Source organism: Vipera ursinii (genome assembly GCF_947247035.1).
Source record: "Vipera ursinii genome assembly, chromosome: 2".
Classification (NCBI taxonomy): domain Eukaryota; kingdom Metazoa; phylum Chordata; class Lepidosauria; order Squamata; family Viperidae; genus Vipera; species Vipera ursinii.
Window position 1 is genome coordinate 5,320,410 of NC_139513.1, and position 121,086 is coordinate 5,441,495.

At 43.3% G+C, this 121,086-nt stretch overlaps 6 protein-coding genes and 1 long non-coding RNA gene across 13 annotated transcripts; all 7 read left to right on the forward strand.

The window, feature by feature from the left end:
• The first annotated feature begins 3,991 nt into the window (after nucleotides 1-3,991).
• LOC310635887 (uncharacterized protein) lies at nucleotides 3,992-11,227 on the forward strand. Of its 5 annotated transcripts, none has more exons than XR_014491549.1 (5): nucleotides 3,992-4,451; nucleotides 5,797-5,910; nucleotides 6,069-6,123; nucleotides 7,228-7,354; nucleotides 7,695-7,744. XR_014491549.1 is itself a non-coding variant. In XM_083355242.1 (5 exons), exons 1-5 carry the CDS (start codon nucleotides 4,041-4,043, stop codon nucleotides 9,374-9,376), a joined length of 2,037 nt encoding a protein of 678 aa, XP_083211368.1. In that variant the 5' UTR covers nucleotides 3,992-4,040; the 3' UTR covers nucleotides 9,377-11,227. The 5 variants fall into 5 exon arrangements, 4 of the variants coding, with proteins under 4 accessions (XP_083211368.1, XP_083211366.1, XP_083211367.1 ...); XM_083355242.1 differs by lacking the exon at nucleotides 6,069-6,123 and adding an exon at nucleotides 8,027-11,227 and having other exon boundaries at nucleotides 7,695-7,729; XM_083355240.1 differs by lacking the exon at nucleotides 6,069-6,123 and having other exon boundaries at nucleotides 7,695-11,227.
• Nucleotides 11,228-18,205: 6,978 nt separating this feature from the next.
• On the forward strand, nucleotides 18,206-48,467 carry LOC310635934 (neurotrophin receptor-interacting factor homolog). Of its 2 annotated transcripts, XM_083355328.1 has the most exons (6): nucleotides 18,206-18,727; nucleotides 21,783-21,896; nucleotides 23,699-23,807; nucleotides 29,831-29,880; nucleotides 32,760-32,856; nucleotides 47,966-48,467. In XM_083355328.1, exons 1-6 carry the CDS (start codon nucleotides 18,311-18,313, stop codon nucleotides 48,055-48,057), a joined length of 879 nt encoding a protein of 292 aa, XP_083211454.1. In that variant the 5' UTR covers nucleotides 18,206-18,310; the 3' UTR covers nucleotides 48,058-48,467. The 2 variants fall into 2 exon arrangements, 1 of the variants encoding a protein (XP_083211454.1); XR_014491564.1 differs by lacking the exons at nucleotides 29,831-29,880; nucleotides 47,966-48,467 and adding an exon at nucleotides 33,013-33,062 and having other exon boundaries at nucleotides 32,760-32,923.
• On the forward strand, nucleotides 37,751-45,000 carry LOC310633260 (zinc finger protein 213-like; the record flags this gene model as incomplete). Its single annotated transcript, XM_083350958.1, has 5 exons — nucleotides 37,751-38,167; nucleotides 39,799-39,912; nucleotides 40,708-40,816; nucleotides 42,383-43,228; nucleotides 44,969-45,000. 5 exons carry the CDS (start codon nucleotides 37,751-37,753, stop codon nucleotides 44,998-45,000), a joined length of 1,518 nt encoding a protein of 505 aa, XP_083207084.1.
• Nucleotides 48,468-55,731: 7,264 nt separating the features above from the next.
• Nucleotides 55,732-74,723, forward strand: LOC310634719 (uncharacterized protein; the record flags this gene model as incomplete). Its single annotated transcript, XM_083353253.1, has 6 exons — nucleotides 55,732-56,358; nucleotides 60,167-60,280; nucleotides 61,596-61,722; nucleotides 69,236-70,496; nucleotides 73,961-74,174; nucleotides 74,577-74,723. The coding sequence occupies exons 1-6, from the start codon at nucleotides 55,951-55,953 to the stop codon at nucleotides 74,721-74,723; spliced, it is 2,271 nt and encodes a 756-aa protein (XP_083209379.1). The 5' UTR covers nucleotides 55,732-55,950.
• A 13,198-nt stretch (nucleotides 74,724-87,921) lies between these two features.
• On the forward strand, nucleotides 87,922-92,696 carry LOC310635943. Its single transcript, XR_014491568.1, has 3 exons — nucleotides 87,922-88,629; nucleotides 89,454-89,580; nucleotides 90,448-92,696. It is a non-coding gene; the product is annotated as an uncharacterized lncRNA (long non-coding RNA).
• A 4,692-nt stretch (nucleotides 92,697-97,388) lies between these two features.
• LOC310634720 (zinc finger protein 213-like) lies at nucleotides 97,389-107,706 on the forward strand (the record flags this gene model as incomplete). Its single annotated transcript, XM_083353254.1, has 6 exons — nucleotides 97,389-97,396; nucleotides 98,541-99,102; nucleotides 100,782-100,901; nucleotides 101,827-101,953; nucleotides 105,889-106,146; nucleotides 107,615-107,706. The coding sequence occupies 6 exons, from the start codon at nucleotides 97,389-97,391 to the stop codon at nucleotides 107,704-107,706; spliced, it is 1,167 nt and encodes a 388-aa protein (XP_083209380.1).
• Nucleotides 107,707-111,192: 3,486 nt separating this feature from the next.
• Nucleotides 111,193-118,267, forward strand: LOC310635889 (uncharacterized protein). Of its 2 annotated transcripts, none has more exons than XM_083355248.1 (4): nucleotides 111,193-111,845; nucleotides 112,813-112,920; nucleotides 113,998-114,124; nucleotides 116,611-118,267. In XM_083355248.1, the coding sequence occupies exons 1-4, from the start codon at nucleotides 111,417-111,419 to the stop codon at nucleotides 118,230-118,232; spliced, it is 2,286 nt and encodes a 761-aa protein (XP_083211374.1). In that variant the 5' UTR covers nucleotides 111,193-111,416; the 3' UTR covers nucleotides 118,233-118,267. The 2 variants fall into 2 exon arrangements, with proteins under 2 accessions (XP_083211374.1, XP_083211375.1); XM_083355249.1 differs by having other exon boundaries at nucleotides 116,614-118,267.
• The last annotated feature ends 2,819 nt before the right edge of the window (nucleotides 118,268-121,086 follow it).

The following is a 121,086-nucleotide window of genomic DNA, read 5'->3' on the forward strand; positions in this document are numbered from 1 at the left end:
TTTATTATGCAGTCAAGGCGTGGCTTTCCTAACACCTGCTCCTTTACCTTTGGAGCCACCCCATTGCATTCCTTGGTCCTGCTCTCTTCTTGCCAGCGCTGTCACACATCCTGGATATTTCCCAGCTGCGCTTCGTCACTGTCACACACTCAGACTCCCAGCACAGCTGTGTCTCAGCATGAGCAGGAGTAGAGGGGCCAGACTCCTTCTCCGACTATAAGTCTTGGAGCTCCTCAGAGCCTTCCTCTAATGTCACTCCAGGCCCCTCCTCCTCCTCTGAGTCCTCAGACTCAGCTGCTGGATCCACGGGCTGGTGAGGAATCACAACAGTGGTATACCCCAGTAGATGGAAGAAAAACAAGAGGAAGAACCACTGAGCTGTAGAAAGAGGTGAAAAGGTTGTGTGCAATTTGCAAAATTATTTTTTAGCCATTCTTCGGGGAGTAAACGTCCATGTTAATGCTTTTGACATTTACCCTTATTTTATGTGTGCCTTTAACATTTAATATAACCAAGGTAAATGAATTCCAAACTCCATGTCCCTCCTTCAATCTACATTGCCCAAATTATTTTTGTTCCCAATTATGTACAGGTAATTCTTGACTTAACAACCACAATTGAACTCAAAACTTCTGTTGTTAAGTGAAACATTTGTTAAGTGGGTTTTGCCCCATTTTTATGGCCTTTCTTGCCACAGTGGCTGAGTTGCTAAGTTAGTAACCCGGTTGTTAAATGAATCTGATTTCCCCATTGACTTTGCTGGTCAGAAGGTCGCAAAAGGGGGATCACGTGACCTTGGGACCCAGCAACAGTCCTAAGTGTGAGCCAGTTGCCCAGCATTTGAATTTTGATCACAGGATCACGGGGATGCTACAAAGGTCGTAAATGTGGACAACGGCCATAAGTCACTTTTTCCCGGTGCTGTTGTAACTTTGCACGGTCACTAAATGAACGGCTGTAAGTCAAGGACTATCTGTAGATTTCCCAAATTCCATGACTGAATTTGATAGTTTCTTGAATATGACATGAGGTATCCTTTGTCTAGGGCAGGGATGTCAAATTGCCAGCCTGCATCATTGCATCATACAAAGACCACACCCACCCCAGCAATGCAAAAAAAGTCACAATACATCGCGACATGTCATGTGACGCGGCGAGTTTGACGCCTATGGTCTAGGGCAGGGGTAGGCAACCTTGGCTCTTTTATGACTCATGGACTTCAGCTCCCAGAATTCCTGAGCCAGGCATGCTGGCTCAGCAATCCTGGGAGTTGAAGTCCACAAATCATAAAAGCCAAGGTTGCCTACCCGACCATGGGGATGCTTCAATGTTCATAAGTGTGAAAAATGGTCGTAAGTCACTTTTTTCAGCGCCACTGTAACTTTGGTCACTAAACAAGCGGTTATAAACTAAGAATTATGAGTCATAGGGTTATCAGCAAGAGAGCATCTTTAGCCAATTGTTAACTTTATATATATATATATATATATATATATATATATATATATATATATACTGTATATATATATACTGTATATATATATATATATATATACTGTATATATATATATATACTGTATATATATATATATATATATATATATATATATATATATATATATATATATATATATATATATATATATATAAAATGATTCCAAAACCTGCTGAACAAGAAATTGACCAGCTGGGCTGAATTTGCCCTACTAACTGGGCTGAATTGTGGTTGCCTATTTTGGGGGTGTCTGATAATAAGCCTGACCTTGACATTCAGATATTGTTACTTAATGCAGTTGGCTAGTAATTGTCCTAGGTTCCTTTGAAAATAAGATGGCAACATTTCAGATTTTTTTAGCTTAAATCTCCAGTACTGAAATTCATCATGGAAGATTCTGGTTAAACAGACCCACTAACTGGGTTCCTGAAATCTCAGGTAAGACTAAAACCCAATTGGTAATTTCTGGCATTTGGTCAACCTTGTCTACATAAGCAGGATAAGCCCTGGTTAGGGATGGGATAGGAAGTAGTCAGGAATTCCAAGATTAAAGGCCCATAATAATGTCTGAAGAGGACAGAATGAAGCTGTAGGGTTAAGAGTCCATCTTTGACTTTGTCCATATTCTTTTCCTTGGACATACTCCTTCCCTGAATATAACTAATTATTCCGTTATCTGTAACTCCTTGTCTGCCTTATAAGGTGCAGCAAAAAAATATTTGCTTTGTTGAATAAATTATTTCAAATTTTTATTCTGTGTGTTTATTGCCTGAAACTTTCTCTCATACTTGGCTGGGGCAAAGCAATGCTAGACTGGGAAGTTTAAAACAATATGTCTGAATTCGGTTGTGGAAACTACTGCCGTATCATTGCTGAGCAATTGGGACTGTTTGAACTGGGCCATCACATAAATCATTTATTCATTGATTGATTGATTGATTGATGGGCCATCAAAGCAGTGCCAACTCTTACCAATCACCAGGATACCTGGCTCTTTAGGACTCTCAAAGGTGTGTTCATTGCTTCTGTAATAAAAGCCATCTTCCTTTTTCTTATTCATTTTCCTTCCACCATTTCAGTGGAGTTGGGTCTTCGAATAATGTTCCTCAAATATGATGGAATCTAACCATGGATTGATATTTTTTTTCTGTGATCCATATATTGGTTTTCCTGACTGGCTATTTTCAAGAATCCTCTCCAACACCGAAGTTGAAAAGCATCAATATTCTATCCTGCAACGCTGGGGAGTCTCCTACTTGAGTAGGAGGTTGCACTAGAAGACTTACAACGTCCCTTCCAACTCTTATTCTGTACAGGTAGTCCTCAACTTAGGACCTCAATTGAGCCCAAACTTTCTGTTGTTAAGTGAGACATTTGTTAAGTGAGTTTTGCCCCATTTTGCAAACTTTATTGCCACAGTTGTTAAGTGAATCACTGCAGTTACTAAGTTAGTAACCCAGTTAAGTCAGTGTGGCTTCCCCATTGATTTTGCTGGTCAGCAGGTCACAAAAGGGGGATGAGATGACCTTGGGACACTAATGGTCCTAAATATGAGCAAAGTTGCCATGCCTCCAAATTTTGATCATGTGACCATGGGGATGCAAAGGTTGTAACTGTGAAAAACTGATAAGTCACATTGTTCTGTGCCATGGTACCCTTGAACGGTCACTAAAGAACTGTTGTAAGTCAAGGACTACTTGTATTCTATACTTGCTTCTTTATTTAATAATAGATAAATACATTTACTAGCCGGATGGCTGCCCTGGGGCTCTTTCCATTTCTCTTATTTCCAGAGCCTACATCAGATCTCCCCTCCCTCTGCAATTTCTTCCACCTGTCCACATTTCCAAGAGGATTCTGGGAAAAAAAGAAATCCCAGCTGTCCAGAAGCAGCAATCCAACCAGTTTCCAGCCAAGGCCAATTTGCTTGTTTCAACCCCCCCCCCCGCTCATCCCTGGTACCCATCATCCCCAGCTCCTTCGCCTTTCTCCACACGGTCCCATCTTTTCCCACCCTCTGATTTGTTTAAACCAGGGCTCTTCAAACTCGGACCTTTTGTGACTTGCGGACCTCAACTCCCAGAATTCCTCAGCCGGCTGAGGAATTCTGGGAGTTGAGGTCCACAAGTCATTAAAAAAAAAGCCAAGTTTGAAGACCCCCCTGGTTTGAACGTTCGCCAGGAAGGGAGCGTGCGCAGATCTTTGACAGGAGAAGCGGTGGGTTGCAGTGGGAGACGCTCTAGGCAGGAGCAGTCAACGAAGGGAGGGAGGGGAAGGGGGCTAATAAGGGTTTCTCCCTCTCTAGGATGCAGCACTCTCTGACCGAGATTCTGAGGGGATAGGAGGGCGCGGGAACTTGAGGCGGGAGCGATTTGCAGCTGCTCTTCTCCGCCTCAGAAGCTCTGAGGAAGCGGAGCCCCGCCCCTTCTCGCCCCCCCTGAAACCGGGAGAGGGGCGGGGCGAGGGAGAAGAGCGGGCGGGGGAAGGGGGGGTCCGCCTCAGAGGGAGCTTCCCCCGTTCGGTCTTCGCCGAAGCGGGAGGCCGAATGGCGGCCCGAGGATCTCCGGAGGCGGGAGCAGCAGCGGCCCTTCAGGCGGGGAGCGGCGGCGGCGGCGGCGACCCGAGAGGCCTCCCTGAGGGGCCCCGCAGCTCCGAGGCCGAGCGCCGGCGCTTTCGCAGCTGCCGCCCCCGGGAGGACGAGGGGCCCCGGGCGCTCTGCAGCCGCCTGCACCGGCTATGCCGCGAGTGGCTGCGGCCCGAGCGGAGCGGCAAAGCCGAGATGCTGGACCGGGTGGTGCTGGAGCAGCTGCTGGCCCTGCTGCCCCCGGAGCTGGCGGGCTGGCTGCGGGAATGCGGGGCGGAGAGCTGCGCCCAGGCGGTGGCCCTGGCCGAAGGGTTCCTGCTCGGCCCGCCGCCCTCCTCCGCCCCCGGGGAGCCCCCCGGAGAAGGCCGGCAGGTGAGAGGGAATTCCATCCTCTTACATGCCTCTTTACGAAGCAGTGGCAGAGAAAACACAGGTAGAGAACGTGTGCTGAGATGGTCTAAGGCAGGGCTCTTCAAACTTGACCCTTTTGTGACTTGTGGACTTCAACTCCCAGAATCCCTCAGCCAGTGTGCCTGGCGGAGGAATTCTGGGAGTCGAAGTCCACAAGTCATAAAAGGGCCAAGTTTGAAGAGCCCTGGTCTAATGATATGTGGGACTAACTGGAAGATGCAGACAAGCCATAGACTGGGCAGCCACAGAATATTGGAGACTAGAGATTGGATTTTGGCTGTGGTTTCTTCTCCGAGCTTGCTTTAATATAATTCCTGGACGTTTCGTTACCAAACTAGGTAACAGCAGCAGCAGGATTTTCTTGTCCTATTCTCCTTAGCTCATAAAGGTCTTGGGGTCCAGTGTGGTCAGTTGGTGGTGCAGTTGTTTGTTTGGAGCTATATTCCCAGCAGCTGATTTGTTCTCTTGTTGATTGGCACTTTGAATGGTCTGGTGTACATTGCTCCTTTGGTGGAATTTTGTTGTTGTTAGCTGCGAAGTTGTGTCCGACCCATTGCAACCCTATGGACAACGTTCCTCCAGGCCTTCCTGTCCTCTACCATCTTCTGGAGTCCATTTAAGCTCACGCCTACTGCTTCAGTGACTCTATCCAGCCACCTCATTCTCTGTCGTCCCGTTCTTCTCTTGCCCTCAATCTTTCCCAGCATTAGGCTCTTCTCCAGTGAGTCCTTCCTTCTCATTAGGTGGCCAAAGTATTTGAGTTTTAGCTTCAGGATCTGGCCTTCTAAAGAGCAGTCAGGGTTGATCTCCTCTAGGACTGACCGGTTTGATCGCCTTGCAGTCCAAGGGACTCGCAGGAGTCTTCTCCAGCACCATAGTTCAAAGGCCTCAATTCTTTGGCACTCAGCCTTTTTTATGGTCCAACTTTCACTTCCATACATTGCAACTGGGAAGACCATAGCCTTGACTATATGCACTTTTGTTGACAGGGTGATGTCTCTGCTTTTTAGTGTGCTGTTTAGATTTGTCATGGCTTTCCTCCCCAGGAGCAAGCGTCTTTTAATTTCTTGGCTACAGTCCCCATCTGCAGTGATCTTGGAGCCCAGGAAAATAAAATCTGTTACTACTTTCACAAAAATTGCAGGGATTTACTGAGAAATAGCAGGGAGAGAGACAGAGGAGAAACCTTGACTTTTCTTTATCTGGGTTGTAAAAGGATAAGTAGAGAGGCAAAGGGTAAGGCAGGTGAGCTAACGTGATCTTATGATCTTCTGAAAGTGGATCCTAAACGAGGCTGTTCTTTCAGATGCAGGAGCTGTTCACAGGGGAGACCTCAGCAGAGCTCCAAGAAAGAGGAGACCAAAACAGTCCTTCTCAAGAGCTATTTTTCAGGGGGATTCAACTTGGGCCACCTTGCCAGGTAAGTGTAGGTTTCCTCTAAAAGCAATAGAGTTCAAGCTTTCTCTATTTGTGAGCTGCTTTTTCTGCCAAATGCTGAATCTCTGTTCATTTGAACACAGTGTGTTCTTCCCCCACACCCCTGAATGAGCCAATGAATTACTTACATTCAACTTTCAGATTACTTTGAAGATACAAACAAGAGACAACTCACAGACTGAGAGGCTTGTATTAGGTAATGTAATTTATGTGTTGAAAAAGTTACTGAAAGCCAATTAAAAAGATGAAATCCTTGAAGAGACTAGTAATAGCATAAAAACCCATACAGAAATGTACCAGCATATCCACTTAAAAAGGAATAATAGATTTCCCATGTAAAATTCCCTAATCAACCAACCAACCAACCAATCAGAATAGAGCTGGAAGGGACCTTGGAGGTCTTCTAGTCCAGCCCCCTGCTCAAGCAGGAGACCGTATACCACTTCAGACAGGTGGCTGTCCAGTCTTTTCTTAAAAACCTCCAGTGATGAAGGACATGCACAACTTCCACTGGTTAATTGTCCTCCTTTTTATGAAATTTCTCCTTAATTCCAGGTTGCTTCTCTCCTTGATTAGTTTCCATCCATTGTTTCTTGTCCTGCCCTCTGGTGCTTTGGAAAATAAGTTGTCCCCCTGTTCTTTGTGGCAGCCCCTCAAATACTGGAATACTGCTATCTTGTCATCTCTAGTCCTTCTTTTCTCTAGATTCGCCATACCCAATTCCTGCAACTATTCTTCATATGTTTTAGTCTCCAGGCTTTTAATCGTCTTAGTTGCTCTTCTTTGCACTTTCCCCCAAAGCCTCAACATCTTTTTTGTAATGAGGTGACTAAAACTGGATGCAGTGCTATGTGGCTGCAACAGTCAGATTGTTAGTCAAATGACTTGGATTTACAGGCTTATATCCAATGTTTTGAATTAAGCTAGGGAAGAAATTCCAAGTAGGTGTATCCTGTTTTTTAACAAATTTGGAATTTGGTCCCCAGGTTGAGATGAGGTCAGGGGATTTTGCTCCCCAAAACCTCCTTGCTGAGTTATTCTGGGCCACTGGGAGGCTCCCAATGGAGGCTGTGTTGCCATTCTACAGCTTGGATACACCTAAGCCATGATTTGTGAAGTTAAGACAGAGGCAAGGTTTCCAAGCCCCCAAAACTATGTGCGCATACAGACATAAACCTCTCCTATAAGAAAATGTCTGTTTGGTCCCTTACAAAGCTCTGTTTTTGGTTTTGTGAAGTAAGAGGGAAAACTTAACGAGGTCTTTGCTGGGACTTAATGATAAGGAACATTCTTTTTCTAGGGCTCTAATTCCTTTGAAGAGGTGGCTGTGGACTTTACAGAGGAGGAGTGGGCACTGCTGGATCCCACACAGAGGGCCTTATGCAGTGAAGTCCTGCTGGAGTTTTCTAGGAATATGGCTGCTCTGAGTAAGCCTCTTTTCTCTGCATTCCATTCATTGGGGAAGGGTTTTTTCAGAGGGAAGTAAACAGGGAAGATCCCTGCACTCAGTTGCTTAAGACGATCATTGACACCTACCTGGCCATCACCTGAATTAGTGTACTCCTTTCAAACGTTTCCTAATCTTATAAAACCAATCAATGACCAGAGCCCCATTAGATCACAAACAAACATAGGGTGTTTAGGGGAAATTTTGCTCAAAACAGCTGGTGCCAAACTTGGAACATGAATAGGCATGTTTTTGAGATGGGTAGACTCCCCTCCTTAGCCATTCTAAATTCTAATGGGGACTTTTTCTTTTTTCCCAAGAAGGTGATGGGCTGGAGAAGGAGAATGACAAGCAGGTGAGGTTAATGCCACTGCAAACAACAAAGCATGAAGCAGAAGAAATAATGGTTAACTGTGAAGGGGATCCAAAAAGTCAAGAGAGAAGACACTCAGAAGACATGGGCGACAGGTTCCCGACTTCTCTTCCTGTTGAAATCTATGACTTCCTGACCCAGAAAGGGAAGAAAAAGGGAAAATCCAGCAAAAGGGAAGAAAATAGGTTTGATTTGCATGAGTATAGCAGAAGTCAGACCAAAGGCTTTATAACTTATGGAAAATACGTCAATAATTTCTTCTCTCTTGCTTTTCTTAAGAAACTGTATAGGAAATACAAACCACATACATCTCTAAAAGTTGTTAAGGATTTCAGTCTGAGCAGAGACGTGAAAGTGTGCATGAAGTCTGGAAAAAGCTTCAGCATCAACAGTATTTTTAATCATCAGAGGATCCACAAAAGGGAGAGAACATATAAATACATGGAGTATGCGAAAAGCTTTTGTCAGGATAGAACACTTACTCATCATGAAAACATCCACACTGAGGAGAGACTAAATAAATACTTGGGGTGGAGAAAGAGGTTTATTGACAATAGAAATATTACTTCCTGCCAAAAGATCCACACAGGTGAAAGACCATATAAATGCCTGGAGTGTGGAAAGGGATTTACCAGGAAAGGACATCTTACTTGTCATGAAAGGATCCACACAGGGGAAAAACCTTATAAATGTACTGAGTGTGGAAAAGCCTTCAGAACAAATGGTCATCTAATTCGTCATCACAGGACCCACACAGGGGAGAAAACATATAGTTGCAAGGAGTGTGGAAAGAGATTCATTGAGAATAGAGATCTTATTTCCCATCAAAGGATCCACACAGGTGAGAGTATATATAAATGCCCGGAGTGTGGAAAGAGCTTTATTCAGAAAGGACAGCTTAATTCTCATCAATGGGTTCACACAGGGGAGAAACCTTATAAATGCCCAGAGTGTGGAAAGGGCTTCAGTACAAACTGTAATCTGGCTCGACACCAAAAGATCCACACAGGGGAAAGACCATATAAATGCTTGGAGTGTGGAAAGCGCTTTCTTGACAACAAAGATCTTACTCGCCACCAAAGGATCCACACAGGGGATAAACCGTATAAATGCCTGGAGTGTGAAAAGAGCTTTGCCCAGAAAGGACAACTTAATTCTCATAGAAGAATCCACACTGGGGAGAGACCATATAAATGTATGGAGTGTGGAAAACAGTTCAGTCAGAAAGGAAATCTTACTGATCATGAAAGAATCCACACAGGGGAGAAACCATATAAATGTACTGAGTGTGAAAAGAGCTTTGCTAAGAAAGGACAGCTTAATTCTCATAAAAGGATCCACACAGGGGAGAGACCACATAAATGTATGGAGTGTGGAAAGAGCTATTTTGATCAGAGAGACCTTACACGCCACCTAAGGACCCACACAGGGGATAACCCATATAAATGTCTAGAATGGGGGAAGACCTTGATTGTCAACAGAGACCTTGTTTGCCAACAAAGTATCCATACAAGGGAGGAACCATATAAATGCACTGAGTGTGAAAAAGGATTTAATGACTATAGCATCTTTACTTGTCATAAAGGGATCCACACAGGAGAAAATGGAATGTGGAACAAGCTTCATTGAGAATTGTGCGCTTAGTTCTAAAAAGATTTAACACAGGAAAAATATAAATCCATGGAATGAGCTTCATTTGAAACAGTCAACTTACTCATCATGAAAGGAGCCAGACAAGGGAGGAAGCTGCTTATTGTATGCAATGTGCAAAGGTCTTTGGTTTGAAGTGGAAATTTACTTTCCAAACATCCTGTAAGGACCTGGACAAGTTGTCCCTCTCAGGAAAGTACAACTCTTGATGCCATGTATTTAATCAAAAGAACTTTTTCTGAGAAACAGTGGTTGTAGCAAAGTTAAGTGGAATCTAACATTCCCACGCAAAGCACCAAACTATTCTTCCCCCTTCAAAGCCCATCTCCCCTGACCAGTCCAGCAACAGACAAAATGTGCTGCAAGGCTGTTTTAAGAGCATGATGTACAGGACAGATAATGGGTCATCTTCAAGGCATCTTGGAACCAGGCTGAAAGTGGCTGGGAAGGAGTCTGTCCTATCTCCGCACACAATCCCCCTCACTAATTCCCATGTGGTTGCAGCAAAGTGAAAGCATACAAAGAATGCTTCCCCAGAACGTTGTCATCCTCCCCTCCACCAGAATGGCAGGGCACTGTAAAAGGGGACCTGACATGCTGCCCCTCCCAAAGAAAGGATTAACCCTGCAAAAGATGGAAGAGAAAAGACAATTACAACAATCATTTAGGTTTATCAGGATATTGATTATGAAAATGTTTCATTAGCCTAAGGCTGAGAATTAACCCATTCATTCTGGCTGGTAGGAATGTCCTTCCATGCCACTAAATGTTGGAGGTTTCCCCTGTGCTTATGGGAATCCAATATCTCTTTCACCTCAAAATATTGTTCACCCTTTATCATTAAAGGCTTGGAAACAAGGAGAGGGACTGGCCTAAGGGACAAGGAAACCTTGGGTTTCAATAAACTACAATGAAAAACAGATGGAGCCAGTGCAATGACTTTGGCAAGTCTAATTCTATTGTGACGGTTAATCAGGCGTTTGATGGGGAAAGGTCCCACAAACTTAGGTCTGAACTTCTTGGAAGGTTGAAGTGACTCCAAATAGTGAGTAGATAGATAAACATAATCTCCCACTTTAAAAGGTTTTGGCTCAGTTCTTTTTTTGTCAGTGTGTGCTTTATAGGTATCACGAGTATCTGTGAGTGCTTTTTGTATTTGGGAGACCCATACCTTCAGGGACGGTATCCCAGGTTAGTTAACGGGGAGTTCTGGCATGGATATGAAGTCTTGACTGGTAGCCACTTGAAAAGGTGAAGCCAGTACTGCTGTGCACAGAGTTATATGACACTTCCACAAATGGCAAGAGATTAGTTATTTTGTTGATAATAAAGCATCTAAGGTATTCTTCCAATACTGAGTTCATTTGTTCACACACCCCATTTGTTTGTGGGTGGTGACGAGCTAAGGGTCATCCCAATAAGTCCCCAAAGGCCTGCCAAAACTTAGAGGTGAATTATATCCCCCTATCTGAAATAATATGTTGTGGTGCTCCATGTATTCTATAAATATGATGCAGAAACAGTTTAGCAAGACTCGGGCAGTTGGGATTTTTTGAGAAGGAATAAAATCCACTTGCTTGGAGAACAGATTAGTCACCACCCAAATTACTGTATTTCCCACGCTTTGGGGGAGTTGCACAATAAAGTCCATAGAGATCTCTCTCCAAGGTGCTGACGGCTCAGCTATTGTTTGAAGAAGCCCCTGAGTTTTTCCTTGATGTCACTTTGCTGAAGCACACACCGTACAGCTGGCAACGTAGCCCTCAGTGTCTTTCTTAAGGAATGGCCACCAAAATTGCCTCTTAACTAGGTGTAATGTTTTCACAAAACCAAAATGTCCCACCATTTTAGAGTCATGACAACTCCTCATGACTTTCTGGAACATAAAGTTTTGCCCCCACCCAGGCTAGTCTGTTTCGGATTGAGCAAACATTGCTGTGAATTTGAAACCACTTATCCTTCAGGGCAGATTATAGAGGAGAAGTCACATCTTCGGGTATTGGCACTTTTTCGCTCCCCTGGGCTTGGCTGATCACTTGAGCAGTTGATGGGATGGGAGCATTGGCTTAATTATTTCTGCTTTGGAGCAGTTGTATTGCGGCATCCATGACAGTGCATCTGCTAAAACAATCCCCCCCCCCGGAGATAGGGTTGGGTGAAGTCAAAGAGGTTAAAGTACTGTGCCCATCATGCTTGTTTAGGAGAAAGTTTTTGAGGGGTTTTAAGTGCCTCTAAATTCTTGTGATCAGTCCAGACTTCCAGAGATATTTTACTCCCTTCTAAGAAGTGTCTCCAAACCAGGGGCACCCATCTCACAGTGTAAGCTTTTTTGTCCCACACTGCCCATTGTTGCTCAATTTCAGAAAACTTTTTGGAAGTGTAAGTGCAAGGCTGCAGCTGTCTGCTTTCATTTCCCTGCAGAAGCACTGCTCCCACAGCCACATCACTTGCATCACGTTGCATAACAAATGGCTTCATCAGGTCAGGGTGTTTTAACACTGGTTTGGCGCTTGAGCTTTTCAAAAGTGGCTTTGCATTCCATTGACCACTTAAGTGGTTGATTAGGTTTAGGTTTGTCCCCTCCTTTCATTTTGAGTAAGTTCATGACGGAGAGAGCTACCTGGACAAATGAAAGAATGAATTTCCAGTAAATGTTTGCAGATCCTAGGAAGCTTTGTAGCTGCTTCCTAGTGTGGGATGGCACCCAATCCAGCACAGCTCTAACTTTTTCTGGGTCTATTTCAATCCCTTCATGCGAGATACAGTAGCCCAGGTAATCTTATTTTAATCCGGAGGAACTCGCATTTAGAGAGTTTGGCATGCAGCTTGGCAGCTCGTCGTTTTTGGAGGACTGCTTTCATGGAGTTTCACATGTTCTGCTTGATTTCAGTGTAGATTAAGACATTGTCCAAATACATAGGCGGAAACTGGCTGTGAAGGAGACGATCCCCCTCCCTAATTTCCATGTGGTTACAGCAAAGCGAAAGCATACAAAGAATGCTCCCCCAGAGAGTCCTTTCTCCCCCACTCTCAGGGCACCCCAAAAAGGGGACCTGGCACATTCCCACAGGAAAATAAGTGCTTGCATGCAATAAGAGCCTTACTAGTGGCCTTACTAGTCTTAGGATGATCATACTGGGGAGTTATGAAAATGTAGAGGAGAATGGGTGAGTCAGTAAAGTGCACCATTGTCTCATTCATTTTATACTTTGTACGCATACTGTGTTCTTAATTCTGAGACATGGGAGAACATACCATCTCTTTAAAAGCTGTTTATCTCAGTAGGGCTTGAGTGCTTGGTTTGTGGTCAAATGAATCTGGAAATGTGCATAATAATCAGCTGTGGAAGGTGCAATAAAGGGAGAAAAATTATAGGTGGAGGTGAAGAGGAAGTATATTTTCTATTTTATTTTACTAATATTTGTAGTCCTTAAGGAGGGAGATTCATGCAGGACTTCAGGATTTCTAATCTGCCTGGGATTCAAATGTTAAAATAGGAAATTAGTCATATTTCCCATTTTAACATTTCAATCCATTCAACTGCATGTTTTTATAATCCAAGAGACTTTGTTCAAACTATGATATTCCCCACTAATTTTACAGTTTTCCAAATTCTATAAATGAATTTGTTTTTTTATTTCTCAATGGCATCTGTCTTGGGCAGTCAAGAGTCCACAAAAAGATTAAGGAATTTTAAAAAAAACACGATGTCTTCTTTGATTTTCTTCTTAATTTACCTAAAAAGCCCTCTACATGAAACAGAAATTGCCTACATTTATAACGTTTAGAATGCATTTCAATCTGAATAGCTGTGTTAATTTCCATTGAAGATTTCAGATACAAGCAGGAGCTGTAGATTATGTAACTTGTAGAAAGAACTTTATTATAAACAGTACTCCTGCTTTCAAGCAAAGGATGCCCACAAATGAGAAGCTATATGAATATTGTTGAATTCCAAGAGTAATGTTACGTACTGCTGAAAGACACTCTGCACAACCAGAGGTCCTCTCAGGATCATGACTTCTATTCAAAGCGCAGGGGTCAGCTTTGGCTAAGAGGGCCTTTGAACAGCTTCATGTCGTATGCCAATTGTGGCCATTCCTTGATCAGGAAGCTCTGCTTACAATCACTTATGCCCAGATGGAATACTGTAATGCGTTCTACACAAACCTGCCCTTCCGCATCCAGAAGGATCCAGATACAAGATGTAATTATGTGGGCCCCTATAGCAGCATATGTTACACCTCTGCTTTGTAAGGTGCATTAGTTGCCAGTTTGATTCCAAGTCCAATTCAAGGTGATGTTTTGGATCTTTAAAAGTCTTCAGGGCATGAAGCTGGATTTCTTCTTCCTGAGTATGCCTGCCTATCCTATTAGATCTAGCAGAAGATGTGTGTTGCAGGTCCTCTCTGTGATGGAGGTACATGTGGCCGGACCAAGGAGATGGGCCTTCTCTGCCCTGGCACCCATCCCTGATATCGTTCTGGAAGTTCCTCAAAACAACATGGCTATGTCAACACTGGACATTTTTAAGAAGAGACTGGATAGCCATTTGTCTGAAATGGTATAGGGTTTCCTGCCTGAGCAGGGGGTTGGACTAGATGACCTCCAAGGTCCCTTCCAACTTTATTATTTTTATTATTATTATTAACTGTTGAACCAGTGAGGTTGAGGCATTCCTTATCATACTGAATTCTTTTTCCTAGTCTTAATAATTTTGATTTTTAAAAAAATTGTACAATGGTTTTTATTATATGCCAACCAGTGTCATGTTTTGGGAGATGTTCAAGTATAGTATGAGGAATGAATGAATGATTCACAGAGGAGTGAAACCTTATAAATGCACGGAGTGTGGAAAGAGCTTTCTTTGAAGAATTGCAAAATTAAAGCCTCAGGGTGTCTAGTTGTTGATGTAGTTATGCAGGAAAAGAAAATCCAAAGCATTAAAGTCAGAATTATGGTGGGAACTGGAACACTGAATATAGAAAAGCTCAATACAGTAAAAATGAAACAACAAAACATTGGAAACCACTTATGAACTGTTTGCATAAAAAAATGACTTTGTAATTTATGGTGTTGATGATTAGACCGATAGATATGTAGAAAGAAAAATGTTATGCTGTAACTTGGCAAGATAAAGTTTACAATATAATTGTACTTGCAACCTGTGAAGAGTGTTCTTTATTTTTTATTTTTTCCTACTTCTATTTTCTTATCACACTTTGAGCTTTTTCTGTTATTTCTCCCCCTTTTCTGTTCTAAATCAGTTTCTATTATTGCTTTTAAAAATTTTAATAAGTATATTTTAAAAACACTTGATATTTTCGAATTCAGCAAATTGAAATGGACTGGAGTTAGACACCTTAAGACAGAAGAACACAACAGTTTATTGCTCAGTGTGTGATAAAGGAGAAATGACATTGTTTTTTCATAGTCAAAAAGGGAATATCACCTCACACCCCATATTTGCCTTCTCAGCTTAGAACTACCAAGTGCTGCCACCTTCCCAGAGTCACTGGTAATTAATGGGGGTTTGCTTTTAAATTTTTACTATTTATTTGTATCCCTTTATTATTTTTACGAATAATTTAAGGCAGTGAACATATCCAACACACCTTTCTCCTATTTGTCCCCACAACAACCCTGTGAGGTGGGCTGGACTGAGAGTGATTAGCTCTCATGACTAATGTGGGACTTGATGACATGGTCTCCTGCTCTAAGGTTACTCTTCTTTCTCGGAGTGTCCTGAAAGTGACATAGTTTTTAATTAACACCTAGAAAATGGCTGCTTAGACAAGTAACCCTTCCTATTTATTTTCCTTTGCAGAGCACCACTTACTTGAATTTCTAATTCACCTGTTTATTGCTCATACTCTGTGCATTAGTGCATAGACATTTTGACTCCTTTTTGACTGACCCTGTGTTTACTTTCTACATTACCTGTGTGGTGCCTGGGTTTGTTCCCCTATTTCCTTACCACCTGTTTGATTAGTGCACTTGGTGTGGCACTCACTATTAAAAGCTTGATTTTGCTTGACTGCAAGGTTGTCTTTAGTTGTTGTTTTTTTAAGTATAATCCCTTGAAAAAGGATCAACTCTTGAAGAAGAATCAACCAGCCAGGCACAGCCAAGCAGAAAAGGTGAATACAAAGTCAAGATTTGCACAGACCAGAAATAGAAAATGGAAACTAAACAGGAAAAACACAGATTGTACTCTGGAAAAAGAAAGCCATAAAATCACCATAGGAAAACACAGAGTTAAGACAATAAACAGGACAAATAACCACAACCCTAGCCTAATGGACTCCCCGAAGCATTTACTTAACTAGTAATAAATGAATAAATTTACTGGCTGGCCCCTGCTCTGGGACACTTTCCATTTCTCACATTTCCAGTGCCCTTCCTCAAATCTCTTCCCCCTCCCCCTTCTTCCATGTGTCCCAGAACCACATCTGCATTTCCAAAAGGAATTGGGGAGAAAGTGAAATCCCAGGAAGGTCTGGGGGGTGAGGGGGGGATCAACTTACAGATCATGGGGCAGGACAATGCATTAGATTGGTGATAAGCAAGGGGTAATATGGGAGCCCGAGGGCAGGCTATTAACAGTAGAAGATCCCACCCCCACCCCTTCCTCATGTAGTGGTGAGTTCCAGCCTCCTAAGCTCATTCCCAGTTCCTGGGAAGTGGCCCCTGGTTGAATACTGATCTATTTCATGTGGGGTTTAACTGCTGTATCAGGATATCTTCTTTAGGTTGATTTAAAACAGTGCACCTCTTTGCTTTCTTGCAAAGCATCAACAGCAAGCATCCTGTCATAACCTTGGGATCATAGCCAACTACTTATGCCCCCCTTAATAAGGCCACCAGTTTGCAGTAATATGAGATTTTCTTTCTGCTTCCTACTGTCTCCCTGTCTGGTCTTTTTCTTTCTTCTGAAGATTTAGCTAAAGTCATTTTGTTTGATTTTTCTGAGATGGGCAGTTCTAGACTGGAGGGGGGGGGGAAGAGTGAAGGGATATGAGATCTGCCCCATAAAGCTAACCTCTTTGTGAGCAGTGCCATGGCAAATTACACTTCACCACTGAAGCTTTCTGAAGGATGTCAGGGAAGAAACTCTTTGATATTACAAATCTTGGCACTTTATTAATAAACTCTTTTTACATCTGTAATCCTCCTGGCATTCCCTTCTGTGTATTCTTTTCTCCCCTTATCGGAATCCATCATCATGCCTAGCAGTACTGAACCTGCAATTTAAACATAGCTGTGGGGCAAACCCAGCCCAGGTATTGTATGTATATACATGTATGCATATTAGTTTTAGTTAGTTTATTATTATTATTATTTTAGTTTTATTAAATTTATATATATATATTTAGTTTTATTAAATTTTTATATATATATAGCATGTCTATATGTGTCTGTATGTGTGTTATGTATGTGTATATTTTTGAGAGCAGGCAACAGAATTTCATTTTTAATATATGCTAGTATGCCCACAGTAAAAAATGACAATAAAGGTTATCTTAATCTTAATTGTCCAACCCAGATTGTCTGACACTTAAAAGAGGAGGTGGGAGTAAAACCAGCCCAGGGAGTCAGTGTCCTTTTTAAAAAAAAACTTGTACAGCCACTTGAAATCTGATCAACTCTTCAGGAATCAACGAGCCACAAACAACCAAACCGAAAAGGTGAAGATAAAAATATAAGATTTGGATAGAATAAAAATAGAAAACTAAAGTAAATAAAGGACAGACTCTGCTCCACAGAAAAAGGATATTTTCACTGTCACCACAGGAATACAATTAAGACGACAAGGAGGTCCAATAAACCGCCAGAAGGCATCTCCAGAGTATTTACTTGCTTGTTGTTGTTAGCTGCGAAGTCGTGTCCGACCCATCGCGACCCTATGGACAACATTTCTCCAGGCCTTCCTGTCCTCTACCATCTTCTGGAGTCCATTTAAGCTCACGCCTACTGCTTCAGTCACTCCATCCAGCCACCTCATTCTCTGTCGTCCCCTTCTTCTCTTGCCCTCGATCTTTCCCAGCATTAGGCTCTTCTCCAGTGAGTCCTTCCTTCTCATTAGGTGGCCTAAGTATTTGAGTTTTAGCTTCAGGATCTGGCCTTCTAAAGAGCAGTCAGGATTGATCTCCTCTAGGACTGACCGGTTTGATCGCCTTGCAGTCCAAGGGACTCGCAGGAGTCTTCTCCAGCACCATAGTTCAAAAGCCTCAATTCTTTGGCGCTCAGCCTTTCTTATTGTCCAACTTTCACTGCCATACATATTTACTTGCTTACTTATTTAATAATAAAAGAATAAATTTACAGGCTGGATGCTTGCCTTGGAGCTGCTCTATTCATCTCTCTAATTTCCAGAGCTCCACCAAGTCTTCCTCTCCCACTTCTTTCCCATGTCCCAGGAGCACATCCACATTTTTAAGATATTCAGGAAAAGAGCTTTTATCCCAAGATCGCCTTCTTTATTTCCGCTCCGCCGTGCCCAACAACCCCAACCTCTTCTCCCATCTCACTTTTCCTTCGGCCCTTCCCAACGCAGAAGTTCGACTATAATGGACGTCACAATGGAACAGAGCATGCGCAGCAGAAACTACGGCCTGCAATACATACCGTAGGAGAGGCAACGCTTTCGCTTTTACGGGGGGAGGGCAGCGCTCTGGTCAAGCGTTTTGCCCCTCTAGGAAGAAGCGCTCTGTGATCCAGCGCACTGTGAGGGCGGGACGGCGCGGGAAATTTTTGGTGGGAACTATTTGTAGCTTCTCCGCTGAGGCGCAAAAAAACTCTGAGGAAGTGGAGCCCTTCTTCTCTCCCCCTGAAACAGGGAAAGGGCCGGTTGGGAGGGGATCGGTGCCGTGACTGAAAGAGGCCTTGGGCGAGGCTGAACCCGGAGACCGAATGGAGGCCCGAGGGTCTCCGGAGGCGGGAGCAGCAGCAGCCCTCACGGCCGTTCAGGCAGAGAGCGGCGGTGGGGAGTCTGGGGGAAACCGCAGCCTGACAGGTCTCGAGGAACCCCGCAGCTCGGAAGCTGAGCGCCGGTGCTTCCGCAGCTGCCGTCCTCGGGAGGACGAGGGTCCCAGGGCGCTTTGCAGCCGCCTGCACCGGCTGTGCCGCAGATGGCTGCGGCCCGAGCGGAGCAGCAAAGCCGAGATGCTGGATCTGGTGGTGTTGGAGCAGCTGCTGACCCTGCTGCCCTCGGAGCTGGCGGGCTGGCTGCGGGAGTGCGGGGCGGAGAGCTGCGCCCAGGCGGTGGCCCTGGCCGAGGGGATCCTGCTCGGTCCCGCAGCCACCCTGGAGCCGGGAAAGGGGCGGCAGGTGAGAAAAGTTAACCGTGAGGGAATGCATGAGCTGCTGATGTATTTAGTAGGCTCTATATAAAACAAGAGACATTAATAAGACGGATGTCTGCATTTCTTGTAACTTAGACTTAATTTAATTTATTTTAATTTTATATTGGATTGTTTTTAAATTTTGCCTTGTAAACCGCCCTGAGTCCTTTGGGAATAGGGCGGTATATAAACCAAATAAATAAATTTGTTGTTAGTTGCGAAGTCGTGTCCGACCCATCGCGACCCTATGGACAATGTTCCTCCAGGCCTTCCTGTCCTGTACCATCTTCTGGAGTCCATCTAAGCTCACACCTACTGCTTCAGTCACTCCATCCAACCACCTCATTCTCTGTCCCCTTCTTCTATTGCCCTCAATCTTTCCCAGCATTAGGCTCTTCTCCAGGGAGTCCTTCCTTCTCATTAGGTGGCCAAAGTATTTGAGTTTTAGCTTCAGGATCTGGCCTTCTAAAGAGCAGTCAGGGTTGATCTCCTCTAGGACTGACCGGTTTGATCGCCTTGCAGTCCAAGGGACTCGCAGGAGTCTTCTCCAGCACCATAGTTCAAAGGCTTCACTTCTTTGGCGCTCAGCCTTTCTTATGGTCCAACTTTCACTACCATACATTGCAACTGGGAAGACCATAGCCTTGACTATCCGCACTTTTGTTGACAGGGTGATGTCTCTGCTTTTTAGTGTGCTGTCTAGATTTGCCATGGCTTTCCTCCCGAGGAGCAAGCGTCTTTTAATTTCTTGGCTACAGTCCCCATCTGCAGTGATCTTGGAGCCCAGGAAAATAAAATCTGTCACTACCTCCATTTCTTCCCCATCTATTTGCCAGGAATTGAGAGGGCCAGATGCCATGATCTTGGTTTTCTTAATGTTTAGTTTCAACCCAAGTTTTGCACTCTCCTTCTTCACCCGCAACAAGAGGCTCTTTAGTTCTTCTTCACTTTCTGCCATTAGAGTGGTATCATCTGCATATCTTAGGTTGTTGATGTTTCTTCCGGCAATCTTAATTCCAACTTTTGATTCATCTAGCCCTGCCTTTCTCATGATGTGCTCTGCATATAAGTTAAATAGGCAAGGCGACAGTATACAGCCTTGCCAGACTCCTTTCCCAATTTTGAACCAATCAGTGGTTCCGTGTCCAGTTCTCACTGTTGCTTCTTGGCCCACATATAGATTTCTCAAGAGACAAATAAGGTGGTCTGGTATGCCCATCTCTTTAAGGACTTGCCAGAGTTTGTTATGATCCACACAATCAAAGGCTTTAGCATAGTCAATGAAGCAGAAGTAGATGTTTTTCTGGAACTCTCTAGCTTTCTCCATGATCCAGCGTATGTTGGCAATTTGATCTCTGGTTCCTCTGCCTCTTCGAAATCCTGCCTGTACTTCTGGTAGTTCTCGATCCACATACTGCTGGAGTCTAGCTTGTAGGATTTTAAGCATAACTTTACTAGCATGAGAAATGAGTGCAATGGTGCGATAGTTTGAACATTCTTTGGCACTGCCTTTCTTTGGAATTGGAATGTAAACTGATCTTTTCCAATCCTGTGGCCACTGTTGAGTTTTCCAAATTTGCTGGCAAATTGAGTGTAGCACTTTTACTGCATCGTCTTTTAAGATTTTGAATAGCTCAGCTGGGATACTGTCACCTCCACTAGCTTTGTTGTTGCTCAGCTTTTCTAAGGCCCACTTCACTTCACATTCTAGGATGTCTGGCTCGAGGTCAGTGACCACCTCATTGTGATTATCAGGGACGTTAAGCTCATTCTTGTATAGTTCTTCTGTGTAATTTTGCCACCTCTTCTTAATCTCTTCTGCCTCTGTTAGGTCCCTGCCATTTTGGTCCTTTATCATGCCCATTTTTGCATGAAACGTTCCTTTCATCTCTCCAATTTTCTTGAAAAGATCTCTGGTCCTCCCTATTCTATTGTTTTCTTCTATTTCTTTGCATTGTTCATTTAAGAAGGCATTCTTATCTCTTCTAGCTATTCTTTGGAATTCTGCATTTAATTGGGCATATCTTTCTTAAATAAATAAATAAATAAATACATATATACATACATACATACATACCTACATACATACTTTGAGAACTTACTTGTTCTTGAGGCAATTGCTTCGTTTTCCTCTTGAAGATAATTCCATGGGAAGAAAGACAAATTCACCCTCAGGGCTGCAAGAGAGTTTGAGAGAGGAAGCCAGAATCCTTTCTTTGCCCCATCCCTTGTTTCCTTTAATACATGAATGAATGGAGGATTTATTTGTTCTGTTTCAGCTGATCTTCTTCAAATTACTCATTCTCATTAATGACATAGCACATCTTACTTTAAAGTCTTATGGTACCTGCCTGCTTCTCTTTTTTACAGTCACTGGGAACATACATCTAGAGAACTTATGTTGGTTTGTTTATATTTGCTTGGAAACATGCAGAAGAGGCCATCATCCTGTGGTGGATAGACAATGGCTATGATGATGATAATGTTGGTATAGTGTAATAGTCTATGGGGATGACATCAGGGGAATGGTTGAAAAGCCAGGCTGAACAAACATCATGTAAAATGTTTCTCAGTCCTCGCAAAGAGACACTGTGCGTCTCCCTCACAAAACCATCTTGGTGTTCATCCCAAGGTCTGAATGCCAGGTTGGTGGTCTCTCCACTGCAAGAGGCATAAAGAAGTCAAAAGGAAAGGAAGATCAATTCCTTCCACTCAAGAGGCAAGGATTTCTAAATCTAAAGGAAAAGATTCCCGGAGTAAGACATAGTACAGGCATAGTTTTATCCACAAAAATGGAACGGCCACAGCTATCAAAAGAAGGGGAAAAGATGCAAGCAAGTCCTGATCAGAATGAAAAGAGGAAATAAAGATAGGCAATGAAACATTTCACAAACATAACATACATTTATTCAGAAATAGTCACCTTCAAATCAGAATCCCCGAGTTCTCTCACTTGGGTTGGGGGATTCCAAAGGTAAGGCAACTGAAGTAACATGGTTGCAGTCCTTTGAATGTAGATCATAACCAGGCTTCTGTTTTAGATGCAGGAGCCATTCACAGGAGAGATCTCAGCAGAGCTCCAGGAAAGAGGAAATCGATGCAGTCCTTCTCAAGGGCTGCTTTTCAGGAGGATCCAACTTGGGCCACTGCAGCAGGTAACTATAGTTTATTATGAGAGCAGCAGAGTTCAAGCACTCTCTGTTCCTGATCTCTTTATACAGTATAACCAAATGCTGAGTGTGTAATTGACACAGTATCCTCCCCAGTGAGCCTCATTCTTCGAACTTTCAAGATCATTTTGGAGATACCAAAGATAATAGCCTCAAACACTACTATTAAGCACTGTGTTTTGCTTGCTTAATATTTTGTGATACTTCAAAGAGGAATCAGAAAACAATTTGAAGTAATCTCTTTCCCTTTACACAAAGGGAAAAAACAGCCCAACTGTCTAAAATAGCACCTAGAGGCAAACAAAGTCATTATTAAAAGCCAACATGGGTTTGTCAAAAACATTCCAGACAAATCTGATTGCATTCTTTGACCAAGTGACAAAATTAGTGGATCAGAGGAATGCTGTGGATATAATTTACTTGGACTTCAGTAAGGCATTTGATAAAGATCACAGATCACAAACTACTACTTGATAAGATAAAAAAATGTGGGTTAGACAGCATCACCACCAGATGGATTCGTAGCTGGCTGACCAGCCGTACTCAGTATATGGTCCTCAATGGAACCGCATCTACATGGAGGGAAGTGTGTAATGGGGCGCCCCAGGACTCTGTTCTGGGCCCAGTGCTCTTCAACCTCTTCAGTGATTTCGATGACGGGATAGATAGGGAACTCATCAAATTTGCAGACGACACCAAGCTGGCAGGAATAGCCAACACTCAAGAAGATAGGCTTAAGATACAGGAGGATCTGGACAGACTTGAACACTGGGCGCTATCTAACAAAATGAAATTCAATGGTGAAAAAAGTAAGGTTCTCCATTTAGGCAAGAAAAACCAAATGTACAGGTATAGTATAGGGGTACCTTGCTCAATAGTGGTAACTGTGAGAGAGATCTTGGAGTCCTAGTGGACAATCACTTAAATATGAGCCAGCAGTGTGCTACAGCTGCCAAAAAAGCCAACAGTGCTAGGCTGCATTAACAGGGATAGAATCAAGATCACGTGAAGTGTTAGTACCACTTTATAATGCATTGGTAAGGCCACACTTGGAATACTGCATCCAGTTTTGGTCACCACAATGTAAAAAAGATTTTGAGACTCTAGAAAGAGTACAGAGAAGAGCAACAAAGATAATTAGGAGACTGGAGGCTAAAACATATAAGGAACGGTTGCTGGAATTGGGTGTCTAGTTTAATGAAGAGAAGGGGTGATATGATAGCAGTGTTCCAATATCTCGGGCTGCCACATAGAAGAGGGAGTCAAGCTATTCTATAAAGCACCTGAAGGCAGGACAAGAAGCAACAGATCAAAACTAACCAAAGAGAGAAGCAACCTAGAACTAAGGAGAAACTTCTTGACCATTAGAACAATTAATCAGTGGAACAACCTGCCTCCAAAAGCTGTGAATGCTGGAAGTTTTTAAGAAAAGACTGGACAGCCATTTGTCCGAAATGGTATAGGGTTTCCTGCCTGAGCAGGGGATTGGGCTAGATGACCTTCAAGGTCCCTTCCAACTTTGTTATTATTATTATCCACCAGGAGGCTCCCCAAGGAGTGCTATTGCCATTCAAAAACTTGGATGCAGTCATGTTTTGTGCACATAGAGCACCAGCTATTAGGGAGAGGGGCACTGGTGGCTTTACAGGCACAAGAACGTTTTATTCTCCAAGAAAATGTTCATTCTTGCAAAGCTGTTTTGTGCACTAAGGGAGAAAATGCACAGGTCTTTTCTGGAATTGTCTATTAAAGAACATTCTCATTCTAGGGCTTTTAATCCTTTTCAGGAGGTCACAGTGGACTTCACAGAAGAGGAGTGGGCGCTGCTGGATTCTGGACAAAGAGCCTTGTGCAAAGAAGTCTCACTGGAGGTTTTTAGGAATATGGCTGTCCTGGGTAAGGCCCCACTTTGCTCTGGGTTCCATTAATTGGGGAAAGTTATTTCAGTCATAGGGAATGGAAGGGAAGGGAAGATCATGCACTCAAGCTATTTAAGGTGATCATCTCTACTTAAGACCTTTTTATAAATGTTCACCATGGCTTTAGGAAACGAGCCACATTGTGTAATGATCAACAGCAAAGTCTTATTGAGGTTTCCAGCTTAAAAAATTTCTTGAATATCACAATTTGCACCCAACAGCCTCCAAGTTGGATTCATGGCTGATGGAATACCTGTAATGCAGACAGGCACACTTTTGAGAGAAGATGGCCCTCCCTTTAACAGCTGGTGTTTATTTTGAAATAATTTATTAAGGATTATCTTAAACAGATAAAATACATACACAAATGGAATTCAAAATATGTTAAAAAGATAAATTTACAAAATGCAGAAAAAACCCCTTGAATATGAGTATGTATATGAAAATTTCCCCCTCATCTCCAGCATGTATGTACAATGTTAACAAATCACTGCTGTATCTTATAATACAGCCAAAATACTCTTCATTCCATATGTCGCTCAATGTTCTGTAAACTAAATCTTTAGATCTTCTTAAAGGTAAAGGTAAAGGTTTCCCCGCACATGTGTGTTAGTCGTTTCCAACTCTAGGGGCCAGTGCTCATCTCTGTTTCAAAGCCGAAGAGCCAGCGCTTGTCCGAGGACGTCTCTGTGGTCATGTGGCCGGCATGACTAGACGCCAAAGGCGCACGGAACGCTGTTACCTTCCCACCGTAATGGTCGCTATTTTTCTACTTGCATTTTTACGTGCTTTCGAACTGCTAGGTTGACAGAAGCTGGCATGAGTAACAGACGCTCACTCTGTTACGCAACACTTGGGATTCGACCTGCCAAACTGCCGACCTTCTGATCGACAAACTCAGTGTCCTAACCCAGTGAGCCACCGCATCCCTACCTTAGATCTTACTAATTAGCAAAGATATAATTAATAGTAAATCTAATGACATAAGTAGTTACTAACATAGTCCCCATTTCCTTTTTGTCTACCTTGCACATCCCTCTTTTAACAAACTGCAAAAAAGGAATTTAAAACTATTAAACATTAGCAATCCCTTACATAATGTCTTGTTCAGATACTGTATAGTAAAATTAATTCATCACCCCATTAAAGATTTCTACAAGAAACACTATCCATTCCAAACAATCCTTTTCCGTTCTCTTCAAATTCTTACGCTTCAAGTCCATTTGTAATTTCCCTGAAATGACTTGAATAAATCTCATATTTTAATTTAAAATGGTATTATCCAATTGCATTTGTAATTCTAGTGAAGACTTGTCTTCAGAGGGATTTGGTTTTTGTTAGTAACCCCTGATTCCAATAAAAAGATACAAGGATCAAAAACTTCAAATAAGTAAAATTCATACGTAAATATGACAGATTTTTCCCATAAAGATGTTCTTTCTAATTAACTTCATAAACTTTAAATCAGTTTCACAAAGCATTTAAAAGCATTCCACAAACAACTCTAAAATAATCTCTTGCCTGTAGATTGCAATAGATTACAAAAAAGAAAGAATTTAGAAAGCTGCAAAGCTATGATATTCTTTTAAATGAACTGAAGTGAATGCTACCCAGCAATTGATAAGTCTGCATTTATGATTCAGAGCATGATGGAACCCACAACCTGAGCTGAACACAAGTGGCTGCAGAAATGAAAGGGTTTGCTGTCAGCTTACAAAAATCAGATCTATACAGTATATTTGGACAATCTCCAGTTCGTTCTTCTAGAAAACAAAATGTCTATTCAAACCTGAGATCCACTGGCCAGTTTCAGCAAAATCAGAAAAATGGTGGTGTTGGTTCTCCTTGCTACACAGGACGTTATCTCCCATTCTCTTAACAGTTCTAAATTCCAACAGGAATTGCTATTTTCTTCTTTCCAAACAGGTGATGGAATGAAGAAAGAGAATGGGGAACAGGAGAGGTTAATGCTGCTGCAAACAACAAACTATGAAGTAGAAATAATGTTTGACCATCAAGCAAATCCAAAAAGAAAAGAGAGAAGCCAGTCAGAAGGTCAAGGGCAGGAACTCTCTACACCTTGTAATTCCTTTTCTGTTACTTCACTTAAGAAACATTATAGGAAACACAAACCACTTACCATTGTAAAGTTGGGGAAAGATTCCAGATTGAGCAGAGAGACTAAGATATACATAAAATGTGGAAAGAAACATAAAAGGAGCCAAATAGCAGAGAAACCATATAGTTGCAAGGAATGTGGAAAGAGCTTTGCTTTAATAGGAAAACTTAATTTTCATAAAAGAATTCACACAACTGAGAAATTATACAAATGCATACAGTGTGGAAAGAGCTTCTCTTTCTGGAGTACTCTTGATTTACATGAGAGGAGCCACAGAGGGGATAAAAAACATATCTGCATGGAATGTGGAAAGCAATTCTTTAACAAGGGTGCTCTTACCATACATGAAAGGAACCACACAGGGGAGAGACCATATAATTGCCTGGAGTGTGGCAAGAGCTTTATTTCAAAAGGAAATCTTAAGACTCATAAAAGAATCCACACAGGGGAGAGACCATATAAATGCATACAGTGTGGAAAGAGCTTCTGTTTCTGGAGTACTCTTGATTTACATGAGAGGATCCACAGAGGGGAGAAAAAACATAGCTGCACAGAGTGTGGAAAGCAATTCTTTAACAAGGGTGCCCTTAACATCCATCAAAGGAACCACACAGGGGAGAGACCGTATAATTGCCTGGAGTGTGGGAAGAGCTTTATTTCAAAAGGAAATCTTAATATTCATAAAAGAATCCACACAGGGGAGAGACCATATAAATGCATGGAGTGTGGAAAGCAGTTCACTCAGAAAGCATATCTTACAGATCATGAAAGGGTTCACACAGGAGTGAAACCGTATAAATGCACAGAGTGTGGAAAGAGTTTCCGTTTCAGGGGTAATCTTAATCGCCATGAGAAGATCCACACAGGGGAAAAACAACATAGTTGCATGGAGTGTGGAAAAGGATTCTATGAGAGGAAAGACCTGATTGTCCATCAAAGGATCCACACTGGGGAGAGACCATATAAATGCTTGGAGTGTGGAAAGGCCTTTGCTTTAATGGGAACACTTAATTGTCATAAAAGGATTCACACAGGTGAGAGACTACATAATTCCATAGACAGTGAAAGGAGCTTCAATTTAAGAACTACTCTTGATCACCATGAGAGGATCTACAGAAAGGATAAAAAACATAGCTGCAGCGAGTGTGGAAAGAGATTCTTTCGGAAAAGAGAACTTACCATCCATCAAAGGAACCACACAGGGGAGAGACCGTATAAATGCCTGGAGTGTGGAAAAAGCTTTATTTCAAAAGCAAATTTTAATTATCATAAGAGAGTCCACACAGGGGAGAGACCATATAAATGCATGGAGTGTGGAAAGCAGTTCACTCAGAAAGGATATCTTACATATCATGAAAGGGTTCACACAGGGGTGAAACCATATAAATGCACAGAGTGTGGAAAGAGCTTCCGTTTCAGAAGTAGTCTTAGTCGCCATGAGAGGATTCACCGAGGGGAGAAACAGCATAACTGACGTGTATGGAAGAGGATTCTGTGAGAGGAGAGACCAAACTGCACGGGAGAGCTTCGAGAAATGCATTGTGTGGAACAGGGTTTCAAAAGTTCTCTTAGTCTCTATGAGAGGATGTACAGAGGGGAGAAAAACCATTCTTCTGGGGAGCGTGGAAATGGGTTCTGTGAGAGGAAAGACCTTATTATCCATCAAAGGATCCGTAGAGGAGAGATACTGTATAAATACAAAGAGTGTGGAAAGGGCTTCAATACAAACTCAATTGGCTCAACATCAGAAGATCCGCACAAGGAATAAACTGGAGTGTGGAAAGAGCTTTAATTAGGAAGGACAAATTAAATCTCAATCTATACTGTGTATAGAACACATAAAGTTAGTCCTGTACTTACAAGTGTTTGTTTAGTGAGCATTCAAATTGAGCGTGAAAAAAATGAAATAAAATAGTGACTTAGACCAGTTTTCACACTTATAACTGTTGCAGCATCCCCATGATTATGTGATCAAAATTTGGGCAAACCTACTGGCATGTATTTATGATGGTTGCAGTGATCTGATGTCATGATCTGCAGTTGCACGTGTTTCATCACTGGAGGTTTTTAAGAAGAGACTGGACAGTCACTTATCTGAAATGGTATAGCTCCTCCTGTTGAGCAGGGGATTGGACTAGAAGACCTCAAAGGTCCCTTCCAGCTCGATTCTGATTCTGATTAGTTGCCGCTTTGATTCCAGGTCAAATTGAAGGTGCTGTTTTTTATCTTTACAACCGTTCAGAGCAAGAAGCTGTTACACGAGGGACCTTCTGGCAGAAGATGTGTGTTGTGGGTCCTCTCTGTTAAGGAGTTACATGTGGTGGGACCAAAGAGATGAGCCTTCTCTGCCCTGACACCCCATCCTTGATATCTTTCTGGAAGTCCTTCAAAACAACATGGCTATGTCAACAGATTTGAGGAATCTCAAAAGAACTGTTGAACCAGTGAGGTTGTGGCATTCCTTATCATATTGAATCTTTTTTCCTAGTCTTAATATCTTCTTTTAAAAAAATCATAGAATGTTTTTCATTGTATGCCACCCAGTATCATGTTTTGAGATATGGTCAACTATAACAAATATGAAGAATGAATAATTCACATATGAGTGGAACCTTATAAATGCACAGTGTGGAAAGAGCTTTCTTTGAGGAATTGCTAGATCAGGGATCTTCAAACTTGGCCCTTTTGTGACCTGTGGACTTCAACTCCCAGAATTCCTCAGCCAGGCATGGTTTTTTATTTTTATTTATTTGTATTCCGACATTTTTACAAATAATTCAAGGTGGTGAACATATCTAACATACCTTTCTCCTATTTATCCCCACAACAAGCCTGTGAGGTGGGTTGGGCTGAGAGAGTGATTGGCTTTCATGCCTAAGGTGAGATTTGACATCATGGTCTCCTGCTCTAAGGTTACTCTTCTTTGTAAGAGTGTCCTGAGGGTGACATAACATTTTTAATTAACACCTGAAAATGGCTGGTTAGACAAGTAGCTATTTCTATTTATTTTCCTGTGCAGTGCACCATTTGCTGGCTAGGGGGCAGCCACTAACACCCAAGCTCTGGCCCTAACTTTACATTCATTGTGGACAACTTTGACTTCTCCATAGGCTTAAAGCTTGCACTAATACCAGTAAGTGGCTTTCTGTGTGTGCTCTTTACTGTTTATTAGTAGCATTTTTTTCTTTCTTGTTAAGATTTAGCTAGAGAAATCTTGTGATTTCCCTTCTGACCAGGGTGAGTATTCCTTGGGATGTGGGAAAGAGTGAGCGGCTATCATATCAGTTTCTCAAAGGAAAAGTCTTGTTCAGCAGTTGCCATGGCAATTGCTCCTTATCATTTCAGCACGCCTTAGGGAAGAAATTCTTTGACACCAAACATAACCTAATTTACTAACTTTTCACCAGCTGTCTCCGTGTTTTCTTTTTTCAATATGTGACCCAGTTGTTAAGCAATACTGAGTGCGTGTTGAAGGAAAACCCATTTCTGTTCGGGGTTTTTGTTCTTGTTTTTTGTTTTGTATAATCCCTTGGAAAATAACTCTTGAAGAAGAATCAACCAGCCAGGCACATCCATGCAGAAAAGGTAAATAAAAAGTCAAGATTTGCAAAGGATCAGAAATAGAAAATGGAAACTAAACAGGTAAAAGGCAGATTGTACTCTGTAGAAAAAGAAAGCCATAGAATCACCTTAGGGAAACACAGATAAGACAACAAACAGGAAAAAAACCCTAGCCTAATGGACTTCTCAAAGCATTTGCTTATCTAGTAATAAATGAATAAATTTACTGGCTGGACCCTGCCCTGGAACTCTCCATTTCTCATATTTCTAGCGCCCTTCCTCAAATCTCTTCCTCCTCCCCCTTCTTTCATGTGTCCCAGAACCACATCTGCATTTTGAAGAGGATTTGGGGAGAACGAAATCCAGGAAGGTCGGGAGTGGAGGGATGATCAACTTGCAGATCATGGGGCAGCATAGTGCATTAAACTGGTGATAGGCAAGGGATGCTATGGGAGCCAGAGGACTGGCTATTAACTGTAGAAGATGCCACTTCACTCCACCCCCTCCTGGTGTAGTGTCAGTGGTGTGTTCCAGCCTCCTGGACAGCACAGCCTTGGAGTGGCCCCTGGTTGAATATTGATATATTTAAACAGTAATTTCCCCCCCTTCTAAAACAGGTCCATATAAACTTCTATAATAGAATAACAGAATTGGAAGGGATCTTGGAAGTATTCTAGTCCATCCTCCTGCTCAGGCACCTTATACCATTTCAGATAAGTGTTTGTCCTATCTCTTTTTGAAAACCGCCAATGGTGGAGCACCTACAACTTCTGAAGGCAAGCTGTTCCACTGATTTATTGTTCTATAAGGAAAATTTTCTTTGGTTCTAGGTTGGCCACTTGGTGTGGCACTCGCTATTAAAAGTTTGATTTTGCTTGACAGCAAGGTTGTCTTTAGTTGGTTTTTTTTACTATAATCCCTTGAAAAAGGATCAACTCTTGAAGAAGAATCAACCAGCCAGGCACAGCCAAGCAGAAAAGGTGAATACAAAGTCAAGATTTGTACAGACCAGTAATAGAAAATGGAAACTAAACAGGAAAAGCGCAGATTGTACTCTGGAAAAAGAAAGCCATAAAATCACCATAGGAAAACACAGAGTTAAGACAATAAACAGGACAAATAACAACAACCCTAGCCTAATGGACTCCTCAAAGCATTTACTTAACTAGTAATAAATGAATAAATTTACTGGCTGGCCCCTGCTCTGGGACTCTCTCCATTTCTCACATTTCCACTGCCCTTCCTCAAATCTCTTCCCCCTCCCCCTTCTTCCATGTGTCTCAGAACCACATCTGCATTTCCAAAAGGAATTGGAGAGAAAGTGAAATCCCAGGAAGGTCTGGGGGGTGAGGGGGGGATCAACTTACAGTTCATAGGGCAGGACAATGCATTAGATTGGTGATAAGCAAGGGGTAATATGGGAGCCCGAGGGCAGGCTATTAACAGTAGAAGATCCCACCCCCACCCCTTCCACATGTAGTAGGATAATAGAATACCATAATTGGAAGGGATTTTGGGGGTCTTCTAGTCCAACCTGCTGCTCAGGCAGGACACCTGATACCAGTGGTAGGCAAACTTGGCTCTTTTATGACTTGGGGACCTCAACTCCCAGAATTCCTGAGCCAGCTAGCTTAGGAATTCTGGGAGTTGAAGTCCACAAGTCATAAATGAGCCAAGGTTGCCTACCCCTGCCCTATACCATTTCAGATAAGTGTTTGTCCTATCTCTTCTTGAAAACTTCCAGTGGTGGAGCACCTACAACTTTTGAAGGCAAGCTGTTCCACTGATTTATTGTTCTCACTATCATGAAAATTCTCCTTGGTTCTAGGTTGGTTCTCTCCTTGATTAGTTTCCATCTATTGTTTCTTGTCCTGCCTTCAGGTGCTTTGGAGAATAAGTTGGCCTCCTTTCCTTGATGGTTGTCCCTCAACTATTGGAACCCTGCTACCATGGTACCCCTAGTCCTTTTCATTAAGCTAGACATAACCATTTGCTAAATTAGTATAAAACATTAAAAATATACATAACCAATTTGACCTACCATCTATCCACTGTACTAAAAAAAGATAACTACATTAAGCTGGGAAAGATCGAGGGCAATAGAAGAAGGGGACGACAGAGAATGAGGTGGCTGGATGGAGTCACTGAAGCAGTAGGCGTGAGCTTAAATGGATTCCAGAAGATGGTAGAGGACAGGAAGGCCTGGAGGAATGTTGTCCATAGGGTCGCGATGGGTCGGACACGACTTCGCAGCTAACAACAACAACATTAAGCTTACCTTCAAAATCCTGTTAACAATCTATTATTGTATTTAACTCAGAAAGTCCACAAATCGCTTTTAATTCCCACAAACTGATTGCCACTACCCATTACTACTATTGTCAGGGACCTGCCTCAATTAAACCTCCCAAGAAAGCAGAAATCAAAGCATGCATCGTTTCAACAGGAACTTTTATTGGAAGGTGTTGACAGCAGGAATAGAAGGCAGAATCTGAGAAATTCCTGCGCGAAACAATATTTTAAAAGAAGCATTGAAAACCGCACCCCAACTGTCCTTCCGGCTGGTTTAAATAGGCCAATATACAGGTGTAAAATTGTTGTGGGAATGGATAAGACACCGCTCTTAGAGAGATGGGAATATTAATAACCAGAAGAAAGGGTTCTGACATGCCGCCCACTTTAAAAAAATGAGGGGCGTACCTGGAGGAGATAAAAAATAATAACTGGGAGAGAAATAAAATACAAGGGTTACTTTGGTTTATCAGGATACCCAGCATGGAAGTTCTTCAATAGGGGCTCTGACATGTCTTCCCATTCTGGGAAGGTGGGAAATCCTTCTACGCTATTAGATATTGTGTGAACTCGAATATAGGATTTCCTTAATTTCAAAGTGCTGTTCCCCTTCAACCATAATAGGTGGAGGGGGAGGAATTGTGGCTGACCTCAAAGATGAGTTCAACTGTTGTTTTAATAAGCTACAGTGAAATACCAGATGAACTTGCCTCAGAGTCTTAGGGAGTCCAATTCTACTGTTACTGGGTTAATTATCCGTTTAATGGGGAATAGTCATACAAACTTGGGACCTAGCTTTTTTGATGGCTGTAAGGATTTTAGATATTTTGTGGACAGATATACGTTTTCCCCCACCCTAAATGGCTTAGGTTCCATTTGTTTTTTATCTGCCTGCATTTTGTAAGCCTCCTTGGCCTCATCTAACACTTTCCTAACCACTGACCATGTGTTTTGTAGTTGTGCGATCCATTCCTTAAGGGAAGTGATGATGGGTTCATTAGCCGGCAATTCGGCCATTGTGTTGAAACTTTGTCCTGTGGCAATCTGGAACGGGGTGTAACGGTGTAACCGGTACTGGAATGCATGGCGTTGTTGTAAGCTACTTCACCAAATGGAAGCAGGTCAGTCCAATTGTCTTGTTAATTAATAAAACACCTCAGGTATTGTTCTAGTACTGAGTTTGATCATTCTGTTCCCCATTCATTTGCAGATGATGACTAGATGATAAGCCTTGGACGTGTACCACTTTTAGGACATGACAATATTTGAGTACAACCAGTGCTTAGCAAGGTGTCAAAAACTTGATAAAAAAAATGGGGGGAGGGGGATTTGGCTTTTACTGATTAGATTCATTTGTTATAGTAATGGCTAGTTTATAATATTTTGGAAAAGTAAAAAAAACACTGACAAATGTCCTCTCAGCTTCAATACATGACATCAATAACTGAATCCTACTGTGATCTCATTGGCTTATTGCCAAAACAAGATGATGAGCCTCCTGCCCTACCCGCCAGAGACCCACTGGATCTCCCCCAACCTTGCCCCCACAGGCATGCCTCAGGAGCAACATCGAGGTGGCCACGCCCACCCATGCTGCCATGACTATCATAGCCACGCCCACTCAGCGGCCACGCCCACCCAGCAATGCATAAGGGGGGTTCAGGTTGCAGTTTGGGCACTCGGTCTCTCAAAGGTTCAAGAGCAATCCAAGCAAAACGAAATACACTGTAGCATCCTGACAGCTTCCCCTGCCCCCCCCCCCGAGAATGACAGAATAGGAGAGATGGAAACATTAATAACCAGAAGAAAGTAATAACCAGAAGAAAGACAGGGTTCTGACACCCTGGTCCGTTCAGGATTGAATACCTATGATTGATTCTTGACAGTAAAGATAACTCCTTCCAGTTTATTGTCTTTAGTTTTCCTTAAAAGTATAACTGGGATCTTTTCAAACCACTGTACCTCACTCCCCAAAATCACAGATTACTGTTGAAAATATCTCCATAACACTTATTGTTCAATAGATTTTCCCTGCAGGTTGGAATATGCTGTCTCTTGAGAGTTGTGTTCTAGTTGCATATAGTAAGTCTATTCCATGAACTCTATCAGCTTTTTAAAGAAAATCCAGTTCTTCATTCATCCATCTGACATCTCTGTTATAACTGAATCTTTTAAATGAATGGCCCCTTCAGCCACCTTTCACCAGGCTCTCAGTTTCATGTCTGGTTTAACTGCTGTTACCTGTATCAGGATGTCTTCTTTAGGTTGATTTAAAACTGTTACTAATTCATTGAACCTTTTATCTAATTTTTCATTTAAAATTTGAAAGTTAAGAAATATTTTTTTCAAACATTTCCAAGCAGGTTTTAGCATTAAAAGCATCTGACTCCTGCTTTTTATATCATTCTTTGGGGGCATTGTAGAAAATATGTAAAATCTAAAGTCCTTAATTTATTGTTACTTTAATTTTAATATAATCCAAATTCCTCCTTCATGGCAGAGTCCTAGAGAGTTCCTTCTCAAGGGAAAACAGAGTAGGTATTCAATAACAAAGTTAACTGCAAAAGAAGCAGAGATAAATGTTCTCATACTAAAAAAATGTTTTAAAAGGGAAAGTTCCTGTCTTTTCAAGTAAAAAAGGACAGAGATATATACAAAAATAAAATGAAGCAATGGAGTACTTTTAAAAGCTAGTAAAATACAAAGTACTTACAGTAGAAATCCAGTATGTCAGATTAAATCACGTTCACTGCAAAAGGGAAAACCCCATATAACTGCCTGGAAAGAGCTTTATTCAGAAAGAACAACTTACTTCTCATAAAAGAATCCACACAAGGGAGAGAGACCCTATAAATGTATTGAGTGTGGAAAGAGCTTTTGTTTCAGGGGTAATCTTAATCGCCATGAGAGGATCCACACAGGAGGAAAAAAAACCTTGGCTGCAGGGTGTATGAAAAGATAATTCTGTGAGAGCAGAGACCTTACTATCCATCAAAGGATCCACACAGGAGAGAGACTGTATAAATGTAGAGTGGAAAGAGCTTCAGCAAAAACTGTCATCTGGCTCAACAGCCAAAGATTCACACAGAGAATAAACTATAAATGCCTCGAGGATGGAAAGAACTTTACTCAGAAAGGACAACTTAATTCTCATGAAAGAATCCACCCTGGGGAAGAGACTGTACACAGGTAGTCCTTGACTTATAACCTTTCATTGAGTGACAATTCAAACTTACAACAAAATGAAAAGGGAGGAAGCCAGATTTGTTTTAACAAATGCACAATTCATGCAACAACTGCAGTGATTTGCTTAAAAAGGATGGCAAAAAAAGATTGCAAAGTGAGGCACGACTGAATTGTCTTGCTTAGCAACCAAAATGTTGGGCTCAATTGTTCTTGAAAGTTGAGAACTACCTGTACTATTGTCCTATCTTTTGAAAGATCAAAAGACTTGATTCCATTAACCAATTTTGTAGGCGAAGGGTGGTTGTGCTTCATGAGCAAATTACGCTCCTCTCCTGAAATGTAAAGCCTTTATATCTCAGCATTCAGCTGTTAAGAGCAGAGCTTCGACCTACTGGAGGATCGACAGACTCGAACACTGGGCACTATCTAACAAAATGAAATTCAATTGTGAAAAAAGTAAGGTTCTACATTTAGGCAGGAAAAATCAAATGCACAAGTATAGTATAGGTGGTACCTTGCTCAATAGTAGTAACTGTGAGAGAGATCTTGGAGTCCTAGTGGACAATCACTTTAATATGAGCCAGCAGTGTGCTGCAGCTGCCAAAAAAGCCAACACAGTGCTAGGCTGCATTAACAGAGGGATAGAATCAAGATCACGTGAAGTACTAATACCACTTTACAATGCTTTGGTAAGGCCACACCTGGAATACTGCATCCAGTTTTGGTCACCACGATGTAAAAAAGATGTTGAGACTCTAGAAAGAGTACGGAGAAGAGCAACAAAGATGATTGGGGGACTGGAAGCTAAAACATACAGGGAACGGTTGCTGGAATTGGGTGTCTAGTTTAATGAGAAGGGGTGATATGATAGCAGTGTTCCAATATCTCAGGGGCTGCCACAAAGAAGAGGGAGTCAAGCTATTCTCCAAAGCACCTGAAAACAGGACAAGAAGCAATGGATGGAAACTAGTCAAGGAGAGAAGCAACCTAGAACTAAGAAGAAACTTTCTGACAGTTAGAACAATTAACCAGTGGAACAACCTGCCTCCAGAGGTAGTGAATACTCCAAATGTGACTTTGATCAAAGGTGAGAGATGTCATCTTTTTTTCTATGGTCTCTGTATGGTTAAGCTGCTTCCTTGTCTGAGGATTGGTTAGACAAGCAGTCCTTCCTATTTAATTTCTTTTGTGGTCCATCTCTGCTTCCTTGCAAATGATCAACAGCAAACTCTCAAGCACCTTGGCATGACCTTCAGGTCATGCCTCCCTTCCAGGAGGTTAACAAGGCTACCAGATTGCAGTAATAAGAGATTTTCTGCTTCCTTCCCTGTCTGGTCTTTTTCTTTCTTTTCTTCTGAAGATTTAGCTAAAGCCATTTTGTTTGCTTTTTCTGGGGGAGGGGAGCATTTCTAGAGACAGGGGGGGGGGAAGAGTGAAGGGATATGAGATCTGCCCCATAAAGCTAACCACTTTGTGAGCAGTGCCATGGCAAATTACACCTCACCACTGAAGCTTTCTGAAGGATGTCAGGGGAAGAAACTTTGATCTTACAAATCTTGGCACTTTATTAATAAACTCTTTTTTAAATCTGTAATCCTTCTGGCATTACTGAACCTGCAATTTAAACATAGCTGTGGGGCAAACTCAGCCCAGGTACTGTATGCCTATATGTGTCTCTGTGTTATGTATGTGTATATTTTTGAGAGCAGGCAACAGAATTTCATTTTTAATATGTGCCAGTGTGCCCACAGTAAAGAATGACAATAAAAGTTAATCTTAATTGTACAGCCCAGATTGTCTGACAATCTGACACTTAAAACAGGAGGTGGGAGTAAAACCAGCCCAGGGAGTCAGTGTCCTTTTTAAAAAAAAAAAACCTTGTACAGCCACTTGAAATCTGATCAACTCTTCAGGAATCAACGAGCCACAAACAACCAAAGCCAAAAGGTGAAGATAAAAATATAAGATTTGGATAGAATAAAAATAGAAAACTAAATAAAGGACAGACTCCGCTCCACAGAAAAAGGATATTTTCACTGTCACCACAGGAATACAATTAAGACGACAAGGAGGTCCAATAAACCGCCAGAAGGCATCTCCAGAGTATTTACTTGCTTACTTATTTAATAATAAAAGAATAAATTTACAGGCTGGATGCTTGCCTTGGAGCTGCTCTATTCATCTCTCTAATTTCCAGAGCTCCACCAAGTCTTCCTCTCCCACTTCTTTCCCATGTCCCAGGAGCACATCCACATTTTTAAGATATTCAGGAAAAGAGCTTTTATCCCAAGATCGCCTTCTTTATTTCCGCTCCGCCGTGCCCAACAGCCACAACCTCCTCTCCCATCTCACTTCTCCTTCGGCCCTTCCCAACGCAGAAGTTCGACTATAATGGACGTCACAATGGAACAGAGCATGCGCAGCAGAAACTACGGCCAGCGATACATACCGTAGAAGAGGTGACGCTTTCGCTTTTACGGGGAGATGGGCAGTTTTCTGGTCAAGGATAGGAAACGCGTACAGCGTTTTGCCCCTCTAGGAAGGAGCGCTCTATGATCCAGGCTCTGTGAGGCCAGGAGGCCGCTGGAAGTTTTGGCGGGAACTATTTGTAGCTGCTCTGCTGAGGCGCAGAAACTCTTGAGGAAGTGGAGCCCTTCTTCTCTCCCCCTGAAACCGGGAAAGGGCTGGTTGGGAGGGGATCGGTGGCGGAAGTTCTGCCGTGACTGAAAGAGACCTTGGGCGAGGCTGAACCCAGAGACCGAATGGAGGCCCGAGGGTCTCCGGAGGCGGGAGCAGCAGCAGCCCTCACGGCCGTTCAGGCAGAGAGCGGCGGTGGGGAGTCCGGGGGAAACCGCAGCCTGACAGGTCTCGAGGAACCCCGCAGCTCGGAAGCTGAGCGCCGGTGCTTCCGCAGCTGCCGCCCCCGGGAGGACGAGGGTCCCAGGGCGCTTTGCAACCGCCTGCACCGGCTCTGCCGCAGATGGCTGCGGCCCGAGCGGAACAGCAAAGCCGAGATGCTGGACCGGGTGGTGCTGGAGCAGCTGCTGGCCCTGCTGCCCCCGGAGCTGGCGGGCTGGCTGCGGGAGTGCGGGGCGGAGAGCTGCGCCCAGGCGGTGGCCCTGGCTGAGGGCTTCCTGCTCGGTCCCGCAGCCACCCTGGAGCCGGGAAAGGGGCGGCAGGTGAGAAAAGTTAACCGTGAGGGAATGCATGAGCCGCTGATGTATTTAGTAGGCTCTATAAAAAACAAGAGACATTAATAAGACGGATATCTGCATTTCTTGTAACTCTTAATATTTTGAGAACTTACTTGTTCTTGAGGCAATTGCTTCGTTTTCCTCTTGGAGATAATTCCATGGGGGGAAAGACAAATTCACCCTCAGGGCTGCAAGAGAGTCCAAGAGTTTGAGACAGGAAGCCAGAATCCTTCCTTTGCCCTCCCTTTGTTTCCTTTAATACATGAATGAATGGAGGATTTATTTGTTCCGTTTCAGCTGATATTCTTCAAATTACTCATTCTCATTAATGACATAGCACATCATACTTTAAAATCTTATGGTACCTGCCTGCTTCTCTTTTTTACAGTCACTGAGAACATACATCTAGAGAACTTATGTTGGTATGTTATATTTGCTTGGAAACATGCAGAAGAGGCTATCATCCTGTGGTGGATAGACAATGGCTATGATGATGATAATGTTGGTATAGTGTAATAGTCGGGATAACGTCAGGGGAATGGTTGAAAAGCCAGGCTGAACAAACATGTGAAATCTTTCTCAATCCTCGCAAAGAGACTGTGTGTGCGTCTCCCTCACAAAACCATCTTGGTGTTCATCCCAAGGTCTGTCTGAATGCCCGTGGCGCCTGGAGAATGTTCAGGAGTGACTGCCCAATGGGCCCGAGGGGTTGAACGGCCCTCAGCAAAATATTGCCTTGACCTTTTGGTCGTGCCGCGGTCGCCATTTGAAATAGAAAAATATTGGCAAGAGACCAGGCCAAGCTCTTCAATGTAGGAAGTTTATTTGCGCAGGTCCAGACTGCACTTGGCATGAAAGGGTCTGGACCCCGAAAGATCCACATCAACATAAATTTATACAGTTACATTCATCTGGTATTCATATGTCATATTATAGGTGTTACAGAGGGAGGAATAATATATGGTAATATAAGTAATGTCATATAGAGAAGTGAAATAAGCCACGTACACTTAAACAACAAAAGAAAAAGGAGTTGTCAGCGAAAGGGAGTATACATGTGATAAATGTCAGCCTTGGAAGATAAAAACAGGATGCATATGTCTGGGTCAAGATAAAAATACAGCTACTTACTTGCTAGTCTGTGAGCTAAGGGGAAGTAGGGCAAAAGTCAGAGGCCTTAGCTTTGAGAGCTCTGCCACAGCCTAAACCAAAGTTACATATCTCAGTGGTCTCCACTGTAAAAGGCATAAAGAAGTCAAAAGGAAGGGAAGATCAATTCCTTCCACTCAAGAGGCAAAGATTTCTAAATCTAAAGAAAAAGATTCCCGGAGTAAGACATAGTAAAGGCATAGTTGCATCCACAAAGGAGGAAGCGCCACAGCTATCAAAAGAAGGGGAAAAGATGCAAGCAAGTCCTGATCAGAATGAAAAGAGGAAATAAAGATAGGCAATGAAACATTTCACAAACATAGCAGACATTTACCCAGAAATAGCTACATTCAAATCAAAATGTTCAAGTTCTCTCACTTTGACTTGGGTTGGGGGATTCCAAAGCAACCAAAGTAACATGGTTACAGTCCTTTGAATGTGGGTCATAAACCAGGCTTCTGTTTCAGATGCAGGAGCTGTTCACAGGAGAGATCTCAGCAGAGCTCCAGGAAAGAGGAAATCGATGCAGTCCTTCTCAAGAGCAGCTTTTCAGGAGGATCCAACTTGGGCCACTGCAGCAGGTAATTAGTTTATGAGAGCAGCAGAGTTCAAGCTTCCTCTGTTCCTGACCTCTTTCTACAGTATAACCAAATGCTGAGTCTGTAGTTGAACACTGTTTCCTCCACAGTGAGCCTCATTCTTTGAACTTGCAAGTTAATTTTGGACATACCAACATAACAACAGCCCAAAGGCTACAATTAGGCAATGTATTTTGCTTGCTTAATATTTTGTAATACTTCAAAGAGGAATCAGAAATCCATTTAAAGTAATCTCATGAGTTGAGATTTCTCAACTCTCATGAAATTATTGAATAGCATAACTGCTTCACAAATATGTCTTAAGGACAGATTTTCTATGAAAAAGCCCCGAAGTTCGCTAAATGACTGCAACAGTAAGAATGTTCTTCAAGTGCCTTAAGATTTCCAGGCTCATTTCTAACATGTTGAAAGAGAGAAAAAATTCCTAATGGATGTGTGCTGTTTTGTAAAGAATGTAGAATTTGCTCCCCAGGTCAAGTGAGCCAGTGGAATCGGTTCCCCAAATCCTTGCTGAGTTATTCTAAACCACCAGGAGGCTCCCCTAGGAGTGCTATTGACATTCAGAAACTTGGATGCAGTCATGTTTTGTGCACATAGAGCACCAACTAATAGGGAGAGGAGCACTTGAGGGCTTTACAGCCACGAGGAGTTTTTATTCTCCAAGAAAATACTGATTCTTGCAAATCTGTTTTGTGCACTAAGAAAGAAAATGCACAGGTCTTTTCTGGGATTATCGATTAAAGAACATTCTCATTGTAGGTCTTTGATCCCTTTCAGGAGGTCACAGTGGACTTCACAGAAGAGGAGTGGGCACTGCTGGATTCTGGCCAGAGAGCTTTGTGCAAAGAAGTCTCACTGGAGGCTTTTAGAAATATGGCTGTTCTGGGTAAGGGCCCACTTTATTCTGGGTTCCATTAATTGAGGAAAGTTATTTCAGTCATAGGTATACAGGGAAGATCAGGCACTCAAGCTGCTTAAGGTGATCCTCTCTACTTAAGATCTATTTATAAATGTTCACCATGGCTTTAGGAAATGACCCACATTGTCTAATCAACAGCAAAGTTATTGAGGTTCCCAGCTTAAAAAATTCATTGGATATCAGAATTTCCTAGCTAACAACTTGCACTCAATCAACACTTCCAAGTTGGATTCATGGCTGATGGCATACCTGTAATGCAGACAGGCATACTTTGAGAGAAGACCTGTCCCTCCTTAACAGCTGTTTATTTTGACATAACATATTAAGGATTATCTTACAGATAAAATAAATACACAAATGGAATTCAAAATAAATTACAAAGAAAATATTTACAAAATGCAGAAAACCCCCTTGTGTATGAGTATGTATATGAACATTTCCAGCATGTATGTGCAATGTTAACAAATCATTGCTGTCTCTTATAATACAACCAAAATACTCTTCATTCCTTATGTCGCCCAATATTCTATAAACTGTAAATCTTTAGATCTTCTTAACTAATTAGCAAAGATATAATTAAAAATAAAGCTAATGACATAAGTAGTAATATAGTCCCCATTTCCTTTTAGTCTACCTTGCACATATCTCTTTTAACAATTAAACTTTGCAAAAAAGGAATTTAAAACTATTAAATATTACCAATCCCTTACTTAATGTCTTGTTCAGATATAGTAAAATTAATTCATCACCCCATTAAAGATTTCTACAAGAAACACTATCCATTCCAAACAATCCTTTTCACTTCTCTACAGATTCTTACACGTCAAATTCACCTGTAATTTCCCTGAAATGACTCAAATAAATCTCATATATTTTAATTTAAAATGGTATTATCCAATTGCATTTAATTCTAGTGAAGACTTGTCTTCAGAGGGATTTGGTTTTTGTTAGTAACGTCTGATTCCAATAAAAAGATACAAGGATCAAAAACTTTAAATACGTAAAACTCATACATAAATAAGACAGATTTTCCCCATAAAGATGTTTTTTCTAATTAACTTCATAAACTTTAAATCAGTTTCACAAAGCATTTAAAACATTCCACAAACAACTCTAAAATAATCTCTTGCCTGTAGATTGCAATAGATCACAAAAAAGAAAGAATTTAGAAAGCTGCAAAGCTATTATATTCTTTCTCAAATGAACTGAAGTGAATGTTGCCCAGCAATTGTTAACGCTGCACTTATGATTCAGAGCATGATGGAACCCACAACTTTTAGCTGAACACAAGTGACTGCAGAAATGAAAGGTTTTATTGTCAGCTTACAAAAATCAGATCTATAAAGTATATTTGGAGAATCTCCAGTTCGTTCTAGAAAAAAAATGGCTATTCAAACCTGAGATCCAATAGCCAGTTTCACTAAAATCAGAAAAATGGTGGTGTTGGATTTCCTCACCACACAAGACGTTATCTCCCATTCCGTAACAGTTCTAAATTCCAACAGGAATTGCTATTTTCTTCTTCCCAAACAGGTGACGGAATGAAGAAAGAGAGTGAGGAGCAGGAGAGGTTAATGCTGCTGCAAACAACAAACTATGAAGTAGAAATGATGTTTGACCATCAAGCAAATCCAAAAAGAAAAGAGAGAAACCAGTCAGAAGGTCAAAGGCAGGAACCCTCTACACGTAATTCCTTTTCTGTTACTTTACCTAAGAAACGTTATAGGGAGGAATGTGGAAAGAGCTTTGCTTTAATCGGAAAACTTAATTTTCATAAAAGAATTCACACAGGTGAGAAATTATATAAATGCATACAGTGTGGAAAGAGCTTCTGTTTCTGGAATACTCTTGATTTACATGAGAGGATCCACAGACGGGAGAAAAAACATATCTGCATGGAGTGTGGAAAGCAATTCTTTAACAAGGGTGCCCTTACCATCCATCAAAGGAACCACACAGGGGAGAGACCATATAAATGCTTGGAGTGTGGTAAGAGCTTTATTTCAAAAGGAAATCTTAATTCTCATAAAAGAATCCACACAGGGGAAAGACCATATAAATGCATGGAGTGTGGAAAGCAGTTTACTCAGAAAGGATATCTTACAGATCATGAAAGGATTCACACAGGAGTGAAACCATATAAATGCACAGAGTGCGGAAAGAGTTTCCGTTTCAGGGGTAATCTTAATCGCCATGAGAAGATCCACAGAGGGGAAAAACAACATAGTTGCATGGAGTGTGGAAAAGGATTCTATGAGAGGAAAGACCTGACTGTTCATCAAAGGATCCACACTGGGGAGAGACCGTATAAATGCTTGGAGTGTGGAAAGGCCTTTGCTTTAATGGGGACACTTAATTGTCATAAAAGGATTCACACAGGTGAGAGACTACATAATTCCATAGAGAGTGAAAGGAGCTTCAATTTCAGAACTACTCTTGATCACCATGAGAAGTTCTACAGAAAAGATAAAAAACACACCTGCAGCGAGTGTGGAAAGAGATTCTTTCAGAAAAGAGAACTTACCATCCATCAAAGGAACCACACAGGGGAGAGACCGTATAAATGCCTGGAGTGTGGCAAGAGCTTTATTTCAAAAGGAAATCTTAATGCTCATAAAAGAATCCACACAGGGGAGAGACCATATAAATGCATGGAGTGTGGAAAGCAGTTCACTCAAAAAGGATATCTTACAGATCATGAAAGGATTCACACAGGGGTGAAACCATATAAATGCATAGAGTGCGGAAAGAGCTTCCGTTTCAGTCGTAATCTTAATCGCCATGAGATGATCCACAGAGGGGAGAAATGGCATAGTTGCATGGAGTGTGGAAATGAATTATGTGAGAGGAAAGACCATACTATCTTTCAAAGGATCCACATAAGGAAGAAACCATATAGTTGCGAGGAATGTGGAAAGGCCTTTGCTTTAATAGAAACACTTAATTCTCATAAAAGGATACACACAGGCGAGAAACTACATGATTGCATAGAGAGTGAAAGGAGCTTCAATTTCAGGAATACTCTTGATGGCCATGAGAAGATCTACAGAAGGGAGAAAAAACATAGCTGCAGTGAGTGTGGAAAGAGATTTTTTCAGAAAAGAGAACTTGCCATCCATCAAAGGAACCACACAGGGGAGAGACCATATAAATGCATGGAGTGTGGAAAAAGCTTTATTTCGAAAGGAAATCTTAATTACCATAAGAGAGTCCACACAGGGGAGAGACCATATAAATGTATGGAGTGTGGAAAGCAGTTCACTCAGAAAAGGTCTCTTTCTGATCATGGAAGGATTCACACAGGGGTGAAACCATATAAATGCACAGTGTGTGGAAAGAGCTTCCGTTTCAGAAGTAATCTTAATCGCCATGAGAGGATTCACCGAGGGGAAAAACAGCATAACTGAATAGTGTATGGAAAAGGATTCTATGAGAGGAGAGACCAAACTGCACACGGGAGATCTTCTAGAAATGCATTGTGTGGAACAGGCTTTCAAAAGTTCTCTTAGTCGCTATGAGAGGATGCACAGAGCGGAGAAAAAACATTCCTCCAGAGTGTGTGGAAGTGGATTCTGTGAGAGGAAAGACCTTATTATCCATGAAAGGATCCATACAGCAGAGACTGTATAAATGCAAAGAGTGTGGAAAGGGCTTCAATACAAACTCAATTGGCTCAACATCAGAAGATCCACACAAGGAATAAACTGGAGTGTGGAAAGAGCTTTAATTAGGAAGGACAAATTAAATCTCAAAAGAATCCATACTGTGGATAGAACATATAAAGTTAGGCCTGTACTTACAAGTGTTTGTTTAGTGAGCATTCAAATTGAGCGTGAAAAAAATGAAATAAAATAGTGACTTAGACCAGTTTTCACACTTATAACTGTTGCAGCATCCCCATGATTATGTGATCAAAATTTGGGCATACCTACTGGCATGTATTTATGATGGTTGCAGCGATCTGGTATCATGATCTCTAGTTGCACATGTTTTAAAGAGACTGGACAGTCACTTATCTGAAATGGTATAGCTCCTGTTGAGCAGGGGATTGGACAAGATGATCTCAAAGGTCCCTTCCAGCTCGATTCTAATTCTGATTAGTTGCCAGTTTGATTGCAGATAAAATTGAAGGTGCTGTTTTTGATCTTTAAAGGCCTTCAGGGCAAGAAGCTGCATTACACGAAGGACCTCTTCTGTTTTTATTTATTTTTTATTTTAATCTCATTTATATCCCGCCCTTCTCCGAAGACTCAGGGCGGCTTACAGTCTAAACACAAATTAAATGTGCTTAGCAATAGCCTTCATTCTATGTTTACGCCTGTTTATTAGGGCTCCCCCCCAAGCGGCATTATTACAAAGTCAGCTTATTGCCCCCAACAATCTGGGTCCTCATTTTACCTACCTCAGAAGGATGGAAGGCTGAGTCAACCTTGAGCCTGGTGGGATGCGAACCTGCAGAAGATGTGTGTTGCAGGTCCTTTCTGTTAAGGAGTTACATGTGGTAGGACCAAAGAGATGAGCCTTCTCTGCCCTGGCACCCATCCTTGATATCTTTCTGGAAGTCCTTCAAAACAACATGGCTATGTCAATAGATTTGGGGAATCTCAAAAGAACTGTTGAACCAGTGAGGTTGTGGCATTCCTTATCATATTGAATATTTTTTCCTAATCTTAATAATAATATTTTTTTAAAAAAATCATAGAATGTTTTTCATTGTATGCCACCCAGTATCATGTTTTGAGATATGGTCAACTATAACAAATATGAGGAATGAATGATTCACATATGAGTGGAACCTTTTAAATGCACAGTGTGGAAAGAGCTTTCTTTGAGGAATTGCTAGATCAGGGATCTTCAAACTTGGCCCTTTTGTGACCTGTGGACTTCAACTCCCAGAATTCCTCAGCCAGGCATGGGTTTTTTATTTTTATTTATTTGTATTCCGACATTTTTACAAATAATTCAAGGTGGTGAACATATCTAACATACCTTTCTCCTATTTATCCCCACAACAAGCCTGTGAGGTAGGTTGGGCTGAGAGAGTGATTGGCTTTCATGCCTAAGGTGAGATTTGACATCATGGTGGTCTCCTGACCTAAGGGTACTCTTCTTTGTAAGAGTGTCCTGAGGGTGACATAACATTTTTAATTAACACCTGAAAAATGGCTGGTTAGACAAGTAGCTATTTCTATTTATTTTCCTGTGCAGTGCACCATTTGCTGGCTAGGGGGCAGCCACTAACACCCAAGCTCTGGCCCTAAGTTTACATTCATTGTGGACAACTTTTGACTTCTCCATAGGCTTAAAGCTTGCACTAATACCAGTAAGTGGCTTTCTGTGTGTGCTCTTTACTGTTTATTAGTAGCATTTGTTTTTCTTGTTAAGATTTAGCTAGAGAAATCTTGTGATTTCCCTTCTGACCAGGGTGAGTATTCCTTGGGATGTGGGAAAGAGTGAGTGGCTATCATATCAGCTTCTCAAAGGAAATGTCTTGTTAAGCAGTTGCTATGGCAATTGCTCCTTATCACTTCAGCACACCTTAGGGAAGAAATTCTTTAACACCAAACATGGGATCTAATTTACTAACTTTTCACCTGCTGTCTCCATGTTTTCTTTTTTCAATATGTGACCCAGTTGTCACGGCCAGCAATACTGAGTGCCACATTTCAGTCCACATAGGAGGAAAACCCATTTCTGTTCGGGGTTTTTGTTCTTGTTTTTTGTTTTGTATAATCCCTTGGAAAACAACTCTTGAAGAAGAATCAACCAGCCAGAAACATCCAAGCAGAAAAGGAGAATAAAAAGTCAAGATTTGCAAAGGATCAGAAATAGAAAATGGAAACTAAACAGGTAAAAGGCAGATTGTACTCTGTAGAAAAAGAAAGCCATAGAATCACCATAGGGAAACACAGATAAGACAACAAACAGGGAAAAAAACAATCCCCTAGCCCAGGGGTCAGCAACCTGAAACAGTGAAAGAGCCACTCGGAACCGGTTCCCTCACAAAAGGAAAAACTGGGAGCCGCAAAAAATGCGTGTGCACGCGCAGAACAGGGTTTGACTGAAGAGTGGAGCCAAGGCAAGATATGCACCCACCCTGCATATTTGAATTGATTGGTTGAACTTTTTTAGTCCCACTTTTTTTGTTTTTTGGACTGCACATGGCAGAGGACTGGGAGCCGCAGATGACTGAAAGAGCCGCATGCGGCTCCGGAGCCGCGGGTTGCAGACCTGTGCCCTAGCCTAATAGACTCCTCAAAGCATTTGCTTAGCTAATAATAAATGAATAAATTTACTGGCTGGACCCTGCCCTGGAACTCTCCATTTCTCTCATTTCCAGTGCCCTTCCTCAAATCTCTTCCTCCTCCCCCTTCTTTCATGTGTCCCAGAACCACATCTGCATTTTGAAGAGGATTTGGGGAGAAAGAAATCCCATGCATCTAGGAAGGTTGGGGAGTAGGATGATCAACTTGCAGATCATGGGGCAGGATAGTGCATTAGACTGATGATAGGCAAGGGATGCTATGGGAGCCAGAGGACTGGCAGTTAACTGTAAAAGATGCCACTTCACCCCACCCCCTCCTGGTGTAGTGTCAGTGGTATGTTCCAGCCTCCTAGGCTCACTCCCCGTTCGTGCACAACACACCCCTGGAGTGGCCCGATTGAATATTGATATATTTAAACAGTAATTTTTTTTCTCCTGGCACAACAGGTCCATATAAACGTCTATAAAAGAATAACAGTGAAATACCAGATGAACTTCACTCAGAGTCCAATTCTACTGTTACTGTGTTAATTATCCGTTTAATGGGGAATGGTCATACAATCTTGGGAACTAGCTTTTTTGATGGCTATAAGGATTTTAGATATTTTGTGAACAGATATACCTTTTCCCCCACCCTAAATGGTTTAGGTTCCATTTGTTTTTTATCTGCCTGTATTTTGTAAGCCTCCCTGGCCTCATCTAATGCTTTCCTAATCACTGGCCATGTGTTTTGTAATTGTGCAATCTATTCCTTCTGGGAAGGGATGGTGGGTTCATTAGCCGGCAATTCGGCCATTGTGTTGAAACTTTGTCCCGTGGCAATCTGGAACGGGGTGTAACCGGTACTGGAGTGCATGGCGTTATAAGCTACTTCACCAAATGGAAGCAGGTCAGTCCAATTGTCTTGTTGGTTATTAATAAAACACCTCAGGTATTGTTCTAGTACTGAGTTTGATCGTTCTGTCCCCCATTCATTTGCAGACGATTATATGATAAGCCTTGGACTGTACCCTAGTACAGAGCTTTTCAACCTTTTCACAGATTGTACCACTTTTAGGACATGACAATATTTGAGTACCACCAGTGCTTAGCAAGGTCAAAAACTTGATAACTAAAAAAAGGGTGGGAATTTGGGTTTAATGATTAGATTCATTTGTTGTTATAGAAATGGCTAGTTTATAATATTTTGGAAAAATAAAAAGTTGAGGTTCGATGTTAATGCTTCTTTCTACTGCAACAGAGGAAGTCTGTTCATTTTTCCTTATCCCCCTCACTTTTCCTCCCCACTGTGTCCTACTATTTGCTTTTGTATTTTTGTATTTTGTTCTATAATAAAATATTAAAACTGTAGAGAAAAAAGAAAAGAGTACCAGTTTTAATTTCTTCGTTGGCTGTTCCTTTGCTGAATCACTTTCCCTTTGCACTGACAAATGTATGATGAATTTATCCATGTTTATTAATATGCCCCTCTAGCTCAGGGGTCTTCAAACTTGGCACTTTTAAGACTTGTAGACTTCAACTCCCAGAATTCCTCAGCCATCATGTCTTGTTGCTAGGTTTGTAGACCCCTGAGCTAGCTGGTCAGCCCTTCTCCTTTCTGAGCTTTTCCCACTGTGTAGTAAGAATACACTCCCCAATCCCTTCCCTGTACCCTTAAAGTCACAGAAATCAAGTGCAAAGAAAGAAAGGCTCACAAAATAAACACACAAACTCTCTGTGTGTGTGTGTGTGTGTGTGTGTGTGTGTGTGTGTGTGTGTGTGTGTGTATTTCTTTAAGCTGCCTCAGGCGTGTCACGGTGTTGCAACCCAAGACTGAAAGGTTCTGGCTATTTGTTGTTTGTTGTTGTTAGTTGCGAAGTCATGTCTGACCCATCGCAACCCCATGGACAACATTCCTCCAGGCCTTCCTGTCTACCATTTTCTGGAGTCCATTTAGGCTCACGCCTACTGCTTCAGTGACTCCATCCAGCCACCTCATTCTCTGACATCCCCTTCTTCTCTTACCCTCGACCTTTCCCAGCATTAGGCTCTTCTCCAGTGAGTCCATCCTTCTCATTAGGTGGCCAAAGTATTTGAGTTTGAACTTCAGGATCTGGCCTTCTAAAGAGTAGTCAGGGTTGATCTCTAGGACTGACCGGTTTGATCGCCTTGCAGTCCAAGGGACTCGCAGGAGTCTTCTCCAGCACCATAGTTGAAATGTGCTATCTCTTGAGAGTTTGTCTTCTGGTTGCATATAGTAAGTCTATTCCATAAACTCCATCAGCTTTCTCAAGAAAATCCAGTTCTTCAGTCATCCATTCTGACATCTCTGTTATAATTGAATCTTTTAAATGAATGCCCCCTTCAGGCACCTTTCACCAGGCTCAATTTCATGTCTGGTTTAACTGCTGTTACCTGTATCAGAATGTCTTCTTTAGGTTGATTTAAAACTGTTACTAATTCATTGAACCTTTTGCCTAATTTTTCATTTAAAATTTGAAAGTTAAAAAAAAAATTCAAAAATTTCCAAGAAGGTTTTAGCATTAAAATCATCTGACTCCTGTCTTTTTTTATATCATTCTCTGGGGACATTGTAGAAAATATGTAAAAACTAAAGTCCTTAATTTATTGTTACTTTAATTTTAATATAATCCAAATTTCTTCTTCATGGCAGAGTCCTAGACAATTCCTTCTCAAGGGAAAACAGAGTAGGTATTCAATAACAAAGTTAACTGCAAAAGAAGCAGAGATAAATGTTCTCATAGTAAAAAAATGTTTTAAAAGGGAAAGTTCCTGTCTTTTCAAGTAAAAAAGGACATATATACAAAAATAAAATAAAGCAATGGAGTACTTTTAAAAGCTAGTAAAATACAAAGTACTTACAGTACAAATCCAGTATGTCAGATTAAATCACGTTCACTACAAAAGGGGAAAAACCCTATAAATGCCTGGAAAGAGCTTTATTCAGAAAGAACAACTTACTTCTCACAAAAGAATCCACACAAGGGAAAGAGACCCTATAAAAGTATTGAGTGTGGAAAGAGCTTTTGTTTCAGGGGTAATCTTAATCGCCATGAGAGGATCCACAGAGAGGAGGGAAAAAAAAACTTGGCTGCAGGGGGTGTAAAAAGGTATTCTATGAGAGCAGAGACCTTACTATCCATCAAAGGATCCACACAGGAGAGAGACTGTATAAATGCAGTGTGGAAAGGGCTTCAACAAAAACTGTCATCTGGCTCAACAGCCAAAGATTCACACAGAGAATAAACTATAAATGCCTCGAGGATGGAAAGAGCTTTACTCAAAAAGGACAACTTAATTCTCATGAAAAAATCTACCCTGGTGAAAGACCGTACACAGGTAGTCCTTGACTTATAAACTTTCATTGAGTGACAATTCAAACTTACAACAAAATGTAAAGGGAGGAAGCTAGATTTGTTTTAATAAATGCACAATTCATGCAACATCTGCAGTGATTTGCTTCAAAATGGTGGCAAAAAAAGATTGCAAAGTGGGGCACGACTGAATTGTCTTGCTTAGCAACCAAAATGTTGGGCTCAATTGTGCTTGTAAGTCAAGAACTACCTGTACTACTGCCCTTTCTTTTGGTTTCATTAACCAATTTTGTAGGTGAAGGGAGGATGTTTGTGCTCCATGAGCAAATTACGCTCCTCTCCTGAAATGTCAAGCTTTTATATCTCAGCATATAGCTGCTTAAGAAGCAGAGCTTCTACCTACTCCAAATGTGACTTTGATCAAAGGTCATCTTTTTTCCATCTCTGTACGGTTAGGCTGCTTCCTTGTCTGAGTATTGGTTAGACAAGCAGTCCTTCTTATTTAATTTCCTTTGTGGTCCACCTCTTTGCTTCCTTGCAAAACGATCAACAGCAAACTCTCAAACACCCTGGCATGACCTTCAGTTCATAGCCAACTACTTATGCCTGCTGTTAGAAATGCGATTAAAAAACTAACAAAATTGGATTGGTAAGAAAAGAGTTTATTCTGCAGAAAATAAAAATAGCAGTTTGCAAAGTGCGGTGGATCTCTTAACAAGTTACTTCAACAGGTAGCATCTAAAAACAGAGACCACACTCAAATGTTTAAATCCATAGTATTATATACATTCCTACTGTGATGCCCCCCCTTTCTACTTCCCTTTCCATCCATTTGAAAGACTTCAAAGGTTACATTCTTGTCCGGATGGCCTAACCCAGGGTTCAGCAACCTGAAACAGTGAAAGAGCCACTCGGAACCGGTTCCCTCACAAAAGGAAAAACTGGGAGCCGCAAAAAATGTGTGCACATGCACGTATATGCGCGCATGCGCAGAACAGGGTTTGAAGAGTGGAGCCAAGGTGAGATATGCACCTACCCTGCATATTTGAATTGATTGGTTGAACTTTTTTAGTCCCACTTTTTTTTTTTTGACTGCACATGGCAGAGGACTGGGAGCCGCAGGAGATGGCTGAAAGAGCCGCATGCGGCTCCGGAGCTGCAGGTTGCAGACCTGTGGCCTAACCAGAGTACATCAACCCCCCTTTTTGTTTACATTTGTTTTGCTAAGTATTTCCTAAGAGCTAACACCAGATTCTATCTCTCAGCAGATACAATGGTAATAAAAGGTTATACAGATCAAAGAGCAATAAACAATAGTAGAAGGGTTATGCATGCAAAAATGTTTCATGCAAAAATGGGCATGATAAAGGACCGAAATGGCAGGGACATAACTGAGGCAGAAGAGATTAAGAAGAGGTGGCAAAATTACACAGAAGAACTATACAAGAACAAGCTTAACGTCCCTGATAACCACGATGAGGTGGTTATTGACCTCGAGCCAGACATCCTAGAATGTGAAGAGAAGTGGGCCTTAAGAAAGCTGAGCAACAACAAAGCTAGTGGAGGCGACAGTATTCCAGCTGAGCTATTCAAAATCTTAAAAGACAATGCAGTAAAAGAGCCTTGGTGGAGCAGTGGGCTAATGCCTCCTTAAGTAACACCAGCTGCCTGCAATTAGTGCAGGTTCCCACCAGGCTCAAGGTTGACTCAGCCTTCCATCCTTCCGAGGTAGGTAAAATGAGGACCCAGATTGCTGGGGGCAATTAAGCTGACTTTGTAATAATGCCGCTTGGGGGTGTGTGTGAAAGCCCTAATAAGCAGGCATATACATAGAATGAAGGCTACTGCTAAGCTTGTAAGCCGCCCTGAGTCTTCGGAGAAGGACGGGATACAAATGGAATTAAAATAAAATAAATAAATAAATAAAAGTGCTACACTCAATTTGCCAGCAAATTTGGAAAACTCAACAGTGGCCACAGGATTGGAAAAAAGCAGTTTACATTACAATTCCAAAGAAAGGCAGTGCCAAAGAATGTTCAAACTATCGCACCATTGCACTCATTTCTCATGCTAGTAAAGTTATGCTTAAAATCCTACAAACTAGACTCCAGCAGTATGTGGATCGAGAACTACCAGAAGTACAGGCAGGATTTCGAACAGGCAAAGGAACTAGAGATCAAACTGCCAACATACGCTGGATCATGGAGAAAGCTAGGGAGTTCCACAAAAACATCTACTTCTGCTTCATTGACTATGCTAAAGTATTTGATTGTCTGGATCACAACAAACTGTGGCAAGTTCTTAAAGAGATGGGAGTACCAGACCATTTTATTTGTCTCTTGAGTTGGGTTGAAAGTAAACATTAAGAAAACCAAGATCATGGCATCCGGCCCTCTCAATTCCTGGCAAATAGATGGGGAAGAAATGGAGGTAGTGACAAATTTTATTTTCCTGGGCTCCAAGATCACCGCAGACAGGGACTGCAGCCAAGAAATTAAAAGACGCTTGCTCCTAGGGAGGAAAGCTATGGCAAATCTAGACAGCACACTAAAAAGCAGACATATCCCCCTGCCAACAAAAGTGCATATTGTCAAGGCTATAGTCTTCCCAGTTGCAATGTATGGCTGTGAAAGTTGGACCATAAGAAAGGCTGAGCGCCAAAGAATTGAAGCCTTTGAACTATGGTGCTGGAGAAGACTCATACGAGTTCCTTGGACGCAAGGTGATCAAACCAGTCAATCCTACAGGAGATCAACCCTGACTACTCTTTAGAAGGCCAGATCCTGAAGTTCAAACTCAAATACTTTGGCCACCTAATGAGAAGGAAAGACTCACTGGAGAAGAGCCTAATGCTGGGAAAGGTTTTTTGCGCATGCGCGGACGCACGCGGCTGCCATTTTTTTAAAAAAGATGGAACCGGTTCCCGGTTGCCCGACGGCGACGGCCCGTCTGCAAAGCTGCCGCTTTCGGCAGCTTTGCAGACGGGCCGTGGCAGCTTCCTCAAAGAGCGGCGCCCCTGCCCATTCCGAGAGGTGCGCGCGCACCTCTCCGAACGACCGGAGGTGCGCGTGTACCTCCGCGCGAATGGGCAGCGGTGCCGCTCTTTGAGGAAGCTGCCGCGGCCCGTCTCAGCTTCCTCAAAAAGAGAGGCGCCCCTGCCCATTCCGAGAGGTGCGCGCGCACCTCTCGGAATGGGCAGGGGTGCCGCTCTTTGAGGAAGCTGCCGCGGCCCGTCTGCTAAGCTGCCGCTTTCGGCAGCTTCACAGACGGGCCGCGGCAGCTTCCTGAAAGAGCGGCACCGCTGCCCATTCGCGCGGAGGTACGCGCGCACCTCCGGTCGTTCGGAGAGGTGCGCGCGCACCTCTCGGAATGGGCAGGGGCGCCGCTCTTTGAGGAAGCTGCCGCGGCCCGTCTGCTAAGCTGCCGCTGTCGGCAGCTTCACAGACGGGCCGCGGCAGCTTCCTGAAAGAGCGGCACCGCTGCCCATTTGCGCGGAGGTACGCGCGCACCTCTCCAAAGGTTTGGGGAGGTGCGCGCGCACCTCCGCCCATTCGGGGAGGTGCGCGTGCACCTCTCCAAACGGGCGGTGCCACTCTCCATTTGGAGAGGTGCGCGCGCACCACTGCCCGTTGGAAGAGGTGCGCGCGCACCGGGCGGCTGGGAGCCGCAAGAGACGGCTCAAAGAGCCGCATGCGGCTCCGGAGCCGCAGGTTGCCGACCTGTGGCCTGGAGGAACGTTGTCCATGGGTTTGCGATGGGTCGGACATGACTTCGCAACTAACAACAACAACAAGAAGGGCTATACATATCAAAGAGCAATAAACAATAGTTTACATAGGAAGCAATATATTCTTCCCCTTTTTCCTCCAGGAAACATAGGATAGGAATGGGTTTAAAGAACTATTTTATTTTTAAACTAATGTATTTTTATCACTCCCTTCCAGGAGGTTAAAAAGGCTACCAGATTGCAGTAATATGGAATTTTCTGCTTCCTACCGTCTCCCTGTCTTGTCTTTTTCTTTCTTTTCCTCTGAAGATTTAGCTTAAGCCATTTTGTTTGCTTTTTCTGAGGGGGTGCAGTTCTAGAGGGTGGGTAAGAGTGAAGGGATATGAGATCTGCCCCATAAAGCCAACCTCTTTGTGAGCAGTGCCATGGCAAATTGCACCTCACCACTTAAGCTTTCTGAAGCATTTCAGGGAAGAAACTCTTTGATGTTACAAATCTTGGCACTTTAACTTTTTTTAATCTGTAATCCTCCTGGCATTCCCTTCTGTATATTCTTTTCTCCCTAGCATCATGCCTAGCAGTACTGAACCTGCAATTTAAACATAGCTGTGGGGCAAACCCAGCCCAGGTATTCTATGTATATGCATATATATTTATTTTATTATTTAAATTTATATACCGCCCTATTCCCGTAGGGAATGTCTATATGTATCTGTGTTTTTTGTATCTGTACATTTTTGAAAGCAGGCAACAGAATTTCATTTTTAATATATGCTAGTATGCCCACAGTAAAAAATGACAATAAAGGTTATCTTAATCTTAATTGTCCAACCTAGATTGTCTGACACTTAAAAGAGGAGGAGGGAGTAAAACCAGCCCAGGGAGTCAATGTCCTTTTTAAAAAAAACTTGTACAGCCACTTGAAATCTGATCAACTCTTCAGGAATCAACGAGCCACAAACAACCAAACCGAAAAGGTGAAGATAAAAATATAACATTGGATAGAATAAAAATAGAAAACTAAAGTAAATATAGGACAGACTCGGCTCCAGAGAAAAAGGACACTTTCACTGAGTGTCACCACAGGAATACAATTAAGACGACAAGGAGGTCCAATAAACCGCTAGAAGGCATCTCCAGAGTATTTACTTGCTTACTTATTTAATAATAAAAGAATAAATTTACAGGCTGGATGCTTGCCTTGGAGCTGCTCTATTCATCTCTCTAATTTCCAGAGCTCCACCAAGTCTTCCTCTCCCACTTCTTCCCCATGTCCCAGGAGCACATCCACATTTTTAAGATATTCAGGAAAAGAGCTTTTATCCCAAGATCGCCTTCTTTATTTCAGCTCCGCCGTGCCCAACAGCCACAACCTCCTCTCCCATCTCACTTCTCCTTCGGCCCTTCCCAACGCAGTTCCACTATTGGACGTCACAATGGAACGGAGCATGCGCAGCAGAAACTACGGCCTGCGATACATACCGTAGAAGAGTTGACGCTTTCGCTTTTACGGGGAGATCGGCAGTTTTCTGGTCAAGGATAGGAAACGCGCACAGCGTTTTGCCCCTCTAGGAAGGAGCGCTCTGTGATCCAGGGTCTGGGAAGCCAGGAGGAAGCAGGAAATTTTGGCGGGAACTATTTGTAACTGCTCCGCTGAGGCGCAGAAGCTCTTGAGGAAGTGGAGCCCTTCTTCTCTCCCCCTGAAACCGGGAAAGGGCCGATTGGGAGGGGATCGGTGGCGGAGGCTCTGCCGTAACTGAAAGAGGCCTTGGGCGAGGCTGAATTCGGAGACCGAATGGAGGCCCGAGGGTCTCCGGGAGAGGGAGCAGCAGCCCCCGCTAGCCATCAGGCGAGAAGCGGCAATGGGGAGTCCGGGGGAACCGGCGGCCTGCCCGAGGAGCCCCGCAGCTCCGAGGATGAGCGCCGGTGTTTCCGCAGCTGCCGCCCCCGGGAGGCCGAGGGGCCCCGTGCGATTTGCAGTCGCTTGCATCGGCTGTGCCGCGGGTGGCTGCAGCCCGAGCGGAGCAGCAAAGCCGAGATGCTGGACCGGTTGGTGCTGGAGCAGCTGCTGACCCTGCTGCCCCCGGAGCTGGCGACCTGGCTGCGGGAGTACGGGGCGGAGAGCTGCTCGCAGGCGGTGGCCTTGGCCGAGGGGATCCTGCTCGGTCCCCCAGCCACCCTGGAGCCGGGAAGTGGGCGGCAGGTGAGAAAAGTTAAACGTGAGGGACTGCATGAGCCGCTGATATATTTAGCAGACTCTATAAAAGTTACTTGTTCTTGTTCCTTCCTTTTCTTCTTGGAGATAATTCCATGGGAGGAAAGACAAGTTCATCCTCAGGGCTGCAAGAGAGTCCAAGAGTTTGAGGAGACAGGAAGCCAGAATCCTTTCTTTGCCCTCCCTTGTTTCCTTTAATACATGAATGAATGGAGGATTTATTTGTTCCATTTCATCTGATATTCTTCAAATTACTCATTCTCATTAATGACATACCACATCTTACTTTAAACTCTTAGCATACTTGCCTGCTTCTCTTCTTTACAGTCACTGGAAATATACATCTACATAACTCAGGGCTTTTTTTGTCATAGAACGCTCAGAACAGAGTTCCAGCACCTTTTTGGGAGGGTAGGCAAGGCAGGTTGTATTAGATGTGTGAGTTCCGGCACCTTTTTCTTTTGCAAAAAAAGCACTGAGAGAACTTATGTTGGTATGTTTGTATTTGGTTGGAAACATGCGGAAGACGCCTTATAGATGGATAGATAATGGCTATGATGATTAGATTAGATAACCTTTACTGCCATTTTTATTGCCATTTTTTTACAGCGCTCATTAAAAATGAAATTAAGTTGCTTGCTCTCAAAGGTTACCCATAACACACACACACACACACATATACACACACAGCACACAAAGAGGATGATGATGATGTTAGTATAGTGTAATTTTGAAAAGTGAGATAATAAAGGCCCAGTCTAGTACAATACCAACAAAAAAGAAAAATAACAGCTCTCAAAAGAAACCAGCATGGCTGCATAAAGAACTCTGATAAATTGAAAGATAAAAAGGACAAGTATAAGAATTGGAAAGAGGGGCACATAACTAAGTCAGAATATCAGCAAATAGCCCGTGCGTGCAAAGATGAAGTGAGGAAAGCTAAGGCTCAAAATGAACTAAGGCTTGCAACCAAAGTCAAAAATAACAAAAAAAGCTTCTTTCAACATATAAAAAGCAAGAAAAAAGTTAAGGAAATCATTGGTCCATTAGTGGGGGAAAGTGGCAAGGAGGTGACAAGAAACAAGGAGAAAGCAGAACTATTTAACTCGTTTTTTGCATCTGTCTTTACACAAAGGGAAAAAACAGTCCAAATACCCAAAACCAGTGCCATAAAAAACAGAATAGAAACACAAGTTAAGATAGGCAAGAAAATGGTAAGTGAACACCTGTCCAGCCTAGACGAGTTCAAATCACCAGGACCAGATGGATTGCACCCCAGAGTTCTCAAGGAACTGGCAGATGTAATCTCAGAACCACTGAACTATATTTTTCAAAGATCCTGGAGCACTGGGGAACTACTAGAGGACCCGAAGAGAGCTGATGGAGTTCCCATCTTCAAAAAAGGGAAAAAAATAGATCCAGGAAACTACAGGCCTATCAGCCTGACCTCAATACCTGGGAAGATTCTGGAAAAGATAATCAAACAACAAATCAGTGAACACCTTGATGCAAAGTCATCACTAAAAGTCAACATGGGTTTGTCAAAAACAGATCATGCCAGACAAATCTAATTGCATTCTTTGACCAAGTGATGAAATTAGTGGACCAGAGGAATGCTGTAGATATAATTTACTTCAGACATGTCAAACACAAGGCCCGGGGGCCGGATCCAGCCCAGGAAGTGGTTTCATGTGGCCTGTGAATCCATCCTGGAAACAGTGAGGGAATGGCCCCCACTGCCTTGGCCCTGGCCCAGAGACTCTGCTTCTACCAGAGACCCTCAGATCTGTCCCACTCCTGCCCAGGCTCCCATAGGCACCCTTGAGGCAAACGATGTAGAGCTGGCCATGCTCACCCAGTAGGCCATACACACTCTAGCCACGCCCACCCAGTAGACCATACCCACCCGGCCTCCTGAGGGTAACTGCAATGCTGATGTGGCCCTCAATGAAATTGAGTTTGACACCCCTGATTTACTTGGACTTCAGTAAGGCATGTGATAAAGTAGATCACAACCTACTACTTGATAAGATAGAAAAATGTGGGTTAGATAGCATCACCACCAGATGGATTTGTAGCTGGCTGACAGGCCGAACTCAGCGTATGGTCCTCAATGGAACTACATGTACATGGAAGGAAGTGTGTAGTGGGGTGCCCTAGGGCTATGTTCTGGGCCCAGTGCTCTTCAACATCTTCATCAACGATTTAAACGAGGGGATAGATGGGGAACACATCAAATTTGCAGACGACACCAAGCTGGCAGGAATAGCCAATACACCAGAAGATAGGCTTAAAATACAAGAGGATCTGGACAGACTCAAACACTGGACGCTATCTAACAAAATGAAATTCAATGGTGAAAAAAGTAAGGTTCTACATTTAGGCAGGAAAAATCAAATGCACAGGTATAGTATAGGTGGTACCTTGCTCAATAGTAGTAACTGTGAGAGGGATCTCAGAGTCCTAGTAGACAATCACTTCAATATGAGCCAGTGTGTGCTGCAGCTGCCAAAAAAGCCAACACAGTGCTAGGCTGCATTAACAGGGATAGAATCAAGATCAAGTGAAGTACTAATAACACTTTACAATGCTTTGGTATGGCCACACATGGAATACTGTATCCAGTTTTGGTCACCACGATGTAAAAAAGATGTTGAGACTCTAGAAAGGGTACAGAGAAGAGCAACAGATGATTGGGGGACTAGAGGCTAAAACATAGTAGGGAACGGTTGCTGAACTTACGTATGTAGTTTAACAAAGAGAAGGGTGATATAGCAGTGTTCCAATATCTCGGGCTGCCACAAAGAAGAGGGGAGTCAAGCTATTCTCCAAAGCACCTGAAAGCAGGACAAGAAGCAATGGATGGAAACTAGTCAAGGAGAGAAGCAACCTAGAACTAAGGAGAAATTTCCTGACAGAACAATTAACCAGTGGAACGACCTGCCTCCAGAAGTGGTGAATGCTCCAACACTGGAAGTTTTTAAGAAGAGACTGGACAGCCATTTGTCTGAAATGGTATAGGATTTCTTGCCTGAGCAGGGGGTTGGACTAGATGACCTCCAAGTTCCCTTCCAACTTATTATTATCAGGGCTTTTTTTGTCATAGAATGCCCAGAACGGAGTTCCGGCACCTTTTTTGGATGGAACCTTGTAGGGTAGGCAAGACGGGTTGTATGACGTGTGAGTTCCGGCACCTTTTCTTTTACAAAAGAAGTACTGATTATTATTATTATTAATTATTATTATTATTCTATGAAAACGACGTCAGAGGAACAGTTGAAAAGTCAGGCTGAACCAACCTCATGTAAAATGTTTCTCGATCCTTACAAAGAGACTGGGTGTCTCCCTCACAAAACCATTTCGGTGTTCATCCCAAGGCCTGTCTGAATTGCCAGGTTGGTGGTCTTTCCACTGCAAGAGGCATAAAGAAGCCAAAAGGAAGGGAAGATCAATTCCTTCCATTTCAAGAGGCAAAGTTTTGTAAATCTAAAGGAAAAGATTCCTGGACTAAAAGATAAAACAGGCATAGCTGCATCAAAAAAAGGAGGAAAGGCCACAGGTATCAAGAAAAAGGGAGAAGATGCAAGCAAGTCCTGATCAGAATGAAAAGAAGAAATAAAGATAGGCAATGAAACATTTCACAAACATAACATACATTTACCCAGAAATAGCAGCCATCTTCAAATAAGAATCCCTGAGTTTTCTCACTTGGGTTGGGGGATTCCAAAGGTAACGTAACCAAAGTAACATGGTTACAGTCCTTTGAATGTAGGTCATAACCAGGCTTCTTTTTCAGATGCAGGAGCTGTTCACAGGAGAGATCTCAGCAGAGCTCCAGGAAAGAGGAAATCGATGCAGTCCTTCTCAAGGGCTACTTTCCAGGAGGATCCAACTTGGGCCACTACAGCAGGTAACTACAGTTTATTATGAGAGCAGCAGACTTCAAGCTCCCTCTGTTCCTGACCTCTTTCTACAGTATAACCAAATGCTGAATCTATATGTAGTTGAACACAGTATCATTCCCAGTAAGCCTCATTCACTGAACTTTCAAGATCATTTTGGAGATACAAACGAAATAATGGCAGCCTGACAGGCTACTATTAGGCAATGTAATTTCCTTGCTTAATATTTTGTAATACTTCACAGAGGAATGGGGAAAACAGTTATAAAAATTAATCCCATGAATTGCAATTATTGGAATAGCATAATAACGGCTTCAGAAATGTGTCTTTTGAATAATTTTTCCATGAAAAAGCCTCAAAAGTCAACACTAAATGACTGCATCAGTAATAATGTTCGTCAAGTGCCTTAAGATTTCCAGGCTCATTTCTAACATGTTGAAATAAGGAAGAGAAGAAATCCCTAGCGGATGTGTCCTGTTTTGTAAAGAATGTAGAATTTGCTCCCCAAGTCAAGTGAGCCAGTGAAAACGGTTCCCCAAATCCTTGCTAAGTTATTCTAACCCAACAGGGGGCTCCTCAAGGAGTGCTATTGCCATTCAAAAACTTGGATGCAGTCATGTTTTATGTACTTAAAGCACCAGCTATTAGGGAGAGGGGCACTGGAGAATTTACAGCCACCAGGACTTTTTATTCTGCAAGAAAATGCTCATCTTATTCTTGCAAAACTGTTTTGTACAGCAAGATAAAATCCACACATATTTTGGGATTGTCTATTAAAGAACATTCTCATTACTGTACTGTTATACTGTAGAAATTAAATTGATGTTGAATTTAATAACGGCAGCAAGACTTTTGGTATCGCAATATTGGAAGAAGGAGGACCTGCCTACTATAGAAGAGTGGACTCTAAAAGTTTCGAACCTAGCAGAAATGGCAAAAATTTCAGCATATTTGAAAGATCACTCGCAACAAAGATACATTTTGGAATGGAGAAGATGGATTGATTACATTCAGAATAAATGTGGGACGAAAAAGTTTCATTTAGCATATAAATGAGAATTTAACGATGTATTATTATTTAGCTATGTGTAATGGGAGTTAAAGTGTGTTAGGATTTAAAGTGTATTCACAGATAGTTAGCATATTCTAGCTCAAGTTTGTTAGAGGCAATACCCTGTATTCAGCTCTGGGAAGTCGGAGGGGGGAGGGGGAGAGAAGGGTGGGCTTTATGGGGAAGTGGGGGGAAGTCGGGGGGAGGGAAGGGTTTTTTTAAAATGTACTGTAAAACTTTTCAATTAAAAAAAAAGAACATTCTCATTCTAGAGCTGGGATCCCTTTGAGGAGGTCACTGTGGACTTCACAGAAGAGGAGTGGGCGCTGCTGGATTCTGGCCAGAGAGCCTTGTGCAAAGAGGTCTCGCTGGAGGCTTTTAGGAATATTGCTGCCCTGGGTAAGCCCCCACTTTGCTCTGGGTTCCATTAATTGGGGAAAGTTATTTCAGTCATAGGTAAACAGCGAAGATCATCTCTACTTAAGGCAGGGGTGTCAAACTCAATTTCATTGAGGGCCGCATCAGCACTGCGGTTGCCCTCGGGGCCGGGTGGGCATGGCCAGAGTGCGTATGGCCTACTGGGTGGGCATGGCCAGTTCTACATCATTCGCATCAAGGGTGCCTATGGGGGCCTGGGCAGGAGTGGGACAGATCTGAGGGTCTCTGGGCCAGGGCCAAGGCAGTGGGGGCCATTCCCTCACTGTTTCCAGGATGGCTTCACAGGCCACATGAAACCACTTCGCGGGCCGGATCTGGCCCCTGGGCCTTGTGTTTGACATGTCTGACTTAAGGCCTTTTTATAAATGGCTTTAGGAAATGACCCACATTGTCTAATCAACAGCAAAGTCTTATTGAGGTTCCCAGCTTAAAAATTCCTTGGATATCAGAATTTCCTTGCTAACAATTTGCACCCAACACCTCCAAGTTGGATTCATGGCTGATGGCATACCTGTAATGCCAACAGACATACGTTTGAAAAAAGCCACACACACCCTTAGCAGCTGGTGTTTATTTTGACATAACATATTATCTTAGATAAAATACATATACAAATGGAATTCAAAATACATTAAAAAGAAAATATTTACAAAATGCAGAAAACCCTTCTGTATGAGTATGTACCGTATATACTTGAGTATAAGCCGAATTTTTCAGCCCACTTTTTGGGCTGAAAAATTCCACTTCGGCTTATACTCCAGTCAACAAAAAAACTTACCGAGGACTTGTGCGCGGCCGAGGCTTTGGTGCTTCCGGGATTGCGCGCACCTCTCCCAAGCAGCCGCCGTCCGGAGACCTGCCGAAGTTTGGGGAGGTTTGGGGAGGTGCGCGCGCACCTCCCCAAACCTCCCCAAACGTCGGCAGGTCTCCGGATCTCCGTGCCTTGCCTGCCTGCTTCTTTCCGCTGCGGAAAGAAGCAGGCAGGCAGGTCACGGAGATCCGGAGACCTGCTGACGTTTGGGGAGGTTTGGGCACCTCCCCAAACCTCCCCAAACGTCGGCAGGTCTCCGGATCTCCGTGCCTTGCCTGCCTGCTTCTTTCCGCAGCGGAAAGAAGCAGGCAGGCAGGTCACGGAGATCCGGAGACCTGCTGACGTTTGGGGAGGTTTGGGCACCTCCCCAAACCTCCCCAAACGTCGGCAGGTCTCCGGATCTCCGTGCCTTGCCTGCCTGCTTCTTTCCGCAGCAGAAAGAAGCAGGCAGGCAAGGCACGGAGATCCGGAGACCTGCCGACGTTTGGGGAGGTTTGGGGAGGAGATCCGGAGACCTGCTGACGTTTGGGGAGGTTTGGGCACCTCCCCAAACCTCCCCTTTCCGCAGCGGAAAGAAGCAGGCAGGCAAGGCACGGAGATCCGGAGACCTGCCGACGTTTGGGGAAGTTTGGGGAGGTGCCCAAACCTCCCCAAACGTCAGCAGGTCTCCGGATCTCCTCCCCAAACCTCCCCAAACGTCGGCAGGTCTCCGGATCTCCGTGCCTTGCCTGCCTGCTTCTTTCCGCTGCGGAACAAAGCAGCCTGAACGAAGCAGGCTGCTTCTTTCCGCTGCGGAAAGAAGCAGCCTTCTTTCCGCAGCGGAAAGAAGCAGCCTGCCTGCTTCTTTCCGTTGCGGAACGAAGCAGCCTGAACGAAGCAGGCTGCTTCTTTCCACTGCGGAAAGAAGCAGCCTTCTTTCCGCAGCGGAAAGAAGCAGCCTGCCTGCTTCTTTCCGCTGCGGAACGAAGCAGCCTGCCTGCTTCTTTCCGCTGCGGAACGAAGCAGCCTGAACGAAGCAGACTGCTTCTTTCCACTGCGGAAAGAAGCAGCCTGCCTGCTTGTTTCCGCTGCGGAACGAAGCAGCCTGAACGAAGCAGGCTGCTTCTTTCCACTGCGGAAAGAAGCAGCCTGCCTGCTTGTTTCCGCTGCGGAACGAAGCAGCCTGAACGAAGCAGGCTGCTTCTTTCCGCAGCGGAAAGAAGCAGCCTGCCTGCTTCTTTCCGCTGCGGAACGAAGCAGCCGGAACGAAGCAGCCTGAACGAAGCAGGCTGCTTCTTTCCGCTGCGGAACGAAGCAGCCGGCGGCGGAGGCTTGCAGAACGGCGGATCGGCTTATACTCAAGTCACCAACTTTTTCCAGTTTTGGGGGGGTGAAATTGGGGGTCTCGGCTTATACTCGAGTCGGCTTATACTCAAGTATATACGGTATATGAAAATTCCCCCTTCATCTCCAGCATGTATGTACAATGTTAACAATTCATTGCTTTGTCTTATAATACAACCAAAATACTCTTCATTTCATACATCTCCCAATATTCTATAAACACTAAATCTTTAGATCTTCTTACTAATTAGCAAAGATATAATTAAAAATAAAGATATAATTAAAAATAAGGCCCCACTTTGCTCTGGGTTCTATTATTTGGGGAAACTTATTTCAGTCATAGGTAAACAGGGAAGATCAGGCACTCAGATTGCTTAAGATGATCATCTGTACTTAAGGCCTTGTTAGAAATGCTCACCATAGCTTTAGGAAATAACCCGGATTGTCAAATCAACAACAAAGTCTTATTGTGGTTCCCAGCTTAAAAATTCCTTGGATATCATCAGAATTTCCTAACTAACAATTTTGCACGTAACATCTCCAAATAGATTAAGACAGGCATACTTTTGAGAGGAGGATCCCCTCCTTAACAGCTGTTGTTTATTTTGACATACAGTGGGACAAAAAAGTATTTAGTCAGCCACCAATTATGCAAGTTCTCCCACTTAAAAAGATGAGAGAGGCCTGTAATTTTCATCATAGGTATACCTCAACTATGAGAGACAAAATGGGGGGAGAAAATCCAGGAAATCACATTGTAGGATTTCTAACAAATTTATTTGCAAATTATGGTGGAAAATAAATATTTGCTCAATAACAAAAGTTCATCTCAATATACCCTTTGTTGGCAATGACAGAGATCAAACATTTTCTGTAAGTCTTCACAAGGTTTGCACACACTGTTGTTGGTATTTTGGCCCATTCCTCCATGCAGATCTCCTCTATAGCAGTGATGTTTTGGGGCTGTCGCTGGGCAACACAGACTTTCAACTCCCTCCAAAGGTTTTCTATGGGGTTGAGATCTGGAGACTGGCTAGGCCACTCTAGGACCTTGAAATGCTTCTTAGGAAGCCACTCCTTCGTTGCCCGGGCGGTGTGTTTGGGATCATTGTCATGCTGAAAGACCCAGCCACGTTTCATCTTCAATGCCCTTGCTGATGGAAGGAGGTTTTCACTCAAAATCTCATGATACATGGCCCCATTCATTCTTTCCTTTACATGGATCAGTCGTCCTGGTCCCTTTGCAGAAAAACAGCCCCAAAGCATGATGTTTCCACCCCCATGCTTCACAGTAGGTATGGTGTTCTTTGGATGCAACTCAGCATTCTTTCTCCTCCAATCACGACGAGTTGAGTTTTTACCAAAAAGTTCTACTTTGGTTTCATCTGACCATATGACATTCTACCAATCCTGTTCTGGATCATCCAAATGCTCTCTAGCAAACTTCAGACAGGCCCGGACATGTAGTGGCTTAAGCCTGGGGACATGTCTGGCACTGCAGGATTTGAGTCCCTGGCGGCGTAGTGTGTTACTGATGGTAGCCTTTGTTACTTTGGTCCCAGCTCTCTGCAGGTCATTCACTAGGTCCCCCCGTGTGATTCTGGGATTTTTGTTCACCGTTCTTGTGATCATTTTGACCCCACGGGGTGAGATCTTGCGTGGAGCCCCAGAACGAGGGAGATTATCAGTGGTCTTGTATGTCTTCCATTTTCTAATAATTGCTCCCACAGTTGATTTCTTCACAACAAGCTGCTTGCCTATTGCAAATTCAGTCTTCCCAGCATGGTGCAGGTCTACAATTTTGTTTCTGGTGTCCTTCGACAGCTCTTTGGTCTTGGCCATAGTGGAGTTTGGAATTTGACTGTTTGAGGTTGTGGACTGGTGTCTTTTATACTGATAATAAGTTCAACCAGGTGCCATTCATACAGGTAACGACTGGAGGACAGAGGAGCCTCTTAAAGAAGAAGTTACAGGTCTGTGAGAGCCAGAAATCTTTCTTGTTTGTAGGTGACCAAATACGTATTTTACCAAGGAATGTACGAATTAATTCATTAGAAATCCTACAATGTGATTTCCTGGATTCTTTCCCCCCATTTTGTCTCTCATAGTTGAGGTATACCTATGATGAAAATTACAGGCCTCTCTCATCTTTTTAAGTGGGAGAACTTGCACAATTGGTGGCTGACTAAATACTTTTTTGTCCCACTGTAAATTATTAAGGATTATCTTAAACAGATTAAATACATACGTAAATGGAATTCAAAATATGTTAAGCTAAATATTTGCAAAATACAGAAACACTCCTTATGTGTGTGCATGTATATGAAATTTTCCCCTTCATCACCAGCATGTATATACAACATTAACATCTCATCTCTGTCTCATAATACAGCCAAAATACTCTTCATTCCATATGTCGCCCAATATACTATTAGCTCATCTCTAAATATTTAGATCTTCTTACTACGTGTTTCCCCAAAAGTAAACCCGCCCCCGAAAGTAAGCCCTAGCTGATTTTCGGGAGGTGGGCTTAATATAAACCCTCCCCCTGAAAGTAAGCCCTACTTAAGGGCCTGCAAGAATGGTCTGCTTTTGATGAGGCGAAGCCAAGGGAGGGGGGATCTGACCCACAGTACCCATATACCCGTTCCTTGCTGCTGCCTGGCTTGTTTCGCGGCCTCGTGTCATTGGGCAAGAGGCGGCAAACAGCCGGTTTCAGTGCGATGTGGCTGTTTGCCACTGGCTGCAGCCATTTGCTGCCTCGCACGTCACACCCAACGTCACTGCCATGAGGCCTGGCGGATACTACCCCCTTCTGACCCACATGTGATTATACTGCTTCCCTACCACCACCCGGCTTGTTCCATGGCCTCATGGCAGTGGCATTGGGCAGGAGGCGGTAAACGGCTGGTTTTGGTGCAATGCGGCCATTTGTCGCCTCGCAAGTCACACCCAATGCTGCTGCCAGGCCTAACATACATTAACTCTAACCTCTACTGCTCCCCAACCCTAACGGGAGATGGGGAAAAAAACCAGTTTTTCCCGTTTGTTTCCAAACTGCTTTGGGAACAAACTGGAAAAATGCTGTTGTTTTTTCTCCACCCGGGTTTTTCCATTTTTCCCCCAAGGGCTTCCCATCTTCCATTAGGGTTGGGGGGGTAGTGGGGATTAGAGGTAATGTACGGTAGGCCTGGGTACAGCCTTGCATGGATCAGATTGGGGGGGGAATCCGCCAGGCCTCATGGGCGCACCATTGGTGAGAACAGCACGGCTCTGCCGAAAATGGCACAAAACAAGTGGGTCAGGTTTCCCCCTCACCTGCCTGTTCTCTGTCAGAGAAGAGAACTTCACAGCTCTGCCTACAGAGCCACCAAAGCGGCGGGTGAAGTGCCGGAGGCTCGGGAGGGAGGCTGGGCAGGCCATTTGCGAGCACAACGTGGCTCGGCCAAAAGAGACCTCGGAACAAGTGGGGCAGGTAAGGAAAGAAATCCTCGCTTCCCCCAGGAATTGCTTTTCTTTGCTTACTTGACTCCCAGACCCGTGCCGTGTCTCCTTCGCGATCTGCCGCCGCTGTGTGCAGAGAAACAAAGGAATTTTTTTGGGGGGGAGAATCAATTCCAACTTCTCACAAAAAAGAAAGATCTCACGAAGTCAGAATTGACTGATTTATCAGCAGGTTTCTGGCAGGCGGAGGAAAGCAACTCCACCCACCCCCCCCACGGCAACCTTACCCTGCATGGCTTTGGCAGGTGTCTGGCAGGCGGAGGGAAGCAACTGGTCCGCCACCACGCTCTTGTCACCACGTTGCTTCTCCACCCCATTGACAGGCCCTGTCCCACCCCCGTGCACTCGCAGCCTACTGGTGCGGGTACTAGCAAAAAGTAAGCCCTCCCCAAAAGTAAAACCTTGTGCTTCAGAGCCCAAAAGAAAGTAAGATAGTGGCTTACTTTTTGGGAAACACAGTAATTAGCAATGATATAGTAAAAATAAAGCTAATGACATGTAGTTATTAATATAGTCCCCATTTCCATTTAGTCTTCCACACCCCTCTTTTAAAAATTAAACTTTGCAAAAAAGGAATTTATAACTATTAAACATTGCCAATCCCATAAATAATCTCTTGTTCAGATACAGAAAAATTAATTCACCCCATTAAATAGTTCTACAAGAAACACAATCCATCCCAAACAATCCTTTTCCCTTCTCTTCAAATTCTTGTAATTTCCATGAAATGACTCCAATAAATCTCTTATATTTCAATTTAAAATGGTATCACACAATTGCATTTGTAATTCCAGTGAAGTCTTCTCAGTTCTCTTCAGAGGGATTTGTTGGTTTTCGTTCGTAACCCTGATTCGAGTAAAAAGATAAAAGGACGAAAAACTTCAAATAAGTCAAATATCAAACATTCCTTTAAAGTTGCCATCTTGTGCTCTGGTAATCAACCTTCAAGGTTTGCTTTTACAACATACGTAAACAAAACATATTTTTCCCATACAAGGTGATCTTTCTAATTAACTTCATAAACTTTAAATCATTTTCAGAAAACATTTAAAAGCTTTCCAAAAACAACTCTAAAATAATCTTGCCTGTATATTGCAATAGATTACAAAAAAGAAAGAATTTAGAAAGCTGCAAAGCTATGATATTCTTCCTAAAATGGACTGAAGAGAATGCCAGCCAGCAATTGATAAGGCTACATTTATAGATTAGAGCAGATATGTCAAACACAAGGCCCGGGGGCCGGATCCGGCCCGCGAAGTGGTTTCATGCGGCCCGCGAAGCCATCCTGGAAACAGTGAGGGAACGGCCCCCACTGCCTTGGCCCTGGTCCAGAGACCCTCCTTCTGCCAGAGACCCTCAGATCCGTCCCACTCCTGCCCAGGCCCCCATAGGCACCCTTGATGCGAACGATGTAGAGCTGGCCACGCCCACCCAGTAGGCCACACCCACCCAGGCCACACCCACCCGGCCCCCTGAGGGCAACCGCAATGCTGATGCGGCCCTCAATGAAATTGAGTTTGACACCCCTGGATTAGAGCATGATGGAACAACTTTTATCTGATCACAAGCAGCTGCAGAAATGAAAGGTTTTGCTGTCAGCTTACAAAAATCAGATGTATAAAGTATACATGGTTAATCTCCAGTTCGTTCTTCTAGAAAAAAAATCTGGCTATTCAAATCTGAGATCCACCGGCCAATTTCAGCAAAATCCCCTAGAGAAAAATGGGGGTGTTGGTTCTCCTCACCACAAAAAACATTATCTCCCCTTCCCTAACTAAATTTCTAAATTCTAAAGTTCTAAATTTCAACAGTGATTGCTATTTTCTTTCCAAGCAGGTGACAGAATGAAGAGTGAAAATGAGAAGCAAGAGAGATTAATGCCATTGCAAGCAACAAACTGTGAAGTAGAAGTGATGTTTGACCAAGCAAATCCAAAAAGACAGAGAAGCCAATCAGAAGGTAGAGGGAAGGAATCCTCTATACCTCGTAATGCCTTTTCTGTTACTTTACCTGAGAAGCCTTATAGGAAACACAAACCACATACCATTGTAAAGTTGGGGAAGGATTCCAGACTGAGCAGAGAGACTAAAATATACATAAAATGTGGGAAGAGCTTCAGTACCAAAGCTACTGTTAATGGTCATGAAAGGAGTCAAATAGCAAAGAAGCCATATAGTTGTGAGGAATGTGGAAAGAGCTTTGCTTTAATAGGAAAACTTAATTTTCATAAAAGGATTCACACAGGTGAGAAACTATATAAATGCATACAGTGTGGAAAGAGCTGTTTCAGTACTCTTGATTTACATGAGCCGATCCACAGAAGGGAGAAAAAACATACCTGCAGGGAGTGTAGACTCTTTGAGAACACAGCTCTTGCCATCCATCAAAGGAACCAAGCAGGGGAGAGACCATATAAATGCCTGGAGTGTGGAAAGAGCTTTATTTTGAACGGAAATCTTATTTCTCATAAAAGAATCCATACAGGGGAGAGACCGTTTAAATGCCTAGAGTGTGGAAAGAGCTTTATTTTAAAAGGAAATCTTATTTCTCATAAAAGAATCCACACAGGGGAGAGACCGTATAAATGCAAAGGGTGTGGAAAGAGTTTCCGTTTTAGAGGTAATCTTAATCGCCACGAGAAGATCCACAGAGGAGAGAAACAACATAGTTGCATGGAATGTGGAAAAGGATTCTGTGAGGGAAAAGACCTGACTGTCCATCAAAGGATCTATATTGGGGAGAGACCATATAAATGCTTGGAGTGTGGAAACGCCTTTGCTTCAATAGGAGAACTTAATTTTCATAAAAGGATTGACACAGGTGAGAAACTACATAATTGCACAGACAGTGGAACGAGCTTCAATTTCAGGAATACTCTTGATCACCATGAGACGATTCACAGAAGGGAGAAAAAACATAGCTGCAGTGAGTGTGGAAAGAGATTCTTTCAGAAAAAAGAACTTACCATCCATCAAAGGACCCACACAGGGGAGAGACCATTTAAATGCATGGAGTGTGGAAAGCACTTCACTCAGAAAGGATATCTTACAGATCATGAAAGGGTTCACACAGGAGTGAAACCATATAAATGCAAAGAGTGCGGAAAGAGTTTCCATTTCAGGGGTAATCTTAATCGCCACGAGAAGATCCACAGAGAGAAACAACATAGTTGCATGGATTGTGGAAAAGGATTCTGTGAGAGGAAAAACCTTACTATCCATCAAAGGATCCACACTGGGGAGAGACCATATAAGTGCCTGGAGTGTGGAAAGAGCTTTATTTCAAAAGAAAATCTTAATTCTCATAAAAGAATCCACACAGGGGAGAGACCATATAAATGCATGGAGTGTGGAAAGACCTTTGTTTCGAAAGGAAATCTTAATTCTCATAAAAGAATCCACACAGGGGAGAGACCATATAAATGCCTGGAGTGTGGAAAGAGCTTTTTTGAGAACAAAGATCTTACTCGCCATCAAAGGATCCACACGGGGGATAAACCGTATAAATGCCTGGAATGTGGAAAGAGTTTTGCCCAGAAAGGGCAACTTAATTCTCATAGAAGAATCCATACTGGTGCGAGACCATATAAATGTATGGAGTGTGGAAAACAATTCAGTCAGAAAGGAAATCTTACTGATCATGAAAGAATCCATACGAGAGAAACCATATAAATGTACCTAGTGTGAAAAGAGCTTTCCTAAGGAAGGACAGCTTAATTCTCATAAAAGAATCCACACAGAAGAGAGACCACATAACTGTATGGACCCACACGGTATAACCCATATAAATGCCTAGAATGGGGAAAGACTTTGTCAACAGAGACCTTATTTGCCAACAAATTATCCACACAAGGGAGAGACCATATAAATGCCCTGAAAAAGGAATGACTACAACATGTTTATTTGTCATAAAGGGATCAACACAAGAGACAATGGAATGTGGAACAAGCTTCATTGAGAATTGTGCACTTAGTTCTAATAAAAAGATTAACACAGGAAAAATCATAAATCCATGGAATTAGCTTCATTTGAAACAGTCAACTTACTCATCAAAGGAGCCAGACATGGGAGGAAGCTTATTGTATGCAACGTGCAAAGATCTTTGGTTTGAAGTGGAAACTTTCCAAGCATCCTGTAAGGACCTGGACGAGCTGTCTCTCTCAGGAAAGTACAACTCTTGATGCCATGTATTTAATCAAAAGAACTTTTACTGAGAAACAGTGGTTGTAGCAAAGTCAAGCAGAATCTAACATTCCCATGCAAAGCACCAAACTATTCTTCCCCCTTCAAAGCCCCTACCCCTTGACCAGTGCACAACAGTCAATACCATGCTGCAAGGTTGTTTTGAGAGTGCTGAAGTACAGGATAGATAACGGGTCATCTTTTGGGCGCAGAGACCTTGGAATCAGGCTGGGAAGGAGTCTGTCCTGTCTGCACACAATCTCCTGCCCTAATTCCCATTGTCTATAGCAAAGCGTAAATATGCAAGGAATGCTCCTCCAGAATATTCTCCCCTCCACCAGAATGTCAGGCCACCCAAAAAGGGGACCTGACATGCTGCCCCCTCCCAAAGAGAAGGATTAACCTTGCAAAAGCTGGGAGACAAAAGATAATTATAACAATCATTTAGGTTTATCAGGATATTGATTGTTAAAATGTTTCACTAGCCTAGGGGCTCCAATGTGCTGAAAATTAACCCATTCATTATGGCCACCATGAATGTCTGTCCATGCCACTAATATTGGAGGTTTCCACTATGCTTAAGGGAATCCAGTATCTCCTTCACCTCAAAGTGTTGTTCAACCTCTATCGTCTCCCACTTTAAAAGTTTTTGCTTGGTTCTTTTTTGTCAGCTTGTGCTTTATAGATGTCGTGAGCATCTGTGAGTGCTTTTTGTACAACAGGCCAGGTATTTTATAATTGGGAGACCCATAGCTTCAGGGACGGTAACCCACGGTCATTAACGGGGAGTTCTCGCATGGGTGTTAAGTCTTGACTAGTAGCCACTCAAAAAGGTGAAGCCAGTACTGCTGTGCAGAGGGTTAAATGACACTTCCACAAATGGCAAGAGATAAGTCCAGGTATCTTGTTGATAATAAAGCATCTAAGGCAGGGCTTTTCAACCTTTTCACCCATTGTACCACATTTAGGATATGGCAACATCCAAGTACCACTAGTCACCTAGCAAGGTGACAAAAACTTGATGACCAAAAAAAGGGGGGGAAGTGATGAAGTACAGGTAGTCCTCGACTTAACAACAGTTCGCTTAGTGACTGTTCGAAGTTACAATGGCACTGAAAAAAGTGCCCCCCAAGCCACAGCCAAGCAAGACGCCTGCCTGGTGGCGCTCTTCCTCCTGTCCCAGGTTTTCATTGTTGTGAGCATTTTTGTTCAGGATTGGCAGCAAGGGTGGGGTGGGGGGTGTTTGGTTTTTATTCGCCCCGTCTGCTAGGTGGTTGCAGCAGGTTTTGGTCACTTCACATGACCCTAGGACATTGTGACCGTCATAAATATGAATCAGTTGCCAAGCATCTGAATGTAAATCACAAGACCTTGGAGATGCTACAACATTCCAGCTGATCGGCACTTCTTCAGGGCTCAGAAGTGCCAGGATCAGCGCCAAGCTCCAGCTGGAGCCTGGCGCTGATCCTGGCACTTTCACTCAGCCCTGCAGCTCCAGCCATTTCTCAGTCAGGCTTGTGCGGTGCTACCAGCGGTTCAGCTGATTCCCCTCCCCTGCTACCACTTTTCTACTTTTCCACGTACCACCTGCCAGGTGCCAATGTACCACAAGTGGTACCCGTACCACTGGTTCAAAAGCCCTGATCTAAGGTATTGTTCCAATACTAAGTTCATTCATTCACAAACACCTCCCCCCAATTTCTTTGGGGGTGGTGACTGGAATAAGTCTTTGGTCATCCCAATAAGTCCAAAAAGGCCTGCTAAAACGTAAAGGCGAATTACACCCTCCTATCTGAAATAATACTTTGAGGTGCTCCATGTATTCTATAAATATGATGCAGAAATAATTTAGCACCATGGTGGCTAACCTATGGCACACGTGCCAGACTGGGCATGCAGAGCACTTTCTGTCAGAACATGCATTAGACCGGTGCTCCCCTCGCCCTCTCCACATGCGCCTGATTAGAGGGAACTGGAGAGGGCAGGGAAACCGAATTCAGTGCTCTCATGGGAAGAGCTGCAAGAGCTGGGAGGGGAGAGGGGAACCAGTATAAAAGCAGGTTTTGGTGGGAGTGCAGGAAGACAGCGAGTGAGCGAGCAGACAGCCTTTGGAAGCGATGGCGTGAGTTTGGAGAAGGCTACTTGGGGAAGAAGGACGTGAGTTGGGACTTTGGAGAAAGAGAGAGGAAGGAAGGAGGGAGGGAGGGGAAGGAGAAGGAAGGACAGGCCCGCCAGTGCCGCTGGGCAGATGCGCGCCCAGGTGATCCCGAAGCCAGCCAGCCTGCCCTTCTGCAGGAGTGCGTGGGAGGGGGGGATAGCCGCTACCCCCGAGCACCGTGCGTGCCTCCCTTTGGGTTCCCTTGGCCTCTTCCCTCTCCAGGCTGGTCAGATTCCCCCTGTGGGCAGCGTTGCACCCACCACCAGCCCATCCCTGGCGCTGTGATGACGGCTTCCCTGCCCTTGGCTGGTCCGTGATCCCACCTGTCGGGCAAGGAATTGGCGGATTGTCCCACTGCACGGCCCTGCGCTGCACACTATTGGGTCCTCTCCTTTCGTGGCCTCTGCCCAGCGGCTCCCATCCCTCTCCCCTTTGGGTGCGTAGGACCAACTGGAGGGAAACTTCTGCAACTGGGAAGGTGGGTTGCTGCTGCGGCCATTCTTCACTCTGGGCGTCCTGAGCACAGCTGGCACATCGCCCGGCTGAGGCTAGGCCAGCATCATCGTCGTTGCTGCACCTGAGGGCCTCTTTCTGCGCCACCAGTTTCCCTCCCCAACATGTGGGCCGGGTACTCCAGATGTCCTCTGGGGCAGCGGTTCAAAGCCTCAAGCTGTCTTGCATGGCCAAGCCGGGAACCGGGGAGCTCCTCCTCAACTCCCCATGTCCCCCACAGTGGCCACGGGCCCTCCTGAGTAGAGGTGTCCCACACTGAGCTGAGTGCCTGGCTCTGTAACCATTGAAATCCAGCTGTGCCCAACTCTTGTCGTTCCATTTGTAGTACCACGCCCTCATCGTCAGGCCAGCCAGCCACACAGCAAAGGAGGATGAGGGGCAGCCGGGTGTCTGGGGCTGCCTCAGCTGCTCGTTGGCCTTAGCAGACCACAACAAGACAACGGAGTTTGGCTACGCCCATCATCTTTCGTGAAAACTGCAGCCACACCCACCTTGATCACACCCATTCAAGAGGCCATGCTCACCCAGTGGGCTATGCCCACACGGCACCTGCCAATAAATAAGTGAGTTTTGGGTTGCAGTTTGGGCACTCTGTCTCTAAAAGGTTTGCCATTACTGGTTTAGCAAGACCTCGGTCAGTTGGGATCTTTTGACAAGGAATAAAATGCATTTGGTTGAAGAACAGATCAAAGTGCCTAATATTTCACAAGTCTCTTGTTCATGACATCCTGAGACCTCACCCATGGCTTGGCTGGCGGAAGGAGGAATGGTGTGGTGTTTGCACCTTTGCCAGCGAATTCGTATAATGGAGTGATTTGCTAGTTCAGCTCCTCTTCCCCCCTACATATTTTTTTTCTTTTCTGGGATGACTAAATAAGAAAAATGGATTGAATGACTAGGTTGATTGTCCTACGGTCTGACTGGCTGAATAGAGTTAAGTTAACTCTGTGGATAACTAGATATATTGGGTGTTTTTGAGTGGGGCAATTGATTTCCTTGGCGTTCTCACAACCACCATCCACTTTGACCCAGTTATGTATTCTGCGGGAACAGAACCAGTTCAGACATAGACCAAATCCATGGTGATTGGAAGTAGAAGAATAGGATAGGTCCTCTCCAAACATTTGCACTAATGCTTCCATGGTGGAGCAGTGGGCTAATGCCTCCTTAAGTAACACCAGCTGCCTGCAATTAGTGCAGGTTCGAGTCCCACCAGGCTCAAGGTTGACTCAGCCTTCCATCCTTCCGAGGTAGGTAAAATGAGGACCCAGATTGTTGGGGGCAATAAGCTGACTTTGTAATAATGCCGCTGGGGGGGGCGCGAAAGCCCTAATAAGCAGGCATATACATAGAATGAAGGCTATTGCTAAGCACATTGATTTGTACTTCTTAGATTGTAAGCCGCCCTGAGTCTTCGGAGAAGGGCGGGATATAAATGGGATTAAAAAAAAAATTACTGTATTTCCCGTTTCCAGGGAGTTGCACAGTAAAGTCCATAGAGATCTCTCTCCAAAGTGCCAACAACTCAGATACTGTTTGAAGAAGCCCCGGGGATTTTCCTTGATGTCGTTTTGCCGAAGCACACACCAGTCAGCTGGCAACATAGCACTCAATGTCTTTCTTGAGAGATGGCCACCAAAACTGCCTCTTAACTAACATGTTTTCCCGAAATAAGCCCTAGCCTGATTTTCTATATTTTTTAATCTAAGCCCTCTTCCAAAAATAAGCCTGTAGGGTGGGCGTGGCCAGCACAGGAGGCAGCGAGTGTGTGGGGGGCTGATGGCGTCAAGGTGGGGGGCAGGCAGGCAATCAGGTGTGCTGTGCAGTCGCCTGGCTTTGGGGGAGACTTGTGGCAGCATCACAGGTAAGCGATCCAGACATGCTGCACGGCCGCCTGACTTTGGGGGGGAGGAGGAACTGAGTGAGAAAACCTTTGCATAGGATTGAGAAAACATGGAAAAACTGGAGGCAGGAAGGCCAGGTGTGGAGATTCAGCCCCCCCCATGCCTCTGCCTTTGCACTTGGACTTACCTGTTCTGTACCAAGGGAGTAGTGGGCTGCAGCTGCTGCTGGGTACTGTTGGCCCCGTGCAGCTCGCTGCCTCTTGTGCATGCACCGGGTGTGGGGTGCCCTACTGGGCTTGTAGTTTTAGGAGGACTGCTCTCACAGAGCTTCACATGTTCTGCTTTGGTTGTCGTCCAAATACACAAGCACCCTTTTGTAAAGATGATCATGCAGGACCTCATTAATCAATGGCATAAACACAGCTGGGCCGCCTGCAGTCCAAAGGGGAGTACTTTAAATTGGAAACAGCCCAGTGGACAGCTAAAAGCAGTTTCCCATTCATCCCCTTCTCTGATTCTCACGTGGTAATAGGCTTCCTGCAGGTCCAGCTTAGTAAAGATTCTGCCCTTGTCCTTCATCAGAGGTAGAGGATAAATGTTCTCTACACACATGGTCCCATTCTTTACCCAGAACAGGACTGGGACTGCTACCCTCAATCACACAGGCTAGATGAAACCGTGGGCCAGGTTTTTATCAATGAACAACGGGTTTTTCCAGTACCCTAGGGGTCATCAAGTACGGTTTCAGTTTTGGCAGTTCAGCACCAGGCAACATCTCTATAGCACAGTCCATCAGTATGAGGGGGAGGGGGGAGTTCATCTGAGCCCCTTTTGCTAAATACCTCTCAAAGGTCTCGATATTCTTTAGATGACAGGAAAGTCCTTTCCATGCATAGCAGCGTCTAGTTTGTTCTTTGCAGTAATCGCCTTATTTGCTCTCTTGGGTTCGGGAGGAGTGGTTTATTTGAAACTTTAGCAATCCCTTTCTCCAGTTTACATAAGGGTTCCATTTTTTTAGCCAGCCCAGCCCTAGGACGAGGGGTCTTTCCATTCCTGGTGCCACCACGAAGCTCATGACTTTTAAGTGCGCCCCCATCTGCATGCCTATAGGTTCAGTGGCAAAAGTTGCTGGGATGCCCCCTCCGATGGAGCCATCCAACTGACAAAATGCCACCAGGACTTTTATCCGCCTCAGTCAGATTCCCAGTTTCTTGACCAGTGCTAGATTTACTAAGCACCTCGTGCAGTCTATGTCTAGAAGAGCTCTGAGACAAGCTTTCAGCCTCGACCCAGGGAAATGTAGTTCAATAGGGACAGTCACGTGTCACCGGGTCACTTACCAGGGGTTTGTCATCTGAGTCGGTGTCTGTGAACTCCTGGCCATTGTCTGGTACAGTCAGTTCCCTCAACCATTTTTAGCGATGGGGTCAACTCCATGACCTCCACTCCTTTCAGCACTGTCTCTTTGCCTCGCAGTGGGCTTCCTCGTGGGGTTTGGGCTGGTTTTCTTGGCTGGACAACCAGTTTTGCATTCGGTGGCCCAATGCCCTTCTTGGCCACACTTGAAGCAGGCAGTAGATTTGGCTTGCAAACTTTGAGGTTAGCTGTTTCTCTCCAGAGAGGATTTCTTCCAGGATTTCGCTGCTCGGTCCTTATTCCAAGCTTGATAGATCTCTACTTCCTCTGCAAGCACACCTGGAGTGTGGAAAAACTTTAATTTCAAAAGAAAATCTTAATTATCATAAAAGTCCACATAGGGGAGAGACCATATAAATGTATGGAGTGTGGAAAGTAGTTTGCTTGGAAAAGGTCTATTTCTGATTAGGGAAGGATTCATACAGGAGTGAAACCATATAAATGCACAGTGTGTGGAAAGAGCTTCCATTTCAGATGTAATCTTAATCACCAGGAGATGATTCACAAAGGGGAGAAACAGCATAACTGAATAGTGTGTGGAAAAGGATTCTATGAGAGGAGAGACCTTACTGTACATAAAACAATACACATGGGAGAGCTATAAATGCATTGTGTGGAACAGGCTTTCATTTCAAAAGTTCTCCTAGTCCAGACATGTCAAACACAAGGCCCACGGGCCAGATCCAGCCCAGGGAGGGCCCAGATTTGGCCCCCTGGGACTGTCCCAGAAATGGCAAGTGACCCAGCCACCGCCCTGGCCCACCCCAACCCAACTGGGCACCCTGGCACGCACACAGGGCTGGTAGTGTGCAGCAGCAGCTACAGCTCATTTGCCTCAGTCCATCTTGCCCCTCCCAGCTTAACCCCATCACGCCCAGCTATGCCCAACTTTACAGGGCTTTTCCTCATCCAGTTCTGCTTTGCCAAACTGCGCCATGCCTTTCCTCGCTTGGGCCATGGCATTCTGTAAGCCTAGCACCCCAGGGCATGCCCAGCCTGTGGGATGAAAGGCGCGGAGATGTGAGTGCAGTGGCACAAGCCAACCATCGGCTGGCTCCCAGTTGCCCTCTCCATCATGGTAGGGCCAGAGAGAGGAATGCAGCAGTCATGCAGACTTGCAGCCTGGAAGAGCCTGTAGCTTAGCGACATGAAACTCTGTGGTGGCTGGAGAGAAAGGGTGAGAAGAAGGAGAAAGCAGGAACACTCTCTCTCTCTCTCTCTCTCTCTCTCTCTCTGTGTGTGTGTGTGTGAGAGAGAGAGAGAGAGAGAGAGAGAAAGAGAGAGAGAGAGAGAGAGAGACAGAAAGAGAGAGAGCCAGAAAGGGAAGAGGAGGAAGCCAAGGTGTTACAAAAAAGGAGAACATCCCCGTTATTCTACTCCCCCTCCTTTTTTTTTAACCTCCTCCTGCTCTGCTCCGTTCAGGTGCAGGTGGAGGAAAAGGATGAGAAAGCAGGAATGGTATGTGTGTGTATGAGAGAGACAGAGAAAGAGAGAGCCAGGAGGGGAAGAGGAGGAGGAGGAAACCAAGGATTTGATCGAGGAGGAGCATGCGGACCTGGCTTGCATTACAGAGACCTGGTTGGGCCCAGAGGGTGGGGTCCCTCTGGTTGATCTTTGTCCATCCGGTTTCCAGGTGCTGCACCAGCCTCAGGCTCAGGGTAGGGGCGGAGGAGTGGCGGTAGTCATGAGGGAGACCTTATGTCCGCGGGAGGCCACCATTGTCCAAATAGTCGGGTGTGAGTCCCTCCTCCTGAGATGTGGCCCTAGAGCTCAGTTAGGCTTGCTGCTGGTGTACCTTTCGCCTAGTCGCGCAGCAGCAGCCCTGCCTGAGCTTCTCGACATCCTCTCAGGGTTGGTGATTTAGTTCCCCAAACTTATGGTTTTGGGTGACTTTAATCTACCATCCCTGGGGGGATCATCTGAGTTAGCTCGGGAGTTCATGGCTTCCATGACGGCCATGGACCTGACGCAAGTTATTCAGGGTCCAACTCATGGGGGGGTCACACGCTCGATTTGGTTTTTCTATCTGGACGGTGGTTAGATGATCTGGGTGGGGGCTCCCCAATTGTCATGCCCCTGTCATGGACCGATCATCACCTCCTGCGGTTGGTCTTCCATTTTGCCACTCCCTGTCGTGGAGTTGTTGAACCAACGAGATGGTTCCGCCCTAGGCGCTTAATGGACCCTGAGCGGTTCCAGGCGGCGCTTGGGTCCCCACCTGCCTCCTTTGCTCACAGCTCGGCCGATGCCCTAGTGGAAGCCTTGGAAAAGGCAGCCACGGAGGCACTCGACTGAGTTGTACCCATGCGGCCCTTGACCCGTGCAGATCCCAATGGGCTCCATGGTTTTCCATGGAGCTCCGGGAGATGAAGCGTCGGAGACGGGGCCTAGAGAGCTGTTGGAGATCCAGCCGATCTGAATCCGACCGGTTGCGACTAAGGTCTTTTACGAGATCTTATCTCACGGCGATGAGGACGGCAAGGTTTAATCACTTTGCCGCCCTCATCGCGTCTGCAGATAATCGCCCGGCCGCCCTGTTTAGGGTGACCCGCTCCCTCCTTAATCAGGAGGTGAGGGAGGAGCCCTTGCAGGGTCGTGCCGAGGAGTTTAGTCAACATCTGTCGGACAAAATCGCTCAGATTCGGACCGGTCTGGACTCCGACTGGGCAGAGTCTGACGATGAGGACGAGGGCAGTCTTGTCGATATTATCTGAGAGGAGTTTGATCCTGTGACTCCTGAAGATGTGGACAGGATCATGGGGAAGCTGAGCTCCACCACGTGTTTATTGGACCCGTGCCCCTCTTGGCTGGTTTATGCAGCCCGGGATGGGACACGAGGCTGGCTCCAGGCAGTGATAACTGCTTCTTGAGACCCCTCCTCAAGAAGCCTGCCCTGGACCCAGCTGTATTAAATAACTTTCGTCCGGTCTCCAATTTTCGCTTTCTCGCGAAGGTTGTTGAGAGCGTGGTGGCGCATCAGCTCCCTTTGTTCTTGGAGGAAGCTGATTATCTGGACCCGTACCAATCGGGTTTCAAGTCCGGGTACAGCATGGAGACGGCATTGGTCGCGCTTGTGAATGATCTCTGGCGGGCTCAGGACAGGGGTTGTTCCTCTGTCCTAGTCCTGTTAGACCTCTCAGCAGCTTTTGATACCATCGACCATGGTATCTTGCTGCGGCGTCTCAGGGGGTTGGGAGTGGGAGGCACAGTTCTTCAGTGGTTCTCCTCCTACCTTCTGGGGCGTTCGCAGTCGGTGTTGGCAGGGGGGCAGAGGTTGACCTTGAGGCCTCTCATTTGTGGAGTACCTCAGGGATCGGTCCTCTCGCCTCTCCTGTTCAACATCTATATGAAGCCTCTGGGTGAGATCATTCGTGGTTTTGGAGTTGGTTATCATCAGTATGCTGATGATACCCAGCTTTTTAGTTCAACCCCAAACCACCCCAGTGATGCCCTCAACGTGATGTCCCGTTGCCTGGAGGCGGTCCGGGTCTGGATGGGGAGGAACAGGCTTCAGCTCAACCCTGACAAGACTGAGTGGCTGTGTGTGCTGGCATCTCGGGAAATGCAGATTATTCCATCTCTTACTATGGGGGGTGAGTTATTATCCCCCGTAGATCGGGCTCGCAATTTGGGGGTCCTCCTAGATTCACAGCTCTCCTTAGAAGATCATATAGGAGCTGTGACTAGGGGGGCCTTCACCCAGGTTCACCTGGTGCGCCAGTTGCGGCCCTAACTGGACCGGGATGCCTTGCGTACAGTCACTCATGCGCTTGTGGCCTCTCGTTTGGACTACTGCAACGCTCTCTACATGGGGCTGCCCTTGAGGACCACTCGGAGGCTTCAACTGGTGCAGAATGCAGCTGCGCGAGTGGTGTTGGGGGTCTCCCGATACTCCCATGTTACACCTCTGCTCCGCGAGCTGCATTGGCTGCCAGTTGCCCTCCGTGTGAGATTCAAGGTGCTGGTAATGACCTATAAAGCCCTACATGGCATGGGTCTGGATTACCTACGGCAGCACCTGCTGCCGGCATCAACCTCCCTCCGTCCAGTGCGCTCCCACAGAGTGGGCCTCCTCAGGGTGCCTCTGATCAGAGAATGTCGATTGGTGGCCCCCAGGGGGAGGGCATTCTCTGTGGGCGCGCCAGACCTATGGAACCGCTTGCCGGTTGAGCTCCAGATGGCCCCCGACCTTCGCTCCTTCCGACGCGATCTAAAAACCTATCTATTTGAACAATCTGGCCTGGTCTGATGGGTTTGGGGTTTGGATTTGGTTTTAATATAGTTTTAATTATTGTATTATATTGGGCATAATTATTTAATCTTTTATAACTTTTGTATTTATATTTCGATATTTTATTGCCCTGTACACCGCCCTGAGTCCTTCAGGAGAAGGGCGGTATAAAAATTTAATAAATAAATAAATAAGTGTTACAAAAAAGGGGAGCTTCCACCTTTTTTTTCCCCTTCTCTTTTTTTAACCTCCTCCCACTCCATTCAGGTGCAGCTGGAGGAAAAGGACGAGAAAGCAGGAAGGGTGTGTGTGTGTGTGTGTGTGTGAGAGAGAGAGAGAGAGAGAGAGAGAGAGAGAGAGCAGGGAAGCGAAAGTGTGGAGAAGGGAGCATTGCAGAGTAAGCAAACTTACAAAAAGGGGGTGTCACAGAAACACACGTGCTGTGTGGGGAAGGTCATGTGCATGCAGGTGAGAGGAAACTCACAGATTGGGTTTGTGGCCTATTCTTGCCTCATCCCCTCCCTAAAATCTAAGCAATAATAGAACTCTTTGGATTGAATGGGAAGTTAAGAAGAATTGGTATGAGTTGAAATTAAAAGGCCGAGTCAACTCCCCCCCCCAATTATTTTGTTGGAGATGTGGAAAGTGTTTCTTGCTCCTACTTCCCCTCATCTGTTCTTTTATAATTTAATCCAGCCTTGCCCAAACTAATATCTTTTGGGTGTCATGGACCACAGTTCCCATCATCCTGTGGCTATGCTGGCTAGAAATGCAATGCCTTATTTTCTCTGTAGTATGTGCCTAGGAGGCAGTAGGTCTGTGGGATTTAGATGTATGTAAGCATTTGTTTCTTCTGCCTTATTTATTAAATCAACATCTAATTTGAAATTAAAAGTTTCTGAGAAATCCAGGGTGGTTTACAAGAAAACTTTCAAAGGCAACTATTGTAAAGCATCACTAGCACTGCTTAAAACAATATTAAAAGTGTGCATTTTAAGAAAGAAAAATATTAGTAGTAATTTACTTAGTGCTGTTTGACCATAAAATGTGTTATTCAACATATGCCTGGTGTTTGAAGTTGCCTCTAAAAGGGTGAGGGATGCACTGTTCATATTTTCCTTGGGAGAAAGTTCTACAATTGGGGTGCTGTCTCTGAGAAGGCTCTGCTCATGGCCACTGTTCTATAAACCAAACCAGGGGGACCATCTGGTCTAAATGGATGGTAAACAAAGATGATTAGGGAGCTGGAGGCTAAAACATATGACAAATGTTTGTGGGAATAGGGTATGTCTAGCTTAGTGAAAAGGACTAGGGGTGGTGACATGATAGCAGTGTTCCAATATTTGATGCCGCAGAGAAGAAGGGGTCAACTTATTTTCCAAAGCATCAGAAGGCAATAATAGATGGAAACTAATCAAGAAGAAAACCAGCCTAGAACTAAGGACTTGTGAAAACAACTAACCAGTGAAAAGGCTTGCCTTCAGAAGTTATGGATGCTCCCCCACTGGAGGCTTTTAAGTAGAGATTGGATATTCCATTGTCTGGAATGGTATAGGTCTCCTGCTTGAGCAGTGGCTTGGACTAAAGACCTCAAAGGTCTCTTCCAACTCTTTCTTTGAGAGAAGTGCTGCCAACCTCTCCCCCTCCCCTCGTCCCTTCCTGGGCACAGAGAGAAGGAGGGAGGGAGGGTGGGAAACAGGAAGAAAGGGAAGGAAGGAAGGAAGGAGATGGGAATGAAAAAGAGGGAGGCCGGGAAGGAGGGGAGGAAGAAAGGAAAGGAAAGAAGGAAGAGATTGGAATAAGGGGGAGAGAGGGAGGGTCTGAAGGAAGTCCTGCCTTAGCACTTGGCCACCAGCAGTCTTGTTGCCCTTGTGCCATCCCCTGGTGGTCTCCCATCCTATTGCTGAGGATGCTTTGGTTACAAAGTCGGGTCTCCTTGCATAGAGAGGGAGTAGGCCTCCCTTTGACCCAAAAATTTTGCCCTCCCACACAAACCATGAGCAACCTGGCTGAGGAAGTGAGCCAAGCAGCAGCAGCAGCCTTGAGGAGGAGGTAAGCGCAGGTGGGCGCCCCCTTGGGGAAGGCTGGGCTTAGCTAGGCATTTGCCCTCCACTGCCCAGGGCTCTGGGCAGCCTGCAGCACATGTGGCCTGGGAGCAAAGGAACTGGTACTCCCCTGACTTTTTTTTTATGGTTTGTAAAATACAAAAGCAGGGGAGGAAAAGGGGGAGAAGGGGAATGTAATATATGTGAGTTAAACACTGTTAAACTTAAAGAAACGCAAGTGACAGCTTTTTGACAGCTGACATGGCTACCGCTGACAGCTCCACATGCGGCTACCGATGACAGCTGAAACTGACAGCTGCGCACGCGGTCCGTGCAGATTGGATAACACCGAATCGGCGGGAGAATCCGCGAGCAGGGATTGGCCAGAGGCTCACCGGCACCACTATATAAAGGGGTTCAAAACATGCTTGCTTGTTCCTGTGGAGGTAATAAACAGCTGATCATACCTAAGCCTGCTGTCCTCTTTACCGGGAACCCGCCACAGACATTACAGGGAAAAAGAAAAGGCACTGACTTCTGACTTCCTCTGCTGCAGTAAATGAAGCATTAACCGAACCTCAATTTTTTACTTTTCCATAATAGTATAAACTAGCCATTTCTATAACAACATATGACTCTAACTAGTAAACCCCAAACCCTGCCCCTACCCCTCTGTTAACACAACAGAGCAAGTGTTGGCTTTTTCGGCAGCTGCAGCACTGTTCTCATTGTGTTGAGAACTGCCTGTATTACTGTCCTTCCTGATGAAATATCAAAAGAACTGATTCCATTAAAAGATTCTATTGGCTGAATGGAGCTGTTTGTTTATTTATTTATTTATTTATTTTTGGGACTTATATGCCGCCCTATCTCCCGGAGGACTCAGGGCGGCTAACAACAGTAAAAACAACAATACAAAAATTAAAAAAGAATTTGTTATCTGTAAGTGAATTTAAGTTCCTCTCCAGAAATGTCAAGCCCTTACATCTAAGTGTTTAGCTGATTATGAAGCAGAGCTTCTTGCTATTCCAAATGCAAGTTTGAACCAGGGTAAGAGATATCTCCTTTTTTCTGTGCTTTTTGTACTAATTGGCAAGTAAATCACGTTATTGCATTTGATTTCATTATTATGCAGAAATATTCCAATGCCCCAATTTATTTTCAGCATTAATTGCCCAAACATGCAAGTGTTGTTTCTTGTTTTAATCCAAATAAGTATGAAGTATTTGGAGATGTTAAAATGCAGACCTTCAGAAGGCAGATAGCAGAATATATCAGCATTCAGTTTAAAAAATGTCTTGGCCTTGACATATAACACTGTGCAGAAGACAAGCTCAAAGTTTGTAGTGGACTTGTGGCCTTCTTTTTAATCTTTACCAAAATCCTTATAAGAAATTTGCACTATTTCTTGGCTGCAAGACCAGGGATTCATCTGCTTGCAACACAAGAAATTAAATTACCAAGTTAAATATTCTTTCAGATATCACTATAAAACAAGGAGAGCAGCTGGTTCTGGCATGCAAATCCAGAGAGTAAATTATAAACAATAAGAACATACGTCAGCTGCATTTTGCTGTAAGTTGCAGTTTTAACATCTTTATAAATTACACCTCAAAGAGCCCTAAGCTGCTTTGGATAAAATCTCACTGAAAATGCAGTATTGCAAAATAGGCTGTCATTAGATGGATTATTAGTAGAGCATACGCAGGCTGCACGTACGTGAATGAATGCTTTCTAGATGTTTTGTGAAGGCTCAGTCTTACAACATGTCATGTAGAATAGTTATCTCAACTAGGGATGGAATATTTTCAAGAAACACTGCTTGCCATTATCATTACATTTGTATCCCTTGTGCTTTGATGTTGTCTCATGCAATACATTCATGTCTGAGGATTGGTTAGAAAAGCAGTTGTATTTACTGTGCTTTGTGATGCACCTCTTAGTTTCAATAGCAAATTCACAAGTACCCCACCTTGACCTTAGATTTGTAGCCAACTGCTTACAAGTCCCCTCCAGGTTAAGTTGAAATATGACAATCAACCAGCTAAAAAGGGAACAAAAAGACCAAAACATCTCCTCACCAGCAATCAGCCCCAAGATGAGCATAAATCAGGGGTAGGCAACCTCGGAGTTGAAGTCCATGAGTCATAAAAGAGCCGAGGTTGACTAGATTTATTCCAAAATTGTTTACAAGCAGTAAACAATATCCCAATCAAGAACTGCCAAAAAAAGCTAAAAGCAGCCCAACCAAAGAACCTCCCAGACCGCTCTCAGCACACAGACGGGGCAAGACAGTAGAATATAAACTTGAGAACAAACCCCATTTCTCAACTAGTACTAATGATGTTACCAAGTTTCTATAATGAAACGCCTACAAGATAACCAAACTCGGAGAGAAGGAAAGACCGTCCCGTTAGTTAGGGCAATTATTGATCGTCACAAGGGAACTGAGCATGCGCATAAATAAGACTTGACCAAAAAAATAATAATAATCCCTGTGGTGCAAAGAGGGAAAGAAGAGGCTTTTTTTGCTTGCGCTGGGAGGGTCTCCCTCCAAGGGCAGGAAAAGAGGGTCGCGCGCGGTACAGCGTTTGGCCTCTCTAGAAAGCCAGCACTCTCTGATCCACGATCTGGGAGGCCTGCAAGGCGCGGGAAACTTTGGCGGGAGCGATTTGCAGCTCTTCCATCTCCGCCTCAGAAACTCTGAGGAAGCGGAGCCCCGCCCCACTCGGAGACCGGGAAAGGGGCGGAGCGAGGGGAGGAGCGGGAGGGGGAGAGCCCGCTGTGACTGAGAGCCGCCTCAGAGGGAGTTTTTCCCGTTCGGGCTGCGCCGAACGCGGAGGCTGAATGGAGTCTCCGTGGGCGGGAGCAGCAGCGGCCTTACAGGCGGGCAGCGGAGGTGGAGGGCAGTCGGGGGGAAGCGGCGGCGGCCAGAGCGGCCTCCCCGAGGGACCCCGCAGCTCCGAGGCCAAGCGCCGGCGCTTCCGCAGCTGCTGTCCCCGGGAGGACGAGGGGCCACGGGCCCTCTGCAGCCGCCTGCACCGGCTGTGCCGCGGGTGGCTGCGGCCTGAGCGGAGCGGCAAAGCCGAAATGGTGGACCGGGTGGTGCTGGAGCAGCTGCTGGCCCTGCTGCCCCCGGAGCTGGCGGGCTGGCTGCGGGAGTGCGGGGCGGAGAGCTGCGGCCAGGCGGTGGCCCTGGCTGAGGGCTTCCTGCTCGGCCCGCCGCCCTCCTCCGCCCCCCGGGAGCCCCCCGGAGAAGGCCGGCAGGTGAGATGAGTTGACCCGAGGGATGCAAGGGATGGTGTTTTATTTAGCAGCCTCTGTAAGAAATAAGAGACCTTAAGAAGACGTCTCCACTTGGAGCTCTTCATCCTTTGAGGACTGACTTGTTCTTGAGGCAAATGCTTCGTTTTCCTCTGGGTGATTATGCCATGAGAGAAAAGAGAAATTCACTCAGGGCTATAAGAGAGTCCAAGATTTTGAGGGAGGAGGCCAGAACCCCTTCTCCATCCTTTCTTTCAAGGCATGAATGAGTGGAGGATTTGTTCCATTTCTGCTGATTTTCTTCAAACTACTCATTCTGATTAATGGCATAGCAAATCCTGCCTGCTTCTCTTCTTCAAAAACAGTCACTGGGAACATACATCTAGAGAAAATACATGGGTATGTTTATATTTGGTTTGGAACAGGCCTTTGTTCCGTAGTGGATAGACAATGGCTAAAATGATGATGATAATGGTACAGTGTAATAGTCTATGTCAGGGGTAGGCAACTTCGGCTCTTTTATGACTCATGGACTTCAACTCCCAGAATTCCTGAGTCAGCTATGCTGACTCAGGAATTCTGGGAGTTGAAGTCCATGAGTCATAAAAGAGCCAAGGTTGCCTACCCGTGGTCTATGTGAATGATGTCGGGAATGATTGAAAAGCCAGACTGAACAATCAAGGGATGTTGTTTTATTTAGCAGCCTCTGTGAGAAACAAGAGGTGTTAAGAAGACATCTGCACCCTTGGAGCTCTTCATCCTTTGAGGACTGACTTGTTCTTGAAGCAAATGCTTCGTTTTCCTCAGGGTGACAATTCCGTGGGAAGAAAAAGAAATTCACTCAGGGCTATAAGAGAGTCCAAGAGTTTGAGGGAGGAGGCTAGTACCCCTTCTCCATCCTCTCCTCCTTTTCTTCAGTTTGAATGAGTGGAGGATTTGTTCCATTTCTGCTGATTTTCTTCAAACAACTCATTCTGATTAATGGCATAGCGAATGTTATTTTAAAGTCTTACCTGCCTGCTTTTCTTCTTTACAGTCACTGGGAACATACATCTAGAGAGAGTCAACTCTGCAACCAACTTGGTTGAAGCCATTTTGCTTTTTTCCAGTTGCCACAAAAAATGGGAGGATGATTATGGAATTTTTATGCTCATCCAAACAATTCTCTGTCCCATGGGAACCAGAATGAGCCTCATTCATTAAAGATAATTTTGGAGACACAAAGTAGGAAAGGCCACAGCTATCAAGAGATGGGGAAAAGATGCAAGCAAGTCCTGATCAGAATGAAATGAGGAAATAGAGGCAATGGAAGCATTTCATAAAAATGGCAGACATTTAGCATCCACCCATAAATCAAATTCACTGACTTTTCTTTGACTTAGGTTGAGGAATTCCAAAAGTAAGGCAAGTGAAGTAACATGGTTACAGTTCTTTGACTGTGGATCATAAACCAGTCTTTTCTTTCAGAAGCAGGAGCTGTTCACAGGAGAGATCTCAGCAGAGCTGCAGGAAAGAGGAAATCGTTGCAGTCCTCAAGAGTTGCTTTTCAGGAGGATCCAACTTGGGTCACTTCAGCAGGTAACTGTAAATTTCTTCTGAAAGCAGCAGAGTTTGAGCTCCCACTTTTTACGAGCTGCTTCTACAGTATAGCCAGATGCTGAGTTTATGTGTAGTTGAACACAGTATCCTCCCCAGAATGAGCCTCATTCATTAAAGATAATTTTGGAGACACAAAGGAGAGAATTCAGAGCCCTAGAGGCTTACATTGGCAATGTAATTTAATACTTCGTAATACTTCACAGAGGAGTGGGGAAGCATGTTTTAAAAAAATCACACGAATTGAAAATATTGGAATAGCATAACTGCTTCAGAGATATAATAATAATAATAAAGTTGGAAGGGACCTTGGAGGTCATCTAGTCCAACCCCCTGCTCAGGCAGGAAACCTTATACCATTTCAGGCAAATGGCTGCGTCTTTAGAATAAATATTTCATGAAAAAGTCTCAAAAGTCAACACTAAATGACTGGATCAGTAAGAATGTCCTTTGAGTGTCTTCAAATTTCCAAATTTATTAACATTTTGAAATAAGGAAGAGAAGAAATCCCTAGTGGATGTGTCCTGTTTTGTAAAGAATGTAGAATTTGCTCCTGAAGTCAAGTGGGCCATGGCTTTTATTTCCCAAATCTTTCCTGAGGCTCCCCAAGGGGTGCTGTTGATGTTCAAAAACTTAGATGCATTCATGTTTAGGGCACTTATAGCACCAGGTAGGGAGAAGGGAACTGGAGCGGTTTCTTTCCTGCAAGACTGCTAATTTTGTTTCTTGCAAAGCAGTTTTGTGTTTTGTGAGGAAATGCACAAGTCTTTTTGGGGATTGTCTATTAAAGAACATTCTCATTCTAGGGCTCTGATCCCTCTGAGGAGGTCATTGTGGATTTCACAGAAGAGGAGTGGGAGCTGCTGGATTCTGGCCAGAGAGCCTTGTGTAGACAAGTCACGCTGGAGGCTTTTAAGAATATGGTGGCCCTGGGTAAGGCCCCACTGTTCTGGGTTCCCTTAATTGGGGAAAGTTTTTCCAATGGGAGGTAAACAGGGAAGTTACCTGAATTCAAGTTGTTTAAGGTGATCATCTCTCCTTAAGACCTTGTTAGAAATGCTCACCATAGATTTGAGAAATGCCCGATTGGCCAATCAACAGCAAAGCCATAATGTTCCCAGCTGTAAAATCTCTTGGATATCATCATAATTTCCTAGTTAAAACTGCGCTAAATATCTCTGAGCTGGATTCATGGCTGATGCCATGCCTAAAATGCAGAGGGGCATGTTTTTCAGAAGAAAAGCCCCCCTCCTTAAGAGATCTTTTTTCACATAATTTTATTAAGGATTATCTTCAAGAGAGAAAACACATGTAGAAATGCAAAGCAAAATATATGAAAAAGAGTATTTAGAAAATGCAGAAACACCCCCATGTATGTGCATCTGTATGAAATTTCCACTTTCATTTCCAGCATGTATGTTTAACATTAACAACTCATCACTGTCTTTTAAAATGCAACCAAAATATCTCTTCATTCCATATGATGCCCATTTTCTATAAACTATAAAGACTACATTTTACAGTTCAGAGCATGATGGAACGCACAACTTTTATCTGATCACAAGTGGTTGCAGAAATGACAGGTTTTGCTGTCTGATTAAAAAAATAACTATAAAGTACATATGGACAATCTCCAGTTCTCTCCTCCTCCTAGAAAAAAAATCAGCAGTCCAAGCCTGATATCTATCTGCCAATTTTGGCAAAATCCTCTACAGCAAAAAGGAGGTATTGGTTCTCCTCACCCCACGAGAACATATCTCCTCTTCCCTCACAGTACCGTATTTTCTTCTTTCCACGCAGGTGATGGAATAGAGAAGAAGAAGAAGCACGAGAGGTTAATGCTACTGCAAGCAACAAACTATGAAGTAGAAGGGACATTTGACCATGAAGGGAATCCAAAAACACAAGAAAGAAGCAATTCAGAAAGTGGAGAGAAAGAGACCTCAACATCTCATTCCTTTTCTCATAAGAACCTTTATAAGAAACCCAAACCTCATACTGTTGTAAAATTGGGGAAGGATTCCAGTGTGAGGAGAGAGACTAAAACATGTTTGAAGTATGGAAATAACTTAAGTAGCAAGGCTAGTCTTAATGGCCATCAAAGGATCCACACAGGGGAGAGAACGTATAAATGTTTGGATTGTGGAAAGGGCTTCCATTTCAGGAGTAGGCTTATTTACCATGAGAGGAGGCACAGAGGGGAAAAAAACCATAGCTGCCAGGAGTGTGGAAAGAGATTCTTTGAGAAGGGAGCCCTTGTTATCCATCAAAGGATCCACACAGGGGAGAGACCATATAAATGCCTGGAGTGTGGAAAGAGCTTTTTTAACAACAAAGTTTTTACTCGTCACCAAATGATCCACACAGGGGAGAGACCGTATAAATGCCTGGAGTGTGGAAAGACCTTTATTTGGAAAGGACGTCTTAATTCTCATAAAGGAATCCACACAGGGGAGAGACGCTATAAATGCACAGTGTGTGGGAAAAGCTTTTGTAGCAAACCTAGTCTTCATTGTCATCAAAGGATCCACATAGCTGAGAATTCATGTAGTTGTGAGGAATGTGGAAAGGGGCATGCTTCAATAGAAGAATTAAATTCTCATAAAAGTATTCACACAGGAGAAAAACAATATAAATGCACAGAGTGTGGAAAGAGCTTCCATTTTAGGTGTAGTCTTAATCGTCATGAGAGGATACACAAAAGAGAGACAAAATACGATTGCAATCATTGTGGAAAGAGCTTTTTTGGCAAGAGAGACGTTACTGTCCACCAAAGGATCCACACAGTAGAGAGACCGTATAAATGCATAGTGTGTGAAAAGAGCTTCATTAGAAACACTCATCTGACTCGTCACCAAAGGATCCACACAGGAGAGAGACCATATAAATGCCTGGAGTGTGGAAAGTGTTTTATTGAGAAAGGACATCTTAGTTGTCATACAAGAATTCACACTGGGGAGAGACCCTATAAATGTATAGAGTGTGGAAAGCAGTTTACTCAGAAAGAAAATCTTTCTAATCATGAAAGAATCCATACAGGAGAGAAACCATATAAATGCACAGAGTGTGGAAAAAACTTTCGTAGCAAGCCCAGTCTTCGTGGTCATCAAAGGAGCCACGTGGCTGAGAAACCATATAGTTGTGAGGAATGTGGAAAGGGCTTTGATTTAATAGGAAAACTTAATTCTCATAAAAGGATTCATACAGCAAAACCATATAAAAGTACAGTGTGTGGAAAGAGTTTTGCTCAGAAACAACTACTTAATTCTCATCAAAGGGTGCACACAGGAGACAGACTATATAAATGCACAGTGTGTGGAAAGAGCTTCAGTACAAACTCTCATCTGACTCGACACTTAAAGATTCATACAGGGGATAAACCATATAAATGCCTGGAGTGTGGAAAGAGCTTTATTCAGAAAGGACGGCTTAATTCTCATAGAAGAATCCACATGGGGGAGACTATAAATGTACAGAGAACAAAGTGCTTACGTGGAAAAAAGCTTCATTCAGAAAGGACAACTTAATTATTATACAAAAATCCACTCAGGAGAGACCTTATAAATGCCTGGAATGTGGAAAAAGCTTTATTCAGAAAGGACAAGTTAATTCTCATAAAAGAATCCACACGGGAGAAACCATATAAATGCACAGAGTGTGGAAAGAGCTTTCATTTCAAAACTTCTCTTAAATCACCATGAGAAACAAAATTGCTGCAGGAAATGTGAGAAGAGATTCATTGAGAAGGGAGCCCTTACTATCCATAAGAGGATCCACACCGTATAAATGCCTAGAATTTGGAAATGGGTACTCAGGACAACTACTCATAAAAGAATCCATACTATGGAGACACCATATGCAGTAGTCCTCGACTTGCAACTCTTCTTTCAGGGTCTGTTCAAAGTTACAACGAAAAAAATGAAATACTGTAAAATGAAAAAAGTGACTTACAGTAGTAAGTCTCTCATCTCTATAATTTAAAATGTGTTCAGTTCCAGATTGTTCCTGTTGTACCACAGGGCCAGTTGATCAACCTCCCATCTACAGTAGTGGCCAAAATTGTGGAAACCTTTTTGGAAAAGTGTATTTGTGAGGTTTGATGGCTAATAACACCACTTTTTGGGGGGAGTAGTACCATAAAATTATATATCAATGGAAAGATAACTTAATCAAGAATGTGATGCAACATAGTTTATTCAATTATCTGTACTGTTTTCTATGAAACGTTATAGCCAAATAACCGGAAAACGGAAGTAAAATAGTATTAAGTGAACAAGGCTACAGTTATAAAGAAATTAGAAGAAAAATTGGTGGAAACCAAAGCTGGCATTTTTCTGTACACTTTTCTCAAAAGGTTTTCACAATTTTGGCCACTACTGTAGATCAGTTTTCACATTTATGAACTTTGCAACATCCCCATAATCATATGATTAAAATTCAGGCAATTGGCAAGCTAAAAGCACTGAAAGCAGGACAAGAAGCAACAGATGGAAACTAGTCAAGGAGAGAAGCAACCTAGAACTAAGGAGAAACTTCCTGACAGAACAATTAAATCAGTGGAATAACCTGCCTCCAGAAGTGGTGAATGCTCCAACACTGGAAGTTTTTAAGAGGAGACTAGACAGCCATTTGCCTGAAATGGTATAGGGTTTCCTGCCTGAGCAAGGGGTTGGACTAGATGACCTCCAAGGTCCCTTACTACTACTACTTCTTCTTCTTCTTCTTCTTCTTCTTCTTCTTCTTCTTCTTCTTCTTCTTCTTCTTCTTATTATTATTATTATTATTATTATTATTATTATTATTATTATTATTATTATTATTGCAGCATCCCGGGGTTATGTGACCTCCATTTGTAAACTTCCAGGAAACAGTTATTGAGGGTAAGCAGACTTACTTAACAAATATACGATTCACTTAAGAACTGCACTGATTTGCTGAACAACTGTGACATTCAAAGTTGCAAACTAGGGCGCGACTCACTTAACTACCTTGCTTAGCAAGGGAAATGTTGGGCTGAATTGTGGTTGTAAGTTGAGAATTGCCTGTACTACTGTCTTTCCTTTTGAAATATGAAAGGACCTGATTCCATTATCTGATCTTGTTGGTTAGAAGGGGGATATTGTTCCTCATGAGCAAATTTTATTCTTTGCAATAGTGGTGAATTTTATTCTTTTCCTGAAATGTCAAGCCTATACAACTTAGAGTTTAGCCATTTAGAAAGCAGAGCTTCTAGCTATTACAAATGTGACTTTCAAACAGACGAAGGGAGTTCCTCATTTTTCGGTGCTATATATACTAATTGGTGATTAAATTACATTATTGGCTCTGATTTAATTATTATGCAGGAATATTATAATGCCCCAGTCTATTTTCAACAGATGTTAATTGTTCAAACAGGCAAGTTATCAACGCTGCTAATGTTGGATGTTCTTGCTTTGACAACAGATGAAAATGCAGCCACTTTCTCTATTCCCTCTATTATCTTACTTTTAGAATTAGTTGGTGCAGGGAGGGGAGATTAGGATGCGAGCTCAGTTAGCCATAATAATAACTGCCATGGGAACCCAAGGACAAATGGGTCCAGAGCTGATAACGTTTCGGCGGGCTGGAGAGCTGGGGAGAAAGCCCGTGCTTTAAGCTAATTGGGGAATGTGCTTTATGACTGTTGTTGGGGGTAGAAATTGTACTTTGTTACTTTGTATCCTGGGGAAGGGAATTTACTTTGGGGGCTCAACTATGTACTGCCAATACTTTGTATCCCAAATAAAAAGATTCTTTAAGGAAAACAATGCCTTGAAGTTCTTTTGAAGGGTTTCATCTGCCGGAACCATGACACAAGTGGTGTTTCTCCTACATTGTTTTACTTTTGACAACTATGAAGTATCTGCAAATGCTAACTTGCAAACCTGCACATGGGAAATACCCAAACATAACAGTGCTCGTACTTTGAAAAATGTCGCCTGGGGCTTGACATGTAACACTATATGCAGCAGATTAGCTGATAGGTTGCATTGGACTGGTGGCACCCATAGTTTAAATCATTACTAAATTCCTGGCAAGGAATTTGTACTGTGAACTGCAGGGATTCCTCTGATCTCAGCACAAAAAATTAAACTACCAAAGGAAATGGTCTTTGAGAGGTGCAAATGGTCTTTTTGGTCAGGGCTTTTCAACCTTTTCACCCATTGTACCACTTTTCGGATATGGCAACATCCGAGAACCACCAGTTGCCTAGCAAGGTGTCAAAAACTTGATAACCAAAAAAAAAGGAAAAAAGTGAAGTACAGGTAGTCAACTTGCAACAGTTCCCTTAGTGACTGTTCAAAATTACAATGGCACTGAAAAAAGTGCCCCCCAAGCCACAGCCGAACAATACACCTGTCTGCCCGCCCGGTGGTGCTCTTCCTCCTGTCCAAGGTTTTCATTGTTGTGAGCATTTCTGTTGAGGATTGGCAGCAAGGGTGGAGGTGGGGTGTTTGGTTTTTATTCTCCCCATCTGCTGGGTGGTTGCAGCAGGTTTTGGTCACTTCACATGACCCTGGGACACTGTGACCGTCATAAATCTGAATCTGTTGCCAAGCATCTGAATGTAAATCACAAGACCCTGGAGATGCTGCAACATTCCAACTGATTGGTGCTTCTTCTTGGCTCAGAAGCACCAGGATCAGCACTGAGCTCCAGCTGGAGCCTGGCGCTGATCTTGGCACTTCCAGTAAGCCCTGACAGCCCTGCAACTCCAACCATCTCTCGCTCAGACTTGTGTGGTGCTGCCATTGGTTCAGCTTCTTCCCCCGCTACCACTTTTCTAGGATGGTCACATACCACCTGCCAGGTCCCATTGTACCACAGGTGGTACCCGTATCACTGGTTGAAAAGCCCTGTTTTAGATCACTTGCAATTGTGATTACATGACCCCGGGATGCCGCAATAGTCCTAAGTGTGAAAAATGGTCATAAATCACTTTTTTGCTACTGTTGTAACTGAATGGTCACTAAATGAACAGTTGTAAGTTGAGGACTACCAGTATAACACTGTATGCAGCATATTAGCACATAGGTTTGAGTGGACTTGTGGCAATCATACTTTTAAATCTTTACTAAAATCCTGTAAGGAATTGTTACCATTTCTTGACTGCAGACAACAAGAGATTCGTTTGGTCTCAGCCCAAGAAATTAATCAAATTCAGTGGTCTTTTACATTTAACTAAAAAAAGGGCAGTTGTTTCTAGCATACAATTACACAGAGTGAATTATAAACAGTAAAGACATTCAAATTTGGCTGCATTTGTTGCAAACCAGGGCTGTCAAACTGCCAGCCCGTGGGCCGGACGCTGGCAATGACAAAACAGTCCTGATACATTGCGCAATGCCGCGAGTTTGACATGTCTGTTGTAAACCAACATTTTAAAGTCTTTATTCAATAATGACACCTCAAAGAGCAGCTTTGGATGAAAACTTTTTTCTGAAACATATAATACTGCACAATACTGCTGTCATTAGATCAATCATTAGTAGAGCATACGGAGGCTGCACGTACACTAAGCAAAGCTTTCTGGACGTGTCATTAAGGCTCAGTTACCCAAGAGAAGATAACCAGAATACTTACCTACCTAATTAGGGATGCAACCGTAGAATAGGACTTCTCCTAAAATCCACTCTCATCTCTACAATTTTAAATGTGTTCAGCTCCCGATTGTTCCTACTGTGCCACAGGGCCAGTTGTTCAACCTCCTGTCTATAGTAGTGGCCAAAGTTGTGGAAAACTTTTGCGAGAAGTGTATTTTTGAGGTTTGATGGCTAATAACACCACTTTTTTTTGAGTAGTACCATAAAGCTATATATTAATGGAAAGATAATTTAATTAAGAATGTGATGCAACAAAGTTTGTTCAATTATCTGTACTGTATTCTATGAAAAGTTATAGCGAAATAACCAGAAAAAGGAAGCACACCTTGCTTAGGTTGATATCAGTTAGCTTTCCTTCCTCTGATGGTAGCCAATGAGCACGAGTGTTTAGAGACCCAATCAGGTGTCATCTTGATTTGGCAATGAGCCATCAGATCACAGGATTCAGTTATTGATGTCATGTATTGAAGCTGAGAGGACGACATTTGTCAGTGTGTTATGTGATCGCTATCAAATTTTTTATGTTCATTTAATGAGCTTGTAAAATGTAATAAAATTAAAGTAATGGTGCAAAGAGTTGACTGGTCGCCCAGAAAGCGATGTAAAACAGTATTAAGTGAACAAGGCTACAGTTATAAAGAAATTAGAAGAAAAATTGGTGGAAACTTAACCAAAGGTGGCATTTCTACTGTACACTTTTCCCAAAAGGTTTCCACAATTTTGGCCACTACTGTATATGCAGACTCACCACCAACTCAAATGAGACCAATGACTGTTGTATTATCCACAAACTTCAGTGCTTTAACAGAAGGATCTGTCGAGATGCAGTTATTGGTATAGGGGGGGGGAAAGAAATGTAGAGCACATAGCCCTGTGGGGTGGGGGAAACTGTACTAATTATTCAGGTATTCCATGTGATTTTCCCTAACTTTGCCTGCCTGCTTTCCATCTGTCAGCTTATAATCCACCTACAAGTGTGAACCAGAACAGCTAGGTGACAGTTTAGAGCAGGGGTGTCAAACTGCCGGCCTTTGCAGCCTGTTGCATCATGTGGAGACCGTGCCCACCCCAGCTCCGTCAATGCAAAAAAAGTCACGGTACGTCGCGACACGTGACATGACGCAGTGAGTTTGACACTTATGGTTTAGAGTGAAGAATTTTTGGAATGAAGATATTGAATGCCAACTTCTAGTCTTTAATGACGGCTCAAAGAGCCATAAGATGCTTTGGATAAAATCTTTTCTCTGACAGATACAATATTGCAAAATAGAATGTCAGTAGATCCAATTATTTGTCTGAAATGGAAAAGCAAATCAAATAAAGGACAGACTCAGCTCTAAAAAAAAAAGGATACGTTCACTGAGTGTCACCCCAGGATACAGCAGAATTGAGACCATGGAGAGGACAAATAAGGCATCCCACCAGGCTCAAGGTTGACTCAGCCTTCCATCCTTCCGAGGTAGGTAAAATGAGGACCCAGATTGTTGGGGGCAATAAGCTGACTTTGTAAAAATGCCGCTGGGGGGGGGGCGAAAGCCCTAATAAGCAGGCATATACATAGAATGAAGGCTATTGCTAAGCACATTGATTTGTGCTTTAAATTGTAAGCCGCCCTGAGTCTTCGGAGAAGGGTGGGATATAAATGGGATTAAAATAAAATAAAATAAAGATAAACTGGCTTGAAGGTATCTCCAGGGTATTTATTCACTTATTTCATAATCAATCAATCTACTGCCTGGATCCTGCGCTGGGGCTCCTATGTCCCCCTTTCATTTCCAGAGCTCAATCAAGTCCTCCTCTCCCACTTTTTTCCCCTGTCCCAGGACATCCATATTCCCAAGAGATTCTGGGAAAAGAGACACCCAAGCAAGGAAACACTTTCTATCCCAACCTCGTCCCGTTGATTACAGCCCCACTCCCGAGCCCATCGCGTCCGACCTTCTCACCGGCACAACCCCTCTCATCCCCCTCCGACCAAATACTCCGCCAGCGCAGGACTTGAACCTTCGACGTCACAACGGAAGAGCATGCGCAGAAGAGACACTGGACAGCACTACCTGCGGTAGACAAAAAGAGCCGAGGCTTCTGCTTGTGCCGGGGGCGGGGAAGAGCTCGCTCGTCAAGGGGAAGAAACAACGGTCGCCTGTGGGCTCTTCCCTCTCTAAAAAAGAACTCTACCTCTAGGAGGTCCAACCTCCCAGGAGGCCAAGACGGCGCGTGAAATTTTTTTGGCGGGAACGATTTGCAGCTGCTAATTCTCCGCCTCAGAAGCTCTGAGGAAGCGGAGCCCCCCCCCCTCGAGACCGGGAAAGGGGCGGAGCGAGGGGAGGAGCCCGCTGAGACTGAGAGCGGCCTCAGAGGGAGTTTTACCGGTTCGGTCCGCGCCGAAGCGGGAGGTCGGATGGAGGCTCCGGGGTCTCCGTGGGCGGGAGCAGCAGCGGCCTTACAGGCGGGCAGCGGAGGCGGAGGGGAGTTGGGGGGAAGCGGCGGCGGCCCGAGCGGCCTCCCCGAGGGTCCCGACAGCTCCGAAGCCGAGCGCCGGCTCTTCCGCAGCTGCCGCCCCCGGGAGGTCGAGGGGCCACGGGCGTTCTGCAGCCGCCTGCACCGGCTGTGCCGCGGGTGGCTGCGGCCTGAGCGGAGCGGCAAAGCCGAAATGGTGGACCGGGTGGTGCTGGAGCAGCTGCTGACCCTGCTGCCCCCGGAGCTGGCGGGCTGGCTGCGGGAGTGCGGGGCGGAGAGCTGCGCCCAGGCGGTGGCCCTGGCCGAGGGCTTCCTTCTCGGCCCGCCGCCCTCCTCCGCCCCCCGGGAGCCCCCCGGAGAAGGCCGGCAGGTGAGATGAGTTGACCCGAAGGATGCAAGGGATGGTGTTTTATTTAGCAGCCTCTGTAAGAAATAAGAGACCTTAAGAAGACGTCTCCACTTCTTGGAGCTCTTCATCCTTTGAGGACTGACTTGTTCTTGAGGCAAATGCTTCGTTTTCCTCTGGGTGATTATGCCATGAGAGGAAAGAGAAATTCACTCAGGGCTATAAGAGAGTCCAAGATTTTGAGGGAGGAGGCCAGAACCCCTTCTCCCTCCTTTCTTTCAAGGCATGAATGAGTGGAGGATTTGTTCCATTTCTGCTGATTTTCTTCAAACTACTCATTCTGATTAATGGCATAGCAAATCCTGCCTGCTTCTCTTCTTTAAAAACAGTCACTGGGAACATACATCTAAAGAAAATTACATGGGTATGTTTATATTTGGTTTGGAACAGTCCTTTGTCCCGCAGTAGATAGACAATGGCTAAAATGATGATGATAATGGTACAGTGTAATAGTCTATGTCAGGGGTAGGCAACTTCGGCTCTTTTATGACTCATGGACTTCAACTCCCAGAATTCCTGAGTCAGCTATGCTGACTCAGGAATTCTGGGAGTTGAAGTCCATGAGTTATAAAAGAGCCAAGGTTGCCTACCCGTAGTCTATGTGAATGATGTCGGGAATGATTGAAAAGCCAGACTGAACAATCATTGTGTAAAATGTTTCTCACTCCGTACAAGGAGACTGAGTGTCCCTCTCCCTCACAAAACCACCTCAGTGTTTATCTCAAAGTCTGTCTGAATTTCCAGGTTGGTGGTCTCCACTGCAAGAGGTGTAGGGAAGCCATAACAAAAGGAAAATGACTTCCTTCCCATTCAAGAGATTATTTTTCCTTTTGGAGTTAATTCCATAGAATGAAAGAGAAATTCAATCCTGAGGGCTATAAGAGAGTCTTAAGGCTTTGAGGGAGGAGGCCAGAATCCCTACTGTGCACTGCCTTTCTTTTCTTCAATGCATGAATGAACTGAGGCACTTATTCCATATCAGCTGACATTCTTCAAACTATTCATTCTCATTTATGATATAAGAAATATTATTTTGAAGTCCTGAACTCCTGCTTCTCTTCTTTACAAACAGTCACACATTGGTATAGTTTAAAGGTCTGTGGGAATGATGTTAGGCGAATGATTGAAAAGCCATACTGAACAACCAAGGTATCTTAGTCCCCACAAAGAGACTGGATGTGCATCTTCCTCACAAAACCATCTTGGTGTTCATCTCAAGGTCTGTCCCTAAATTGCCAGGTTGGTGGTCTCTCCACTACAGGAAGCAAAGGGAAGCCAAAAGAAAAGAGAAGATCGATTCCTTCCCACTCAAGAGTTAAAGATTGCTAAATCTAAAGGAAAAGACTCTTAGTAGAAGAGATAGAACAGATATAGGTACATCCACAAAGGAGGAAAGGCCAAAGCTATCAAGAGAAGCAGATAAGATAAAGAAGCAACTCCTGATCAGAATGAAGAGGGGAAAAACAGAGGCAATGAAACATTTCCCAACAATGATAGGCATTTACCCAGAAATAGCCACTTTCAAATTGGAATCCCCGAGTTTTCTTATTTTGACTTGGGTTGGGGAATTGTACAGGTAAGGCAAGTAAATAACAAAGTTACTGTCTTTTGAATGTGGATCATAAACCAGGCTTCTTTTTCAGATGCAGGAGCCATTCACAGGAGAGAACTCAGCAGAGCTCCAGGAAAGAGGAAATCAACACAGTCCTTCTCAAGACTTGCTTTTCAGGAGGTTCCAACCAGGGCTATTTCAACAGTTAACTGTAAGTTTCTTCTGAGAGCAGCAGAGTTCAAGCTCCCACTTTTTATGAGTTGCTTCTACAGTATAGGCCAGGGGTCGGCAACCTTGGCTCTTTTATGACTCGTGGACTTCAACTCCCAGAATTCCTGAGCCAGCACAGCTGGCTCATGAATTCTGGGAGTTGAAGTCCACGAGTCATAAAAGAGCCAAGGTTGCCGACCCCTGGTATAGGCAGATGCTGAATCTATGTGTAGTTGAACACAGTGTCTCCTCCCCGGCCCCAATCAGCCTCATTCATTCAACTTTAAATATCATTTTAGAGACAAAAGACAATTCAGAGTCTGAGAGGCTTGTAATTAGGCAATGTAATTTATTTGTTGAATATTTTGTAATACTTCACAGAAGAATGGAGAAGCCAGTTAACAAACTACCATGAATTAAAATTATTGGTATAGTATCATAACTGCTTCAGAAATATTGTATCTTAAGGACAGATTTCCAATGAAAAAGCCCTAAGATCAACACTAAATGTTGATCAGTAAGACTATTCTTCAAGTGCCTTTGAATTTCCAGGCCCTTCTGAAATAGGCCACGGAAGAAATTCCTACTCACGGTGTCCTCTTTTGTAAACAATATAGAATATCCTCCCCAAATCAGGTGAGCCTCTTGATTCTATTCCTTAAATCGTACTTGCTGAGTGTTTCCAAACCAGCAGGGGTACTCTGTTGCTGTTCAACAACTTGCATGCATTCATGTTTTGTGCACTTGGAGTACTAACTATTAGGGTGAGGGTGACTGGAGGCTTCACAGCCACAAGGACTATGTAGACATCTAGATGTAAATTTGTTCTGTAAGAAAATGCCCATTTGTTTTCTTGCAAAGCTCTGTTTTGTGCAGTGAGAACGTTCTTTTCTGGGATTCTCTGCTAAAGAACATTCTCATTCTAGGGCTGTAATCCTTTTGAGGAGGTCACTGTGGACTTCACAGAGGAGGAGTGGGCATTACTGGATTTCGGCCAGAGAGCCTTGTATATAGAAGTCACACTGGAGGCTTTTAAGAATATTATTACCCTGGGTAAGTCTGTACTCTCTGTGTTCCATTCATTAGGCAAAGAATGGGAGGTAAACAGAGAAGATACCTGCAGTCTAGTTGCTTAAGGTGATCACATTTCCTTAAGGACTTGATAGAAATGCTTACTACAGTTTTGGGAAACACCTCAGATTGTCCAATCAACAGCAAAGTCTTTATGTGGTTCCCAGCTGAAAAATCCTTTGGATATCTAGAATAGACTACTGCAATGCTCTCTACATGGGGCTGCCCTTGAGAACCACTCGGAGGCTTCAGCTGGTGCAGAATGGGGCCGCACGAGTTGTGATGGGGGTCTCCCAATACTCCCATGTAACACCTCTTCTCTGCGAGCTGCATTGGCTTCCACTTGCCCTCCGGGTGAGATTCAAGGTGCTGGTGATGACCTATAAAGCCCTAAATGGCATGGGTCCGGATTACTTACGGGAGCACCTGCTGCCAGCGTCAACTTCCCTTCGTCCTGTGCGCTCCCACAGAGAGGGCTTCCTCAGGGTGCCATTGCCTGGCGGCCCCCAGGGGGAAAGCATTCTCTGTGGGCGCGCCTACCCTCTGGAATCAATTGCCCGTTGAGCTCCGGATGGCTCCCGACCTTCGCTCTTTCCGCCGTGACCTGAAAACCTGGTTGTTTGAACTGGCCGGCCTGGACTAAGGGTTTGGGGTTTATTTTTAACTATTTATTGTTAGGGCTAAATTAATTTAATTTTACTTTTAACTTTTGTATGTTGTATTTTAATTGCCCTGTACACTGCCCTGAGTCCTTCGGAAGAAGGGCGGTATAGAAATTCAGTAAATAATAATAATAATAATAATAATAATAATAATAATAATAATAATAATAATAATAATATCATCAGAATTTCCTAGTTTACAATTTGCATCCAAGACCTCCAAACTGGATTCATAGCTGATGCCGTACCTGGAATGCAGATGGGCCTGTTTTTCAGAGAAGGCTCCCTCCTTAACAGCTGGTTTTTCCCCACATAATTTTATTAAGGATTATCTTAAACAGAGAAAACACATACACCAATGTAACACAAAAGAAAAAAAATGTTTAGAAAATGCAGAAACATCCCGTACCTTTGTTTGTATGTATATGAAAGAAATGTGCCCTTCATCACCATCAAGCATGTTCAACATTTAACTTACCTATTAAAATGCAACCAAAATACCTCTTCATTCCATGTCACCAATATTCTATGAACACATCTCTTAAGTCTTCAGAGCTCCTTACCATTCAGCAAAGATCCAGTAAAAATTAACAAAAATACCCAATAACATATTTAATAATATATTCCCCATTTCCACTTAGTCTTCTCTCACCCATCCCTCTTTTAACAATTAAACTTTGCAAAAAAGGAATTAAAAACTATTAAACGTTACCATTCCCATATAATGTCTTCCTCCCATCATTTAATCCCATCATTTTTTCTATATTCTTTTCATTCCAAATTCTTATCACCCTTCAAGTCTACTGCATTTGTAATTTCCTTAAAGTAACTCAAATAGATCTCTCATATTTCAATTTAAAAGTATCATTCATTTTCATTTATAATTCCGTTGTCACTAGAGAGATTTATTAGTTTTTGTTACTAACTTCTGATTCCAGTAGAGATAAAAGGTTAAAAACCTTCAAAGGCCCATAACTCAAATCTTTAAAGTAGCCATCTTGTGCTCTGATAATCAACCTTCAAGTTTTTGCTTTACAAAACAGATTTTCTAGAGGAAAATGTTCTTTTGTAATTAACTTCATAGATTTTAAATCTTTTTAATAATAATAATAATAAGTTGGAAGGGACCTTGGAGGTCATCTAGTCTAACCCCCTGCTCAGGCAGGAAACCCTATACAATTTCAGACAAATGGCTGTCCAGTCTCTTCTTAAAAACTTCCAGTGTTGGAGCATTCACCGCTTCTGGAGGCAGGTTGTTCCACTGATTTAATTGTTCTGTCAGGAAGTTTCTCCTTAGTTCTAAGTTGCTTCTCTCCTTGACTAGTTTCCATCCATTGCTTCTTGTCCTGCTTTCAGGTGCTTTGGAGAATAGCTTGACTCCCTCTTCTCTGTGGCAGCCTCTGAGATATTGGAACACTGCTATCATGTCACCCCTCACTCTTCTCTTCATTAAACTACACATACCCAATTCCAGCAACCGTTCCCTATATGTTTTAGCCTCCAGTCCAATCATCTTTGTTGCTCTTCTCTGTACCCTTTCTAGAGTCTCGACATCTTTTCTACATCGTGGTGACCAAAACTGGATGCAGTATTCCAGGTGTGGCCTTACCAAAGCATTGTACAGTGGTATTAGTACTTCACTTGATCTTGATTCTATCCCTCTGTTAATGCAGCCTAGCACTGTGTTGGCTTTTTTGGCAGCTGCAGCACACTGCTGGCTCATATTTAAGTGATTGTCTACTAGGACTCCGAGATCCCTCTCACAGTTACTACTATTGAGCAAGGTACCACCTATATTATACCTATGCATTTGATTTTTCCTGCCTAAATGTAAAACCTTACTTTTTTCACCATTGAATTTCATTTTGTTAGATAGCACCCAGTGTTTGAGTCTGTCCAGATCCTCCTGTAATTTAAGCCTATCTTCTGGAGTATTGGCTATTCCTGCCAGCTTGGTGTCATCTTCAAATTTGATGAGTTCCCCATCTATCCCCTCATCCAAATCGTTAATGAAGATATTGAAGAGCACTGGGCCCAAAACAGAGCCCTGGGACACCCCACTACACACTTCCTTCCATGTAGATGCAGTTCCATTGAGGACCACACACTGAGTACGGCCTGCCAGCCTGCTACAAATCCATCTGGTGGTGATGCTGTCTAACCCACATTTTTCTATCTTATCAAGTAGTAGGTTGTGATCTACTTTATCAAATGCCTTACTGAAGTCCAAGTAAATTATATCTACAGCATTCCTCTAGTCCACTAATTTTGTCACTTGGTCAAAGAATGTAATAAGATTTGTCTGGCATGATCTGTTTTTGAGAAACCTATGTTGACTTTTAGTGATGACTTTGTTTGCATCAAGGTGTTTGCTGATTTGTTGTTTATCTTTTCCAGAATCTTCCCAGGTATTGAGGTCAGGCTGATAGGTCTGTAGTTTCCTGGATCTATTTTTTCCCTTTTTTTAATATGGGAACTACATCAGCTCTCTTCCATTCCTCTGGTAGTTCCCCAGTGCTCCAGGATCTTTGAAAAATATACTTCAGTGGTTCTGAGATCACGTCTGCCAGTTCCTTGAGAACCTTGGGGTGTAATCCATCTGGTCCTGGTGATTTGAACTCGTCTAGGCTGGACAGGTGTTCACTTACCATTTTTTTCCTATCTTAACTTGCGTTTCTATTCTGTTTTTTATGGCACTGGTTTTGGTAGGTTGGACTGTTTTTTCCCTTTGTGGAAAGACAGATGCAAAAAATGAGTTAAATAGTTCTGCTTTCTCCCTATTGCTTGTCACCTTCTTTTTCACAAAGCATTTTAAAGCTTTCCAAAAAAGAACTCTAAAATCACTTCTCTGTATATTGCAATAGATTACAAAAAATAAAGCTTTTAAAAAGCTAGAAAACTGATGTTCTTTCTAAAATGAACTGAAGGGAATGCCACCCAGCAACTGAGAAGGCAGCATTTACAGTTCAGAGCATGATGGAACCCACAACTCTTAGCTGATAACAAGCGGCTGCAGAAATTACAGGTTTTGCTGTCAGCTTACAAAAATCAGCAGTATAAAGTACAAATGGGCAATCTCCAGTTGTCTCTTCTAGAAAAATTTTTAGCAGTCCAAGCCTAATATCCACCTGGTAGTTTTGGCAAAATCCCTTAAAGAAAAATGGGGTATTGGGTCTCTTCACCCCATGAGAACCTATCTTCCCCTCTTTCACAGTTCTAAATTCCCATAAAAATTTCTATTTTCTTTCCAAGCAGGTGATGCAATGGAAGAGGAACAGAAGAGGTTAATGCTGCTGCAAACAGCAAACTATGAAGGAGAAGTGATATTTGACTATAAAACGGATCCAAGAAGACAAGAAAGAAGCCACGCAGAAGGTGGAGGGGAAAAGTCCTCCACATCTCAGCATTTCATTTCTCTTACTTTACCTAACACCCTTTATAGGAAACACAAACCACAAATTACTGTAAAATTGGGGGAGGATTCCAGCCTGAGCGAAGAAACTAAAATATGCAGTAAATGTGGAAAGAGCTTTAGCAGCAATGCTAGCCTTAATGGCCATCAAAGGATCCACATAGAAGAGAAACCATACAGTTGCGAGGAATGTGGAAAGGGCTTTTCTTTAATAGGAAAACTTAATTCTCATAAAAGGATTCACACAGGAGAGAAACCATATAAATGCACAGTGTGTGGAAAGACCTTCTGTAGCAATGCTAGCCTTAATGGCCATCAAAGGATACATATAGCTGGGAAATCTTATAGTTGCATGGAATGTGGAAAGGACTTTGCTTTAATAGAAAAACTTATTGCTCACGAAAGGATTCACACAGGAGAGAAACCAAATAAATGTATGATATGTGGAAAGAACTTCCATTTCAGGCATAGTCTTATCCGTCATGAGAGGATCCACAGCAGGGAGAAAAAATATAGATGCAACAAGTGTGGAAAGAGATACTTTGAGAACAGAGCCCTTATCATCCATGAAAGGATCCACACAGGGGAGAAACCTTATAAATGCCTGGAATGTGGAAAGAGCTTTATTGACAACAAATATCTTATTCGTCACCAAAGGATCCACACGGGGGATAAGCCCTATCAATGTCTGGAATGTGGAAAGAGCTTTAGTCAGACAGGACATCTCAGTTCTCATAAAAGAATCCACACGGGGGAGAGGCCCTACAAATGTTTGCAGTGTGCAAAGAGCTTCCGTTTTAAAAGTTCTCTTAATCGCCATGAGAGGATCCACACAGGGGAGAAAAAATACAGCTGCAGAGTGTGTGGACGGGGATTTTTTGAGAACAGAGCTCTTATTATCCATCAAAGGATCCACACAGGGGAGAGACCTTATAAATGCTTGGAGTGTGGAAAGAGCTTTATTGAAAAAGGAAAACTTAATTTTCATAAAAGAATCCACTCAAGGGAGATACTGTATAATTGCATCAAGTATGGAAAGCAGAAAGAAAATCTTACTCATGAAAGAATCCATGCAGGAGAGAAACCATATAAATGCAGAGAATGTGGAAAGAGCTTCTATAGCAAGGCTGGTCTTTATGGCCATCAAAGGATCCACATAGCTGTGAAACCATATAGTTGTGTGGAATGTGGAAAGGGCTTTGCTTTAATAGGAAAACTTAATTCTCATGAAAGGATCCACACGGGGGAGAAACCATATAATTGCACAATGTGTGGAAAGAACTTTCATTTTAGGGGTAGTCTTACTGTCCATCAAAGAATCCATACAGGGGAGAGACCGTACGAATGCCCAGAGTGTGGAAAGAGCTTTTTCGAAAACAAACTTCTTATTCGTCACCAAAGGATCCACACTGGGGAGAAACCATATAAATGCCTGGAGTGTGGAAAGAACTTTACTCAGAAAGGACATCTTAATTCCCATAAGAGAATTCACACAGGGGAGAGACCTTATAAATGCACAGTGTGTGGAAAGAACTTCCGTTTCAAAAGTTCTCTTAATCGCCATTACAGGATCCACATGGGAGAAAAAACATACCTGCAGGGAGTGTGGAAAGAGATTCATCGAGAACAAAGCCCTTACTATCCATCTGCTGAGCTTGTAAGCTGCCCTGAGTCTTCGGAAAAGGGCGGGATATAAATGGAATTAAAATAAATAAATAAATAAATAAATAAATAAATAAATAAATAAATAAATAAATCTAAGGATCTACAGGAAATAAACTTCATAAATGCCTGGAGTGTGGAAATAGGTTTCTTCAGGCCAACTTAATTCTCATAAAAGAATCCATATTCTGGGGAGACCAGATACAGCTACTCCTTGACTTACAACCAAAGTTGTAACAAAGTTACAATGAAAAAATGAAATGAAAAAAGTGACAGGCCAATTTTCACACTCGTGACCGTTGCAAAATCCCAATGACCATGTCATCAAAATTTGGGTACTTGGCCACTGGTATCATCTACAGGTAGTCCTCAATTCACAACAGTTCATTTAGTGACTGTTCAGTTACAGTTGCACTGAAAAATGTGATTTTTATGACCATTTTTCAGTTAAACTTCACAGCATCCCCATGATGTGATCAAAATTCAGATCTGTGCAACTGCTTCATATTTATGACTATTGCTCTGACCCAAGGTCAGTCATGTGATCCTCTTTTGTAACCTGATAAGCAAAGTCAATGGGGAAGCCAGATAACCAGGTTACTAACTTGCCAACTACCATGATTTACTTAACGGTGGCAAGAAAGATAAAATGGGGCAAAACTCACTTAACAAATGTCTCTGCAGAAACTTTGACTCGATTGTCATAAGGATTATCTGTATTTATGATACTTGACATCCAGGGTTATGCGATTTCCATTTGTAAACTTCCAACAAGCAGTTAATGTGGGAAGACCAATTCACTTAACCCTACCTATGGTTGTTAGTTGGACAACCATACTTAAGAACTTCAGTGATTTAATGAACAACTGTGGCATAAAAGGTTGCAGACTGGGAGAAGACAGACATTAACTGTCTTACTTAGCAACAGAATCATCAGGCTGAATTGTGGTTATAAGTTGAGAACTACCTATATTACTGTCCTTTTTGAATATCAAAAGACTTGATTCCATTAACTGATTTTGTTGGTGGAAGTGGGGGGAGGGGGCTTTTTCTCATGAGGTTTTTTTTTCTCTTTCCTGAAATCTCACTAATCAAAAGCAGAGCTTCTAGCTAAATCCAAGTGTGATTTTCAGCCAGGATATATGGGATTTCCTCTCTTCTCTGTGCTTTATGTATCGATTGATGCATAAATCACAATATTGCATTTGATTTCACTATTATGTAGGAATGCTCCTATGTGCCAATGTTTTCTAAGGACATCAATTGCCCAGAGATCCAAGTGTTGTTTCTGCTGCACTTGTTTTAATTCAGAAAATTAGAAAGCATTTTGAGAGGTTAAAATGGAGACCTGAACAGGGCAAATAGCCAAATGACAGTAATCATGCTGTAAAGAATGTTGCCTGTGCCTTGATATGCAGGTATCCTCAACTTAACAACCAGACGTGAGCTCAAAATTTATGTTGCTAAGTGAGAAATTTCTTAAGTGAGTTTTGCCCCATTTTATGACTTTTCCTGCCACTTTTGCTAAGCGAATCACTGCAGTTGTTAAATTAGTAGAACTGCTTTTAGTGAATCTGGCTTCCCTGTTGAATTGGCTTGTCAGAAGGTTGCAAAGGTGATCACATGACCCCCAAGATGTTGTAACAGTCGCAAGTGGGAAAAATGGTCATAAGTCACTTTCGCTGCTGCTTAGTGTTGAATGGTCACTAAATGAACTGTTGTAAGTCGAAGACTACCATTATAACACTGTATGCAGCAGATTAGCTTATAGGTTGTAGTGGGCTCATGGCACTTATAGTTTTAAATCTTTACTAAAGTCCTGATAAGGAATTTGTCCTAATTCTTGGTCGCAGGCAACAGAGATACATCTGGTCTCGGCACAAGAAATCAACCAAATTCAATGCTCTTGTCAGTATAACTAAAAAACAAGGAGGGCTGTTATTTCTAGCATGAGTGAATTATAAACAATAAAGAATTTTTTTGCTGGCATTTGTTGTAAATCTAAGTTTTTAAAACCTCAAAGATTCATAACTTGCTTTAGATGAAATCTTTTCTCTGAAAGATATAACATTGCAAAATAGGCTGTCATTTGCACGTACATTAAGCAAAACTTTCTGGATGTGTCATGAAGGCTCAGTTTACACGAGAAGATAGCTAAAGTAGTTGTCTTCCTTACTAGCAATGGAATACCTTCAAGAAACAATACTTGCCATTAGTATTATTCCTTTATGTTATTCTGCCACACAAAGCTGCTCCTATTTTTTTAAAATCTGCTCTACAACAGACACAAAATATAACTACTTATAACTACTGTGGAAAATATTTGACATTCCTGTGCCTATATACATTTATATCTTTTTTCCAGTTCTATTTTCCTGCACTTTTAGTTCTGTCTGTTAAAGTATTCTTATTTTTCCTTTTTCCCCCCTCTGTCTCAATGTATTGAGATAGCTGGAATTGGACAGTTCCAGAAAAGAACTTACACCATTAACTACTCAGAACATGAGAAACAGAACTGATACTGCTTTCATACCCAAGGGGTATTATCTTCCACCTCATGATTTCTAGAATGCTGGTGAAGAATGAAGGGATATGAGATCTTCCCCATAATGGCAACCCCTTTGTGAGCAGTGCCGTGACAATTATTCCTCACCACTGAAGGATGCAAGGGAAGAAATTCTTCAATGTTAAAAAGTCTTGGCGCTTTATTAATCAACATTTTTATCTGTAATCCCCTTGCCAGTCCCTTCCCTGATTTTTTTCTCCCCTTATCTGAATCCATCATCATGGCTAGCAGTACTGAGTCTGCAATTTAAAGACAGCTGGGAGGCAAACCCAGCCCAAGTATTGTCTCATTTTTGTTTCTGTACAGTGAACCTGATGGAACTCTTCAGGAATCAGCTTGCCACAAAACAACCAAACCGAAAAGGTGAAGATAAAAAAATAAGATTTGGATAGAATAGAAATAGAAAAACTAAAGCTAGGGCAGATTCGGCTGGGGGGGGGAGAAGGATGCCTTCACTGAGCTTCAGCACAGGAATAGAAAGATTTCATCCAAAGCAGTTCGTGGCAATTAAGACAAGAAGGGCAAATAAACTGGCCTGAAGTATTTACTTGCTTATTTAATAATAAAAGAATAAATTTACAGGCTGGATGCTTGCCTTGGGACTGCTCTGCCCATCTCTCATTTCCAGAGCTCCATCAAGTCTTTCCAAAGAGCACATCCACATTTTTAAGATATTCAGGAAAACAGCTTTTATCCCAAGGTCGCCTTTATTCCAGCTCACGCAGTGCCGGCCATACCCAACCTCCTCCATCTCACTTCTCTCCCTCCCTCCCTTCAAAAATACTTCACCAACGCTGGAGTTTGAGTCTTCGACGTCACAACGGAAGCGAGCATGCGCAGAAGATTCTTGAAAGTGCGGCCTGCAGGGGGAGGGGAAGCTCTCGTTAACCAGCGATCGCGTACAACGTCGTCTCTCTAGGAAGCAGCGCTCTGTGGCCCAGGCTCTGTGAGGCCTGGATGGCGCGAGAAATTTTGGCGGGAACAGTTGCCAGCTTCTCTGCTGAGGTGCAGAAACCGCAAAGGAAGTGGGGTGGCCCTTGTCCCCTTCTGGAAACCGGGAAAGGAGTGGCTAGTCTGCCTTAGACTGAAAGCGGCCTCGGAGGGTGTTAACCCCGTTCAGGCTGCGCCGAAGTGGGAGACCGAATGGCGACTACGGGGGCGGGAACAGCAGTAGCCCCGGCGACCCTTCAGACGGGGAGCGGCGGCGGCGGCGAGTCCGGGGGAAGCGGCACCGGGCCGAGAGGCCTCCCCGAGGGGCCCCGCGACTCCGAGGCCGAGCGGCGGCGCTTCCGCAGCTGCCGCCCCCGGGAAGACGAGGGGCCCCGAGCGCTCTGCAGCCGCCTGCACCGGCTGTGCCGCGGGTGGCTGCGGCCGGAGCGGAGCGGCAAAGCCGAGATGCTGGACCGGGTGGTGCTGGAGCAGCTGCTGGCCCTGCTGCCCCCGGAGCTGGCGGGCTGGCTGCGGGAGTGCGGGGCGGAGAGCTGCGCCCAGGCGGTGGCCCTGGCCGAGGGCTTCCTGCTCGGCCCGCCTTCCGACTCCGCCCCTCGGGAGCCCCCCGGAGAGGGCCGGCAGGTGAGAGAATTTCATCCTGGGGGTGTGTGGATAAAGTATATCTTAGAAGAGTCTGTAAGAAATCAGAAGGATTAAGAACACGTCTGCCCGGGCTTTTCTGAAACTCTGAAATATTTTGTCAATTTATTCTTGAGGCAAATGCTTCTTTTTCCTCTTGGAGATAATTCCATGGGAAGAAGGAGAAATTCACCCCCAGTGCTATAAGAGAGTCCAAAATTTTCAGGATGGCTGCCAGAATTCCTTCAGTGCCCTACCCTTTCTCTTTTATGTAATGGGTGAATGAACTGAGGCACTTGTTCCATTTCAGCTGACATTCTTCAATCTCTTCATTTTCATTAATGATATATAGTAAATCTTATTTTGAAATCCTGGATTCCTGCTTCTCTTCTTTATAGACAGACACTGGGAACGTATATACATCTAGAGAACATATGTTGGTATGGGGTAATTATCTGCGAGAATGACTTTAGGAGAACAGGTGAAAAGCCACACTGGATAACTATCTTCTAAACTATATCGGTCGGGTCGCCACAAGGAGACTGGATGTGCATCCTCCTCACAAAACTATCTCAGTGTTCATCCCAAGCTGTACCCCTGAACTGCCAAGTTGGTGGTCTCCCCTCTGCAAGAGGTATAGGGGAAGCCAAAAGAAAAGGAAAAGATCCATCCACTCAAGAGATAAGGTTTCTAAACCTAAAGGGAAAGACTCATGGAGGAAGAGAGAGAACAGGCATAGGTACTTTTGGAGGAAAGGCCAAAGGAGACAAGACAACTGATCAGAATGATAAGAAATAAAGATAGGCAATGAATTATGTCACAAAAATGGCAGGCATTTACTCAAAAGTAGCAGCCACTTTCAAATCAGAATCCCTCACTTTGACTTGGGGAATTGCAAAGGTAAGGCAAATTAACATGATTACAGTCCAATGAATGTGGATCATAAATGAGACTTCTGTTTCAAATGCAGGAGCTGTTCAGAGGCGAGATTTCAGCAGAGCTCCATGAAAGAGGAAATGAATGCCATCCTTCTCAAGGGCTCCTTTTCCGGAGAATCCCACTTGGACCACTACAGCAGGTAACTAGCTTATTTTAAGAGCAGCAGAGTTCAACTTCCTTCTGTTCGTCTGCTGTTTCTACAGCAGTGGCTCCCAATCTTTTGGGCACCAGGGATTGATTCCATGGAAATTCCATGATTTTTCCATGGACCGGAGGGTGTGCAGTTTTGCGTGCTGTGCATACCATGGATGGTGCTTCACTTATTTGTGTGGCTCAGTTGTGGCATGCTGTGGACTGGTATAGGTAAGTGCAGAATCTCTATGTAGTTGAGCAGTGTCACCTCTCCCTCCCCATGCAGGACGAGTCACATTCAATTTTAAAGATAACTTAGGTAATGTAATTTAATATTTTGTAATACTTCACAGAGGAGTGGAGAAACTAGTTAAAAACCATAGTTGCAGGAATTGAAATTATTAGAATAGTGTAGTAACTTTGAGAAATATTGTGTCTTAAAGACAGATTTCCCATGAAAAAGCCACATCAGTAAGATCTTTCTTAAAGTGCCATTTTATTTCCACGCCTTTTGAAATATAGGCTATAGAAGAAATTCCTGGTGGCTGTGTCCTGTTTTATAAAGTAGGGGTCCCCAACCCCTGGGATATGGCCCTCTGCCAAGTTGCAGCCCATTTGGAACAGGGCCATGGAAGTGGTGGGAGAAGGGGGTGTGTGCATGTGTGAAGCTGCATTTGTGATAGCTGCAAATGCAAAACCATCCCTTCTCCCCTCTGCTGGTCCGCCAACCTGGAAAGATTGAAGACTACTGTTGTAAAGAATTTCTTCCTGAAGTGGGGTGAGCCTCTGGATTCTATTCCCCAAATCCTACTTGCTGAGGTTTTCCAAACCACCAGGAGCTCCCCAAGGAGTGCTGTTACCATTCAACAACTTGAATGCAGTCATGTTTTATGCACTTCAGAGCACCAGCTATTCAGGGCAAGGGTGACTGGCGGCTTCACAGCTAGAAGGACCATTTGGACATCCAGACGTAAATTTGTCCTGCAAGAAAATGCACATTTGATTTCTTGCAAAGCTCTGCTTTTTGCAGTAAGAGGGAAAACGTGTTTCTGGCACTGTCTGCTATACAACATTCTCATTCTAGGGCTCTGATCCCTTTGAGGAGGTCACTGTGAACTTCACAGAGGAGGAGTGGGCACTGCTGGATTCCGGCCAGAGAGCCTTGTGCAATGAAGTCACGCTGGAGGCTTTTAGAAATATAGCAGCCCTGGGTAAGGTTTCACTTTGCTCTGGGTTCAATTCATTGGGGAAGGAGGGTTTTTTGAGTGGCAGATAAACAGGGAAGATATCTGCAGTTAAGCTGGTTTAGGTGAACACCTCTCTTTAAAGCCTTGCTCACCATAGATTAGGGAAATGCCCCAGATTGTCCAATCAGTCGTGAAGTCTTAATCTGGTTCCCAGTTGAAAAATCCCCTGGATTGCATCAGAATTACCTAGTTAACAATTTGCATCCAACACCTCTAGGCTGGATTCATGTATGATGCCATACCTGGAATGCAGATTGGCATGTTTTTAAGAGGAGAAGATCCCCCTCCTAAATAGCTGTTTTTTAATAAATAATTTTATTAAGGATTATCTTAAACAGATAAAACACACAAATGTAATACTAAAAAGAAAAAATATTTGGAAGCATCCCCATACCTATGTTTGCATGTATATGAAGGAAATTTTCCCCTTCATCTCCAACAAGTAAGTTCAACATTAACAACTCATCTGTCTTTTAAAATAAAACCAAAATAGTTCATCATTCTATATGTCACCCAGTATTCTGTAAGTGCATCTCTAAATTTTCAGCTCTTCTTACTACTCAGCAAAGATCCAGTAAAAATTAATATTTTTATTTATTTTATTTTATTTTATTTTAATTCCATTTATATCCCGCCCTTCTCTGAAGACTCAGGGCGGCTTACAAGCTTAGCAGTAGCCTTCATTCTATGTATATGCTTGCTTATTAGGGCTTTCACACACACACACACCCCAAGCGGCATTATTACAAAGTCAGCTTAATTGCCCCCAACAATCTGGGTCCTCATTTTACCTACCTCAGAAGGATGGAAGGCTGAGTCAACCTTGAGCCTGGTGGGATGCGAACCTGCACTAATTGCAGGCAGCTGGTGTTACTGGTGTTAATAAAAGTACCTAATAACCTAAGTAGTTAATAACATAGTCCCATTTCAACTTAGTCTACTTTCACCCATCCCTCTTTTAACAAACTGAAAAAAAACCTATTAAACATTACTAAGCCTCATATAATTTCTTGTTTCAATATAAACTAATCCATCTACCCATTGTTGTTGGTTGCGAAGTTGTGTGTGACCCATCGTGACCCCATGGACAACGTTCCTCCACCATCTTCTCGAGTCATTTAAGCTCACGCCTACTGCTTCAGTGACTCCATCCAGCCACCTCATTCTCTGTCGTCGCATTAGGCATTTATAAAAAAAACACTAACCAATCCAGATAACTATTTAGCATCACCAGAAATTACTTCATTACTTCACTCTAATCAGCAAAACTCAATTTTATCTTTATATTTTTCCTTCCCAGCAATATTTTTTCCATTTTTTCCAACAATATATTACTTCCCAACAATCCTTAAAGAGCCTTGGTGGAGCAGTGGGCTAATGCCTCCTTAAGTAACACCAGCTGCCTGCAATTAGTGCAGGTTCGCATCCCACCAGGCTCAAGGTTGACTCAGCCTTCCATCCTTCGGAGGTAGGTAAAATGAGGACCCAGATTGTTGGGGGCAATTAAGCTGACTTTGTAATAATGCCGCTTGGGGGTGTGTGTGAAAGCCCTAATAAGCAGGCATATACATAGAATGAAGGCTACTGCTAAGCTTGTAAGCCGCCCTGAGTCTTCGGAGAAGGGAGGGATATAAATGGAATTAAAATAAAAATAAAAAATAAATAAAAATAAATCCCATAAATATTTTTTCTTATATCTTTTTCTTTTCTGTCCAAATTTTTATCCTTCAAGTGGACTTGTAATTGAAAACAGTATCCCATTGAAGCCTTGTCAGTTGTCTCCAGAGGGATTTGTTAGTTCTCAGTAGTAACCTCTGCTTCCATTAAAGAGATAAAAAGATCAAAAACTTCAAAGGCCCATAAATCAAACATTTCCTTTAAAGTAGCCCTCTTGAGCCCTAGTAATCAGCCTTCAAGGTTTTGCTTTACAATTCATACCTAAACAAGACAGATTTTTCCATAAAAGATGCTCTTTCTAATTAACTTCATAAACTTTAAATCAGATTCATATGGCATTTAAAAGCTTTCCAAAAACAACTATATATTATATATTGCAATAGATTACAAAAAATAAAGACTTTAGAAAGCCAGAAAACCATGATATTCTCTCTAAAATGGACTCAGATTGCCACCAAGCAACTGATAAGCCAGCATTTTACATTTCAGAGCATGATGCAACCCACAACTTTTAGCTGATCACAAGCGGCTCCATAAGGATAGGTTTTGCTGTCAGCTTACAAAAATCGGCAGTGTAAAGTTCATACGGACAATCTCCAATTCTCTTCTAGAAATACTTTTGGCAGTTGAACCTTGACATCCACCTGCCAATTTCGGTGAAATGACCCTACAGGAAAAAGCAGGGTTTGGTTCTCCTTACCCAACAAGAACTTATCTCCCCCTCCCTCACAGTTCTAAATTCCAACAGGGATTTCTGTTTTCTTCTTTCCAAGCAGGTGATGCAATGGAGGAGAAGCAGGAGGGGTTAATGCTGCTGCATACAGCAAACTATGAAGGAGAAATGACATCTGACCATCAAGGGAATCCAAAAAGACAAGAGAGAATTCACTCAGAAGGTGGAGGAAAAAGGTCCTCCACATCTCATCATTCCTTTTCTCTTACTTTACCTAAGAATCTTTATAGGAAACATAAACCAAACACCATTGTAATATTAGGAAATGATTCCAGTCTGAGCAGAGAGACTAAAACATGCATAAAGTATAGAAATAACTTAAGTAGCAAGGCTACTTTTAATGGCTATCCAAGAATCCACATAAATGAAAAACGATATAATTGTGAGGAATATGAAAGTGGTTTTGATTTAATAGGAAAACGTAAGTCTGATGAAAGGATCCAGACATGGGAGAAACCATATAACTGTATAGAGTGTGGAAAGAGCTTCCATTTCAGGAGTAGGCTTACTTACCATGAGAGGAGGCACAGTGGGGAAAAAAACCACAGCTGCCAGGAGTGTGGAAAGAGATTCTTTGAGAAGGGAGCCCTTGCTGTCCATCAAAGGATCCACACAGGGGAGAGACCGTATAAATGCCTGGAGTGTGGAAAGAGCTTTTTTAACAACAGAGTTCTTACTCGTCACCAAATAATCCACACAGGGGAGAGACCATATAAATGCCTGGAGTGTGGAAAGAGCTTCACTCGGAAAGCACATCTTAATTCTCATAAAGGAATCCACACAGGGGAGAGACCCTATGAATGCACAGTGTGTGGAAAGAGCTTCCATTTCAAAAGTTCTCTTAATTGCCATGGGAGGATCCACAGAGGGGAGAAAAAACATAGTTGCAGAGTGTGTGGAAGAAGATTCTTTAACAAGAGTGCCCTTAATATCCATGAAAAAATCCACACAGGGGAGAGACCCTATAAATGCCTGGAGTGTGGGAAGCAGTTTACTCAGAAAGGAAATCTTAGTCATCATGAAAGAATCCACACAGGAGAGAAACCATATAAATGTGCAGTGTGTGGAAAAGGCTTTTGTAGCAAACCTAGTCTTCATGGTCATCAAAGGATCCACATAGCTGAGAAACCATGTGGTTGTGAGGAATATGGAAAGGGGTATGCTTTAATAGAAGAATTAAATTCTCATAAAAGAACTCACACAGGAGAGAAACCATATAAATGTACAGAGTGTGGAAAGAGCTTCCATTTCAGGCGTAGTCTTACTCGTCATGAGAGGATCCACAAAAGAGAGAAAAAATACAATTGCAATCATTGTGGAAAGAGCTTTTTTTTTAAGAGAGACCTTAACGTCCATCAAAGGATCCACACAGGAGAGAGAATGTATAAATGCATAGTGTGTGAAAAGAGCTTCATTAGAAATACTCATCTGACTCGTCACCAAAGGATCCACACAGGGGAGAGACCATATAAATGCTTGGAGTGTGGAAAGTGCTTTATTGAGAAAGGACATCTTAATTGTCATATAAGAATTCACACTGGGGAGAAACTGTACAAATGCTTGGAGTGTGGAAAGGACTTTATTCAGAAAGGGAATCTTAATTCTCATAAACGAATCCACACAGAGGAGAAACCGTATAAATATACGGTTTGTGGAAAATAGTTTGCTCATGAAGAAAATCTTACTGTGAAAGAATCCACACAGGAGAGAAAGCATATAAATGCATAGTGGGTGAAAAGCGCAATCTTTTCCCAAGTTCTCTTAATTGTCATGAGAGGATCCACATGGGAGAAACAACCTTGCTGCAGGAAGTGTAGAAAGAGATTCATTGACAAGGGAGCCAATTATCTTTCAAAGAATCCACAATGGATAAAACGTATATAGGTCAGGAGTATGGAAATAGGTTTACTCACTGACAACTTAATTCTCAAAAGAATCCATATTGGGGAGACACCATGTACAGCTAGTCTGTAACTTACAATGGTTCATTTAGTGTCTTTCAAAAAATACAGGAAAATGAAACAAGTAATTTAGCACAGTTTCCACACTTGTGACTGTTGCAGCATCCCCATAATCACGTGATCATAATTCAGGTACTTGGCAACTGGCATGTTTCCGGCATACAGTATATCCCAATATTCTGTTTTAGGACCAGTACTCTTCAATATCTTCTTAAACCATCTAGATGAGGAAATATAAGAGGAAACTCATCAGATGTGTCGATGACCTTAAGCTGGCAGGAATAGCCAACAATCCAGAAGATAGGTTCAAAATCTAATAGGATTTGGACAGACAGGAATGTTGGATCCTACCTAACACAATGAAATTCAGTGTGGATAAAGGAAAGATTCTACATTTGGGCAACAAAAAGCAACTATACATGTACAGACTGCCAAACCTGGCTCAATGCCAGCAAGTGTGAGAATGATGTTGGGAGTCCAGGTGGACAATCACTTAAATATGGGCCAATGGTGAATTTCAGGAAAATACAACAGAGAAGGAACAGATAAAACAGATAATACAAATCTAAGGATAGAGACTTAAAGACGGAATCCTACATAAAAGAAGTATGATTTAATCCAAGTGGGAAAAAAATTACAAGAAATACTGGATTTGGAAAAGACAACCTATATTTCAACACCACAAAATAAACTTGATAAGAAAAAAGACTAGATGAGGCTTCCGGTTCTCGCACGCGGCGCCTGCAGACATGCAAGAAAAGCCCTCTCCCTGCCGTCCGATCCTTCTTCCTTGCAGGACCCTGAAAAAGTCACCCTGGAGGGGCAACCACCGTAAGGAGGCCCTCCCTGTGATCGCAGAAGGGGGGCAGCCCTCCGCCCTTTGGCCCGAAGAAGAGATTGGCCATCCGTTCCCTGCCGAAAGCCCAAAGCACCATCTAGCACAACGAAGCAAACTGGAGGACCTGAGTGAGACCTTAGCTTTCTTATTCCCCTAACTACCTTCCTGTGGGACTTTTCCAAAAATTTCCTCCCCCTATTTTGAGAGACCGGCGACTGCATACTTGGGGAATAAATTTTAAAGCCTTAAAAGAAATCAAATGGCTAAGCAAAGATATTAAGCAATCCTATTTGCACTTACTAAAAAGCTTCTGTTTTTGTAGGGACCTACCACCCTATTTCCTGTTTAAGCTGTGAATTAAGAAAAAAAATAGACTAATTGAAACAAAAGCTTTGAACAAAAGCTTTCTACTAATTGGAAAAAAAAACTTTACATCTTATTCTATATGCTATTGATGACATCTTGTGGCGAAACTTGGTACAGCAAGTACACTTTTTATTGTGAGAGCTGACTGAATAACAGCTGTCCTTGACATTATTTTCAAAGAAAAGATAAGAATTGGGAACACCTGGCACTGAAAACAATCTTTAGGAATACTGGAGGTGGACAATCATTGACTCTTATTAAAATAGCCTCCATGAAAGACTCATTTATAAACATCAACGAAATGGAAGAATATATCCCACCACTTAATTACAAACTGATTCTTGATACACTCTTGGCAATGACTGAGCAAATTAAAGCCAAACTGCAAGATAGGTCTGACAGCTTAAAGCTACCAAACCAAGCTACCTTAAATGATGAATTGACAATCCAAAAACAAACAGAAGAAGTGAAAACTAACATTAAAATAGGAGACTTTAAAGAACAACAAACACAATTTATAGAGAACTTTGAATTGGGCTTCAAAGTTCTCTATAAATTGTGTTTGTTGTTCTTTAAAGTCTCCTATTTTAATGTTAGTTTTCACTTCTTCTGTCCCAACTTCGATCCCAACTATAAAACCTACAACTCAAAAAACAACAATACCCGAAGAAAGCAACATTAAGTGGGAAGATATTAAAGGCCTTCAAATACAGTACATTGAAGACCCAGCCAATCAATTGATAACCATAACATCAGTTACTACTTTTAACCTAAGCCAGATGGAATTGGAAGAAGAAAAAGACCAGATTGAACTAATGACAATTACATTACACCAAACATTGAAAACTGAGCTATTAAAGCAACTCTTCAATGACTACAAAGGGGACACTTTCTTTGCAAAGCTGACATGTGGATGGTCTCCCTGGATTCAAACAATGTGTGTAGGAAGAAAGGGAGACACATCTGAGAATCTAAAGGCACCAATATGGAAGCCTGATTGGCACAAAAAGTAGGCGAGAGTTAGATTTAAAAAAATAGTCTTGTCTCTTTCTTGGGATTTGTAAGAGTAAGAATAGAGTTTAACAAATTTCTTTTAATGGGCTAAGGGAAATCCTTAAAAAATATAAACTGATTTTATATTTAGGTTTTAGATTGTTAAGAGAAAACAAAAGTAAGCTATTAGAACATAACTGAACTATATTATAGAATTTGGAATGATATAATAAAATATATTATTTTAATAATTGATGAACTTAAGATGACATACAATATATTTGTTGTAATGATATAGATATAAATTGACTTTATATTTAACTTAGTTGTTTAAGGGAAAGGAAAGTGGGCTATTAGA

Coding starts and splice junctions, on each gene's coding strand:
- LOC310635887 (XM_083355240.1), top strand. CDS start 4,041: ATGGCGGCCCGAGGATCTCCGGAGGCGGGAGCAGCAGCGGCCCTTCAG. Junction 4,452..5,796: donor CCCCCGGAGAAGGCCGGCAG/GTGAGAGGGAAT, acceptor CTGTTCTTTCAG/ATGCAGGAGCTGTTCACAGG. Junction 5,911..7,227: donor AACTTGGGCCACCTTGCCAG/GTAAGTGTAGGT, acceptor TTCTTTTTCTAG/GGCTCTAATTCCTTTGAAGA.
- LOC310635934 (XM_083355328.1), top strand. CDS start 18,311: ATGGAGGCCCGAGGGTCTCCGGAGGCGGGAGCAGCAGCAGCCCTCACG. Junction 18,728..21,782: donor AGCCGGGAAAGGGGCGGCAG/GTGAGAAAAGTT, acceptor CTTCTGTTTTAG/ATGCAGGAGCCATTCACAGG. Junction 29,881..32,759: donor GGAGAACGAAATCCAGGAAG/GTCGGGAGTGGA, acceptor TGTGTTTTGTAG/TTGTGCGATCCATTCCTTAA.
- LOC310635889 (XM_083355248.1), top strand. CDS start 111,417: ATGGCGACTACGGGGGCGGGAACAGCAGTAGCCCCGGCGACCCTTCAG. Junction 112,921..113,997: donor CACTTGGACCACTACAGCAG/GTAACTAGCTTA, acceptor TTCTCATTCTAG/GGCTCTGATCCCTTTGAGGA. Junction 114,125..116,610: donor TAGAAATATAGCAGCCCTGG/GTAAGGTTTCAC, acceptor CTTCTTTCCAAG/CAGGTGATGCAATGGAGGAG.